The following is a 108,416-nucleotide window of genomic DNA, read 5'->3' as shown; positions in this document are numbered from 1 at the left end:
CTCTCCAGCGTGTCTCCTCTGCTCTCTCCGCCCGCAGCCGGAGAGAGCAGAGGAGACACCGGCACCCGGTCGGTAACGAGAAGACAACGTAAATCTCTGTAGAGCTCCGTCACTTTACAAGACACGGAAAACCTATGTTGGTCTGGAGGAGCTGCAGCAGTTATTTCTGCACAAACGTCCCCTTTGCATTCACTAGATATTCTCAGAGCTAAACTAACTCTTCTGCAGTGTGAAGTGAGCGCGCGTTCACGTCTAGAGGTGGAGCAAGCTGAGCTGTCTGAGTGAAGGCGAGTAGGCAGAGGAGGAGCGTACAGCGGCTACACGCAAACGCGCATATGCGAGCACGCATGTGTGACGACCCGCTACATTTATGCGCGTACAAAGTTACAAATAGTCCCTTTAAGACTTTCTTAAAGGTCCCATATTGTAAAAAGTGAGATTTTCATGTCTTTTATATTATAAAGCAGGTTTAAGTGCTTTATAAATACTGTTAAACTATCAAAACGCTAAATATACGGAGAAATACACACAGCCCGTATTCAGAAATTGTGCATTTGAAACAAGCCGCTAGGATTTCTGTCCATTTGTGATTTCACAAATATACAATATTTAGATCATTACACGGTTTTAAAGGTAAACATTCTAAATGTGTCCCAGTTTCTTTCCTGTTGCAGTGTATGTAAATAACATCAGCTGACAGGAGCTACACATGGACCCAAACTGTTGCCTAGCAACGCAATTCCGTTGCAATTCCAAAATTAAATGCACTAAAACAGAGCGTTTCAGACAGAGGGTAAATACAGGTATATTCAGGTAGACAGTATGAGGAAAATAAAGTGTTTTTTGAACATTACAGCATGTAAACATGTTCTAGTAGAAACACAAAATACAAGTATGAACCTGAAAATGAGTATGATATGGGACCTTTAAGTCTTGCCTTAATTGACTTATATAGTGTTTGATTTTTTTTTTGGAGGAACAGTAACACGCCCTGACTGCAACTGGGTTTCTTAACAGAATGCTTCATACATTTATATAAAGACGGACACCACTAACGTAGGTAATGGGGGAACCCTAGGATTGATAATTGAAGGATCAGATGCTTGAAAAAAGAACTGGGACTGTATGTGATACCCTGAAGTAATCTAATGTGTCTTCTTTAAAGTGAGACAAAATAAATTGTGAGAAATTGTATCTTCAATATTTTGATAAATAATGTGGATATTTTCCTATGCATATTGGACTGAATTTTTGTGCCTATGTAAAGTGAGTTTATATGTAACCTTTGTTTTATTTTGATATGCTTTACTTATATTGGTTGTATTTAGTGTCATTATTTTTCAATTTATTTTTATTTATTTTTATACATACTTTCATGTTGAATTGTTTGGATATATATTGTAAGACCTTATAAATATTGTAACCCCTTGTGAAGGAAACTGTCAACCTACTATAGGTCGAAATACTGTTTGATGTAAAAGGGGATGTGAGGGGGGAAAAAAACAAATAAAGAATAAGTAAAAAAAAAACTAAAAAAAGAATGCTTCATAAATTTCCCCTGCAGGAAAATTAGATAATAAGCCATTATAATTATAATTATAATAATAATAATAATAATAATAATAATAATAATAACAATAACAATAATAATAATAATAATAATAATAATAATAATAATAATAATAATAATAATAATAATAATAATGTATTATTATCATTATTATCATTATTATTATTATTATTATTATTTTGTTGTTTATGCCAAATTTTTAAAAAAAATCTTTGGAAAGCTGGTTTCCCTGAAGAGTGATGAGATGGTTCCTGTGTCACTTGTGTCATCTTCCCATCCACTTCTCACTCAACAGCAATATCAGAAAGTGACTGAAAGTACAACTACTCTGTCACTCTACCTCTCATAAGGTTTCTTATGCACACCATTAAAACTGCCCAGACACCACTGAGTCAGGTAGACTTAGATATCAAACATCGGTCGGAGAAGGAAGACAGTGGCTTTGTTATGGTATTGTTATCAGACCTCCTAAGAGTCACAATGCTAAAAAAGATCCACAGTGCTGTGTTCAGTGACCTATGTAAGTATTTTGTGAAAGTGCTGCAGGCCACAGCATCCCAAATTGGCTGTTGACAACATTGTTGTCAAGGCCTTTAAAACTCAACTGCAGAGAGCCGCATCTTCTAGAGTAAATTCCTATGAAACTAAAGCTGAATCACTTTTCTGAGAAATGCTGCAGCTCAAAGAAGACCAAAAAAAGCAGAGGTGATGCTTCGACCTCTGGCCATGAGAAATTACTCTCTGACAATTAAGTAGTCAGCACAGTGATTGTCTCCTGTTCTCCAACTTTAGAGATGGATCAAGAGATTTCAGGAGGTTCTTCTCATTTGTGGCCAGAGCTTTCATCAAGCCCTTTACTGTCTGTATCCCAGGTACATAAATCCAATATGGTCTAATATCTTATGACCACTATTCATTGTCTTCACCTTCTTTTAACACAGACTATTGATTTCACCTTAAAGGTAATCAATTCACTATGGTTTTCTCCAGATTACGCGTTTATTTCCCCTTATCAACATCTTTTTTTAATCAATAGGCCTAACAAGATCTATTCTCATTGTTACTCATCTAACCTACAACTGCTCCAAGTAGGTCAGCCATTGAAATCAAATCTCACTTGCTAACAGCCCTTCAGCAATTTGGCCTAAAACTGTAATAAACATCACACAAAGAAACTCTCTAATCTCTACATATAACAGTTTATATCCTTTCATTTAACTGCCAGATACAACACATTGTAAATAAAGGAGAAACATAGTTGCAATCTAAACTGTAACTTGAGTACAGTACAATTTTTAGGTACTTTTTGAGTATTTTTTTGAGTATTTCCGTTCTCTGCTCTATACATCTACTCTGCTCCTACTCAGAGGGAAATATTGTACTCTTTACTACATTTATTTGATACCTTAAGTTACTATTTACTTTGCATATTCATAATAATAAAAACATAATATATCATTATATATTATTACAATATAATTTCAACAAATACATTATTATGTATTATTATGGATAAAGATAAGGCTGTATTGATCCTGTGGTGAAATACTCAAGCTACCTGGCAGTATAAATAATAATAATAATTAAAAAAAAGCTCCACCTTTACCAGCTGCAACATTGAAATAATGTACATACTAATGCATCAATAATTCCAATTCAATCATATCATATATTATTCTGAAATGCGCCATTCTACATAAGGAGTACTTTTACTTTTTATATATTTATATTTTGATGCTAATATCTTTTGTAATTTTCTTCAGTAAAAATTTGAATGTGTTTTATTCGAAACAGAGTATTTCTACACTGTGGTATTTACTTCAGTAAAATATTTAAGTACTTCTTCCATCACTGCAGAAAACATCAAGTAAAACTCAGATTCAGCCACTAGGTGGCAACAATTAGCCATCACTGTTTCTGCCAATTGACTAATAATAATGATAATAATATTCTTTGTATTTAAACTTAGAGGTGAAATATAATTGACTGAAGGCTTTTAAGCTCAAAATTGTGTGTTTGAATGCATACATTAATATATCTGTATTTACTTGTATTAAAATCCCCAAAGTAATATACACTGATAGAAAAGGTTTTAAATTAAATCATCTGTATCGGCACATAGGAGAAATGAATAAATGATTTAAGGAGTTAATGATGTGTATTATTTTTTATGGGTTTAATAATTGGAGAGTGATAAAAGACAGAAATATCAACACATTATCCAACAAGCTCTGGTTTCATTTAATTTGCTTTAGGTAGTTAAATAGTTTCCTTTATCTTTTCATGACAATTCATATCAACTATACTTAATTTTTAAATTGATTTTACTGTATGAAATTATTCTTTCATGAAATTCTCATGAACTTTATCTTAATGAAATCCACTATACACTTTACAGCAGCCAAACCCCTGCAGAACTTCATCAGTACAGTATCAGGTCAGTGATGAGTGAGCTCTTTTCATAGGTTATTAATCACTTTCCGTTCACACTGGACTGAGATTGTCCTTCAGTCACAATAACTGCTGATTTTTTTTTTTTAAAGCAAACACTCTTCACAGTTAACTTTCAAATCATGAACCGTGATCTAGGAGGAAATGTGGGGATACATCTGCACTATATGGCTTTAAGACAAACTCAGGCCTTATAGGATCTTTAATGTGTCTGAATAATTTGAGGGAAACACAGTGACTTATTGCATATTCTTTACACTGAAAGAATTATTCTATTTAGAGATGGTAAATAACGTTTTCACTGTTTTTTTAGCTGTTATTGTCGTCTATTCTATACTGCCACAGCAACATGCTTATGAATAAATTAAACGACTATATTCATGCCTCATGTTAAATCAAGGAACAAATTGTTAACAGGTATATTGTTCACACTTTCAAACTTACTAATTTTGAACTGGCCAAATAAATACTGTGACTTAAGTCAGATTCAAAGATTTGTTTTCGATGTGGTAAAGTTTATGTTTTTGGACAGATAATTGTTTTAACTGTATTGTCAAAACCACAATGTCTCCCTAAACGAAAAAAGTAAAAGGCTTTTGAAATAAAAAGCTCCCCTGGACTCCTCCTTCTTGTTGAGTAAAACTGTTGTTTTTTTACCATGCTAAGTGGTCAGAAATGGCTTCGCTCCTTTCCACAATCATTTATATATGTTGAAACACAAATAATCTTGAAGGAAAATATAAGCTATAGGACAGAATGTGTATTTTTATATAAAGGTTTTCAGGTAAAAACTCTTTTGGGATCAAAAAGGGCAACATGTATGTACTCCAATGTGAGCAGTTAATGGTCATTACTGTAGAACATTATTTGATGATCAGAGCAAACAAAGTCCTAAACACTGCAACGTGTGCAACAACTAAAAGTTACCTCACTGGCACGGTATATATGGTTAGTAAAGTTAGGACAGAGCCTTTTTAGCAAGTTAGAAAGCACCTCTGCCATTCACTATACTCATACTCATCCACACCCTCTTCACTTTCAACCCTAAAATGGAGACTTTCTGACTATTCAGAAATAGTGCGTTTGAAACAAGCCGTTAGGATTTCTGTCCATTTGTGATGTCACAAATATACAATATATAGACCATTACACAGTTTTAAACGTGAACATTCTAAACGTGTCCTATGTTGATTTCCCGTTGCAGTGTATGTAAATAACATCAGCTGACAGGACGTAAACATGGACCCAAACTGTTGCCTAGCACCGCAATTCCGTTGAAATGCACTAAAACGGAGCGTTTCAGACAGAGGGTAAATACAGGTGTATTCAGGCTGACAGTATAAGGAAAATAAAGTTTTTTTTAACATTGCAGCGTGTAAACATGTTCTAGTAGAAACACAAAATACAAGTGTGAACCTGAAAATGAGCACGATATGGGACCTTTAAGAACTTTAAACATGCACTATCTGGCACCATCTTGGACTCTAACCACTGGCACACTTTACACTTACTTTACACTATACATCCTGTAAACACTTACTTTACACTATATATCCTATATACTACTTACTTTACACTATACATCCTATATACAACTTTATAGACTGCACATATACACATTACATTTATTTATTGTACATACTACATTTATTTATTGCACATACTATTTATTGACGGACTGCACACACTATGTTCACCCATTCACTCTGTATCTTTTATATCTCTATTTATTGTTTTTATCATTTTTGTATACCTTTACCTCTCCTGTGTTTCACTCTGTTTGCTGATGTTGCTGCTTTCACATCTGAATTTCCCTCCGGGGATTAATAAAGGTTCATCTTATCTTATCTTATCTTAGAGACCGTCCAGCTATATTCCATGCAGTCCCCTATTATAGTGTCTTTTACGCGCATGTGGTGCAAAAGGCTGCACGCTGGGAGTTGGTCCCTTATTTCCAGAGCCGTGTAGCCTGGTAGTGACAACTGCAGATTCCCCAGTGTGTGTGAGGGTGTGTGCGTGTGTGTGTGTGTGGCTGAGGGACTGTGTGTGTGTGTGGGAGGAGGAGGAGGAGGAGGAGTGAGCGTCGGTGGCGGTGTGTGTGGAGAGATGGAAGCAGAGAAGGCGGATGCAGATAAGACTCGCTCTCACTGTCCCCAAGACTAAAAAAGGACGCAGATTAAAACGTTTCCATCTCGGAATATCTTCTTTTTTATATATAATTGTCCTGCCTAATGTGCTGTGCTCTCCGTCGTGCTCGCGGGCGGGCACCACCCCTCCATCTCCATCCGTCGTACCCGTCTATCTGCGAGCTGTCAATCACATCACACCGGGATTTGGTCTACTACATGTGAGGTGCATGGCGCGCCGGGCAGCAGGGCGGAGGATCATCTGCTCACCGGGTGAAAAGGAAAAGACGCCGGTTAATATGGATGAAAGGTCAACAACAACCATCTTCTCATCGTTTCAATCACTCTGATTAGGTAAGGTAAAGCTTTAAAGGATGCACTGAGAGAGATGTAATGCAATGGGAGTAAAAAGACGCGCGTTGCTACGGGGATCGTTGCTACGGGGCGTTAATAGGCCCCGTAGCAACGCTATCAGTTAGTGTGCTATCAGTTAGTGTAAATCTGTTTATCAACCGCATATTCTTCTTAATAATTCCGACAGCGACACACTGTCCTATAGCGCTGCCGACACCACAGAGCCGGGAAGATGATGTGCGAGGTGATGCCGACCATCAACGAGGGAGACTCGGCCGGTCCTCCCAGAGGCACCGGTGGTGTTGGAGGAGGTGGTGGTGGTGGAGGAGGAGGAGGAGGAGGTGGAGGAGGCGTCCAGAACGGCTCGGACCAGGAGGCCAACTTCGAGCAGCTGATGGTCAACATGCTGGACGAGAGGGACAAGCTGCTGGAGTCCCTCAGGGAGACTCAGGAGACACTCATTCAGTCTCAGACCAAGCTGCAGGGGGCGCTGCACGAGAGGGACGTGCTCCAGAGGCAGATCAACGCGGCGCTGCCTCAGGTGAGTGAGGAGGAGGAGTCGGCCTCTGGAGGGAGGAGGGAGGGAGGGAGGGTCGGGGTGAGACGGTTCACATTTTTTGTCCAAGGGAAGCAGCAACCGTGAGATATGGTGTTGAACAAGACAACTGTCTACAGTGTAGTGCTTATGTGAGGAGATAATAGGTCAGTGGTGATGTTGGAACCTTTGGTAGTGAAGCTGGATACCAACCAGACAGAGATGAGCCACTTCTGGACCCCAGAACTCCACTGGTTTGTGCTAATGTAATGGAAAATTTGATTGCACCAAATGGCTTTCAAGGGACTGTTTGTAACTTTCAGAAATGCTTGTTAAGAACGACACCTGTGGCCGTTAAGTTAACGAAAAGTCAGCGTCAGGCTGGCGCTTGCTCGCTCTAAATAGACATGAACGAGCATCGCTCAAAACAGTGAGGCGACACACGTCAGCTAAAACCACAATATCACTCTATATTTCAGCTGCTTGGCAGTAATGTTAGCTGACCAGACGAAGGTCTCTCCATGAATCACTGCTGATCCTAGTGTTGGCTTTTCCTGCTTCAGCCTCCGGGGAGGCTACTCTTTGGAGAGGACCCGCTCCCTATGTAGACATGAAGGGCTCATTCTAAGCTAACGAAAACACAACAATTCTTATTTTGAGGTGATTATACACTAAAGAAAACATACTTATTAATATTATATTCCACTTCTGCTAATAGATCCCAATAGAATGTTACACACTGGTCCTTTAAGACCTTCATTATTTCAGTCTTGTGCTTATATGATGCATATAACGTTTACTGGTAGTCAGTTTTCTACGCAAATCTGCAGGGCTGAACACCTGGTTCTGCTTCAGGGCTAACTAGCAGGCTAATACAGCCATGGTGGTACTGATGCTGATTTGGAGCAAATTAAATAACACTATTCCTTGATAATGGTGCCAGGGGGTTGAAACCAAGCCCCGAGGAGGAGCGCCGGGCTGTGAAGCAAACTACAACTTCCGTGTCCGTCACATGATGCCATTGGGCCGAAAAATACTTTTTCCCATAGACTTACATTGGGAAACAGATGTCTGTAAATTAGCGGATAATTTTTTTTTAGGTAAATCAACTTTCCAGTACGAACACTTGAATAGCCCTTATTTAAATCATTAGGTTCTAAAAGTTGTAAAATGCACTAATAGCTGAATCCAGAGTTATTTCTCTTCCTCCGTTCATGGGAATGAGACCCAGACCGAGGCTGGAACGAGAACTAGGAGGCGGGGTTAAAGGAAAAGCTACTGTGCCTGCTCTATGGGCCCAATGGATGTGGAAGATCGCCGGATGATCCGGGTACTTTATCACTTTGCAGTCCAGCCATTTTGGCCTGATGCGCCACTGAGCAACTCTCATAGGAATGAACGCCTCCAACGCTGTATCCTGCTCTCTTTATACATCCGTAGTTGAAACATGGCAACAAATCTCAAGTCCCACCGCTAGAGCTAGATCTGAAAAAGTTGAATATGCAGCAATTTCTTTAGAAAGCTTAGATTTCTCTAGGTATAGGGAACCCCTCTAACACTCTTTCATGTCTCCGGATATCACCATGAGAATACCTGTGAAGATGATGGGGATATACAGGTACTTCAAAAGCTCAATAGTGGCAGTGTGCCAGAAAGGAGGATCTAAATGTCTAGTAGTAGGTAGAAAGGTAGAAAGGTAACGTAGTAGGTTGAAAGGTGGATTGGAGGTGGATGAATGGAGGAGGTTTTACTCACTAGAAGACTGACTGTGGAGGTGTGGGCCAGTTGTTGAGAGCCCTGCTGGTCAGAGAGAAGGGCAGGGCCCACCTATCATTATCTGGATTGAAACAGCCTCACCTCTTGTATGCTGTGACCTGCCTGTCGGCGGTAATGTGAGTGAAAGGAGCCGATGGTAAACTGGGATATCTTTGACGTTTGTAGAGAAAGAGAGCTGAATAAGTGCTGCTGCAGTCACCGAGCATGACGACAATGAAGCCTCAGCACATAAAGCTGCGTTACCCTCTGACCCGCTGGTCTAAATGCGTGGCATGATGTCACAGTACGGTGTGTGTGCGTGAGCGAGGAAGAGAACCATGCTGACGATGACAGCCTCGCTGCAGCCTCTTGTGAAAGAAACATGGCCGCTTGCTAGTGTACATGGCCCTGGGCTGCTTGCTTCCACACATGCATACATGTTTATGTGTGTGTGTGTGTGTGTGTGTGTGTGTGTGTGTGTGTGTGTGTGTGTGTGTGTGTGTGTGAGAGAGAGAGAGTGGGAAGAGGCTGTCATGCTTGTTTTCTAATCCTGCTTGGTTCAGCGTAATGTTTTATTCTAGCAATAATACAAGTATTAGTTATACAGTCAGAGACCTCAGGGACATTATGCAGACATTATGACTGGCGCGCACATGCATAAGCTGTCTCCTGCTCTCTCTCTCTCTCTCTGGAAACACTACACACACTAAAACACAGCAGTGGTCATTTCCACACCAGCCACACAGCGGAGAGATGATGCAACGGACAGTGGGTGAAGCAATCCCGAGAAATGAGAAAATCTCAGTCGCGATTGATTTCTACTCTCGTTTTTTTGTCTGCTCAACTGAAGAGGAATGTCTGGCCCCGATGCATCATTGGAAATTATTGCAGCGTGCATCTTCGTCATGATGAGGGGGAAGTGTTGAAAAAAAATAACATACTGTTTCTGATATCTCAAGTTTGGGTGTGATGAATACATTAGAGCAACGTTTTTAGCAGTTGGCGATGCCGCTGACCCCGCCATCCTATACGTGTCAGAGGTAATTAGGCTGATTCGAGCCATAGTTGGTGTGTTTATGCCCTCAACTACAATACAATATCACAGCTTTCTGTTTGCTCTTGTGCAGCCCTCCAGTCAGCAGTGTCTACCATGTGTGTTGCTGGCTATGTGAGATGTATTTTTCCTCCCTGTGTGTGTTCAGTTCTCTCTGCTCCCAAGGTGTAGACTGATGTATGAGTGTTGGCACGGCAAGGCAGCCTTTTTCGCCCAAATCCAACCACTCTTCTCTTTCCGTTTGCCTAACAAACATTTGTCATCTTCACCTACAAGGTGTGTATATGTGTGTGTGTTTTGTTTTGCTATGTCTTCTGTAGGATCCCTGACTCCATGGGACTGGTCTGACCCAGAACTGTCAGATCTATGTCTCTCCTCCACATGTACAAACTCAAATACACACACACACATACAAAAACGTACAAACAAACTGTGTGAGCGATTCAAAAATTCAACGCTCTTCAATGTCGTCATTGTTAAAAATACATAAACCCACATCACCTTGGCATCAGCGCTCAAATTTATGTTTGCCTCAGCAGCGTCGTAAAAATGGGACAACGCTTCCATTTCACCACACATACACACACACACACACACACACACACACACACACACATACACACACAGAGACTAGGATGGATATGTTCATTAGCTACAGAGAATAGAGTTTCAGATTAACATGTCAGCCCATTACAGTGCAAAATGCTTCTAATACAGCCCTCAGAGATGGGTTTGCCCGTAGACAAATTAGGTTTTAAACAGACACACAGAGGCTCACGCACGCATGCTTGCACGCACACCCATGCTTATACAGTATACGAACACACACACACACACATAGTGCCTGTTCCTCTTCTGTGTGAGAAAAACTGTTCCGACACTGTCAAGAAGGATGTGTTGTAAGGCGAGCGCGTGCACGTGTGTGTGTGTACTTGTGAGTGTGTGTCACGCAGAGAGAGAGCAGACAGTGGGTGAACACTGTGTGTCAGACAAAGCAGGTCACTGTTCTTCTTCAATCACTTTATTTATGCGTAATATACAGTATATTCTATATTATCACCATATTCTATTATTAAGTGTCTATTATTATGACTCGGAAAGGTACCATTGTTAAAGGGTCACTCCAGTGATGTAGTATTATATATTTTGGGGACACAGATTTAAAAAAAAAAAAAAAAAAAAAAAAAAATGAAGCTATTGATTATTATCTTATTACAAACTATTTTTGATGAACAACAACTTAGTCTCCGCTGGTTGCTTAGAGCACAGAACTTCCCTTAAAGGAGCAGTGTGTTGGATTTTGGGGGATCAATTGGCAGAAATGGAATATAATATTCATAACTATGTTTTCATTAGTGTACAATCACTTGAATCTAAGAATCGTGGTGTTTTCGTTAGCTTAAAATGAGCCCTTCATAATTACATAGGGGGTGGGTCCTCTTCACGGAGTCCGCCATGTTGCTCCGCCACTTTTTACAGTAGCCCAGAATGGACAAACCAAACACTGGCTCTAGAGAGAGCCTTTCATGTTTTTACGGTACCTGAAGGCCACCGTAGTTCTCCGACACGCTTGGAAAGGGAGGAGTGAGCGGAGGGGTACTCAGCTGGTGGCATTCTGCAACCTCACCTACACACAAACCACAAATTCTCTTTTTCACCTGTCTGTTGAGGTACAGATTTAACAAACGAGATACAATGTGTTCATTACTGAGATTAAGAGGCGCTGGTAGGTCTATTTTTTGTAACTGTGGCCAGAGCCATGGTAGCTGTTTCCCCCTTCTTCCAATCGTTGAGGTTGCAGATTGCAACCAACTGAAGCTTCTCCCGTGTGCCAAGCATGAAGGAGAGCTACAATGGCCGACGCAAAAACGCAAATAGCCCTCTCTAGAGCCATTTGTTGTAAGAGTAGCATGGAGAATTGCAAAGCCAGTGGGTAGAGTGTGTGTGCATGTGGAAAGTGAGTGGTGAAGCAAGAGAGAGAGAGAGAGAGCGGCGACAAATGTTTGTGAGTGAACACGTGAGCTAGTGGAGCAGAAGACAGAGTTAGTTTAGCTTTAAAAATATCAAGTGAATGTACAGTGGAAGATGTGAAGAAATAAATGCTGCAGCTCGACTCCGGCCCAAGCAGTAAAAGTTAACTCAGTGTTTGGTTTGTCCGTTCTGGGCTACTGTAGGAAAATGGCGGACTCCGCGAAGAGGACCCTCTCCGTATGTAGATAAGAAGGGCTCATTCTAAGGTAACAAAAACACAACGACTCTTATTTTCAAGTGATTATACACTAATGAAAACATACTTACTAATATTATATTCCATTTCTGCCAATAGATCTTCTGAAATGCTGCACACTGGTCCTTCAACACACAAGACCGAGTTCAATCTTCTTATCCAACTCTTTGCAAAAAAAAGTGAATAACGGATGAACTATTCCTTTAAAGGAACCCCACCAGTTTCATTGTATAATAAGTTGTGCTGCTCTAAATTGAGCTTTCCAAACTCGGAGAGAATTTTTCTCTGTGAGATAACACCACAGCCTCTAATCCTCCATGATTCAAAGCGGTGCGTGCCTTCATGCCGGGATGTGAGTTTCATGTTGTGTTTGATGGGTGTGTGTTGTGATGTTTGGACACCTGTTCCAGTCAGAGACAACACTGGCTATTTTTGCCAGCATACAAATACACAGAGAGAAAGACACACACACACACACACACACACACACACACACACACACACACACACACACACACACACACACACTACACACACCTCACTGCCCTTCCAAAACAACAACTGCCTCTTGTTCTGAATGCTAACCCCTCCGCCCACACTGAAACACATCTAAACACACACACACATACAACCTTTTGTATGTTGTGTTGTTTACTTGACCTCACACACCACTGACCTGTCCTTTGACTTCTCCTAGCAGTGATTATTGCTTTCTCTTGTCCAAACACATAAATCACACACACACACACACATAGATTGTGCACATACAGGTATCAGTGTTTCCATGTTCTTCTCCAAAATCTGGATGTGACACTGGTTTGTTTCCTTTGCGTCGTTCCTGTTTGTTGGTCTTTTTTCTTCATTCCTCCTTTCTTATTTCTGACCTCTCTCTCTTTCTTTCACACTCTCTCTGTTTATCTAACTCATCAATAACCCAGTAGTCCATTATCTGGTCCCTCAGACAGTTCTCGTCCCCTCCTACTCCTGCAGCTGACCTTAGCCCACAGCACAACGCAGTCTAGTGTGGGAGGGAAGGTTACACACATTGCTCGCTGTTTTAAGCTTTTCAAAACACCCTGTCACCGGTTATCTCGTCATTTGGTCTAAATGGAGATTTGGTTGAGTTTGACATATATCAAGATATAGTGTGATATATTGAGAGGATCTGATGTAATTCTGTAGAAGAAGAAACTGTAATGTGGTGAGGTAATGATGTTTACAAAAGTCAATTACATTTTCAGAATATCAGGGACTTGTGCTAATTTTCCCTAATTCTCTTAAGTGTATCCCGGGTTACAGGCAGAAGGTGATTTGTAAATCGAAGGGCAGGACTCAGAGAAAAAGTCGCTAATTCAGGAGCATGGACAGTGACACGGATTTATCAATATACAGCAGAGAGAGAGACATTTCTAAAATGTGCTATGTCACGTCTGTTGGAATCACAAGCCTTGTCTAGAGTGGCTGCTATCAGCTCAGGCCGCCGCGCCATCGGAACGATGGAGGCTACTAACTTGCGCAAACCTCAGTCAGATAAGCGTTGTTTCGACCACAGGAACTTTCCCCCTCAACTATAGGAACCTTTTGAGGAACTCATTGCGATTCGACCGCAGGGACCAGGGTCCAAATAAAGTTCATGGGACATTTTACCCCCCAAAAAAGACCCTGGTCGGGGGGGTAGTACTTTCTGAAAGTACGGGAACTTTCAGGGTGGAGTTTGCAGGGATGACCGCTGCTGATTGGTCAAACACATACACAGTGCTGCTGCTTCAACAGCTTCAGCTTGTGTACCGCTTCATTCATAAAACAAGGAAATACTCACAGTACTGTGAATGAAAGAGAAAAAAGTTATTTTCTGATTGTTTCATGGTGGTTACGTTCTAAAGCACAGATTAATAACTATCAAACACTCAACAGATGATTTACTGTTGAGACAGACGCTCAAAAACATAAAAAAATGTCCAACGCATTTTTCAGATGAAACAGCTGGAAACGGCTTCTGTGCTCTACTGTATTCTGTCGGTACAACTGTATTTTTATTAAAAAAAATAAATCTTATCTATAGGCTACATTATCTACAGATTATCAGACTATAGGCACGCAAAGTGCAGCATTATCATACTGTCGGAGATGTATCGGTGTTCCGCTGCTTAACACGGAGCTAACACCTGCCTGCCCGCTCTCATCCCCAGCTCTGAAGCTCTGTACCCCACTGTTGCCTGGCAAAACCAGCGGTGCCGGCGGCGCGGAGGTCCCCGGGTACCACCAGCACAATCACCTTTTATTTTGATTTTTAAAAAAATTAATATAATATTACATCACAACATCTGCTGTAATAGCCATGTGTTTACTACGTGTTTATTTGCATATAGAGCGGGGAAGCGAGATCGGATCACAAGTGGTCACTCAAGACGCATATGGAGACGCATTCTAATGCCAGGTGTGAACAGACGTACTTAAAGCTGTCCACTTGTGATCCGATCACTGAGGACGTATGTTAATGCCAGGTCTGAATAGGGCCTGAGTTATTTTGCTAACAAGGGGGATGGCATCCCCCCTCCAATCACATAGTGGTTACCGGTGGAACAGGGCACACTTGGTGGGGTGTGGTCAGAGGTCGGTGCAGTGATACACTGCCTTTCATCCGGTCTAACATTTGAGAACTATGAGGAATACAGTTTATTTACTTCATGTAGATATAGGCCTAAGACGATGTGTACCCTGGGTTTAATTGTATCAGTGTAGACTTAATAAAGGACAAAGAAACTAATCATAGACCTTAATGAACCAATGAATAAATATGTGGGCGTAATACCCCCATTCCCAGTATATATTATAATATTTAGCTCGGCCAAGAGGGAGCAGGGTATCTCACACTACTTGAACCAGGGCCAGCAGAAGAGAGCCTTGCAGGCTTGGTACTCAGCCATCATAGTTACTGTACCAGAGGTGTGTTTTGCTTACAGGTACAGTGTTAGAGGGAATGCATGTCAAAGCTAATATACCACACTGCTGCAGAGGAAGGAGCAAGAGCTCCAAGGTCCCTCTGCACTGTGTTTGGAGGTGGCCCGAGCTTATCATGACACACACACACACACAATCAGCACAACCTCACATCTGCACCCATCCACAAACAAACACACACACACACACACACACTGCCTGTGTTTTCTTAAATGTCAGCATGCTGCGTCTACATGCCATCTTATGTGTGTGTGTGTGTGTGTATGTGAGTGAGCGAGCGAGCATGCCCACAGCTTGTGCTGCTTCTGCATGGATGGCTGAAGCAGCTTTGTGCACCATGATAGGAGAAAAATTGAGGAGGGTGGGCAAAGTCAGTTGAGAAATTACCACATTTCATTGGTCTGCTGCTGAGGTCCAAATCTTGTGCTGCTACGTGTTATGTAAGCACCAAATACTGGAATTTGGGTTGATGTGGAGGAAAGTGGAGCATGAAGTGAGCAGCTGAATGTCACCAAGAAACCCTGTAAGAGAAGAGAGGGAAACAGTGAGAGAGAGAGTGACAGAAAGAAAGAGAGAGGGCAGCGTTCTTACAGACTCAACCGAGAAGGATGTCCACGTTCTTACCCCTAACTGCACTATTGCTTATCCCCAAACATCTCCATTCTTTCATTTTAAGGATGTTTTGAGGCAAGGGGAGAGAAAACTAGGGGGAGAGAGATGCAACAAAGGTCCCCGGCCGGATATTCTAGTTCATGGTTTGCGTCTTAACCACTAGGCTGAGGGGGGCCCGACCATCTACAGTCTTAACTTAAACAAAGCAATCGTCCACTAAATCGATCTCAAGATTTATACCTAAACAGGACAATCCCAGTGTTTCACTATTTGGGTCTTATTTCATAGCTCTGGCCATCATTTCTTTGGGTAATGACAGTGGTTCCCTACCTACCCTACCCCTTTTCTATCACTGAGTAAACTGACAATCCCTGACTAAGTGATTTTATGGATATTTCATATTATATCCAATGTATATTTGCAATGACAGTACAGAGCAACTGATGAACTGTACAATTAACCGAAATTAGGGATGCTAATTTTTTATTTTTTTTTTCTAACCGATAACCGACCCTTGTTAACCGATTATTAACCGTTAACTGACAAGATTAGTGCGTTGCATGCAGCTGTGCTATTTTTAGTGCCAAACAAGCCGCCCAGCTGCTATGAAAAGCCGATGCACAAACAGGTGTCCAGCAGACCGTGTGTGTGGCGGCGGTGAGTGTGGGGTTGTCAGTGGCGTTGTAGTTGTGAACGTAGCAGTGCAGTGTGTGTGTACAGTTTATTTGCCAAGCCAAGCTCCCGGCTGTTAATCAGTTAAAATTCTTAATGTTGGTTAACGGTTAAACGCTTAATTAATAAAATCCCTAACCCAAATAGCGAACGCAATAACTGCAGGAAGTTTGTTTGAAACGAACGATTTGGATGAATTTTGAGCAGATTGTTTCCTGTGAATATTTGATCAGAGATGAGTTTTCCTGTTATTTTATGGACTTTTAATACATTCTCTGTCTGTATTATGTATTTTTTTTTACAATCATACATACTTAAGGCTTCTTTTCTGACAAACTCAGTGTTTTCTTCTCCCTGATGCTTGGCACTTGTTCTTTTAGCTCTTTGGTTGTTTTAACTGCGTACTTTTCTAATGTAGGACGAGGCTGTTTAGCAGAGAGGGAAGGCTCTGTGAATATAGCTAGTGTTCAGGTCTTCACCGTGCCATTATCCTGTTTATATCTTAAATAATAATCTAAACTTTAAAAATAACAATTTCATTTAGTTTTCTTCACAGAAATGAATGAAATGCTGAGATAAAGGCCAACTGTATACAGTATGTATGTTTAAAAGATAACCTAACTTAACCCTTACCCTAACCCCTTAGAATCAAGAAGGCCTAACAACCCCCCAGTGAAGCTTCAGTGAACCCTAGTGTGGGTCGGGACCCCCAGGTTGGGAACCAGTGGGTTATGATTGTACTCACCAAGTTAATTGCTAAGAAGAAGTCAAACGGGGAAAGAAACGCGAGTAGTACAGGATGTAAACAAGCCAAAAGTTTCATCAAATCACTACATTTGTAGGTAAAACTGTAGCACATCTGAAATGTTGGTAATCATCCCACAAGTATACGGTAGGTCAAAGTTGAACCATGACGTCGGTATGTAAGCTGTGATGGATGTTTACAACGGGCAGCTTGGGTTTTCACCCTTTGCCTTTGTTTTCTCTCTCTGTCTAGTGGTTTGTTTAAAACCTGTATGATCGTCCGACAGCGTGTGCCTTTGCATAACCTTCTGTTTTGATGGACCAGTCAGAGAGCTTCTGCCCATAACTTTGGGCAGAGCCATCATTTTGCAAGAGAGGAAGAAGTGAGAAGTGAATCTAATTAACAAGGTATCTACTACCTCCCAGCAGCTGACTGACATCACACCTCTCCGTCTCTGTCTGAGCCTCTTTCTTATCCTCTCTTCCCCTCCTGCTGCATCACGACAGCTTTACATCATCTGTCAGTCTCTTTTCCTCTTTCCACTCTTCAGCACTTCACTCCTCTTCTTCCTGAGTGTGTTGTCCAGTCTTGATCATGGCCAGTCCGGCTCCTGGCAAGGGCTTATGCACAGCTTTTCGGGCCCCTGAGCACTAATAGATTATTAGTGTGCAAAGCTAGCTCCCCCACGCTGCCCTGCCACACCACGGCTTCTGCGCTCCATCTCTCAGTGGCATCCATCCTTCGCTCCCTCCATCCCTCTGCCAGTACCATCTGGCTCCCAGCACCAGGCACATTTAGCTCAGCCGGGCGCCAATTTGTCCCCCTGGCTGCCTGGGAGAGAGGAGGAGAGCGAGGGACGGAAGAGTGCGAAAGGAGAGATGGATGTAGAGAGTAAGATTTAGCAAAGAGAAACAGAAAGAGAGTAAGTCAGCTGACGGTCCCCAGCAGTGAGGGACATGCTCAGGTAATGGGGAGAATGAACAGTCACTGTGTGTGTGTGTGTGTGTGTGTGTGTGTGTGTGTGTGTGACTTCCCTCTCCCTGGTAATAAGAGCAGAGTGATTGGAGTTGCAGGACCACCAGAGGGGATGGCGAGAGTAATGAAGGAGGGAGGCAGGAAAGGACAGAATGAGAAAGAGGAGGAGGAGGAGGAGGAGTAGGAGGAGTAAGGGGATGTGAGATGAAGTTTTCCAGCCAGCAGTTAAGCCCACAGCGGCCCTGCCATGTCTAACAACTGCACTATTGGAACTCTGTCAGTTCGCTTTCCCTCCTGCAACAACTGGGGTTTGGGTGTGGAGGCGGGGGAGGCAGAGTGTTTCAGAAAAGTATGGCAGGGTCTCACTGCCCAAGGTTAAAAGGGCATACGCTCTGAAATTGTAAAGCAAAGACACACAGTAGTGTGTGTAGGGGGGAGGGGGGGCATCATCTTCTAGACCCCATTTTTTTCCCAGCAACAGACTTAAGCAGCAGCAGCACAGGCGGCGGCATCAGAAGCTAAGTCCCCGGCTGGACCCTTAAAGGGATTTAAAGAACTTCAAAATGCTTCATCTGCTCCATGAAATACAGCTTGTCAGTGTCTCACAACATAGCACATACCCCCCGCTGCCGACTGTCAATAACACCCGCACTCACGCACTCACACACTCACACACTCACACACACACACACACACACACACACACACACACACACACACACACACACACACACACACACACTCACACTCGCACAGAGCTTTGAGAGAGCGTGGCGGTGCAAGTGAAATGCAGGATTTGGGAGAAGGACACAGTGCTAGTAGGACAAATATTGCTGTATATAGCTATAATGGCTCCCGTGAAGCATATATTTCTCTATGTGCATTTATGTGAATAGGCTACGGAACACATCTTGCTTTTATGTGTTTATCTTTATTCGTTTTTAATTCGTTTTGTTAATTTGTTTCAGAATATGGATCATAAATATGCATCTGTGATTGACATTTACCCATAATAGAAACATGATAATATTATTGATATTTTTCTACATTAGCGGCAAACATGTGGATGATATGAAAACAGTTTTTCAGGAGTAGTGTGGTCAACAATATGTTTTTAATTCAAATGATTCTCAGACGACTACCAAATATAATGAAACTAGAATTACCGCCTCGCGGTTATATGCCTCCCCCAACCAGAAGTTCACATCCATGTCTTTCCAAAATGTCAACACTTCATTATTTTATCCTGTTATGTTATCCATAATTAGCATATGTATTCTTGAGCTATGGCAAAAAATGTGTTTTGAGGTCACAGTGACCTTTGACAACCAAAAACGAATCGGGTGATCCTTGAATCCAAGTGAACGTTTGTGCCAAATTCTAAGTAATCCCCCAGGCGTTCCTGAGATATCGCGTTCACAAGAATGGGACGGACGCACGTACGTACGTACGTACAGACGCACAACCCCAAAACATAATCATAAATATAATATAATAAAACATAAACATCCAGGCACCGCTGTCGCCGACGCGGAGGCATAACGAAAATAAAGCCTGAGTTAGAATTGATTCGTAAAGACGAAAATAGTTTTCTTCATAAATTGGCTAATTCTTTCATTTCCATTTGTTATAAATAATTTTACTCACCAGCTAAGTCGCAGGGACCGGTGAAACCATGTGACTCAGCTTTATAACTCAGCTCATGGGGCATAGCAACGTGAGAAGATTAGTTTCACCAAATAACCTGCATTAGCTGATTTTTTTGGTCAATTGTAAACACAACATTAAGAAGTACCCCAAGTGAAGGAGTTTAAGTATCTCGGGGTCTTGTTCGCGAGTGAGGGGACGATGGAACGTGAGATTGGTCGGAGAATTGGAGCAGCAGGGGCGGTATTGCATTCGCTTTACCGCACCGTTGTGACGAAAAGAGAGCTGAGCCGGAAGGCAAAGCTCTCGATCTACCGTTCAATCTTCGTTCCTACTCTCACCTATGGTCATGAGGGTTGGGTCATGACCGAAAGAACGAGGTCGCGGGTGCAAGCAGCCGAAATGGGTTTCCTCAGGAGGGTGGCTGGCGTCTCCCTTAGAGATAGGGTAAGAAGCTCAGTCATCCGTGAGGGACTCGGAGTAGAGTCCTTGCTCCTTTGCGTCGAAAGGAGCCAGTTGAGGTGGTTCGGGCATCTAGCACGGATGCCTCCTGGGCGCCTCCCTTGGGAGGTGTTCCAGGCACGACCAGCTGGGAGGAGACCACGGGGAAGACCCAGGACTAGATGGAGAGATTATATCTCTACTCTGGCCTGGGAACGCCTCGGGATCCCCCAGTCAGAGCTGGTTAATGTGGCCCGGGAAAGGGAAGTTTGGGGTCCCCTGCTGGAGCTGTTGCCCCCGCGACCCGATCCCGGATAAGCGGTTGAAGATGGATGGATGGACATTAAGAAGTAATCACAGTTGATGCGTCTGATGTGTTTAGCAGACAGTTGCTTATTTACAAACCTAGCAGATTCAGCACATAATAAATTTGTAGCTAGTTGTTTTGTCATTACAGCCCACAACTTACTTTCCCCCCTCTCTTCGAAATCTTGTTTTCAGGCTGACTGGCTGTTTTGCTCAATAAAAAGCTCCTGATAAAGCTACCTGCTCAGGTCAGCACCAAACAGGCAGACAAAGTCTGCTGTTTGGTGCTGACTGAGCAGGTAGTTTATCAGAGCTTTTTATTGAAAAACAGCAGTCAGCTGAAAACAAGATTGAAGAGAGGGGGGAAAGTAAAGTTGTGGGCTGTAAAACCAAAACAACTAGCTACAAAATGCTAAAATGCTCTGTAGAGCTGATGGGAACTGCTCATGATAATTATCTGTGGATCTGTCACAATGCGACAGCCTTTATTTTACACATAGCCATTTGATCCGCTGTTAATATGAAAAACAGGAGTCAACATACACAAATTGCTGGGGACCACTACTTATCCATAGTCAGTGTATTACCTGCAAGAGATGATGGTCGGCGCGCCCCCAGTTTGGAGAAACAGACATGAGTTTCCGCACGGAAGCAAAGCAATGTACTGCCGTGGACGGGTCGGCAGCAAAACATATTTTAGCCACCTAAAAGAAAGGCTCAACTAAAAAAATGTATATCAGTTTAAGTGTACGTTATATTTACAATATTTTCCGACGGGGAACTGAACTGAAAGTGAAACTTGTCTATACTGTTTTTGTCAACGGAATCTGGCTGCTTTGAGGAGAGCATAGATAAAGCCACGTTTCCACCAAGCAGTCCAGCTCAGTTCGTTCATGCATAACTTGGTTATTTTCATGTTTCCATTGGCAAAAATTGTGAATGGTACCAATAGAACCACTCCACTCTTGGTACCACCTCATACTAGAAGGTGGAGTTAAAACACTGCAGATCACTGATTGGTCAGAGAGAATCATCACTAGCATTACTAGACACTGGACATCCTGCACGAACCCTCCGTTGTTAAATAGCCAAGCTGCCATCAACATTGACCACAGTTTTTAATACACTCACTCGACACCGATTTAAAAAAAATGGCAAAACTACGACGTACAATTGGCGAAGTGAAGACGGCAGTTTCACATGCCATGGCTACGGCGATCAGCTGAGAATCCCGCCTACACTGAGGGGGTACTTTCTGCAGTGGAAACACGGCTTAAGTTTCACTTTCAGTTCAGTTCCCCTTCAGAAAGGGCTGTCTGATGGCAAGATAAACCAGTAAATATATTCTAAATATAACGTGCACTTCAACTGATATTGATTTTTTTTTTTAGGTGAGCCTCTGTTTTAGGTGGCTAAAATCCGTTTTGCTGCTGCCCCCGTCCGCAGAAGTACATTGCATTGCTTCTGTGTGGTAACTCCTGTCTGCTTCTCCAAACTGAGGCAGTGCCGACCATCATCTACTGTAGGAAATACACTGACTATGGATAAGTACCTCATACAACCCCACTTCAAAACACCCAAACTATCTCTTTAAATGCAGGGATACGGAGTGCACATTTGTGTAAAACGTTCATGTAATTGATAAATAACATAACAGGCACTTTAAAAAAGGGACCCGAGCTGCGAAACAGAGAATATGATCATTGCCTCATATAGTTCTCAATTAGTTACTCCCGGTAAACAGACGCTAGATGTATTGATTTCTTGCATAAGAAAATGCTTCAAGTGATGAATTGCCCACGCCGAGTCAGCACTTCCCGCTTTCATTTCACACACGTACAGCCACACATGCACGTGTGCACAAACACACTCAGACTTGGATGCGTCTCGCAGTGAAAGATGTATGTGCTGATGTGATTGAGATGCCAGCCAGCTCAGAGCGCTATCATGGCTGGCCAGACACCAAAACACGGCGTGTTCTGAGGATAGGCTTTGATAAATACATGATGACATACACCAACTTTACACTACTGAATAATAGACCCTATCTGAGGCAGACTACACTAAGTACACACTGGAGGAACTAATGAGATATTTTTGGATGCGCGTACGTCCACAGAAAGCTCTCAGATCGTCCTGTCTCTGTATTAAATCACGACCCGTTTACTCAGCACCACCTACAACAGTTCTCAGCTGCAGTCTGTTATTCATTTACTTCCAGCTCCATTCACAGACGTGTGGGTTGGTGCAGACACTCAAATGGTTTTATACACACACACACACACACACACACACACACACACACATACATACAAGCTCTATCCCGGTGTCTTTGTGGTGAAGTTGTTGCTGCGTTTCTTTTTTATTATCTTTGGATTAATTAGTTTTTGTGTCTCCTTGTTTTGCTGTTGTTTAAAATCACTTTATGAATACTCTTGAGTTGACTCAGTGGAGATCCAATATCCATATTAAGCTCACCGACGCACTGATCTGCTCCCTCGCTTCAAAGTCTCGCCCACCCTCCCTTTGCTTCTCCTCCTCAGTCTCACTGACTCTCTATCTCCTGCGCTCCCTCGCTCTCCGTCTTATCAGCGCTGATGGCTTTAAGCGCGTGTGCTGAGAGGTCTATTAGTTAGCTATCGTTCTGTCAGATAATGCTTCATATCTCTCAGCTAGTTCACTGTACAGCTTTGCTCTGACTGCAGGAGGTGGGAGCACCGCCGCCGGGATATGAGACCGGGGCACAAACCTCTGCATAAAAAATATTATATATTGGATGCAGCTTGTGATTGATTTCAGTCTCTAGTTGCTAGCGTGATGAATAAAAGCTGGATGAATCTCAAAATGTTTTAGGTTCATTAACATCAAGTGGAAGTGTGTGTACGTCCTGTAGCAACTGCGTGCATTGAATTAATCTAAATCAGCTCATTAAACCAGGAGGTCTCCATAGTAGCCTGAGAGCATTTCATTTTATGCTTATATGTGCATGTATGTATGTGTGTGTGTGTATGTGTTTCAATGGTACCAAGGAAACATTTGTTTTGTGATTGCATTGTAAAGTCCATGTAGTGCATCTAATTACAACGCTAATAGCCCGGACGGCTACCACATATTGTAATTGTATGAATAACTGATACGCACAGACGCTGTCTGTCGATGATGAAGGTCAGTAAGCATTGTGGAGCCCCATTAGAATAATGGGGGCTGTGACGTGGCCTGCCCCAGCGCAAGAAGAACATCATTCACACTTAGCTGCTTTCGTCTCTCTCTCTCTCTCTCTGATGCCGTATGCCCCGTACCGTCTCTTCTTGCCCTCAATTCCACACTCCAATAGCCCTTTCATTTACTCATGCTAACTCACACACACTCGCACACACACACATACACACAATTAGACTTTAAACACACAAACAGGCTCTGTGTCAGTGACATCAGATGCCTCTTGGATGTTTTTGAACCCCTCGAATTTGGTTTAAACCTCAAGCAGTGCGCTCGTTGTCGATACCGTAGCAGTTGCAGGATAAAAGCAAAGAATATAAGTGCACCGAGAAATGCTTGTAATTGGAAATGGCCTGCGGTATATATGATTGGAAATGGCCTAGATCTGGATAATTGAACACCTGTAGTCAACAGCATTCTGTTTGACTTGGTAGCTGTGTCTGTTTGCTATTAACATACAGCACATTGGGTCAGCCAGGACTTTTTTTTAAATAGGAGTTCTTTTAATTTTCTAGATAATTTTAATGTTGTAGTGTACGCCACAGTGCTTGTTTGGCAGTATATTTAAGACAAATAGTGCCAAGAAACATGGCCACCCTTACATGTAGAGAACATTTTAATCCGCTCACAAATAAGCTTCATAAGTTCAGTCCAGTTTGTTGTAGTGGTATATTTAGTGTTGTACTACTACAGGAAAATGTGTTCAATAAGGAAATATAGTTAGTTCATGGATATTTAGTGTAGTGCAATTAATCTAATTTCAATCACAATTACAATTTTGGCTTCCAACGATTATGAAAAACATAAAACTAGTATTGTGCTGGATTCCGTTTCGCAGTGACGCTCTCGTTTTTTTTTCGAGTTATAAATCCAGCGCACCCCCTTTCCTTTACAGCGATGTGCTTTCGCTTTTTCGCCATGTCCTCACCATCCATATCTATAAAACCAATGTATTTATGATTAAATTGTTTACAAGAGCACAAAGTTCTTCTCAGCTCTAGCCTCCCTTTTTTGCTCTCAATGTGCACCAGATTGATGCATTTAACTTTAAAATGTAGGCTACACAATTTTCTTTCTAAATGCATGATGTTTCCAAAGTCAACGTATAATCGAGTTAAATAATGGTGATCTCGATATTGACCAAAATAATCGTGATTATGATTTTTGCCATAATCGAGCAGCCCTCGTATATATATATATATATATATATATATATATATATTTTTGCCTTTATTTATTCAGGGGGAGGTTCACTGAGAGCAATGCTCTCTTTTTCAGGAACGCCCTGATCACAGTCACACATTCACACATTCACACCTGGAAGCTGCCCAGTACAACCACAGTCTGATCTGCTGACCACTGAGCAGCTCTACTGCTCCATATTATTATGCAAACTTGCAAATAATGGGACAGTTTCTTTATTCACACTTCCTGTTAGATAGAATATGTAGAATGATTTGTCCATTGCATATATTTTATATATTTTATTTTTATCTGTGTGGTGGATTTTTCATTTGCTTTCAAAATGTGTTACTCTGTTAGAAAGCTCTGAACATGAATGTGTGGTGTCATTTTCTTGCATGTAAAAACGGGTCTGAGCTTTTTAGAAAGCTCTCAGATTCTAATGGGGCTCTTAGTTAGTGCTTTATTAAATGCAGGTGCACAGGAATGGGCACTTAAGCGTATGCATGTAAAAGACTGTGCTAGTAACCTTTTATAAGACAAATATTCACGGTGTGGAGTCTGATAATAGTGATCCAGACCATTTTCAACAGAGTTGGGAGGTGGGAGGAATTAATCATTTTCTTTTAATAATATGCTGAATCAGTTTGGTATAGTCGGATGGCTCTAAATACTATGATACCCATGAGCCTCAGCTATCATTGCTATAGAGATGTAGCCAACAAGGGTTGTTTCTAAAAAGTAACCCCCAAGGTGTGAAAACATGCGAAAACTCTTGCAAGACTCGCTGCCCGACAACCTATCCTAACCTCAACCATCTCATGAGGGTTTCCCAACTTGGGGGCTACCTTCTAAACATGACATCACGATTAAATATTTTAATCGATTGAGAGCCCTTTTAAATACTGTATAGATCGTTTATGTAGGTCCAGTTCATTTATACCTTTTCCTTTCTTTATTTTACTAATTTTAACAAGTTACAATGAGTTCTCTTTCACATTTGACTAGCATTGTATGCAACAGGGAAGATTGTGGTTGTTGATGAAACTTGTGCTATCTATTTTCAACAATGTAAATCAGTGGATCTTGGTTTGATGCTCTTTAGGCCAACTCCTCAGAGTGTTGCAGAGATAAATTCTACCAGTCTCACAACGCCAAACAGCCCTGCATGCATAACCTTAACAAAACAATGAAACACTTGCAATTCACTCCTGCTTTCCAGATGTGAGCCAATAACACCTTTTAAAATTTCATAGGTGAAGTATAAGAATTAAATTTAAAAGGTGCTAAATGCCTCCGCACTTATCTCAACATGGCGACGGCTGAGCCGTAAGACTAGCAGCTAACGGTGCTAACAGTGAAAACAACTGCAACAAACAGTGCTGACAGAGATAACAGTGCTTACCCGGGGGGGAACCGTAGGTTGGGTGCTACGCTTATGCAATGACGCCGTTGGTCACGCTCACATGCTCTAACATGCACTGAAAGTATGCCGGCCCGGCTATGTCAACAAAGCACAGAGAATCTCTGATTACAACACACACAGAGGGAGAGTGACTTCATTCTCTGCTCAGGTAGACATTCCTCCTCTATATCTTTACATGGCAAATAGTTGTTTGATGCTATATTAATACTCTGGATATCATAAAGAGCATCTTTCACTTTGTATGCAACCACTGTGTACATAGTGTTTTAACGAGAGGAGGAGTGGGCGTGCACTCGTCCCCTCTGCTCAAGTTTAGTGAAGGCTGCTAAAAGCCCCTGTGGAAAGCCGTTTTAATTTTGACACCATTAATCGAGTGTCCTCTTGCAAATGAGAGAGGGAATGAGGCAAGACAGTTGTGAATGAGAGACGGACTGGGACGGAGAGGAAGTGCCTGTAGTTGAGTTACATAAAGGTCATATGAAGCTCCGCAGCTTGCATCAGACAGTGCCATCTCTCCTACCTTCCCATCCCCCCCTCTCTTCACTTCCGCTGCCATCCTCCGATATTCCTCTCCATCCTATGCCTCTCCAGTTTCAGTCACATCCTTTTGTCATTGCGATCTGTTAATTTTTTTGCCTCCTCCTATCTGATCCTCAGTTTCCTCTCTCCACGTCTTGTTCTCCCAGACAGTGCTGGCATGTCAGCATCTTGTGTCAGCAACATCTTCTCATCTTTTCTCTTTTCTTCTTTTCTCTTTTCTTTTCTTCTTCTTCTTTTCTCTTCTCTCTGCCATCTTGCGTGAGCCGAGTAATGGGGGTGGGGGGGCACCCTGGAGGGAGCGTACACTCAAACACACACACACACACACACACTCAGGCACCCACAGATCTGTGCTTTAATTGGTCCAGATTGGCTGTGGACTTTCTGCCAGGGCGGTGGGTGCATTGTGCCACACATAACACACACACACACAACTCTTTTTACACTTAAAGTCTTATATTTTATATTTTTCTTCCCTGTTCTCTCTCTTATAAAAACATATCGTCGTTTGTGGTCTGTTATTGCTCTGCAACTCTCTATACTGTTTCCATGGTTGCCATATTACAGTAATAGACCTCCCTGCTCATAAACAACTCAACATATTGAAGAGCGAGGGTAAGTGACTACGTTTACATGCACAAAATATTCCGGTTTTGTCCTTATTCTAAAAAAGCAAGAAAAATATTCCTACTAAGCTGTTTACATGGCTAATGAAAATTAATATTCAACTAATATTCCCGTTTGCATGCAGCCGTGCATACTCCGATTAACGGAACTGGTGGCGGACAGCCTCCCTCTTTCATTCCTTCAACTAATATAATAATTAATATAAAAACCTGTTGATATCCAAGTGTTCATAATGTTTAAAAGTAGGTGTGTTTCTCCTTCCGACCAAAAATGTGGGCTTTTCTTTTGGTTATTACATCTCTGCAAACTGTTTGGTTCGTGTACAACGCACAGAGCTGGCCGCAAATGGGCAAGATTATTGACAAAAGTTATCTGGTTCCTGCTTCTTGAATATTTATTGGTTTTCTTAGTTTTCTATGATACTGAACTGAATATCTTTCGGTTTTAGACCATTGTTTGAACAAACAAACAATGAGGCCACGTGTCGCAAACTTCCGTAAAAAGCCCAAATGAGACGGCAGAGACGCATATTCCAAATGTGCTGTATACTTGTCCAAAGAATGCTCGTAAAACCTGAATAATATCAACATATCCCACATGTCTTAATCAGAAAATGCCTAATTCAGAATATCCAAACGGAAAATGCTGTTTACATGACCCGTATCAAATTCGGATTATTTTCATATTCGGAATAATAGTGGAATATTAGTGTGCATGTAAATGTAGTCATTGATAATAAGAGAATGCAGGAAGCAGGATATACAGTAACAGTGATACAACATTTAATGGGGCCCTTGATGATGTTACAATATGGATATCATCATGTGATCAAGCATATATTTAATGGAGGCCCTGCACTGTTTTGATCCATCAGTTAGGTTTAATACTCCTGCTGCTTTAACAAGCCATCCGTCTTTACAGCCAGTTACAGATTAACAGTTAATGCAGCACAAGTCTTGACTGGCAAACCTCCATAAACAGCTGCTTAAATCCTTCCAATCCGGCTGATTTAGAGCATTTGAACTGACACACCCTGAGGAATGCCTCCGCAGCTCCGCAAGAGAGATTATATTCTTCAATTTCATTCATGAAAATAAGCTATTAATTAAAAAAAAAAAAAGCATACTATTTTTATCCAGAATTTTTGAGAATTATAAAAGCTGATGTCATTGCTTCCAATGTCAAATAATGGGCGTTTACTATTAATGCATCTAAAATCGGCGTTAGGTTGTTTTTTTTCCTGTCATTTGCAGAATCACTTCTCCTTCCCCTCCCCGTTACAAATGACGTTTCATAGCTGCGGTGCATCATCATCATCACACACACATGATCACACTTACACACAACAGCCCGGTGGGAATACACCACAGATCCAGTTGGCGCATGTTTAATGCTGACCCAACGGAATATACGTCCGTCCCTCCAGTGTTCCCCCTCGCCCTGAGGGCACGCCGCCAACGAGTCACCCACATACATCTACACACAACGTATATTCATCGATATCCTGCCGTCCTTCCGTCTGTCCGTTTACCTACTCAACATCTCTTCTCGTCCGTCTGTCAGACTCCACATACAGTAAGCTGTGTGTGTGTGTTGTTCACGTGCAGACTCAGGGTTTTCTCTCTCCTCCTCACCTCTCAGAGCCCTGCACATTTAGTCTCCATGGAAACGAGGGGGGAGGGAGAGGGAGGGGATGATGTTGACTTCCTGACACCTTCTGTCCTGTGGGACACCAACTGTCAGCAACTCCATATGTGTGCGTGTGTATACGCATATTTTCTCACATGTGATGAATATGTTGTATAAACTTAACCTGCCCAGCATGAGCCTTGAAATCTTAATACCAGGTGCAGGTAGCAGTTTGACAGTTAAAAGCCGTTTCTTTCTGTGTGTGTCTGTGTGTGTGTGTTCGTTTGGCTGTGAAGCTCCAACCTTGATGGCTGCTTCTGATCGGCTGCCAAAGCCGAGTGGCTCAGTGTGTTAGTGGGTCTGGCTGAGGGACTTTGTGGAGGAATCCCCTGTTCACTGGGACGGGATGATGAAAGCAGTGATGGACCAGTAGGGAACAAACAGGAAGTAGTAGTAGGGATGTGACGGTGAGGAAATTTTCCTGCTTGTTAATAAACTTGTGACAACACCGGTGTTACCGATTACACCAGACATTTTACATTTTTCAATATGTATAGCGCGCTTACTTTGATCTTTACCGTCAGGTGGCGGTGTGTCTGGCCTCTTCGCTTCAGCTTTTGCTGCGGGGCCGCAGGTTTCTACCTGGCGCCACTGCGCCATGCACACCGGCTGTGACCGCTCCGTCCTCCTCGCGGCGATTGCCTCATAAACGTTGGGTTTGAATCTGAAATATTAAGTGTGTTTGCTTATCGCTTCGACACCAAATCCTCTGTCATCTCTCGATCTGTCAACTCTTTCACGTCCCATGTGTGAAATATGACACCTGCTACTCTGAGCTGAGACTCCGTATGGAGCAGACACTTTCACTTTCAGTTTGTAGTGTCCGTCGTCCGACTATCTATTGATAACATGCCACTGATACGCCAAAATGAACTAAATGGGTTTTATTTCTGTAAAAAAGGAAAACGACGGTGGGTATACGTAATGTCATCGGTGTGTGCCAGACCACCGTGTAACACCAATAACACAGACTACCGCGACAAGCCTAAGTAGTAGGCTAGCTATACTGTACTGGATGTACTGCATGCTTCATCCTCTGTTTACTTTGTCCCATCACCTAGGAATGGGCAACTAAATAATTCAATATGTAGAGCAATCCTGCAATTCACACAACGGTACATCAACAAATCATAACCAACCTTAAGTACAGACACACCGTCACTGTCAGACAGCACGTTCTTGTCTTTTAAGTCATTTTTTCTGTACTTGTCATTCAAAAAGGGAAACCGGAAGACCAAGGACAGCGGATATAAAAGCCGTTGTTATGATACGTACATGAAATAAAACAGCGTTTGCCGACCATTTTCACACCACTCTCACTCACCACTTAGCTTCATTTCAGATGTTTCATAAGCTTCGAGAATTTTATAGACTAAACTATTAATTGAGAAAATAATAGACAAATTAATTGATGATAAATAATTGTGTACCTCTGTAATAATATTATTTATTTTTAAATACACAGTCCTCAGTGCACCTCTACTGTAAATGTGCATATTCAGTAGCTGAGAAAACTTTTAGGCAGTGTTTGCTAAAATAGAGAATCACAGAACAAATCCTGCAGGCTCTTTTTATGGGCATTCTGGTTACATGTAAGATGCTTGTCATGCGATCGCAACATCCCAGACCTTTGGTGCCCCCACTCTCTCTCCTTATTTCCTGTCAATCTACACTATCTACTATAAATAAATAATAAATAAAAAATAAATATATGCTCTGTTTCAAATGCTTTATTTTCTTGGCAATGCACTCATCATATTACATGACATGATTGTGTTTCAGGTACAAGATCAAATTGCTCTTGCTTCCTCTTGAGGCCGCAACTATTAATAACAGTATTTTCTTTTAGCTTCATTAAGTTTTCTATCAACTTTACTGAAGCCAAAGTGTCCCCACACCTACTCTGACATGGTATCTTTTTTTTGCCAACAACATGGCACAATTATCAAAATAGATGTAATTTCGCTTATACTAACAAGTTATAATTTACCGCCAGCAAAATACCGCCACTAAAAATGACTTAATTATCGAATAGATTATAGATTAGATCTTGTGTAGTTGTATTTTCTCATATTTCTGTTGTCCTTAATGACCTTCAGGGGAAATAAGACGGGGTCATAGTTCACAAAGCAAACAGAAAGCCAACACAGGGAAGAAATATGATGAAGGAAGGAGTGACAGGAAGAATGGGAAAGAAAAACGTAGGAATATAGGATAAAAAGGAATTGAACGCCGTTGGGGAAAGAAAAGGAAATATAGAAGTTTGAAGATGTTAGTGTTTGAGCTGCTGGATTCATTAAACAGCCGTGGGCTCTGCATCCCTACCTACCACACCCCAGCGTTGCCATGGATATTAGGCCTTGGCAGCACAGCTGTGTGTGTGTGTGTGTCTGTGTGTGTGTTGGTTAGAGGTGTGCCAGGATGACATCATACAGTAGCTTGCTGAGAAGGTCTACTGCAGGCACATGGCATCTACAATATTTATAGAGCCCCAGAACAGATGAGCTCACTCAGTCACTCTGTGTGACTAGCTTCACTTCACACACACATGCACGCGCACACACACACAACACACACAAAGAGCAAAGAAGTGGCAGAGAAGTTACTCACGCAATCCGTGCCACACCCGCTCACATAAATATTTCCTCTGCTCTCCACCATTTTTTTCACCCACTGGCCTTGAGGAGTGCATACTGCACACAAGGTGACCATCACAATACATGCAGCAATTACTGAACTACATTCAGAACGACCCTGATGCAGTTCAGGATTATTGTTAGTATGAGAAAACACACACATACACACACACACACACACACACACACACACACACACAGTGGCATAAAAAGTCTCTGTATTCTCAGTGAAAATGAGCTGCCACTGTATGAGTCATAAGGAGAGGGAATGGTACGTTGTGAGGGATTAGACCGGTGGAAAAATAAGGGACTGCTACAGTAACCGCACACACACACTCACACTCACATAAACACAATATAGGCACAAACACTCACACACACTAAGTGACCACCCCTCCCCAACATGTGCATATTACACACACACAGGATTTAAATCCTCATATCCCAAAATAAACAAAATAATTTCTTGGTAGAGCAAATACTGTACATCAGTGTAACAGCAAAGTATGATTGAGAGTGACCAGTGTGTATGTATGTGTGTGTGTGTGTGAGTGTGTGTGTGCGAGCGTGTGAGCTTGAGTTACAAGGCAGGAGAGCTCCAGAAAGAAAAATCACATTTCATAAATAAATCATCCAGGGCCTTGCGATGGATGTGCACGCGCACACACGCGCGCGCACACACACACACACACACACACACATACACACACACACACACACACACGCAAAGCTGCAATGCTTCATTCCATGGCCATCATAGTACGGACCAGATTAGAGGCAAATCATTTTTAAAGAGCTGTGTGCTGCTGTGTGTGTGAGTGTGTGTTCATGCTCCTAAGCTGGTGGCAGAGCCTTATGTGTCCTGTTGTCCAGAGCTCCATAGATCTATAGCTTGTATATAAAGATGGACGACATGACAGCTCCCCAAAGTGAAGCCAAAAGATCTGGATCGCCCCCTGGTGGCTGGCTGCAGTATAGGTCATAAATCCCGCCCCCTCCATGATAGCCGATGGGACATGGGCCTAAACTAAAAAGTTAAAGTAAAAGTAAAAATATTTTTTTCCCAAAGTTGGTTTCTGTCATTTTAGGTAGTTCTTATCACGCTGATGTATGTTCAAGTGCTTTTTTCTTGATATTTCTGATTATGTTGGTCATGCTCGGCTTGTGATTGGCTCGGGCACTGCTGCCATTTTAGACTGAAAACGCTTATTATATTTATAATATTTTATTGTTCAACACAGGCCATTTTGGTAGAATATGACGATGTTGTTTTACTTTTGTACGGCTCTTTTTAGGCGGACGTTTTATTGGCGTCCGGTAGTCGCTTTCAGTCCAAAATGGCGGAAGCATAGCTTTGCTGCTGGGCGCTGATGGTGTAGTGGAATGAACAATTAACTTTCACTTCTTGGCAATATACGTTCTTTGTCACTACTGCGCAGACTCTGGCTCCAAATGACGTCAAACTCTCAAGATTGCAGCTCCCGTATCCGGGATATTGTGGCTTCACTTTTGTACAGTGGGAGGAAGTGGAGACGCATTGTCCATCTATATGGAGGGGTGCAAGGATGACATATTTCTGTAGACCATCCTGGAAGTTAGCATAACATTAGTTCCCTCGATAAAAAGCCAATGGGATTTTCCGCCTTTACAGCCTCATTGTGTATACTCACACTCATACGACGTTGGTGTAGTTCGTTTATAGGAACTACCCCATAGTCGTATGAGTGTGAGTATACACAATGAGGCTGTAAAGGCGGACGAGAAGGCTCGATGCCGTTTTGTAGTCTCATTTAGCCACTTGTTAGCAACCACCTTTTTTGAGACACGTAAAAGTTTCAAAATTCTCGAGTGATGTATTTTATATTGTAGAACAAAATGTTAAAATCTCTTCAGCTTGCTTTAACCACAAACCTTATTTCAGGCACCTAACTAAGAACCCATTCAAAAAAACCCATTGACTTCCAGACGAGGGAACCGGAAGTGCTAAAATGCTAACTAATTTCTGCGTTTTAGGACTCATTCCTGCACCACTATACAGTCTATGTATAGAACCAACATCCACCGAGGAATTTACCCTCTAACGCACAATCAATCATCATTATATTCTATGTCAAAAGATGTTATGATTGTAGAAACATGAATGTGTTTGTGTTTCTACTTACTGAACATAGCTCAGATTTCAATTTTAACACCTGCTTTATTGTTTATTAAAATATGTGCATCTGAATAAACATCAGACCCTGCAGAAAGTGACTGTTGTACTCTACGTGGGGCCAGACCATTATATCTGTGTGTGTGTGTGTGTGTGTGTGTGTGTGTGTGTGTGTGTGTGTGTGTGTGTGTGTGTGTGTGAGCTATGAAAAGAGTATTTTAGGAACCTGCGTGAGAGAAAGTCTTTCGTGCTACATTCACCATGCTCCTCTCTCTCCGTCTCCTCTCCCTCTCTCACCATCACACACTGACACTCCCAGAGGCTACGATGTTGAACGAGCAGTTTTATAAGTTTCCCTGGCTGGAGGGGGATTTGAGACGAGGAGGAACCCACGGTAGAATCCATGAGTGATGAAATGTAGCAGGCAGATAGAGGGACGTATCATTAAACAGTAAAATCAATTGGATTTCAAAACCAAAGCGAAAATTTGAGTTTCAGAAACGTTTTTTTCCTGCATTCTGGTGACTTTAAAAGAGTGAAAATAACAAAATAATAAGTACACTGCAACAGCATTTTTATGTTAAACTTTAGATTTTCCTTTTAACTCCCAGGAAAGAAGAATGAATAATTCGCCCCTCTGGTGTGAACTTGGCGTGTGAATCTCTGGCATATACTAGTATTCATCTGTTTTTATTTATTTTTGCTCTAATTTGAATATTTCTTTCTCTTATTACTCTTCATTTCTCTCTCCTTCTCTCACTCACTGAAGGTCCTTTCAGACACAACACGACAACGACACCACTGTACTCTGAAACCTATTATTTCCAGTGATTTGCGCCGCGCCATGACGGCTTTTCACTGCATCGAGCAAAGCTCAACTTCGGGCGCTGCTCGCTGTGGCAAGCGCATCTTAAACATGAGCTCAAACTGCGCTGTGTCGCAAGCATAGACTGCTCTCTTCCGCTGGGAAACGACATTTGGTGTAGCTCTATTGTCGTGTGTATAGAAACAGTAGGGATTATAAATGCTGTTTAGTTCCAGAAACAGGCTAAGATAACGAAAAGGGGGGAAAAATTGTCATGAATCTGGAGAAATTGTGAGAATTGTGTCCCCGGAAGGAAACTAGGAGAGGGCAATGAAAAACGGGAGTCTCCCGGGAAAATCGGGAGGGTTGGCAAGTATATTTGTACGTCATGTAGTCTGTACTGACTGCAATGTAAACGCATCTGCGTAAATATGCTACGCTCGGAGCTTCAGTAGAGACGTAGAATAAAACGTGAGAAAGACTTATGGCGGGCGGGAGGGGAGTTGGCTGGGTCCAACAAACACAGGACTTTCAAATAGGTTGAAAGTTAATGTTTTTTAGTGACGTTAATGACGCATTTTCTGTACTTATGCTCCATCGTTTTCGTGGGTATTGTACTTAGTTTTTATGTACTTATTTTAAACCCAACCATGACGAGTGGTTCTGTTGCCCTCTGTTGGTACTGCACCTTCATATACGCGTGTAATATTCACGCCTAAGCAAGGCAAAACATGACACTGACACGCTATCCTCTGGTGGACAGGCGGGTATATTACACGCTTTGGTGTGATACCGGGTTGCACCCAGATGAGCAGGTGTAGAGTGAGGAAATAAGTTTTAATATGAAATAGCAACAAATTTCAGAAATGAGAAAAGTGTGTCGTCTGATGATATTATCTGTGGACTGCTGCTTTATTTTTATTTATTTACTTCCCTTTCCCTTGCAGTGTAGATGCAGTTTTAAAGAAATTGTATGTGCACATTGGTCTTTTCAGTGTCAATCAAATCTATTTGTCCTCTTATTCTTTGTTCTAACCATTTTATTGCTAAACAGAATGATCGTTATCTTGTATAGTGCACTTAAAATGTCAACAGAACAAACTGATAAAGAATGAAATGGACAGATTTACACAGTGCTCAGTTTGAACCCAGGTTAATGTCACCCATATAGATATAGCTATAGCTGCAGTTTAAACAATGGCACACTAGCAATAAGTGTGCAGGAGAATTTTTCGGAAATGTTGAAGTGCCTTCTCATCCGCATGGCAAATTACCTCTTTCACAGCCACTGACAGTTTCGCGGCCTGTACATTTACAGTGTTTCCCCACCAGCATACTGCGAAGACCCGCCCTACTCTGCCTCTGATTGGCTGGTACTCGTTGCCTTCTTCGCAGAATTTGTTAAGTTAATTGCTGATGAAATTGGTGGAGGGATGGTAGAGTTAATGATTTCAACTTAGATGTGGATGTTTTTTATAAGGATGGCAGCCTTCTTAAACAGTGCTCTCATATAGAATTACAATGTCCTGATTAATGGGTTATGTTTTTGTTTTTTTAAATGTTGCTATATGGAATAAAATTAAAGATCCATTGTAGATTTAAATGTTGATGTGAAGTCAAATTAAACAACAACCTTAATGCTGATATGGCACACAAGAAAAATTAGAAATGGCACTTCAGTTCTGAGAATCTCAAGGTATATTTCTATGTAGATATTAGTGTTTGAAATGCCATTATCCCATCATTATGCCTGATTACCCTTGTTATGTGTATATATATATATGTATATATATATATATATATATATATAGTGTGTGTGTGTGTGTGTGTGTGTGTGTGTGTGTGTGTGTGTGTGTGTGTGTGTATGTGCATATGTATATTTTATATGTTTTTATTTGATTTATTACTGTTTATTTCTATATTTTTATTGTTTATTTTTATTGTTTATTTATTTCGTTTTTGGCTTTCATGTGTGGAGAATGTGTTCTGTGTGGAGGGTGATTTGGAAAAGAGGGTACATATTTGTATTAAGCTCCTTAATCCTTGATTGCTCGACCCTTTGGAAACCAATAAATATACTCTTAAAAAAAAAAGAAATGGCACTTCATACCAAAAAGGTTGCTGACCCCGGATATAGGCTATATGAAATGACCTATATCGGGATAGAATATTTTTGGTCCTATATCACTATGGTGTTCAGCCCCAGTGCAAAACATCTGTGTATCCCTGACACAAGATCAAACTCAAGGGCATTGCAGTCCCGTGGGATGTGTGGACCACAAAGATGGAGGACAATGTTTTCTGACAACATACTGACATACTCAATAAATAATGATTCAATGAAACACTTATTTTTGTACCACCTGGCAAAGCTTTTATCCCAGGTGAGCTTTCGACACTTTATTTAGCATTAGAAAACTATATTCTTATAATTAGACTCAGTAGAATATTAATAGTGGTTTTGTATTCAGCCCCACGCTTCATGTTACTATGCATGTGTGTCTAAAAAGAACAGAGGGTGTGGGAGAAGGACAGCACAGCAGTGTGACGCCTCACTTCCAGGCACCATGAGAGGTGCTTGTCATGCCTCTGTCATTACAGTTACAGTTATTGTAGACTTACTGTAGACACACACACACACACACACACACTCTCTCTGTCTGTGGTGTAGAGTTACATCCTGCCACTGCAGTTTGCACTCTGTGAAGGGCAAGAGCAGCGTTCCTGACCTCCACAAACACACACACAAACACCTAGGCGACTTCATCACTCACAGCCATTTTTAGCTACATGAAGGATTGGGAAGAGAAGAGATTATTGAAAATTATGCCGGAGGTACCCTTGGAGCAGTTTATTTACTCCGAATATGAAGATTAATATTAATACAGCTTTGGTGCATCTCCTGCTTTCATCTACAAAACAGAGCAGCTGGGACGGACTGAGTGTGTGTGTGTTGTGTGTGTGGTCTCTGGAGTATATGTGTGTTAGCTTGTGTATTTTTCAGTGAATGAGGCAGTGTGTGTGTATGTATTAATGTAATCAGCCAGACTTGAAACTGTGTACGTGTGTATCATAAATGGGTTAAGCATTGTTTTTACTTGATCTTGAATAAGCAGATTAATATACGAAAATGTGAGAATAAAATGTCTTTTACATGATAGAGAGCCGACAAGTAGGGAATGCATGTAGAGTTCAGATGTGAACGTGGATACAAACAGTGTCTGTTGTTTGGAGTGATTGTGTGCACTGTGGTAGTAATAGGCCTCCCTCTGGGCCGACTGGGAGCTGGAGGAGGACACGGTGAAGGAGAGATGGAGGGAGGTAAGCCGTGCGCTCCGACTGAGTGATGAGGACAGCGGGAGAGAGAGACAGAGCTGACACAGGTGCTTTAGACAGGGACCGAAGGGAGGAGGTGACCGAGGAGGAGACTGGAAAAAAAAATGAGAGCAGGAGGAGCAAGAGAATGAGGTGATGAGGAAGGTGGTGATGGATGAATCTTCCCAGAGTGATGACTGTGTCTGATATCTGGGAAACAGCAATGTGTTTGTATATACAAAGGCGTAACTTCCCAGTTTTGTCCCCGTCAGTTTTACAGTTAAAATCTGTGTTGCTCGGTTCATCCCTCATAATCGAGATGAGCTCTGAGTTGATAGAAATGCAGATATCTTCATCTAGGTCGCTTCAATTTTAATAGTGCGCTCACAGCTTTGTGAGCAGCAGCAACAAACTTCTGGACTTTTTTTTTGGCCTCTCAGCTTCCCCATCTTATTGGTGGAGCTTATTGGGAACACACTGTGCATTCCAATACAGAATACTACTATTTAGCATGCCAGAAAAAGATTTAGTATGTTCCAATACGTCAAATGCAGTATGCCAAAAATACCAGGATGGTCTACTACACCCATTCGCATTTTGCAGTATGCAAGCCAGCATGCTTTTCTGGCTATTCTGACCCACAATCCTCTGCACAGCAGATGTATCGGTGCCTTCAAATGGGGTCGTGTTTACCGTGTTCATGAGAAGAGTCCATGTGAACGCCCCCCTCTTGTGGTATTCACAACCTCATAAGTGGAAAGCTCCGAGTTCATGAGGTGTGACGTGTTTGTAGACAGAAATAGCGGAGGACATGTAAGTTTATTTTTCGGTGCATAATAAATTAATATATTGTAATTTTAGTCGTATATAGTTTTTTTCATAATTTTATAATATGTCTGAGGAAAATGTTGATATTCCCAACGACTCATTATACCTTTGCATTTACTGCATTATGTTACCTACTTGCTAGCTTGCTAAATTGTTAGCCTCTGTGGCTTCTAGATGCCGACAGTAACGGTATTATTGTTGCTTAGCAGCAGTGTTCTTCACGACTTAACCACTTGAACGCCAAACATATCGTGTACACGACTTCCCATGTTGTAAACACAAGCTCACGAGTTTTATTTGAAGGCACCATATGAGCAAGAGGGTCAAAGTTCAAGGTGCAATGTTATGACGAAGTAGTATATCCCAATTGTGTGCATACTGCATGCAACAGTACATACTTTGTAAGGGCAGCTGCAGTATGTACTAAAAGTAAAAAGAAAAAGCTGTAATAGGTGCAATCACTCTAGGAGAGACGAAACAAGCAAACTGAAGGGGTTACCTTGGTTTTTTGCCAACTATGATGGACATATTTCTGACTGGAATTACATTTTCATATTAAATATTTGCATGTGGTTTTATTTCATTTTATGTGATTTGTGGTTAAAGATGCAAAACAGCCTAATCTCAGTCACAGTTCTCTATCACTGGCACTAAATGCAGTTTTCAGTACAGTACGTGTATTAAATAAATAAAACAAAAAATAATTCAGCATTTCCAATTCTTTTCTAGACTTGTGGAAGAAACAATTACATTTTCATTATAATATTGTTTTTTTTTGTGGTTTGGATTTATTGTGCGGGCGTTGCTCTCTTCTAAAAACCAAACCTACGCCCCTTCGTATTTATGTTTGCATTTGTGAATCTATTTGTGGTTGTGTGTTGTATGTGATAGTGGAGGTGGTGGGATGGGGGGGTTGCCCTCTGCTCCATGTTATGTTATAATGTAAAATGGCTGCTCTCCGTCGAGGGAAGGAAGGTTCAGCTGAGATTAGCAACGCTTGAGAAAAATAGGAGAGAGAAGAAGAGCATAGGAGGAAAAAAAAGGATGAGAGAGAGCAAGCATGGAGGAGCTGGAGTGGATAGAGTGTGAAAGAAGTAATCAAGTGTAGTTAGGCGGCAGCAGGAGGAGAGAGACCGAGGTATAGCAAGAAAGAGAGAAACTCTGAGAGGCTGTCAGATAAAAAATAGTCAGAGGTCTCCCACTTCTGTGAATTCTGCTACAGAAAATGCTGTTTCAAATGTGTCAAATTTTGAGAGTTTTTGTTGGTGCTGCTGATGTGCATGTGTGCTTTGTGGTGTGTTTTTGTGTTTGTGTCTCAGTCTAGCTCCCACTGAAGTCAAGGATGAGAAGTTATCATTATGAGTTTTGAATTCATACCAACTTCCCTTGTCACTCTTGTTTCCCCGCTACCTAAAAGTCTGCATGTACAATCAGTCAAACTCATTTCTCTTTGGACACCACTATCTTCTCTAAATCTAGTGAACTGGCCTCCTCACGTGCCTGTTTCTGTGTGAAAATGTAGACTTGATGACTTGGTTTGCTGCTACTTTGTGTGAGCACCGTGTGCCACCAGTAGGGGTCTCTGTCTCACCACTAAACCAGATGGCAGCGGTGACCGGTGTGTTTGGCGACTCACTGGATGTAACACTGAGGTTGGAGCCTGCAGTGAGCTGCTGTCAGTTGATGTCACCACCATCACTAAAAGATGTTTTGATGTGTAGGGACTTGTCTGTCTCACTGATTCATCTTCTGCTCTCTCACTCCTGTGAGCCCTGTTTCCTTGACAACCACGTGCAAGCCAAGTAACCTGTGCCTTTTTTTTACATTTATGCTCTGCCACTCCCAATGGGTACCATGCTAAATGAGCAACCTGTTGTAATTACTTTGGAATTACTGCCAAATTACCCCAATATTTACCTCAAAATTGATCAAAACATACTTTTTTATAAACATTATTTAAATAAGTATATGCTAAAATAGCATATAATGGTTAAAATAGGGCCCTTAGGCTTGAGAAGCGGCTGTGCGCTGCTCTTCATCGGAGGTGGAAAACAAAAACTAATAGAAGACACTTCTGATCAGGCACAAATCTCACCATTGTGTGACTTATTGTCTACACAAATGTAACCTGGTAGCTAATGTAATGATTCAGGGAGTTTTTTAAGAAATTTTAAATAAATAATTTGCTAATTATTATCTATTTATCAGCAGACAAGGAAATAAAGCATATCAATTAACAGTATTCTTTTCCTGGAAATGTATTAAATAAATTACCAGCTATTGGGAAATAGCGGAATATAATTATTAAATAAAGTTTATAATAAAGTCATTTTCGAAACATTTTGAGGTAAACATTGGGGTAATTTGGCAGTAACTCCAAAGAAATTTCAAATAGGTTACTTGCTAATTATCACCTAATTACCATGAAATTTGCAGACCTGTAAGATGATGTGTTAATGAGCGTTTGCATATGTTTTTAAGATGGAGCATAGAATCGGTGCGCCCAGTGAGAGATGAAGCACAAGACAAAAGAGGGATGAGAATTAATGAATGAAAGTGGGGAGAAAATGCAGAATGAAATTAATGAACAGTCAAATCAGTTGTAACTAATTAGACGCTAGCTCACAACTTAATCATAAAGACACTCTACTGTAACACACTCTTTGAACCCCATGCTAAACCACTTTAGTTGTTTGAGGTGTGTGTTTGCAGAATTGGAATCAACGTTATTGGCCAAGTCTGTTGATCAGGTACTGTAGGAATAATAAGTGAATCCACTTAGAGGACAATGTGCCTATACTGATAGTATTGATAGTATGTGTGCAATATATGTGCAATGTACAGCACAAACTGTTAAGTGTGCTCCAAAGCTCCAGGGATTTGTTGAAAATGTAACAAAAATCAATATCAAGCTTGCAAGTTGCACTTTTTTGATACAAAATAAAAACATTTGAACAGATGAAAAAATAGAATGTGGGTTATAAAATATAATTTACACCTGATGAAGGGCTTCAAATTTCTCCACATTTCATTTTGTTAGTTGCACATCATGAAGCACAGTAATAACAGTGCGTGGTGCTGGTGTAGAAGCAGTAAAATTACAGAAAAAAAATCCACTAATGATACTGAAATCAGTATTAAAGGGCACCCTAGTAAGTATTCTTAAAGTTTGGGGACTTGCAAGAAACACACTGAATGTTCAAAATCAAAGCAACGGGTTGAGATATCCTGACTTTTAAGCTGCGTTTGCACTGCGGTGTACGGCCCTGCTCGACTCACTTTTGGTACCAGCTCTTTTTCTTGAGGTGTGTTTCCACTGTGGATAGTACTCCCTCAGTGTAGGCGGGATTCTCAGCTGATCGCCGTAGCAGCGGCACATGAAACTGCCATGACATCATCTTCAACGCTGAATCCTTTGCAACCAAACAGAGAAACGTCTGCACTCGGTCTATTGTACGACATAGTGTACAGTGTAGTTTTGCAAGCTGACATTTTTTTAAATCTGGGTCGAGTGAATTTAAAATTGTGGTCGCTATTGATGGCAACTTGGCTATTTAAAAATCGCGGGGTTTGTGCAGGATGTCCGGTGTCGAGCTAGTGGCGATTCTCTCTGACCAATCAGTGGTCTGCAGTGTTTTAACTCCAATTTCCAGTATCGGCTCACATCGCTTAGAACCTCGACCAAGGTGTTACCAAGAATGGAGTCGGCCTATTGGTACCATCTACAACTTTTGCTAATGGAAACACAAAATTAATCTAATGTGCAAACCGAACTGAACGGGACTGCTTGATGGAAATGTGCCAGTAGTCCCTAATATGCGGCATCGCCCTGAAGGGGTTTCTTTCACAACAATGATCCCTAGCTGTACATTATCCCGCTTATTACACAGATACTTACTTAAGAAATCAATAATTTGACACAAAAACGGTCCTCCAGAGTCCGACATCAGAACTGTGCCCATAGCAACAGTCTGTTATACATAGCAACGGTCTGCTATAAAGAAATAACAGACCGCAAAACGCCGTGATTGACCAATCAGAATCGAGTATTCAACAAAGCCGTGTAATAAAATATTTTGATCATGAAAACATGACCCATTCATATAGAATCAATTAATGTAGAAAACGAATAAGACTTTGTGGCACATTTTCTATATTTCAATAATTAGGTGGGCCTTGGTGCGTCATCATAGCACCGAAAAAGAGGTTAAGAATCACAAGTCGAATGACATCCATTGCACTGCAGACAACACTAACGATAGGATGATAAAATATACTTGATATATTCTTCACTGTGTAAAAGCACCGGAAGGTGTTTCAGACTCCAGTTAAGTGCATGCACTGTGAAATCCTACCGAGAGAGGAGGGACGACACAGGCTGCCATTTATAAATAGAAAGAATCAGCGTGCACAATGTCACGCTGGAGGAAAAATGGGTCTCTTGAATTTGTGTCGACTAAGCACGGACTGGAGTTTTTATTAGGAGGAAATAGAGCGTTTAATTTCATGCTAATTCTTGGCATTAGTTCCAAATGTGACTTAAAAACTCTCTGAGTGGCTGAACTTTCATGTGCATGTGTGTGTGTGTGTGTGTGTGTGTGAACGATAGAGAACAGGTGGCCTGAGTCGCCAGCAGTCTAAACCCTGCCTCTTCCTTCCTCCATCAGCTGATCACAATACGAGCCGCTCCTCCTCCTCCTCCTCCTTCTCGCTGCGTCCTCATCATTTCTGTCTCATTCTGTCTTTCTCTCTGATCAAAATCACCCATGTTTACGTCAACCCCTTCTCTCTCTCTCTTTCCCTGTTTATCCATCCATCCCTACCCTCTCTTTTCTCTCTCTCTCTTTCTCCTCACCCCTTCGTCCCCGCTGTCTCTCGTCCCGGCTGCAGTTAGAGCAGGCTGACTAGCGGAGTGCTGTTGTCCCGAGCGGAGGGCAGAGGAAGCAGCACAGGAATCTCATCTAGACACTCAGTGGCGACCCGGACTCTCTTTTTTCCACCTCCATCACCCTCTCTTCCCTTCACTCCTCTACCTGTCTCTTTCTCTCTTTTTATGGGGGGTCTGATTGAGGGATCTGATATGTTTAACCTTCACCATGAACCCAACAGTGAAGATCCACCTTCAGAATGGGACCCACTTTAACACCTACATGTACCAGGTAGGGACTCGTGCAGTTTGCGGATGTTGCCGGTGAAGGATTGTCTCCAGATCAAATAGCTCTCTCTCTGTGGTCTCCACGTGTCCTTACCCGAGTATCGATTTCAGTGCTGACGACTCTTTTCTAGGACTGAGATATGGCCTCCTCTCCACCTCTTCCTCCTCCTTTTCCCCACCATCACGCTGCGAACTATGATTAATGCATATCGGTTTAGAAATGCGGGCCCTCCACTAAGGCTTTTCACTGGTTAATGTGGCTAGTTGCATGTTTTCAGAAAATAAAAGAGATGAATATCTGTCATGCACTGATGGGGAATTCTCTCTTTTTCTGTGACTGCTGTGCATGATCGGTATGTTTATTGCAGCATGCATACAAGAGACAGACTCTGCTGCTGATGCACAACAAAAACCTCTTTGTGCATCTCCTTTCATCCGAGCAGAGGAAGTATTCCCCTCTCTTCCTTCCTCTCTTTCTTTGTCCCTTTTTCTGGTTCAGGTTTTGTTTTTCTTTAAATGAAGAAACCCAGGATACATGAATGGATGCTATTCTGGGCTCGGGCCTTCAATGGGCACAGAGGAGGAGGAGGAGGAGGAGGAGGAGAGAAAGTTGGGAAACTTGCAAGGATTTGACACCTTTGTTTGCTGAAGCATAAGAAAGTGATATTTTCAAAAACACAGAGAGAGAGAGATGATTTGTCAGCTATGCAGTAAAAATGCTTTTGCTGCGTCAATCAACTTTATGGCCAATAGTCAGGGTATTAAATGACTTTTGATATGCATGTTTTTACAGTGGTGGGTTATTGGGTTTTTTGCCAGGTGTCATTTAAATCCCTTCAAAACTCTTCTAGATTCACTTATGCTCGGGATTTCACCTAGAAATCCCCCTTTTCCAAGGTGTTCAGAGCGGGATTTACCGAGTTGTATTATCAGCTGCTTCAGAAGTGAGTCCAGAGCTGGCGCGGCTTCAGTCAGTCTTGGCATTATCCCTAATGTGCTTCACTTAGGCTGATTTGCTCATGACTCACAATGATTATGCAGAAGCCTAATTTGTACTACATCTGTCTCTCAGCCGTGAAGGAAAAGTGTTTTTGTTGACTTTCCATGTTGTGCATTCTGAAGTGAGAAGCTTTCAGAAAAAGTTTTCAGCGAGCGCTGTTCCTCCAGAGCAGCAGTCAGGGTGGAGATCTGTCAAGTGCTGCAGTCAGCTGCTTCGCTCCGCGGTCTCCAGAGCTGTCACGCCGTCACACAGAAGAACATCTCTCAGCGGCTTTGTGCGTGTCTGCGTTTTAGCGACGTGTGCGCGCCCGCAAGGGCTGCGTTCGCCTGATGAGACGTTCATGCGAAGTTCGCATGCTGCTCAAAACACTTCCCTTTCCTAATGAGCCGTTGCCATGGCCACGGCCGCAGTGTGCGAGGTGGCGTCATGGCAACAGATTACTCACTGCCTACTTAGGGCCAACACCCAGGAAAGGTGTTGTGGTGGTGTGTGTGAGATTTGTCAGAGGAAGGTCGAGTCCACCTCTCTGCTGTTTGCCGCCTCGCTCTCTCTGCAGTGGTGAAGAGTTACAGAGCTGTGATATCCGAGTCTCCCCGGGGACTCACTCATCCTCCAGTCCCCGGTCCTGCGTTCATCTTCAGCGTGGCACTCCTCAGTGAATTACCGAGATTCACATCAGAGTTAATTTAGTGTCTTTTGGTGCGCGCAAATGAGAGGAGCTCAGTTAGTGTATACCATCTCTGATGAGGTATCTCCTTCTTCTCTGCTTCTCCACAGCAAATGATAATTTCTGTGGGTTAATCAGTGAAGCTCAATCTTTTCAGTTTCCGCTCTTGCATTTGCATTGTAGAACTTGTACCACATTCCTGCAGAATTGCTCAAATAAACACCTTGGGTCACAATCAGTGGGCAACTCCGGGGTCTGAAATGTGGAGCCAATGAGGAAGTGCCTCAAACTTGTATTCTTTTTAATAGCCAGCAGGGGGCGACTCCTCTAGTTTCAAAAATAAGTCTGATTGTATATAAGTCTATGAGAAAATGAGCATACTTCTCACTTGATTTATTACCTCAGTAAACATTGTAAACATGAGTTTATGGTCTCAATCGCTAGTTTCAAGTCTTCTTCAATACAGCATGATGTTCATTTAGTAAAGTATGGTCCCGTTTAGAGTCAAATAGACCATAAAGCAGGGGATGCTTTAGGGCGTGGCTAGCATATGATTGACAGGTCGCTGCCATGGCGTTGTCCGGTCTGGGAGTTGTGCATGAATATAACTCACCTGTTAAAATTATATTAAGGCTTAAAGTTCAGCATAATTGAGGGCGTGGCCGCTTTGGGTGACAGGTGGGTGACGTACCGGGTCGCTAGCTGCTAGCTGTCTGCTCTGCTGCGTCACCCGGCCTGCCTCAGCTCCAGCGACGATCCACCTCTTTGCCCATTTTTGGATTAGTCTGGAGTTAAGGCCTTTTGCACACCAAGTCCATATTTTTCTTCCAAAGTTGTTGCACATTTAAAAATAAATACAACCTCACGTTCTTTCAATCACGTTTACACACCAGCTCTGAAACTTTCGTCCATCATTTAAGTTATTGGAACAGGTTCGATTTTCTGCGTTTTTTCACATCCGTCAAAAGGCAAAAGAGGGTTGTTTGACCACTCAGAGCCACCGTCCGTGAAACCTCATCATCCTAAATGGCATGGTAAACATTCACTTCGTCTCCCAGCACAAAGCACTTCACTATAAAGAACTAAAAGAATACAGAGATGCAGAATTTAACAACAGATTGTGGCAGGTGATTGCAGAACAGCTTGGAATCAGGATGGTTGCAAAACAAAGGATATACCAAACATTAGACAATAGTGATTGTGCTCTGGGCAGCTAGACGATAGCTTCTTGCTAATGTCATTCATTCATTAGCCCCGTTTGGGACTAGTATCCATTGCACCCACGTAATTAATTCAGTTTTGTCTTGTATTGCAAATTTTCGCATGAATAGAATAAGAAATGCATTGGACTCAATGTGCAAGGTTTCTGTGCATAACATTTATTATCAGATGATGGGTTAAAAAAAAACACAAACGAAAAATATATACTTGGTGTGCAAAGACCTTCAGGCTTTGTCATCACTGCCATGATGGCGACGGCCAGAGCCACCCACGTTAACTTTCACAACAGCTCTTCAGGAAACCTGTGGGTGACGTCAGAGAGACTACGTCCATATTTTATACAATCTATGGGCACAATATAATGACGAAGTTCATCCTGTCAGACTTTGTTGAGACACCTGAGTGAAAATCTAAACTCAGTATTTTGTAGAACTTTTTCTGTCATTATTTAATGAAGGAAAAACAGGAAGAGCAAAACTGATGAAGTGATTCTAGTGACTTCACTGAGGCAGCACTAACTAATTAACTAACGCCCACTGCTGTGCTCAAGAAACATGCTGAACTCATCTACTCAAGTTTTGCTGGTCTTTCCAAGATGCAAAACTCAATCTGATTGCGGGTGATGTGCACTTGGACTGTGAGCATCCTCAGATTATCATAAATGATATCAAGTACCACAACACTACCCTGTGAATCATACAATGTGTGAATGAGCTGATAGCCATGTTTACAGTTTCCATCTCTTTCCTTCCTTGCTTAGTCACACAATTTCCTCTTTTCCTCTCCTCCCACCAACTGACGCTCACAGAGACGATGTCACCGCTCTCGGGCTTTAGCCGACATCGATTTATATTTGTTTTGGCTTCAGTCTTGTTAATCTACCCACACATAGATGAAGTTGCCGTGAAGTTAGAGGCGGCTGTTGCTCAGTGCATTCATTCTTTTAAAAGGTATTATCTGCTGTATCTCTAATCTTCAATACATCCCTGGAGTTGTTTGTCAATGGAGTGCAGTTCTGTAACCCCCCTTTCCCTAACCTCGCCTTGTCTAAATCTACTTTTGTTAGTGCTCTCCTATTTTCACCCAAATGACCTTCAGCAAGCTGCAGAGAACAAATGTGAACTTGTTCCATTCGGCTGAGAGTTATACAGTTTGTGAAGGTGATGAGAGCAGGGAGAGACTTTTCTAAATGAAAAAAGTAAATATCGTATTCAAAGCACAACAGATTGTCTGGTTGCAGCGCAGTAAAGTTAGCAACTGGTAAACAACAGTAACTCAGTTTACAGATAAACACTGAAAAATATGTTGCAAAACAAAAAAACTGAGCACAGAAATACAAGAAGGTGCATGACTTTAAAAACAGATCACAGCTCACAGCTGGCTGTACCGTGAGGTGGTCGGCTTATTATTAACATGGTGTGCTTCTCTCATTCAGCAGCCCTGTTATGTCTGTATAACGTTACACTACGTTATCTCTCAGCGTCCCGTCATCTACCGCTTTTGTCTTTCTCACTGTGGACGGCCAGCAACTCCCGCCACACGTCGGAGTCTCGCCACTCGCCAATCTCTCTGCTCTCAGAAGGAGGCGGGGTCACGCGCCATCAATGCGTCATCAGTTACACTGCGCAAGTGTTATACCCTGTGGTCTTAATGCACAGGCTGATCGGAATCCTTAAAAAAATCCTGAATCTGGATCGCCACCAAAATGTAATTGATTGTTCATTGTGCCACACCCCACCCTTCCAAAAATTTCATTCAAATCCATCATAAACATAACCTCCTTCCTAGGCCTTTGGCCTTGGCGGAGGTAATAAAATCAACAGGAATTTGGACAATTATTATAATGTATTAATGTACAAAACATACAATTAATATGCTCTCATCAAAGCTACCAGACTCCAGTCAGACAATAATCATTTAACCTCGCTGATCGTCGTAAAACGCACACACAGTCAGTCTACTCAATCACAGTTTTACTGCTGAATGACAAACAGGAAACACCAAGCCAACCAAAGAATGACCACGTCATTTGTGATGACTGCTAAAGCACCTGCCTCCCAGGAGACCGGCGTTCGCGTCCCGTGTGAAACCAGAAGTCAACGTGGATTTATTTGTCACATAACTTCCGTACAAGTTACAGCACTTCCGGTGTTATTTAAACCCAAACCACAATCCTTTCCTAAATCTAAATAAGTAGTTTGTTGACTAAACCTAACCATGTCGAACTAAGTAGTTATATTTTGAAAAGACTGGAACGGAAATTGACACATGTCACGTGTTGCTGGAAATTCGTAGGAAAACACACAAACCAGACTTTGTTGAAAGTCGTGCTGAGCGTCACAAGAAAAAAAAGGATATTTTTGTCTATTTACACAAATCAAATAGATTAAATTATTTCATGAACTGCTGTGAGACTGCTGCACATTCACACCTACTGTATATTTGCACAAACACTGCAGAAATATTGTTGAAATAAAATGTGGGGGTTATGCTGAACATAGTAACAGTTCATTCATATTTTCCCTTTCAGAAATAGTTCAGGTGTGGGCATATAGGTTAACTCTCCACAGTGCTGAACTCTTAGTGCATTACAAACACACACATACACACACACACAAGTACAGAAGGATAAGCACACTCCCAATAAACCATATATTTTTGGGGATTGAATGTGTGTGTGACTTTTTTTTTTATCCGACTGCACTCCAATCTCTCCCTCTCTCTCTCTGCACACACACACACACACACACACACAGCATTTTTTTCATCCTTTAATCCCAAACTGCTTAAGGAAGCGAAGGGGAGAAATCCCTTCACAATGTCTGGGCTCAGCAGTGTTTGGTAACCACTCGCTATCTCACATTGTGGTTGGAGGCAGAGGAGCCCAGAACCTTCTCTCTGCTCCGTACCATATACTCGCTGACAGATGTCGAGGTTGTGTTGTCAAAGAGCCGCTCTCTGTATCTGACTGTGTTGTATGAAGCTGAATAAACATCCCAGGATTCATAGCTCATACAGTTTTGGGGGGGGGTTAGTATTGCACGGTGCACACAGTGATAGCGTGTATGTGTGTTAAAGAGAATAAAAATCAAAAGCAGGTAGAAGCTGCCAGTTGGAAGGTGTTAGACAGACCGCCATGAGAAATTACAGAGAGAAGTTATTTAGTCTAGACAGTGATGTGTTATACTATATATATATATATAACACATCGTCTGTCCTGTTATATAATGCCCCTAACACAGGTTATGTATTCATACCATTATCTATTCTTAGTCATATTTATCAGTGCATGTTTCTCACATTTGTTTTTTGAGATGCAGCGAGCTCCTGAAAGGCAGAAGGATGAAGGGATGAACTAGAGAGCGCGAGAGGTGGCCTGTTGAGCCTTTTTGCCATGATTGAAAGAGACAGTGAGCTCTAACATCTGTTGGTGGATTTGGGCTGAGCTCCTGTGTTGGTGCGCCCCTGTGGAATAAGGGAAAGTAAAGTGAACAAGCTGACCCATTTTCCCCCTTTTTCCTCCCGATGCTCCTTCGCTCTCTCTTCCCGCTTCCACTGACTTGTTGTTTTGCTTGCAGCGTGATGGGCAGGGTCAACAGAGATCTACATCAGTTTGTGTGTTTAACAGTGTGTGTGTTTGTCTCAGATCTGAATTCTGTGATTTTGATTCTTATTAATCAGCTCAGTTCAGCTAGTGAACTGCATTTGTGTTTTGCCTGTCCCACTTGATGTAATGTTGTTTTTATATCTATCTTCAACACGGACTCATGGGAAGGCGTATAAATACCACAACATTACACGGATATTCTTTTTCGGTTGTCATTTTTACGCCACACAAACGTCCGCAGTTAGGTTTAGGCAACTAAAGGTAGGTTAAGGAAAAATATCATGGTTGGGTTTAAAATAAGTATGTAAACTAAGTAAAATACATACATAAACAACATAACATAAGTACTTAAAACGCGTCAGAAACACGAGACAAAAAACACGTCACTAACAAAAACAAAACAACAGTCTCGAACACCGGTCTCCTGGTTATTGGTGCCTTTAAATGAAACTCGTGAGCTCGTGTTTACAACATGGGAAGTCGTGTAGACATATGCTTGACGTTCAAGTGGTTAAGTCGTGAGAACACCGCTGCTAAGCAACGGCAATATTAACGTTACTGTCGGCATCTAGAAGCCACAAAGGCTAACAATTTCGCAATGTACAGCGTCATTCTGACTATTTAAAATTTAATTTTAGATATTTAAAAAGGACAATGTAGATGTCTTCAATTGAGGGGAATTAAAAATATCTTGAACTGTAATTCTGACTAGTCAGAATTAAATTGTAGATATCTGAAACTGGAATTAGTCATAATTCAGTTGCAGATAACCGCAATTTGAATTACGGATATCCGCAACTGAATTATGGACATCCCTAATGACAAACCCCATACACATGAATGGCAAAAGTAGTTTGAATCGTACCAGTCAAAATAGAATTAGGTATATGTTGAATTAGAATTATGACTGCAAAATGACATTGCAGATATCTCTAATGAATATCCTGTGTAGCTATTAAATGTTAGAACAGCTTGCCATACGCCTCTGTTCCTCAATATAGTGGAAGAGTAACTTTAAATTTATGTGTAAATATGTAAAAAGTCCTGTTAGCAGGTTATTTGGCCACATCCGCCGTTCATGGATGCATTCATACCACTATTGCATGACATGTCGCCTCATTAGTGACGCCTCACAAAGGAGATAATGCGCACACTCTGACGTTACAAGCCAAAAACTCTGTTTTCCCTGTCTACACGTCAACGCTGAAAACCTTCACCTTTGCAAAAGCTCCGTTTTCAGGGATCTAAAATGCTGTTTGGGTGTGGACGAAAGGATAAAACACATAGCTACGTTTACAAAAATACCCGTGTACGTGTGGACAAGGCCTTAAAAGAAGAATTTCTTTGTCATGCTCAATGTTTGGGTCATCAGTGAGAAACATGAGAACAAGAATGCAGCGTCATGGCTGCAGGGAGCACCGGGACTGTAAAAACTGTGTGTGTGTGTGTGTGTGTGTGTGTGTGTGTGTGTGTGTGTGTGTGTGTGTGTGTGTGTGTGTGTGTGTGTGTGTGTGTGTTTGAGACAAGCAGAGAGAGCATAAGCCTCTGGGTATTGGTTTGGACTAAAGCCAAGCTTACAAGAAATGCCAACAAAGCACCAAGAGATGTTCAAACAACATGCACACACACACACACACGTACACTCACGCTCACACTCACACTCACACTCACACTCACACAGACTCACACACACAGATTGTACACACTTTAGTAAACAAACAGCCACCCAATCTCTGCTCCAGTGTGATTAAACCACAGAAAATATTAAAAATCAGCTTCTAGCAGAGGCTGTGTGAGTCAGCGGCTCTTTCTGGTCGTACACTGTAACAGCAGCACTGCTGGCCTCTCACCTCGTGTAAATCTAATCAATGGCAGATAGAATAACAGAAAATCATACGGCCAAGTGGATTAAGTATGGGGCTCAGAGACCAGGAAACATCCTCCGACAGAAGAATTGACTGCTCAGACAGCAGCAAGAACCAGACCTTGAAACATTAGTTGTACAAGAAGGACAAAAAAGCGAGGAGTGACGTTTCACCCTTTTCTTCCACTGATCTGAGGAAGACTTGTGTGAGGATCAGTTTACGCTGCTGTGATTTATCTGAGCGGGACAGAATGTTGAGACATTATAATCCCAGACCAGAGCAGGTGAAGCTTATCATTTTCAGCAAAAGACATCTGACATTGTCTGAAAACTCTTTACAAATGCATTAAATGCATGCAGTGCTTGAAATGGGCCGGCATTCACCAGTACTGAGTACCGGCACTTCTGATTTTTGTCCACATTAGTACCCATACTTCTTATTGTGTACCACCACCTCCTGGTGAGTCGTGGTCTAGATGCGAAACCCTAATCACCTTGCTAGAAATGGAGCAAATATGAAAAAAAAAAAAAAGTTATTTTTATAAAACGGTCACTATATCCTGACAGTAGTGCATGAGACAGGTAATCTGAAAAAAATCGGATCCAAATTTCACCAAACAACCAATCAGAGGCGAGCTGGAGCCTGCCATTCCTGAGCAGCTGTCAATCACTCATAAACTCCGATCAAACGGTCAAACTAGGCAGCGCTGATCAAATATGAATAAATATTCTGTTACTGTAATGCCTATTTCTCACCTCAAATGTTTCCAGAAACATCTTTTAGTGTACTGTTTAGCTGTAAAATGAGAAAGTTTGTGACCTGGCAGCCATGTGGAGATCAGTTGAGGAAATACCAAGCACCGCCCACCAGCCGTAGCACAGCCAATAGCAACGCTCTCTCTGAAAGTACCTGTGATTGGCCAAAGTCTCCCGTCAAGGGCTAGATATTTAAAAACCTGAAAACAGAGCCATAAGGAGGTGCAGAAGTCTAGTTATTTCTCAGTACATTTGTTATTACAATATGCTGAAAGGTTATTGTGGAATTTTTGCCCAATGCTGCCAAAAACATTTGTCATTGTTTTGTGTTGTTAATTGATTTCCAATTATAAATATATACATACATTTGCATAAAGCAAGCATATTTGCCCACTCCCAAGTTGATAAGAGTATGAAATACTTGACAAATCTAAATCTAGATACAAAAATGTGTGATTAATTTGCGATTAATCTCGATTAACTATTTTAATTGACTGACAGCCTTAAAATATACATTTATGTACAAACTGTGGAAATTTACCTACTGAACGTGCCACACGTTTTACCAGTTTACATGTTACTACCAGGCGGCACCTGCGACGGTGAAAACAAAAGAAAATATATTTTTTCAGACGATGATAGATGATAGTTGCATAAACTACTTGATTTTTTTTTCATAATTGAATGACAAAAAATCTAAAATCATGACCCAATCCAAGTATATAATTAACTGCATACAAAAAAATACATTTCAAATGGGATATATTATCAAGATATAAATATAAATATACCCAAGACAGATGTGACGATCATGTCATGCAACTGCTGAATTCGGGTATTGGCACCTTTTTGGTCCAATACAGTCATTAATTAAATGTTGTCTTGTAGTAATGGATGGGTGTGTTGCATCAGATATTCAGTAAGGTACAGTACAGTACGTTGTCAGTCACAAAAAATCCTACTACAAACATTTTTAAATACTCTATTATTGGTTTGTAGCCAACCATTTTAAGGTCACTTGTTTTTTTGCAAGAACGATGCTCCTTAAAGGACTAGTTCACCCCAAAATGAAAAACTGCCAGGTGAAAAGCTATTAAGGTTTATATACTGTAAAAACCAAACACACAGCAGGTTAGTGCTGCAGCTCCATCACCGCCGTCTCCCAACGTATTAAAGTTAATGGAGCCGTCTCTTTACAGCTCCAAAAGAGCATAAAAAATGTCCATCAAATTTGCAATATGTGGTTGTTTGTGGAGCCGCTATCTTGAACAGCGTGGGAGACGGCTGTGATGATGAAGTAACGCGCTACAGACTCTGGGATGTATAGATAATGACGTGTAATGTTGTGGTGAACTAAACCTTTAACTGTTACTTTGCTCCATAAGGCCTCAAAGCCTATTTTATGAATTCATCAGTACAACTTGATGTTACCTTGTTACATCGTCAAAATGACACTGATATTAACAAAGAAGTCAACAGTGTCTCAGAGCTGCGTCTGCACTCTATGCCGTGCCACCCGCTTGTACAAAATGACTGAAAATTGCTTCCAACATGCCATCTCTGACAGACTGAGTGGATCCCGACCAACCAGAAACCATTGTGGTCCAAATTCATCGGTCGAGTTTTTCAAATGTGGCTATAAAGGACGTGTGGAGTGCTTAAAAGCTTCAGTGAAGTGCACAGCCATCTGTCAAAATTGAGGAGCGTGAAGAATGAACATCAATAAATCAAACGGCTCTCAAGTGAAATACAGTTTTCTCACACAGCTAAGAATTCACTTTGAATAATCTATTCTCAGTTTAATAATGAAAAGGCCCTCGATCATCACTGGGGTTTTATGAATGTGTTTGATTAGAGAGAGTAAGATGACACTGTTTTTCATGCCATTGTATTTGCCTTTTTGGAAAATATAATGAAATTTGTCACAACATTGTGATCAGAGCAGTTCAGTGTTTTCTGTTACCATTGAAAAATAAGTTTAGACATTCCAGCCGCGGTCTGACAGTTGATGTTTCTTCTACAAGTACATCAGTCTAATGGATAATTAATATTCTTATTCGTCATTTAATTACAGTTAATACATCGTGGATGTGTCTCAGTACCAGTTAAAGTCAAAAGTTTTGTCAGAGATGGAAAGAGTAGCCTACTAGAATACTGTACTAAAGTAAAAGTACTGTTACTTTAAAGAAATTTTACTCAAGTAAAAGTATTATAAGCTAGTTGTGTAAAAATTAACTTAAGTAGGCCGAAAAGTAAAAAAGTAGGAGTTAAAATGTACTCTGAGTAAATGTTACTGCGTTACATTTTTTAAAAAGGGGATGGGGGGGGAGTATGATGAAATATGGACACTTGAACTACAATATGCTGAAAGGTTATTATGGAAATTTTGTCCAATGATGCCAAAAACATTCTGCCTACTCCAGCTTTAATATCAGCTTTAGACTGGGAAGTTTAAATGTTTGGATTTATTAGGGCTATGCAAGTCTTGCTACTGTTTATATTCTGAAAGCTTTTACTTGATATGTAGGCTATAAATGCTGTCAAATTGAGTCCAAATGCACATTAAATAACATTACAGTTTTTGAAATAAATATAAGTGGTATGAACATGATTCAAATTGAAATTCAAATTGTATCACTATGAAACAGGTCTGAAGTATTTAGAATACAAATAGATCCAATGGCATCTAAGAGTATAGACCTATAAATGGTAGTGAGCATATACTTAATCTGTGTTTTTAGATTAATAGGGGTCCTTGGAAAATATTCTCCCCTGTAAAGTGTCCCACCCTGGCCCCAAAGAGTTTGAGAACCAATGATGTAAACAATATGATCTCCAGCAGCTGCAGCCACAAACACACACACACACATTACAGCAGAGGAGGGACTGCAGTTTTTACACACTATGTTGCTAGGCAACGAAGTTCTCATCTGGAGAGCTCATCAGTGTGTTGTTGTCATGGATATAATGGTTGTTGTTGTACTCACCTGTCTGGACGGCACTGTGAAGTCCTACACAATCTGCTGGCTGCTCTTTCAACTTCTCTACTCAAAGCAGAATATATCACCAGTCCACTTGACCTCTCTGTCCCAGTATAACCAGTCCACTTGGTCCCACTGTCCCAGTATAAGTCAAATGTCATGGTCATAAGACGATAATTAGCAAGTAACCTATTTGGATTTTCTTTCAAATTACTGCCAAATTACACCAATATTTACCTCAAAATTTATAAGAAATTACTTTATTATAAACATTATTTAATAATTATATGCTAAAATAGCATATAATCATTCAAATAGGGCTTGAGAAGCGTCTGTGCGCTGCTCTTCATCGGAGCTGGAAAACCAAAACTAATAGAAGACACTTCTGATCAGGCACAAATCTCACCATTGTGTGACTTATTATCTACACAAATGTAACCTGGTAGCTAATGTAATGATTCAGGGAGTTTTTTTAAGAAATTTCAAATTAATTATTTGCTAATTATTATCTATTTATCAGCAGACAGGGAAATAAAGCATATCAATTAACTTTGTATTCTTTTCCTGGAAATGTATTAAATAAATTACCAGCTGTGGGGATAGCATAATTATTAAATGATGTTTATAATAAAGTAATTTTCAATACATTTTGAGGTAAATATTGGGGTAAGTTGGCAGTAAATCCAAAGAAATTTTAAAATAGGTTACTTGCTAATTATCACCTAATTACCATGAAATTTGCAGTCCTGTAAAATGAAGTGTTACCAAACACATTATTGCCGAAGCACACCGTACAAGGTCACAACAGTTTCCAAGATTCAAACAACAAAACACCATGTCAACATCACAGTGCAATACAAACAGCAAGTACAGGAAACTGAACAAAACTGCAACAACATCATAATAATACAGTATTAGTAATAATAAATAGCATGTGTGTGTGTGTGTAAGACATACTCTGCTGCTGGACTGCAGCTCTCTATGTGCTCTCAGAACAGGACTGGGATTATGTATATGTTGGTGATGTGGTCAAATTCAGACTGTTTGTTTTTGGATTTGGTGAAAGTCTATGGCTCAGACCCAAGTATCTAGATCTTCTCCAGATATGTCCACAAATTTATATCCATGGCAATAAATGCCAAATTAATTTCTTGTTCATAGAGATAATCTGATCAACTCCGTTTCTTTTCTGCTCCGGTTCCTCTTGTACTGCCACCATTTCTCATTCTATTAGCATCTTCAGCATATGACAATCCCTGTCCGGCTCTGATCCTATTCACTTTCAGTTCCTTCATCCTCCGAGGACACTGTGCTGACCCAGCATGGTGATTTTTGCTTCTTCTTTGCTGTAGCTGCTGATTCATCTCCTTTCTTCTGTTCCACTCGTACACAGTTTATCAGTACGGTGTGTTTTTTGTTTTTACTCTGTAATGGATGTGACTTGAAATATAGCAAAGTAATATACTTGTTAATGTGATACATAGAAAAGTAAAAGTACAGATTTTAAAAAATACAAGTATACACACACCAACAAAACAATTTTGTTATAGTAACAAGAATAAATGTAATTTGTTTTGTGAATTCAAGATTAAAAACACTTTATTGTCTATCACATAGAGTGCACAGTCACATTGAGATTAAAATATCTTTTACATGTGAGACCTAGCCAAGACAGGGTCAAATAGCAGCATCCAACACATACAAGACAACATTGAATCATAGCAGCAACAATAGGTAAGACAAAATACATTACATTATACAGTGCATTAACAGGGCAGCATGTTGGTCATGTGTTTGCTATTTAATTGAAGCAACTGCAGCTAGCAGTGATCACTTCCTTTATTCTATGTTTAAAATAATTTAAAGAGATAAGGGTCTCAAGTTTAAGCTTGGCCTGCAGATCGTTCCAAGACCAGGACCGTAGTGGATCAGGCTTTGCCAGCTTCTGTACTGATAGAAGGCGCCTTAAACTGAAGCCATTTATGTGACCTACGATCATAGCTGTTTTGGAGAAATACAAACTTCCGGCTTAAGTAAGTAGGAAATATGCCAGAGATGATTAAAAAGTTGTGACAGTCTATTTGGCCTCGTTTAAAATAGATAGTGATGAAGTTTCTCTTTACTGCATGACTGTAAAGGTCTTGAGAGTTGTGTTTGAGGGGTGCTGGTGATTTTGGCTGCATGCTTGATGATTCTTGGGGAGTTTATTTCTCTGTGAGAAAGTTATACCAGGATGTTGAATGTGAGGACTGATTCGGTGAGTCCAATTAGACACACTGGCATTAATTTAAGCCACTTCTTGCTCTTGCAGTAATATTATTGCTTACAAAAACCCAGAGGCGAGCGCTGAGGTGGGCAGAGCGGCACAGCTGAGGTTGTGTTTATGCAGATCAGATAGCACGGTGCCATTTCTGCCTCCTCAGACCACCTCTTATCGCAGGTGCACAGAAGGCTTCTCCCAGACGGCGTCCCACGGACAACACGTTTTCTTTTAGGAGAAGCCAGCCTGAACTGCCCGTTATCTAAGCCTCACCTGCTGATAAAGTAATTCCTCCTACAGCTACTAGCAATGTGCTCACCCTGTGCTTGTGCCACCAAAAACCTGTCAGCCACGCCCACATGTGTTTGCACCCCTGAGATTACAGCTGCATACTGTATGTGCTCAACCCATTATGTTGATCACTGATACAGTATTAACCTCTGTATGTATGTATGTGTGTGTGTGTCTTGTGCAGGAGTTTGCCACCCTGACGAAGGAGCTGAACATATGCCGGGAGCAGCTGCTGGAGAAAGAGGAGGAAATATCTGAGCTGAAAGCTGAAAGGAACAACACCAGGGTATGTGTGTGTGTGTGTGTGTGTTTGAGTGTGTGGTGATGCTGATGAAAACAAACAATGTTTCTCAGCTTGAAATTAGTATTCTCTTTGGTCACGCATGCGTTCATGTGTGTGTGTGTGTGTACTGTAGCTGCTGTTGGAGCACCTGGAGTGTTTGGTGTCTCGTCACGAACGCAGTCTGAGGATGACAGTGGTGAAGAGACAGGCACCCCCACCATCTGGAGTCTCCAGCGAGGTGGAGGTCCTCAAAGCCCTCAAGTCGCTGTTTGAACACCACAAGGCTCTGGATGAAAAGGTGGACACACACATATATAAATAAGGGCAGCAGTCTGTTCTAATACATAAATAAATGCGAGGGAAACAATTGGCATCATTTTTCAGGACATCGTATTTCCATCACTTTGCTGCTCCTAGTTTGTCTTTTCAACAGAACTGCTGTCCTCCCTCACTAATTAATCCCAATTATTGCCATTTGTTTTCTCATTAATCTGTTAATGAACCGCAGCACTTCCTGTGTTTCAGAGTAAAAGTTCTCCATTGAAGGGAAGAGATTGTTGCTGAAAGGCCTTTAATGTGAAACAGATGGAGGCAGTCTTGAGACAACAAACAGCAAACTGTATATGACAAGCCGTTTTAACATTTAATCAAATCACACTCCTATCACTCTTATATCCATAATAAGATTTCTCCTGGTCTAAACTGTATTCTCACTCGTCAGAATGGCAATTTAAGATATCCACAATACCATTCTTACTAGTAGAAATTATATTTTAAGATATCTAAAACTTTATTTCTCCTACTCAAAATTAAGATATCTTTAAATCCTTAAAAAGTATAAGTGGCCGTTTTAATATTTAATAGCTAAACTGGATATATATCACAGATATCTGTAATTCCATCCTTCCTAGACAAAATACTCAAGCCTAAGGGCCCTATTTTAACGAGTATATATATAATATAAATGATATATACATATAAATTATATATATAATTATTAAATCGTGTTTATGATAAAGTATTTTTGATCATTTTAAGGTAAATATTGGGGTAATTTGGCAGTAATTCCAAAGAAATTTCAAAAGGTTACTTGCTATTTATCACCTAGTTACTGTGAAATTTGCAGACCTGTAAAATGAAGTGTTACAAAATCCTCTGTTTCTAAATCATATCCAGGATTGTGCTTCTCTACAGACACGTGGCCTCTTTGTGTTTCTGGACTTCATGTGTGTGTGTTCTCGGTGTGTTTGTCAGGTACGTGAGAGGCTTCGGGTGGCTCTGGAGAGGGTGTCCAGCCTGGAGGGACAGCTAGCAACTAACACACAAGAGGTGAGGTGTGTGAATGTGACTGTGACTGTGTGTGTGTGTGTGTGTGTGTGTGTGTGTGTGTATGTGTGTTCCTATGTGTGGTTATTGGTTAGTGAAACATCTGTTCAGTCCCTTGCAGACATCTGTTGAAGCCTCCAGTCTGATCTGATATATGCTTCAAGTGTAACGTTGGGTGAGAGGCTCTGTCTTCTCAGCCCTCTCTTCATACAAACACACACTCAGATACAAACTTCTGTACTCTTCTCTTTAAAAATGTCATTAAAGAAATCGTTCTAAAGATCTAAAAAGTTCTAAAAAATGACGCTAAATATTCACAGCAGGTTCAGTTAATGCAGAATCCCAGTGGGTTATGTAAGATTTAAAGTCAAAGCTTGTTAAGTTGCACTGATCACACAGCCTTTATAAGAGGAGCAGACCCTCACTGAAGCTCCCTCCTCTATCCAGAGTATAATTCATATTTGTAGTCATGTAAAATATGGTGGGGCATGTTGTCTGAAGCACGCTGGCAGCCTGAGAGCCAGACTTCCCTTTGGGAGCCTAAGTTTTGTTCTTGGATTCACTGAGGGAAAAGAAAAGACAGTAAATATGTGAGTTTGTTCATTGTTCTTTTTTTTCTTTCTTTCTTTTTTAATCTACATTTCAGTTGAGCATGGTGCGACAAAGGAAGGATGGTGACTCACTGGAGCGAACAGATGGATCCAAACCTACATGGAAGGTCTTCCTGGCTGTGTGATTGTTTTTCTGCTCTGTGCTTTATCATGTCTGTCTATAGTAGGCTATGAGTCCGTCGCTGTCTTGGCATCTTTTTCTCGCACATTAACACATCTACTCACACACACACACACAGGATAGGTTATTGGGGCTAAATGTAGCACGAATCCTCCTTTACCTTTCTGATACCATCTTGCTCTTCATTCGAGCCCTGTCCTCCAGGCCAGCCCTGAAACGAGCACACATTATGTAACTGTGTCTGGATCCGTCCACACACAGGGAGTAACAAACCTCCCTTAACAGCAGAGCCTCTTTGCATCTGGATGAGATCAGCCTCCTCTCTGTGCGGGGCTATAGGCAGCCGAGGAGTAGCAGCACAAGATCCACTGACTTTGGCTAAAGGATAAAGAAAGTGTCAATATGCAGTAGTTTGATTAAAGGAATAATCAAACTTGAAAAATCAATAAGTTACCATTAAGAAGCGATGAGAGCAAGGAGAATACGAGTGAGGGAGAAATGATGAAGAGAAAATTGGCTGAGAGAGTGTGAGCATTAGGAGGAAGAGTGTAGTTTCAGCCTGTTCTTATTCCCAGGGCGTCAAATACCGAGGCTTTGTCACGGCCGTCGGCGTTCGACACTGTCGCACAAAGCACCCTTTAGCGCCGGTATGAAACGCACCGGGTGTTCCATTAACTACAGTGTTAACCCATCCACAGCAACAATAAACGCTCCGAGAAAGTGCAGCAGGAGTGTGGTGACATAGTTTAAAAGCCCTGACACATCAAGCTGACAGTTTGGGGCCGCCGGTGAGCGTCTGTCGAACTAGTTTTTGCGTGTGTCCCGCACCGTCGGCTCTAGTCTGCCCGTGTCTGAGGTTTTTTGGTCGATTCAGCATGAATCGGCGGCGGAGCTCGTCGGTGAGAGAAATCACTCTGATTGGCTGTTCAGCTTAAACGAATCAGTGCACAAGAAGAGAAACGGAAGTGAGGAAAGCAAGCCAACGAGTAAAGTCAATAGGAAAAAAACAGAAGGCTCTTTTCATTTTTCATCTTCATCTTCCAATATATTTTCACGACTACATGGTCATCTGGACTGAAGCTAAGTGGTGAGTGAGAGTGGTGTGAAAATGGTCGGCAAACGCCGCTTTATTTCATGTACGTATCATAACAACGGCTTGCATATCCGCCGTCCTCCGTCTTCCGGTTTCCCTTTTTGAACGACGAATGAAGACTACCGATACCTGCTGGTAGGGAGAGTTATTTCCTCTCACGCAGGCGCAGAACGTACGTGCTAACTGGCCGTCGGCTTTAATTTTTTGCGGTGTGTTAAAGTACAACTTGTCGGCCAAGACAAAGGCAACGTGAGGCGACGCAACAGTTGGCCTTCATCACCTCTAGTACTTTGATGTCGGCTTGGTGTGTGTGGGCCTTAAAGAGCGAAAAGACACACACCGGGCGGGTAGGAGGATGGGTCCAACAAACAAGCTTTCATACAGGAGCCAGATGTTCGTGTCCCACGTTCACAACGTTCAGTGTCATTTTCACTGTGCATACGTTGCAGTTTTAAGCCCAACCATGTATTTCTTTCCTCAACCTAACCATAGTGGTTTTGATGCCGAAAATAAAGTGACGCCAAGGGGCATAACAGAGCGGCGGTATGTGACGAGTTGGGATAAGAAGGTTTTGGTAGTTTAGATGTCTCATAGTGTGAACTCTGACAGTCACTGCCCCCGGATATTGCAATTAGAGGATATTTTTAATTCAAAACGCCATAAAATGATCATGACCACATGGACTTTTTCAGCAGGAACCCTAACCAAGGCAGTCTTAGGGCCATGTCGTACCTGATGTTTGCTACACATTGTCAGTCATATGGGGCTGTACGGTGCTATTTCCAAAGTCCCTGGGTGTAAATATAATGGCTAAACTGGAATTATGCACAATTGCACAAACACCAGGTGTGTTTTATGACACAGCCTCAGACCATTTAGCTCTGTTCCCCCCCACTGTTTCTGTGTATGTTCATGTTTCTGTAATGTATTCATGAGCAGGCAAAATTGGAACATGAGGGAGTGGAGGGGGTCCTACTAACTTTTGCTGCCCACTGTGTTGCCTGTCTGAATATGCGTCCCAGAAGGTTTGTTTAATTAAAGCCCTAAAAATTAACTGCACTTTGAGCTGCGAAGAGAAGAGAAACAACATCAAAACAACAACATGGCAGCCTCGTATGCATAACATTCAACACTTTTATATCTAGGTCATCCAACTTTATCAGTTCTACAACAACACCCTCCGCCCATAGTGTGCACATTTGAATGTGTGTCTCAGTCCTGAAATACCTTTTATGTGAGAATAATGTGCATATATTGCCATTAATGTTGTGTGTCCACCTTACAGAGACTGCCAAACGGCTCCATAGACGCCCACGATGACGGCAGCCGGGTGTCCGAGCTTCAGGAGTTGCTGGATCGGACCAATAAGGAGCTGGCCCAGAGCCGCGATCACTCTGCCACTCTCAGCGGCCGCATGGCCGACCTCGAGGCAGAGCTTGCGAATGCACGCCGAGAACTGAGCCGCAGCGAGGAACTGTCAATCAAACAACATAGGGAACAGAGAGAGGTGAGAGCAAAGGAAATGTGCTTTGTTCAGGGAGCGAGCACCGAGAGCAGCGGGTTACAAAAACCTGGAGCGAAGAATTTAACATTCTGCTGTTTTGTGTGAAAGAAGATGGTTCTATATTAATGCATTACTATATCATTATTAAAAAAAAATAGACCTTTGTTTCTCAAGCTATTGAGATTTCTCACTCCTACAGAGGAAGTGTACATGATAGCAGATGGCAAAGACTGGCTGAACTAACATGCATTATATTGTGTTGTGTTATTGCATTTTACACACCAACTATTGCAACTACCATACAATATACTGCATTATTTATAAAGCTGTTTATTGTAACTGGAGTTTATTGCTTGATGCTAAAGCTAAAACAACAATTTAACTACTTGCCAGTATTATCAGTTAGTACAGGTGCATTACTGGCTATAATACAGATGTGAAGTGATGACAACGCAGATGTGTAAGCAGTAACCACATAGTCCTCTAACAAAGCTCTTAGTATGGATGCACCGATACCGGATCAGATATCGGCTGGACATTATAGTCGCAAAATACAAAAATGGAAATGAAGAAACTACTTAAAGCTAGAAGTAAATCTTTGTTGCCTCCTATAACTTTGACTGACATTTGTGTCATTTCTTGTCATTAGAAAATGGTTAAGACCATGCATGTTGTTGAATGTTAATACTTTGAAGGTTTAGATGATATTCAATTTGGCCATATATGTAGAGATGAAGCACACTGGTTATGGCTTTTGGCCTCACTATGCACATTGTTATAGGCTTGTCTTTCATGATTTTCCTGTTGTTGTAGTTGTTGTTATTGTTGTTGTGTGTGTGCACCCACAGAGAGAGGATATGGAGGAAAGGATAACAACGTTAGAGAAACGCTACCTGGCCGCTCAGCGGGAGACCACACACATCCACGACCTCAACGACAAACTGGAGAATGAATTGGCCACCAAGGACTCGCTGCACCGACAGGTAACACTAGAAGCCATACGGGGTACCTGACTGGGATTCAAGCAGTGTCTGAAAAAAACAACAACACAGTGAGCTGCTCCGTTACAAATCAGTTAATGAAGCCTGACATAACGACTAAATCAATATTTATAAATGTGCCGTGTCATTAGTCTGCTATGCTCAGGCTTCCTTGGATGCGTTACACTCCTAATGTGTTGTTAAGTGACACCCAAAAATGGCACATTTGTCTTGATGCAAGGTGACATGTGAGTTATGGATTCAGGCTAATGTGCTTTCTCTCCTGCAACATTTAAATATTTCATGCCTTAACAATATCATCTACAATAAAGCTGAGGCAAAATCAGAAAATCAATAGAGATTTTCGAAAAGTGTGGCAATGTATGTAAGGCACTGAAGAATATTATAGTCCGTTTGTGAGCGTGCGAAAGAACCATGCTGTGCAAAGGTTCATGTTTAGTTCAGGGTCACTCTGAGTTCCACATGGGGAATACCAGAAACATCCTCCATTTGTGCCCGTGTGTCGTGCCCTTGCTGCTCGCTGGCTGGCTGCACAGTACACTGATTCCACCTCTCTTGTGACGCACTAATGTCTTTCTTTGCACTTGTGTGTGTGTTTGTGTGTGTCGTCAGAGCGAGGAGAAGGTGCGCCAGCTGCAGGAGATGCTGGAGATGGCAGAACAGAGGCTGGCTCAGACCATGAGGAAGGCCGAGACACTGCCGGAGGTGGAGGCTGAACTGGCGCAGAGAGTGGCGGCACTTTCTAAGGTAACACACACACACACACACACACAGACACATCTGTAGCAAAGGAGGCTGATGCAATAAAACGAGTATCAGTTATATACAGACACATGGATAGACATTGAACACAGTTGCAGTTTTACTTACATGTAAGTGTCTCCCCCTGCAGGCTGAGGAGCGCCATGGCAACGTGGAGGAGCGGCTCAGACAGCTGGAGTCACAACTGGAGGAGAAGAACCAAGAGCTAGGAAGGGTGTGTGAGCATATGTGTGTGTGCACCAGCCCTGCAGGGTTTCTCTGACCTCTCACTTTGTGTGTGTGTGTGTGTGTGTGGGCTGATGGTTCACATTAGCCGAACGCCTTGACTCATGGCTCTCTGCTCCCTCATGCATACAATGCACATACACAAACACACAGGACGGCCGCACATAGGAAGAGCTCTCCATTTTCCCGGTGCATCGTTGCATGAATCTGAACCAAATCCACATATCCCGCTGCAACACAACCCTGATTGGCTGCTATCTTTAGACTCTGAATAATTCACGCAAGGCTAATTTCTCTCTCTCTGTGTGCGATCTCATGACTATATTTAGTTAAAGGAGCTCTCGGAGGATGCAGATTTGTGTTTGTGTGTGTTAATTTACTTTAATGGAATTACCGTATACCGAATACATATTTAAGCACAGCGCTTCCCATTGAAGAGAAGGCGTTTAACCCTTTTTCATCGCCACGTAAATGACTGTAATTAAATCACCCTGGCTGTGAGATCCATTGTTGGCCAAGAGGACCTATATCTGGCAGCTGGTGATCTTGGGCTAAATACACACTTCATCCTTTAATCCATGCAGAGATGCTTGATTAGCTGCATAAATACACTCAAATGGAGTCTGTGTCAAAAGAGAAAATTTGATGAAGTCATTCCCCCCCTCCTCCGTCTGGTTCTCTCTCCGCTCACTAGGCTCGTCAGAGAGAGAAAATGAATGAGGAGCACAACAAGCGTTTGTCTGACACCGTGGATCGTCTGCTCACCGAGTCCAATGAAAGACTGCAGCTTCATTTGAAGGAACGCATGGCTGCCCTGGAGGACAAGGCAAGGCCTGTGCACATGCATTCATCTGAGCAGCAGCTCATACTGCGGTTGTTATTGCCTCACAGAACAAATGAATATACAGTAGAGCACATGCTCTACTTGGACACACAGATTTGTTTTGACACGGTGTCATGGTTTCTTTTGTCTAGAACTCCCTCATTCAGGACCTCGAGAACTGCCAGAAACAGCTTGAAGAATTCCACCACACCAGGGTCAGTAAGACTCAAATCAATCACCTCAACACACCAAAACTACAACGTCTCCTCACTTCCAATGCATATGCCCCATATCAGCAGCATATTTACTCAAATACTGAACATGAATACAGTTTTGTGCTACTTTATACTTTTACTCCACTACATTTCATTTGTATTTTTTACTCCATTTGATTTATGTGACAGCTGTAGTTAGTCGATAATTTGCAGATTAAGATGCATAAAAAAAAGATGAATTTATAAAATATAAGGTATGATTAAATTAGTTTAACCTAAGTTTTACCTGCTATAACATTAAAGGGACAGTGTGTAGGATTTAGTGGCAGGTGTGGTTGCAGATTGCAACCAACTGAGTACCCCTCCGCTCACTCCTCCTTTTCCAAGACTGAGCGTAACGTGAGCCGCCGAGTGCAAAACCGTGGCTCTAAAGCTCAACTAAATATTATATTATATCTTGTTTATCTTTAGAAAAGGGCAATGATACGCTTTCTGGGGCGTTATGTGTCAGACTATGTCTTGGTATGGCGCAGTGATAGACACATTTTGTTACCTCTGGACACAGAGCTACTTTTACTCTTTACTTTTACTTTGTAATGGAGTAGTCTTAAGGGTTTAGGTATTGCTACTTTAACTTAAACACTTTGCACATGGGAGAGGCTTCAGTTGGTTGCAATCTGCAACCTCACTGCTAGATACCACCAGATCCTACACACTGCTCCTTTAAGTAAGCAATCTGAATATGTTGCCCATAATAACTCCATCTCTCCCTTAGGAACGGCTGATCGGAGAGATTGAGAAGTTGAGAAATGAGATCGACCACTTGAAACGCCGCAGTGGGGCGTTTGGAGATGGAACTCACCCTCGGTACACACGGACATACTGCACACCTCTTCCACACATGCTCTCACACATCATACACACCTTCTAACATGTGGCTACGTACATTATATGATGGAAAGCTGTTATGTGTATATCTAAGGTCTCACCTGGGTAGCGCCAGCGACCTTCGCTTCTCTGTGGTGGAGGGCCAGGACGGCCACTACAGCACAACTGTGATCAGACGGGCGCAGAAGGGCAGAATGTCGCTACGGGACGACCCAAACAAGGTGTTAATGATGTTTATATCAGGCCAAAACACCCCTCATATACACTATACACACACTGAGCAGGATGGCCAACTTACAGGTCACAAGATCATGTGTCAACTATTCTTCTAACAACATACCTTACCTTACCTTACCTTACCAGTGCTTTAAGTTCACGTCTGCTTTGCTAATAAGTGTCAGTGCTTGGCTGCCATTCTCTACTAACCTCTCTGTCTCTCTGTCTCTCGTTCACCTGCTGCCATGGACATGCTGTCTGATGTAAGTTCCCTGTTCATCCATTTCTTCTCATAACTGGCCACACACACTTCCACAAGTGTCATATACTGTATATTTTTATGTGTATGTGTTTAATCAGAATTAAAGGGGACATATCATTAAAAACTAATTTTTCAGTGCTTATGTACATACATTTGGGTATCTGGAGTGCCTACCAACCAACAAACTGTGAAATAAGACAACACAGTTTTTTGTGGGTTGCCTAGATCAGAAAACATGCAATTCAACAAGCTCTTCAGGTTGGGCTCCCCTTCCTATGTCATATGTTCATTAGAATACAATTTGGCCCCACAGGTTAAGTCAGAAGTCACGAGCCTGGGCATCATCCTTGACTCAGACTTAAATTATAAATATTGCAAAAGTACGGCCGTTCCTATCCCATCAAGATGCCGTGACATGAAAACTTATTCATGCCTTTATCTCAAGCAGATTAGATTACAGTAATGTCCTCTTCGACCGGTCTTCCAAAACAATCCATTGACAAATTACAATTCATTTTAACTCGAACAAGAAAGAGAGAGCATATCACTTTTAAAGTTATTTTACTTGATTACAAGGCTCTTAATAGTTTGGGACTGGCCTATATTACTAACTCTCTGTCATTTTACAATCCTTCACGGCCTCTTAGATCCTCTGTTGCCGTTTTTTTTAAACACAAACTATCACACAAATAAGAAAATCGGCAGCTCAGCCTTTTTTAACTATGCAACAAAACTGTGGAATTCCCTACCCAAGGCTTTAAGAGATGTAAGCTCTGTGAACATTTGTAAACAATAATTGAAATCTTATTTATTCGGCTTTAAAGTAACTGTCGCTCTTCCTTTGTTTTATACTTATCTTTTACATGTTTCCTTGTTCTTATGCCTTCCTTTGTTTTATTGCTTGGTTTTGTAGTGCAGTATTTGCATGTTTTAATCTGTCTGTTCTCCGATTACACCGGACATTTTACAAGAAAAGACGGCACTGAATATATGTAGCGCGCTTACTTTGATCTTTACCGTCGGACGGCTGTGTGTCTGGCCTCTCCGGTCCAGCTTTCGTTGCGGAGCTGCAGGTTTCCACCTGGAGCCGCTGTGCCGTGCACACCGACTGTGACCGCTCCGTCCTCCGCACAGCGATTGCCTCAATAACGTAATGATTATAGCATTGGGTTTAAAATATTGCCAAATAGGCACTTTTTGACACCAAACCTCCGCCATCGTCTTGTCTGTCAACTCTCTTTCATCCCCCGTGGGAAATCTGAGTCCTGTGCTGAGACTCTGTACGGAGCAGACACTTTCACTTTCAGATTGTAGCATCCGTCGTCCCGACTATGTATTGATAACACAGCGCTGATATTCCTTTTTCGGGAGGGGGTTTTAAAGAGACAGGCGCTAAAACGGAGCATTTCAGACAGAGGGTGAATACAGGTATATTCAGACAGACAGTATGAGAAAAATAATGTTTTTTGAACATTAAAGCATGTAAACATGTTATAATAGAAACCTAAAATACAAGTATGAACCTGAAAATGAGCATGATATGTCCCCTTTAATGCATAAAGCACATCATTCAGGTACATTGATTCATGATCAATGTATGTTGTATTTTACTGCGTCTACATATGTTAAAGCTCACGTGTGTTTGTTGTGTCCAGGTGTGTGCTATGTTTGAACAGGACTACCCGTCTCTGCGCGGGAGCGTCAGCCACCTCCTCGGCAGCGACATCGAGGCAGAGTCAGACCTGGATGATGACGTTAGCTCGACCCTGCTTTCCCCCAGCGGCCAATCTGACGCTCAGACTCTCGCTCTCATGCTGCAGGAGCAGCTCGACGCTATCAACGAAGAGATAAGGTGACAAAGCACAGGCACATTAGATTACAGCACATGACAGTTTCATGATCCCCCGTGGGGGAAACTGGGTCAGCGCAGCAGCGAGAAAACAGGATGCAGATAAAAGAAGAACAAAGTATTCGAGATAATATGCAATAATTACAAGGAAAGGGACATTTTGAAGACACTACAGCAAAATAAAGGTGCTGCTGCTTCGTCTTGTTAATGCAATGCGTGAAGGCCTGTGGCCAGACAAGATGCACCACATCTGATAGTGGCGTTAGATAGAAGGATGATAACATGACGATAAGACTCTTCAGTTCTGTTTCCTGCTGGAAGAGGACGCTGTTTACAGTAAACAAGGTCCTCTTGTGACACCTCAGAATATGCTTCTGGGGAGGAGATGCAAAATAGATGCAGATTATGCTGCAGAGGAGCCAGACTCCCTCGAAGGAATAATACAAAAAATGTCTGGCCAGGATCTTTGCATTATTACAATTTGTCATACAATTGTAAATGATAAATAAATTAATATTATTTCCCAGATTCATTGAGTAAATAAGAAATAAAACTACAAGTCTGACTTGTAGAGCAAATGAGAAATACAAACTAAATGATTTTATTTTTAGCTTTGTAACTCCAAATAAGAGTTTCATTCATTATCACCAAAATAAAAGGTGTGTGTTGTTAATTAATTGATTCATCTGTGTTCAAAAATAACTATGTGTGTGTGTGCAGGATGATCCAGGTGGAGAGAGAGTCAGCAGACCTACGCTCTGACGAGATCGAGTCTCGCGTCAACAGTGGCAGCATGGACGGACTCAATGTGACCCTTCGACCCCGGGCGCTGCCCACCTCCGCCACCGCCCAGTCCCTGGCATCGTCCTCCTCCCCGCCCAACAGCGGCCACTCCACACCTAAACACCACTCACGCAACGCCAGCCACCATCTAGGCATCATGACTCTGGTCAGAGAGCATGCACGCTCTATGTGTCATATTATAGCAGAGTGTTCACTGTAAAAAGTCTTATCTGTAACTGTATTGTTGTTTTGTTTGATAGCCAAGCGACTTGAGGAAACACCGCAGGAAAGTAGCGGTAAGTTCGCAACTAACACGACAAAAATTGGACTGTTTTTTTTGTCCAACTGTGGCTTTCGTGAGTGAGCTGAGTTGCTTTTGTGGCTCTTCTAGTCTCCGGTGGAAGTGGACAAAGCTACAATCAAGTGTGAGACGTCGCCACCCTCGTCCCCACGCAGTTTACGGCTGGAAACCAATTTCGCTCAGTTTACAGGCAGTCTAGAGGACGGCCGAGGGTAAACACACACACACGCTCTCTCACACAGGCAGCACAGTATGACAACACAGCATCAGTACACACTTGCTGTCGGATTGTCTTACTTCAACTTTCCACTAACAAGTTTTGAAGATTACAGTGGCTGGAATCGGATCTGAATCTCTTCGTTTCACACACACAAAAACAATTGTTTACCTTGCTTATTCAAAGTTGACAATAATAAAGATTTTAGCGTAACACCGTTTCCTCTGTTTTAACTGTTTGCAGCAAGCAGAAAAAAGGCATCAAGTCATCGATTGGCAGATTGTTTGGAAAGAAGGAGAAGGGGGGTCGAATGGAGCAGACTCTAGGCCGGGAAGGACAGACTATACCGGCCTTAACAGGTACACTGCAAACTACATACTGCATCCCACACTCATGCAGACAGTGTGACAGTGTGTGTGTGATTTACAGAGATAGAAATTAACACTGTTTTACTGTGTAGCGGACTTTGACATGGGCATTGGGGACACTATGACTCTGGGAAAACTGGGCACACAGGCTGAGAGGGACCGCAGGATGAAGAAAAAGTAAAAGCATCCTTTCTTTCTCTGAATTTGTGTTTTTTTTCTCTCATTCTCGTTATTTTAATATGTTCGATAAGACTTTTCTTTGTAATCGTCACTTCCTTCTGTCTTTCTTTGTCCATTTTTAATTCCCTTGTTAGACACGAGCTTCTGGAAGACGCCAGGAAAAGAGGCCTGCCATTTGCCCATTGGGACGGCCCTACTGTCGTCTCCTGGCTAGAGGTACTCCCCTAATCTACTTTTATATCTACCAACCGTACATTATCACAAAACCTCCCTCTATCTTGCTGTTTTTATGTCAGGCTGCTACTACATTTAATACAGTGATAAATGCAGTGATATCAAATGCTAGACAGACCATTACAGGGAGGGATCTGCAGTCCCTTACCCTTCTGTCTGACCTTTCATGGGGACAATGGTGGTGACGTTGAATATCTTGACGATTCTCACCAGCTGTGGGTGGGTATGCCAGCGTGGTATGTGGCGGCCTGCCGTGCCAACGTGAAGAGCGGAGCCATCATGTCAGCTCTGTCCGACACAGAGATTCAGAGGGAGATTGGCATCAGCAACCCTCTGCACCGACTCAAACTCCGACTGGCCATCCAGGAGATGGTGTCCCTCACCAGCCCGTCTGCACCGCTCACCTCCAGAACGGTAAAATTAAGAATACAACAAATACACCTCCATGATCGCACATGTGCATACACCAACAGCAAATAAATAAATGAACATTAACAAAAATTTAATCCAGGATTGTGAATATGAACCCACACTACCCTACACCAATCACTCAAAGCCTCCTCCACTGTCTTAAAGCTGCAGTAGGTAACTTTGAGCAAATATGATAAAAGATTATTTTAATAAAACTGTCACTATATCCTGACAGTAGTGCATGAGACAGATAATCTGTTAAAAAAAAGTAATGTTCCTCTGTGTCCTCCTAGTGCTCCTAATGGTATTTGCAAGTTTCTACCGCACCCGAATCTTAACAACCAATCACAGCCGAGCTGGAGGCTGGCGGTCTCTGGGCAGCTGGCGAACTCCGATCAAATGGTCAAACTAGGCAGCGCTGATCAAATATGAATCAATATTCTGTTACTAATGTGTTACTAATGTTACTAACTGTAATTTCTCTCCTCAAATGTTTTCAGAAACATCTTGTAGTGTACTGTGACCCGGTCGCCATGTTGAGGAAATACCAAGCACTGCCCACCAGCTGGAGTAAACTTTCTCATTTTACAGCTAAACAGTACACTACAAGATGGTTCGGAAAACATTTTATGTGAGAAATAGGCATTACAGTAACAGAATATTGATTCATATTTCAGCACTGCTTAGTTTGACCGTTTCATCGGGAGCAGTGATTGACAGTTGCTGTAGAGACTGCTCGGCTCTGATTGGTTGTTTAGATTCCGATGCGGTAGAAACTTGTAAATGCCAATAGGAGCACTAGGAGGAGGCAGAGGAACATGATTTTTGGCTGGACCGCAGAGGGCCTGCCCTACAAACGCAAAATACTGAGTGAGTGAGTGAGTGAGTGAGTGAGTGAGTGAGTGAGTGAGTGAGTGAGTGACTGAGTGAGTGAGTGACTGAGTGAGTGAGTGAGTGAGTGAGAGTGATTACACGATTGGACGGCCGAGTGTTGGAGTTTCTTTATTGGCCGTTCCTCTTTCAAAATGAAAAGGCGGGAACTGTCTTTTAAGCAAATTAGCCCGTCCAGCGTAACACGTCTGGCTCACGAAACTTGGACCAAGTTGCCAAACTAGGCGATCTAGATCTAAAATGAAACAAGATTCAGCAGTGGCATAGCCAATTTTACTTTAAATGTTTTCAGAAGTAGATTTTGGTGGATCGTTTAGACGGAATAACAAAAAGTTTATGAGCAGGCCGCCATGTTGTTTCCTGTTTGAAAAGGCAAGCAGAAAACCAGGGACCAATCACATGCATTCAACGATAGGGTACGTCAAAGCTTAAATGGCAAGTTGAGTGGAGCAGCACGTCCCCTAGTGTCCTCGCTGGACCTGGTGGACATGTACCGCTGGATTTAACATTATAGACATGACCACTGACTATTTGTAAAACAATTTAGCCACAGACTGACCGTAGACGGTCCAGCCATATACTCGGTTTTGATCGATTCTTGTTCTCAGATTACCTGTCTCATGCACTACTGTCAGGATATTGTGACCGTTTTATAAAAATAACTTTTTTATCATATCTGCTAAAAGTTACCAGCTTTAGCTCTAACCTAAGCCTCTAGCTTTATCACTCTGCACCCTAAGGTGATGACTCCTCACTCTTTTTTTTTTGTTCTTCTGTTCAGACCACAGTGCTGGGTTGACTTGTCCTTCTCCGCTGCTATAAATTGCATGGGGTTCTGTGGGAAAACGACACACGAATAATGCCACATATAGCTACAAGCTACCTGCCTGAAATACACTCCCTCCCTTGGCATCACTCAACACGATGTTTGTCTGTGTCTCTGTGTGGGTGTGTGTGCGTGTGTGCGTGCATGGGGGGTCGGTATGTGTGAAAACATACACATTCTTGGGTGTGTTTTTGTGCGTGTATGTGTGCATGTGCGTGTGTGTTCGGGTGTGTTTTCGTCCTCTGCGCAGTCCTCCGGAAATGTGTGGGTGACTCATGAAGAGATGGAGAACCTGGCTTCCTCCACTAAAGCGGTCAGTACCATCTGGGTGCTCCCATCCCCTCTCCGCCCCCCCCACCCAACACTCTCTCACACTCACACTGTCCCCACCGTGACACACATATGTCATCATCTCCCGGAAGACCCCTTTAAATACACACTACATCACACACTAATGCATTTCTGTGCTCGTGCTGGTATTTGTATATGGGTGTTTGATTGAACTGCTCTAACCTGTGGTCTCCATGAAAAGTTTGATTAATGATATGTGTATTTATATGAGTGTTGGAGATGTGTAATGAAGGTTAACTGCAACTCTTTGAGCTTTGTGTGTGTGTGTGTGTTTGTGTTTTTCTGAATGTGCAATATGTGTGTCTTCAGTTATCCCCTGTCTCTCTGACCTTGTGTATTGTCTCTGCCATGCTGCCACTCAGGAGAATGAGGAGGGCAGCTGGGCACAGGTGAGGTCGCTGATCTGCTAACATCTGTCTGCACACACTCTGAAAATGCACCCACGCTCTTAACTAACGCATATATAGAATAAGAGAGGGCAGCCAGTTCACCATCGATATTATGCTCTGTACACAGTAGGTGGACACAGAGGCAGTAGAGAGGAGAGGAGACACAGAATATCTGGCAGGAACCAAAAAATTTTCAATAATGAAATTAGAATAGTTTGACTTTATCAAGTGTTATTTTTTAATGCTTTGAGCACCAAAAACTAAATTATGTTTGCCTCAGTTCAGGCTGTTCTCATACACCCTTCGTAGCTATACCTATGAAAAGTATTGCACTGTAATTTGTATACATCACACAAAATCAATTCGTATGTAATCCACGCATTTGTGAACCAGGAAGTATAGAGAGCGACAAACGCTGTGTAGGGAGGAGGTCGGGGTGGATGGCTCGGTCATAAATCACCAGACTTTCACCCAGGACGCCGGTGTTTATACCCCGTGTGAAAAACCAGCAGTCAACATTGATTTATTTGTCACGTATTTTTCGTACTAAGTTACGCAACTTTCGTATTTAATTTAACACAAACCACGATCTTTTCCTAAACCTAACTAAGTAGTTTTGTTGCTAAACCCTAACCTAGTTGTTTCCTGTGAAGACGGAAGTTTATTTTGAAAAGGAGCAGAAATTGTCACGTGCATCACATGTCGCTAGACATTCGTAGGAAAACAACCAAAAAAAGGAGGAACAACATTCAGATATAAGAACCTCAGTTATATGTCTTTTTGTAATTTGGGTAAACTGACCATTCAATCAAGTTAAACGATGATTATTTTGTTTGCATTTGCCAGCAACATATTCCATCTTCTGATGTTCTAGCAATTTGCACATTTTATCTGTGTTAAATAAGCTTCATAGTCACAGTCCACCCACACTGGTGTTTTCACATAGTCCATCTGATTAGAGCTCTTTTCAGGAGTGTGTACCGACTGTGCTCAATTGGCATTTAATAAATGCCCTTGTCACTTTAATAGACCGTTTTAATGGAAATTAATTGCTAGACAACAGCTTGGGTCCATGTTTACTTCCTGTCAGTTTATGTCATTCACATAGGCTATGTCCGAAACCGCATACTATGCACTACATACCCAATGAGTGTAGGGCTGCACAATCAATTGAATATTAATTGTGATCACAATTTTGGCTTACCACAATTAAATGAACATGATCACCTGCGATATTGATGTTTAAAATGCGTGTACTGCTCATAGAAAACACTGTATGTATCTTTTCTAATTTAAAAATACAGTATATTACGCCTGTAACAAAGTGCAATCGGATCCAAACACTTATGTTACTCAATGTAAGAAATTTGAGGATAATTTTCTTAATTTAGTTGGATGAAAATGGATTTTATTAGCTTTACCACTTTCATAGCTTTTGGCGCGACATGTACAGTATATAATCCTGAAACAGAGAGCAGTCTGTCTCTTTTTCTGTTGCACACATTAGTAGCATTATGTACTCTTCTCCTCTGTAGACTCTGGCGTACGGCGACATGAATCATGAGTGGATAGGGAACGAATGGCTGCCCAGCCTCGGCCTGCCTCAGTACCGCTCCTACTTCATGGAGTGTCTGGTGGACGCGCGCATGCTGGACCACCTGACCAAGAAGGACCTGAGGAGCCACCTCAAGATGGTGGACAGCTTCCATAGGTCTGTAACTAAAGCTGCCTCCTTTTTCATCTGCTAACTGGACACACAGCAGCTATGGATAAAGGCTAATGAATGATGCATGTGTGCTTTTCTATGTTTGTGTGTGAGCTTGTTTGTTCCATCATGTTTGTGAGTGTGTATATTTCTGTGTGTGTGTATTTCTATATGTGTGTGTTTGTGTGTGTGTGTGTGTGTGTGTGTGTGTGTGTGTGTGTGTGTGTGTATATATACCAGGGCCAGTCTGCAGTACGGGATTATGTGCTTGAAGAGACTCAATTATGACAGGAAAGACCTGGAGCGCCGGAGAGAGGACAGCCAACACGACATGAAAGGTACACTTTACACACACCCCGATACACAAACAGTGACAAAAAAGGAACCACACACACATACACACGTTCAAACACTAGTACACAAGAATGCACGCATCCACTGTGTCATCAGGCCACCTAGTGGTTTTGCCTGATATTGTCAGTTGGCCTGAGCATTGAAACAGCTGCACCTTTAGACTGTCAAAACGCCAGCTGAAGCAGCCCTACAATCTTATGATCCAAGGCTCCACATACCAAGAGTACTCCACACACACATACACACTTAGATCTATCCAGCCCTCTCGCCCTTTTGACCTTGAGTTCTGCACATGAACTTGACTCAGCTGTCATGTCAAATCAGAGTCCTGCCCTGTTTACGCACACACGCACACACACCGCCTGTTCCAACTTGGAAAGCTGGCCGACAGCTGTGCTTTAAATGAACAAAGGGAGTGTGCCAGTGAGTTGACACTATGTGGACATGCACATTATCTCTTTATCTCTCTCTCTCTCTCTTTCTAGCTCTCTTACTCTAAATCAAGTTGCTCTTATTTGCTGGTAATGCTGTGGGCTGACACTCTACTGTATATATATATATATATATAACATGATGCTACAGTACCTTGAGTCTGAGCCGCTATCTTTTACTTCAGATGTGTTGGTGTGGACCAATGAGCAGGTGATCCACTGGGTTCTGTCCATTGGTTTGAGGGAGTACAGCGGCAACCTGTTGGAGAGCGGCGTCCACGGATCGCTCATCTCTCTGGATGAGACCTTCGACTACAGCAGCCTCGCGCTCATCCTGCAGATCCCTATGCAGAACACACAGGTGGTTATAGAGGGGAACACAGCTGGTAACACTCAGCATGCAATGATTGAACTGACCTGAATGGGAGAAAGATATCAAGCGTTCTATGATTAGATTTTTTTATGGGCAGTTTGGTCCATTTTATGGGCAGCCTTGAAGGTACAGTGTGTGAGAATTGGCGGCATCTAATGGTGTGGTTGCAAATAGCAACTACCTGAGTACCTCTCCGCTCACTCCTCCCTTTCCAAGACTGCGGTAACGTGAGCCACCGAGTGCAAAACCGTGGTAACGCCGTTCGCCTCACTCAGAGGCCATCCTTACCAAAATAACTACTTTAAGAGCAACAGGAGTCAGGAGGTGGCCGGCGGTACAACGGTTCTGCAATCTGCGGCTCACGTTACCGCAGTTTCACAAGCGTGTCGGAGAACTACGGTGACATTCAGGTAACGTAAAAACTTGAAAGGCTCTCTCTAGAGCTAGTGTTTGGTTTGTCTGTTCTGTGCTACTGTAGAAGCTAGGGGCGTGAATCACAAGTTTCATCACAATACAATATTATATTGATTCTTTGGACAACGATACCATATTATATGTATCGTATTACGATATACGATACTTATAATAATGTTTATGAGCAACACATGACAGGCTGGGGAGTCCCGCATACGAGGCGGTGCACCGCGACCGGCTCTAGGTCGGCTTGCAAAGGCTTGGGCGAAGGTGGCTCGTGGCCGCAGCTTTACAGCGCTCCCCGCCCGGACCTCGCTGCACCAGGGGCTCCTTGCTCCTGGTGTGACTGTCGACTGGGGCGGACTGTCCTCAGCGCGCCCCGACTGCGTCGTGCCGCAGCCCAAGTAAAAGGCGCCAGAGGTCTGTGGCGATGTCGACAACCCAACCGACCCGTCTTGAAACACGGACCAAGGAGTCTAAAGCACGCAGGAGTCAGAGGGTGCAAGCAAAACCAAAAAAGTGAGGGCTGGCGTGTGCTGGCTGAGGTGGGATCCCGGACCAGCGGGGTCGGGCGCACCACCGGCCCATCTCGCCCGCACCCTCAGGGAGGTGGAGCGTGAGGACCCGAAAGATGGTGACAAGAGGTTAATGTCACGCTGCTGTAAAGTGGTATCGTGCCGTTGTATCGGAGCCGTTTTTTGAGTACGAGTACGAGTACATGAGCATAGTATCGGACCCGATACCCAAGACTGGTATCGGTATCGGTACATCCCTACCTAATTACCATGAAATTTGCAGACCTGTAAAGTTACCTAATATATAAACCTGAGATTTGTACTAGTAAGATTTATTATAATTTGTATGACAAATATCCTACACATTCAACACGTTTGTTCCCAGCACTGTACGCCCTTTAGGCCTTTCTGCAACCAGTCCATCTTCCAACAGTCACAGTTGTTGAGGTTTTTATGAGATTGGTTGATTTACTTTTTGGTAAGGCTGCAGTTTGTGTGCAGTCAGCGTTTCCATCTCTACTGCCACAAGCTGCCAACATTTACTTCTGCCTCAGATTCTGGATCAGTGGCTCTCTGATCAAATAAAAAGGCCTCACTCACAATTCACTTGAAAGAGTCACAGATTACTTGCCCACAGTTTCATATTCACAGGTGAACAAAAAGAACATAAAGGTTACTCCTGTTTATCAGAGGTATTTCAAGAGCTTTCATTGACATTTTGCCATCAGCTCTTGCTCATTTCTAACCCAGGATTGTGTGCTGTTTGTTTTCCAGGCCCGGCAGGTTCTGGAGAGAGAGTTCAACAACGTGTTAGCCCTGGGGACCGACCGTCGGCTAGAGGAGGTGACCTCTCGAGCTGCTGCTTTGATTAATGAATGAATGAATGAATGACTTTATTTCAAACATAAAAATAAATAAAAACAGATACAAAATAATAACAAACAAAACAAGAGTCATAGTGTCCAAAAAGGAGTAGGTAGAAGTAAAACTTATATTTTCCTACCCCTTTCTCACTTCTCCTTTATTAACTCATATATCATAGAAAGATAATATAATATAATATAATACATAAACTATCCCAGATTTATTTAGATCCCAAATTAAACAAAACTTTTCTTATTTCTGTTGTGGCCACCTCCAAAAGCTGCTGCAGATTTTCCCCAGAACAAAAAATATTGGTGTCATCCGCAAATAAAACAAAATTCAGTGTCCTGATCAGATAAGAGATAAGATAAGATAAGATATTCTTTTAATAGTCCCGCAGTTGGGAAATTTGCAGTGTACAGCAGCAAAGGGGATAGTGCAAAAAACAAGATGCATCAGCTAACACAGTAAAAAAAAACAGCTAAACAAAGTGTAACAAAATATGAACCATTTAAATAGAAGGAAGTATAAAAATAGGAGCAGTATATACAGTATTGACAATAAACAGACTATTTACAAAATTGCACAAGAGGAAAATTATATTGCACAATGAGAATGAATGAAATTCCAGATACAAGTCTATTTTATAAAAATAGGAGCAGTGTATGGGACGATACACCTATCTATCTCCCGATTCCATACTGTCACGATACTTGGGTGTCGATTCGATATGTATTGCGTTTTCTTAAGTATTGCCATTCTACTTCTTTTTTTTTATACTTTATTTTTTCCCTTTTTTCGAGGTTGTTTTCATATATGCAATTTACAGTTCGTAATTACAATAGTTTATAAACCAGTTAAGTAGTTGAGCTTTTAGACAAACTCATAAAGTACACTTGAGAAAACAACTTCAACATTGCCATTCTACTTCTAAGTATTAAGATTCGATATTACGATTTATTGCGATTTTTGTTAACTTTTTTAACACTAGACCATGGGGAAAAAGTTGAATCATACACTCCTAAGATAAGATAAGATAAGATATTCCTTTAATAGTCCCGCAGTGGGGAAATGTGCAGTGTACAGCAGCAAAGGGGATAGTGCAAAAAACAAGATGCATCAGCTAACACAGTAACAAAAACAAAAAGCTAAACAAAGTGTAACAAAATATGAACCATTTAAATAGAAGAAAGTATAAAAATAGGAGCAGTATATACAGTATTGACAATAAACAGACTATTAACAAAATTGCACAAGTGGAAAATGATATCGCACAGTGAGAATGAATGAATGAAATACAGATACATGTGTGTGTGGATGGAAAAAGAGCCTATTGACTGACTGACTGACCTCTCTTGTCCTCCTTATCACCTGCAGAGTGGAGATGACAAGTCTTTTCGTCGCTCTCCATCGTGGCGTAAGAGGTTTCGTGCCCGTGAAGGAGGCGTGGGTCTGGGCATGATGGCGGGCTCCATGGAGACGCTGCCTGCCGGCTTCCGGATGCCCTCCATGTCGATGCCGCCCTCGGTCAATCTGATGCCAAGGAAACAGCTCCAGCCTGAAGGTGTGGGTTACTAAATACTAACCAAACTCCTCTATATATATATATATATGTTACCTGTGTGTTATATTTATGTGCTTCTTCTTTCTGCTTGTCCTGACTGACTAACTGCCCGCTGTGTGCTCTCTCTTGTCCCGCTGTGAAAGCTGCTCCTCCGGCCAGTCCGAGACTCGACCCCTCGGCCGTTCGGACCTACTCATGCTAACTCCTCTCTGCTTACTAACAGCAGCGCTAATGCTAACAGGTAGGCTAACAACCGTTACGGCTTCTAACGGTCGTGTCTAGAACTAGAAGGTGTTCCACAATTTGGGGAAACTCTCGCGAGAGTTTGTACGTTTTTGCTAATTCCAGCAATTTACCTTCTAGACACGACCGCTTTTAACAAGCATTGCTGAGCCCAGTGGCATGATGAGGCAGGAATGTAGCACTAACTTCACAGTTTCGGACTAATGTAAATGAACTGATGTGTGTATGTGGTTGATTTGAGTTTGTAAATAATGCGAGAATCATTAATTTACACAACAACATTGATAATGATATGATTAAAGGGACTGTTTGTAACTTCTTACACATATAAATCAATCCGGGTCGGTGTCCCATGCGCGCCCGCGTGTAGCTACGCTGTTCAGACTCCAACACAAACTACACGGAAGCACCAAAACCGCAAGGCTATATCTAGTGAAGCCCGTCTTGCAAAACAGTGTTGCCACGGTCGGAGGACACGGGGGAGACCGTAGCTTTGGTCTCCAGGGCCGGAGTCTCTGCTGTACTCTGCTCCTCTGCTCCTCTGCCTGCTTGCCTTCATTCCCACATCGCGCTCATTACTCGCTCAGCTCGCCCCACCTCTACACGTGCATGCGATCACACTACACACTGCAGAAGAGTTAGTTTAGCTCTGAGAATATCTAGTGAATGTACAGTGGACGTTTGTGCAGAAATAAATGCTGCAGCTCCTCCAGACCAACAGAGGTTTCCCGTGTCTTGTGAAGTGACGGGGCTCCGCAGCAAGTTACGTTATCATCTCCGGTGTCTCCCCTGTTCCGTCTGGCCGCGGTCGGGAGGCTGAGGCAGGAGAAGCCAACACTAGGATCACTAGGATGGTTTTAGCAGATGTGTGTCGCCTCACTGTTTTGACGGATGCACGCTCACATTCAGGTAGCGCGTGCACACAGGCAGACGCGAGCAACAGGACACTGACTTTCGTTGACTTAACGGCCACAGGTGTCGCTGTTACAACCAATTTCTGATTCTTACAAACAGTCCCTTTAACAGGTGCAGTGTTTTTAATGTTATAATGTTTATAATTAGGGCTGTGTATTGGCAAGAATCTGGTGATATGATACGTATCATGATACAGGCTACGATTCAATATATTGTGATACTGTAAGCAAAGCGATATATTGTATGATTTTTTTCCTAATCTAATTTTTGGAAAACTGGCATAATATAAAGAACACACTACCATAAGCATAAAATCTGAGTTAAAAAAAAAACATAAGTGTGCGTCTAATTTCTCTCTCTCTCTTCCAGTGCATTCTCATTACCTATACGGACACATGCTTGCGGCCTTTTGAGAGTGATATGCCAAATCTGGAGAGGGAGTCCTGGGTGCCACTGGGGAGGGGTCTTCGCCCCTTCCGTCGCCCGGCCTCACCTCCCATCTTTCACCTCTCGACCTCTCCTTCGGACACGTGCAATACAGAGGCCAACTCTGACCTTTGAACTCTTTGAGAGTTCTCATTGGCTGCGCTCGCTGCTGTAAAGGAGACTACATCCCTGTCTCTCCCAGTTTACCCCAGTGCTCCCAGTAGCCTTGTTGTTGTGGTGTTGTGCTCCTGCTCCCCCCTGGTCTCAGCTGTGGGTTCTTGTCCTGGTTCTAATCTCTCAACATGGCCAAGTCCAAACCAATCTTCCAGTGTCATCACGTCCTATGGGCAACACACGTGTAAAAAAAAGATTTAACGGGATGGTGACATGACGTTGATTTGGACTTGGGAATGATGAATACTTGTATAAATGGCAGATCCCACTGCACATTGCCCCTCTACCGGTTATGCAAGGTATTACTCATTTATCGTCTCTGTACATAAAATGGATGACTTATGTTTTTTATAGAAATATTATATATATATATATATATATATTGGAAATATATATGGAAAATAATATAATATCATTGCTGTATGAAACCCAATGCCCTGTATTCGATAGTGACTGTTCTCTCTCTCTTTCTCTTTCTTTCTCTTTCTCTCTGTGTCGGACCTTTGTGTGTCTTTTGCTGTATGCTGTAAGTGTGTGAATCGTTAGTGGGAGGGTCTCACTAAGGTCGGGGTGTGTTTCTACAAAGGACTCTTCACAGGTTCATGGGTCCAATTTCAGACTTCTCTCTCTTCCCTCTTCTCCTGTTCTTTCCTTTTCCCATCCTCCTCCTCCTCCTCCTCTTTTGACACTATGTAGCTGTTACCTCTCCTCTTTTCGCCTCTCTCGCCTTCAGTATGACACTATGTAGCCTAGAATAGAGAGAATCCTTTAATATGAAGAGTACGTGTGTGTGTGAGTGAGCAAATGAGTCTCTCTGCTCGAGACTTGTAGAGAAATTGTGCGTGAAAGGCCGACCCCAGCCGTGTGACTTTTCTCTGTGGATGGGTAGTGTGAACACTGTAGCTCCTCTCTGTTGATTCCTTACTTTCTCTCAAATCAAACTGTAAACTGCTGCTCAACATCAGCCAATGATATACACGTAAAACTGCTCAATGTGACGGACTCTTCTAATCCCGTCCCGTCACCTCCCGTTCAGTTGCCATGGAGACGTGCCAGTGAGCAGTCAGTACTCTTGGCTGACCAACTCCTCATCCAATGAGAACACATCATATGAACCAGTGAAGTGCTGGATGGGTGTACAATCTTTTATTTTATTTTTTTATTTTAGAGTTTTTTCAAGGTGTCTAAAAGGTGTAATGTGCTATGTGGCAGCTATGAGTACTGTGTCTTTATTCCAGGTGTGAAACAATGCTGACAAATCAAGATTTTATTATTTGGCTATTTAAAATAAGTGAACTGTATTTATGACACTATATAGACATAAGTAAAGCTGTTTTTTAAAGATTTTGGATGTTGTGTTCCTTTTTCCATTAAGGACAATGACGAACAGTGTATTGAAAATGGTCTTTATTGGAAGAATTGGACAGAAAATATCCCTTTTCGGAACATCTACAAATACACAACAATCTTAGTTATAAAAGTCAAAAATAAGTTAGCAAAAAATTAAAAAATAAAATGGCAAAACCACTCTGTAGAAAAAGGGAACGTATTTACATCACTAGCATTCATAACCAGTTTAAATTAAGCAGATCTTCTTGGTCAACACTGCCATGGTACATATTGGCCCCACAAATAAACACACACAAAAAGAATGAAAGATCAGGGAAAGGTTTCGAAAAGAGGAAAAACTTAAATTAAGTAAGGAGAAAACCAGGCTTTATCATTCCTCTGTGGCTCTATTAGGATGACGGCAAGCCTGACAGAGATCCACTCTAGTAACTAGGTGTTGGGTTCATGCAGTAAAGTCCTTGTATCTCTAGTTAGACTAAGCTCCTGTGGCTCTGACAGACAGGATAAGGCAGGGAATAAAGGGAATAAGGCCTCATTGTGAACAGGAGGAATCCAGTTTGTCTAGCAGACCCATTGATCAGGAGAGTGACAATTCAAATAAATCACTATTTAAACTTTTTTTGCATAAGACACTCAGATCAGTAGTGCTGAAAAATAAATTAAATTGGACCGGTTATCAGCCTGCTTTGCCAATTTTCCTTTGTGTCTGTGGCTCTCTGTGCACCTATGGGTCCGCCATGTGAAGGGTCTATTTGGAAATGTCCACAGGAAAGGCCACGGCTCCGCCTGCTGCTGCAGTGATGCCTTCCACGATGGAGGTCAGGGCTCGCATGTTCCCCTGCTCCGGAGAGTCGGAAGCGCTCAGGAGATCTGCGAAGAGACCCAGTCACACGTTGAGTATCTGAGCAAGGCGGCACGGATCTGTTTGTGCTGTCTAATGAGACCGTGTGTGTGAACTGTACTCACCCTCGCTGCTGTAGCTCTGCGTGCATTGCTCCGGGGTGCTGCTCCACTCCGGGCTACTGCAGCAGGTGCTGCCTGAACTGGGCTCACTTGACGACACCTGTTACCATAGAGATAAACACACAGAAGTTGCTGTCAGTCACTGTGTGTTATGACACGGCACACCCAGTCCCACACAGAAACACAGAATACAGTGCAGTATAATACCACACACACCACCACCACCACCACCTGCGACCCGTCAGAGGCCAATGTACATGATGAAGAGTATCTCAACAAAAGAAGCCAGACTTTTCCATCAGAAAATACAGTTGAATGTAAAATATATCCAAACATTTGGCACCTGTCTGATCAGTTTGTTCTCATTGTCTCTTTGAACTTGTCTCTTTGAACCGTCTGACACATTACAACTGAAAACTGGATGATAATCTTAAAAAACTCTTTAAATAAGTGCAAGAAAATGACAGGAAGTGCCTCTGGTCATTCTATGCCTGAATACAAAGACGGATACACCAGCTTTTACCCCCAAACCTAAAAACTTGTGATCAATTCTGAAGCAGGCTTTAAGGTGTTTCAGTTCGTCAAAGTATTCAAGAACATTTTTACATTTTTACCATTTTCCCAGTTTTTGCCTATGTCGTTTATCTTTTCCTCTACTTCACATTTCATCTTTGACTTTACATCTTCTGCCTCTTAATGTATTGAGCTGCTTCTGCTCATCCCTCCTCTGTTCTACTCACTCTGGGCTGGGCGGTGCTGGGTCGGTAGTGCAGTCCCTGCTGTCCCGTCTCCGTGTCCTGCTGGTTGAGGGAAGACACAAGGGCCTGCAGCCTTTCGATATACTGAATGGCACTCCGCAAGATCTCCACCTTGGGCAGCCGCTGGTTCGGGTTCATCAGGGTGCTCCTCTTCAGAGCGTCAAAGGCCTCGTTCACCTTCTTCAGACGCCTCTTCTCCCTCATTGTGGCCGCCCTTCGACGGTCCATGGTAACCGTCTTCCTTTTGCACAGCTTGCAGGCCCAAGGCAGGCACTGACCCGGGCAGTGGGGCTCGGAGTGAGGTGACATGCTGGATGGAGAGGCTTTGTCCTCTGTTCCCGTCACCCCGACTCCAACACCCCCGGACAGGCTCCCACACAACCCCATCATGGAGTTCCTATCCTGGTAGGAGGATTGGTCGTACCCCCCAGGCAGGCGAGAGGGGAAGTAGTTGTCCCCTCCCTCGTAGAAGCGCTGGTCGGGGAAGAAGTAAGGGTTGGTCTCAAAAAGCTCCATGCTGGATGAAGACGCTGTGGTCTGAAAAAGGGACAACGTTTCCTGCTTCCCCTGGAACTGCTCTACTGTATGTGGTGTTCGGTCCTGCGCCCGGAGCGTGTGTGTGTCGGAGTGTACGTGTGCGTGCCTGTCTTCGTCGACGGCCTGAGTTTGTGATGAGTGGAAGACGTGTGGAGAACAACTGGTGTGGAGCAACTGTAGGCTGGCATTTAAACCCCTCTGCCTGCTGCAGGATCACAGGGTTAAATTTAGCACGAGCCCCCAGAAACCTGACACGACGTTTAGCTGTTGCTGCACATCTACACTTCACATCTCTGTTGGGCCCTGCTCTCTAGGGCTTTATGGCCCGTTTGTGCGTGGGTATGTGTGTGTGTGTGTACATGCACCCTTGTGTGGGTTTGTGTCCCCCGTGTGTGTCTTAAGAGGCCAGGATATGATCAAGTTGCTGTGGAAATGGAAGAGATAACCTGGGATCAAAGATGTCCGTCTTAATGAGCTAATCCCAGACTCGCGCCTCCCTCTGTGACACCACACATAAAGTCCCCTGCCATGGGGGTGGAGGAGGGGGCAGTACAGTCTGGAGACAGCTGTCACTTCTACTAGGAGCCAATGATACACAATGACAAGAAGTTGTTTGACTCCTAGTTAGATGGGAAGGAAATGAGGCCAGAGATTGTTGTTTACTCAAAACTAGGTCACAGATAAACATTTGTACTTTGTTGTGACTGAAGGTTCGGAGCGATCAACTAGGTCCATACTAAATATGTCAAAGCTCAGAAGCTCATGCCAATGTTGGGGTGTTGGTTTTATGTATCCACATTCATATCTACTGACTTTCCTTCTGAGATGATTGCACAGGGTGACGCAAGTGACCTTCTGAGCTATACTGGACTTCCGAGTCAGACAAGCCTGAGCAGGACCGGACAGAGTACAGTACGGTAAGTCGAGAACCAAGTTGACACTGGCTTCCGTTACTCTCAGAAACCGAGGGACAATAATCAGACGACCACGCAGAGGTATGGCCTTCTTCGTTCGTCCTGACCTCACAGTGTTAGCCTAGCCACCGGGCGTTAATCCGTCCAGGACATGTCTCACATAGTAGCTCACCAGCTAATACCGACTGGCTTCCGCTAACATGGACAAACAGCCAAAACACACACTTCTGTCAGCAGAGAAGTGGCCTGGAATGACTGGCATAGTGTGAGATGTGTTACATATCCGATCCTGTATCACTCACTGCCATAGGTTTATCACAGTATAACACACACATACCTGACAGGACATGTTTGCTGCCAGAGACAGGTAATTCTGTTTACGAATAAAAACAATATACGACTAAAATTACTATATATTAACTTATTTTGTGTATTGCAGAAACTTTCTACTTACGAGGTTGTGAATACCAAAAGAGGGGGGCGTTCATATGGACTCTTCTCGTGAACCCAATAAACACGACCCAATTTGAAGGCACCAAATGACAGAATGTATGACTATTTTGGTCATGGGTTTCATACGCTTCAGTGCAATTCCACTTTTGGGGGGAAAAAAACAAAGTTTCTAAATGTTTGGTTTAAAGCGCATTCCAGGTGTTTGGCTGCTTTATTTTTGTTGTGTGTCAAAGTGCACTCATTTCCAGGACTTTTGCATCTCCAAAAAATTTAAAAAAATAAAACTTTTTATGCTCTGAATTCAACACACTGGGCTGTCATCACTACAGCCAAATAGGAAGAAGCTCTTTGATTTGAGCAGACCTAAAACTGAAGCTTTTTTCTCTAACTTTGTTAATTTTTTGTTCCTTCATGTTGTGCGATTATTTCAGTGGTTGCCTCTTTTGGAAGAATGATTTGTTGTTTTTTCGTAACCTCTCGTCGGGTGTTAAGTCTCCTCGTTGGAGAGAAGCTATGTGTGGTATCCTTTGTAGCAGCCTTTTAATAAGAAGGGTTAAAAACTAAAAGCCCCTTATCTACAGGGGTGTGTTCCTTTATTTGTTTGAAAGGAACATTTACAAGAAGTAGTTTCATATTTTTGAGACATCTCAGTAAGAAAGGTTGGTGGCATTAGACACAGACTGACATACAGTATTATTCCTCACTATTATTCCAAACTTGAAAACATCAAAAATCGTATCAGATGCGGCACCCTGTGAGAAAATCTTATCAAATGGGGGTCTGTGGTCTAATTTGTGTCAATTTAAGGGTCCTTGATGTGAAGAAGTTTTGGAACCACTGTGACAGGCTATACAGCACAGTGCTCAGTTTTTTTCAGTTCTCTCTTCAGTTCTTTGTAAGACAGGTAATGTCCTAGTAGGCTATGGACTGTTTTATCTAAACACTCACAGCAGCACATCGCTTTAAAGAGCATATATATTGCATTATCTGCATCATGGCAGACATTTTGACATTTAGAAAGAGCACAGGCGTAATTAATAACATTAATTATGGGTGCATTTTATTTAGTTCCAGGGTCATGGTACGGCTCATGCTGGCTCAACGGGGGATAGTTTACTAGCACACCTACATGGAGCACAGCTGTAATCACTGTAATTAATTACACCTGTGCTTTTCCTGCTATTAGCCTACCACTTTAAATACTGTGTTTTAGAGAGCCCTCACATCTTTATGGGACTCAAAGCAGGTGCACAGGAGGCCTAAATATATGTAAAAAAAAAACTCACACTAACAAGCAAGATAAATATAGACCTTTTCAAACTCGACAACATAAACACATTAAATGGCCCCCTTTCTATTTCCTGTTGCAATGTTTGTTAATGCAGTAGGTGACAGGAAGTAAACTTGGACCAAACTGTTGCCACAGCAACACAATGTCAATGAAAAGGTCTATTGGTGCCTTCAAATGAAACTCGTGAGCTCGTATTTACAACATTGGAAGTCGTGTACACGATATGCCTGGCGTTTGAATGGTTAAGTCGTGAGAACATTGCTGCTAAGCAATGGCAATATTAACGTTACTGTCGCTGTCTAGAAGCCACACAGGCTGACAATTTAGCAAGCTAGCAAGTGGGTAACATAATGCAGGAAATGCAAAGGTTAAATGACAGAGGGAAAGGATTAGGTAGTCGGGAATATCAACATTTTCTTCAGACATATTATAAAATTACGAAGTAGGACTTATTATGTACCGAAAAATGTACTTCCATGAACTCTGCCATTTCTGACAACGTCAACAAACACGTCACAACTCGTGAACGCGGAGCTTTCCACTTACAAGGTTGTGAATATCACAAGAGGGGGGTGTTCATATGGACTCATCTTGTAAACACGGTAAACACGACCCCATTTGAAGGTACCATATACAGCATGTTGTCTGCTAGGGGCCTGGTTTGAGGGATCAAGCTGTAGGCCATTTCTCAATTCACTATTCTATACTTATATTGTAACTTTTGTTATCCATTTATGTATTTATGTATAGGCCCAACTATTCCAGTACTTGTTCTTTATTTATATTTCCTAATTTTAGAGCAATGAAGTTACATTTACAAAACAAAGAAAACTGATGTGTTGTTTAAAATCTGTTGCGTGAGTGAAAGTATCCCAGTCAGTGTAAGATGTCTTGATCGAGACAGAGGAACCCCTATGGGACTACTGGATGCCAGGCAGCAGTCTGGCAGGACCGGCTTGGTGGCTCGTGGTCTAGTCCTGGTCTGGGGTTGAGGCAGAGTGCAGAGTGGAGGCTTGGCGCAGGGCTGCGGTGGGCTGTCAGGTTAGTCTGTGATGGATAGTCACTGATGGTGGAGCGAGTACAAAGACGCCTGTGTTGCTCTCGGGGGTACAGCAGGGAGGGGGTGCGCAGTGTGTCAGAGTCACTCATAACCCTCTGTCATCGTAACCCATTGTCAGCAGAACTAGAGAACTCGCGCATGTTTTGTAGTCGTTTCAGGGACACACTTGTGTCTCGTTTGAGGAACAAGTCCCCTCTCAGCATTTTGAAGTGAACACTTGAGATGCAGTAAACCAGAGGTCGGGTGTTTGTTTACTGTTTGCAGATACTGAAGTTGTGTATATCTTCCCTCCTAAAGTCAGTGAAGAAACCAAACTAGACTAACAAAATACAGATAAATTCAAATATTCTCTCAAGTGATAAATAGGATTTAGGGATATCACGATATCAGATTTTCGTTACACAATTATCGTGACCAAAAGAATTCATGCGATATCTACAGAAAATAATGCTATCAGTCAAATTCCTCCTTAACTTTTATTGTGTGTTTTGTCCCTTTTTTGGAACTCAAAATACAGGTCTAAGGAGAGTCTGTAACCATAACTACATATGTGAAAGTATTTAAGAGGCACTGGATTATTTACACAATATTATCATATCTGTATTATTAACATATCGACATTTAATTTTTTTTTTAAATATCACGATTATATCATCATATCATATACACGAGTATATCGCGACACCCCCGTTCGGATTATAACTACATTTGATCTATCTTTATCTTTTTGAGACAGGTACTTTATATTTTAGCTGTTTATAACTGATCACACACATGCAAGAGATAACACAAAATTAAATATATTTGAATGTTTATAATCCCATTTGATTTTATTCTAAAGAGTAAATCTACTGATGGAACAAGTAAAGATCTCAGAGAAACCAAATAAACAGCTATAAACCTTTAATTGATGTACTATGTATCTGTACATAACATTGATACATTTCTTTTCTCTTATTTGCATATCTTGACATTTTTTATAATTTTTAAAATACATTTTTACACACCCAAACGAGGATAAAATAGATACAAATTTAAAATTACGGGCATTTTTAAGTCAATAAAATTTGGAATTTATATTAAAATGTATCTATTTATTATTAATTTATTAGACATTAGAATTGCAATATCTGTCATAAAAAGCAACATATTTTATATATTTGTTTTGTATATGAAGACTGACATCTATGGTTACTGTCTAAATGTTTCAGGGTGAAGAGAAAATCATGAAATCCCCTATTTTTAAAAACTTTATGGAAATGAATCTAAATGTCTTAAAAATATTATATAAATTAGAAGTTAAAAAGGGAAAAAGTTAAATTTGATGTTTCAGTTGATAACTCTACTGCTACTATGGCTTTCTATTAAAGTTTTATGTTAATATTTAAAACATCTTCACAAAATATGATCCTGATAACTGAAATAACTAACGCAGTAGAAGCCAAATTATTTACACTCAAAATAAGATTTATACTCAAAATCCCCTTTGTATGTGTGCATAAGTGTGTATGGGTCCCCGTGTGTGTGTGTCTGTGTTTATGTGTGTGCAGGGATTGCCCTGTCACTGGCAACACTGCTCCACTTCTCCTCAGTGACAAGCAGCAGCACATTGTGGGACAGCTGAGCGGGGGGGAGGAAGGGGGAGGATCAGTCCTCCTCACCCCAGGTTAGCCTCAAGATCATCACTGACCAGGAGAACTGTCATCTGAGCACAGTCGGGAAATCTCAGATATGTAAGAGGAGAATAACATAATAACGGTGAAGGAGTGTTGATTAAAGGGGGATAAACAAGGATGTTCCATCCACTCAGATACAACATGACACACTACAAACTGCATTCAATGGAATATGTGTGTTTGGTGACGCTTTTTACATTTTCTTAATAGTAACCTAAGAAGTTTCCATGCAATAACTATATCATGTGGTACACTTTATAGGGGGAAAAGTTTGTTATTTGAGTTTGAGTTTATAAGCAAGAGAAATGTCCTAAACTAAATGCTGACAGAGATTTATTTAAACCCAAGTAATACTAATTTATCATCTAAAACCTTATTGATTATATGTGTTAGGATTGTATGCTTGCCTATATACAAAATTTTAGATTTTTCTCTGTTCAGCAGCGTTTCTCCTACTGTGCACTAAAAAAAGGACTTTCTTAAGTTAGCTAGCAATTATTTTTAATTAATTAATTAAGTGTATCAATTGAACACTGTTTCGATTTTCCCTAAAATTAGAAGCAAAATACAGAGTCATTCCCAGGCTCCTTTACAATTCATTGTAATAAATTAAAGTTCCTTCCCAGCAAACTTGGAAACTACTGGGCAACTTTTTGTTTTATTACTTTTCCTTAAAGACACATTTTTTTTGTAGAAATTTAATTTGTTCCTTAATACGTAATGTAATTAAATTGCATCATTAAAGGAGCTAGATGCGAGATTGGGAGTATTTCTATTGCCTCTGCATGGCTCTCAACATGGCGATGGCTGAGCCGGCGGCTCATAGCTAACGGTGCTAACGGCGCTAACAGTGAAAACAACAACAAACAGTGCTGACAGATAGAACAGTGTTTCCCTGAGGGGGAACCGGAGGGGGTGGGTGCTACGCTTCTGCAACGGCGCCGGCGTTATCAGTTGTAACTGCCGTATTACAGCAGTGAAGAGCGGCGGCCGTGAGCTAGCCAGTGGGGCACGCTCACATGCACTAAAAGCACGTGCGGCCAGCCCGGTTATGTCAACAAAGCATGGAGAAGCTTGGATTACAACACACACAGACGATGGAGAGCAACTTCATTCTCTGCTCAGGTAGACATACTTCTCTATATCTTTACAAGGCAAGTAGTTGTTGGATGCTTTATTAATGCTCCGGATATCATATAGAGAACCTTCAACGTTTCTGTCAACATATAAACCTGCTCAACCTCTACTCCATGACTAAAACAGTGTACATTTAAGTATATGGTGAACATGTGTGTGGTAGGAGCACCATGAACACGGGATACAGATTTTAATGTACAGTTAAGGAAAAAGGAAGGTTATTTCTGTATTTAAACTGGAGTGTTTACTGTACTGTATTACTCCTGTTTGGAGTCTGGACTCACGCAACAATCTTCTGGACTGGTTAAGTGCCTTTCAGCAGGGACATGTTCACCATAGTGACAGCAACAGATGCCCGACTGTGTCGCCTCGGAGACTGTTTCTGTACTGTCGCCATGATAATTGCACGTTCATTGCTGAACGCTCTGATAACAGTTTTTCACACGGCACAATGCAGAACTCAAGATTATGGTGATATTTACACAACATTAATGCTGAAAGATGACAAAGCAGTGTACTCCTCTCAGATGAGCATCAGTACAACACAGTGAAAGCAAATCAATCACCTAACTAATGAATGGGAGCTGATTACTACTCTACTATGCCCAGCTAATTCTGTTGAGTAATGAACCTTACATAAGCTATCTGATGCCTGAAGGTGATGTGACACTACTACGACCCGGCTAATCATCAGGGAGAATACTCCCATTCATTGCAGTTCAGAATGAAGTGCCCACACCTGTGTTTTCACAGGGCTCTGGAGGCCTGGAGAAAGCTTTCTAAGTCAGGGGGGAAACAGTAGTTCTGTAGCCCAGCCACGCTGCTGCTCACTGGGGCTTTTATCGCAGGGTAATCCCCTACAACAAACAGAATGGCCGGCATGTGCATACGCAGCTGTTGCCAGTCTTAGTGCAAGTGGTGTCATGTTAAATCACAGGAATGGACTGAGCCCCTGAGCCATCCGCTGCCCTTCCCTTCACTGGCATCCCCGCTCACTGCCAGGCTCCAGCCAGCACACATGGACAAACACATATACACATACTCATACCTACGTACATAACCCACTTCCCACTAACATACTTTGCAGCACATGGGAGCCTTAAAGTTATTCACTGTGCTCCACCGATACAAACAACCAGATTATTTACATGACATATATTCCACTAGAGTGATGCAGGAATGAATCCTAAAACCTGGAAATGAGTTAGCATTTTAGCTCTCACGGTTCCCTCGTCTGGAAGTCAACAGGGTTTTTTTTAACAGGTTTTTAGTTAGATGCCTGAAATAAGCTCTGAGGTTTGTAAAAATCAGAAATGCTTGTTAACAGCGACACCTGTGGCCGTTAAGTCAACGAAAGTCAGCGTCGGGCTCGCGCTTGTGCTCGCTCTAAATAGACATGAACGAGCATTGATCAAAACAGTGAGGCGACACACGTCAGCTAAAACCACAATATAACTCTGTATTTCACCTGCTTGGAAGTAATGTTAGCTGACCAGACGGAGGTCTCTCCATGAACCACTGCTGATCCTAGTGTTGGCTTTTCCTGCTTCAGCCTCCCGACCGCGGCCGGAGGGAACAGGGGCGACACCGGAGTTTTGGTCAGAGACGTTAACATTTCTCGCTGCGGAGCCCCATCACTTCACAAGACACGGAAAACTTCTGTTGGTCTGGAAGAGCTGCAGCATTTATTTCTGCACAAACCTCCATCGTACACTTACTAGATATTCTCAGAGCTACTAACTCTTCTGCAGTGTGTAGTGTGCGCGCATGCAATTGAGGTGGAGCGAGCTGTGAGTGAGGGCAAGCAGGCAGGCAGAGGAGCAGAGGAGACCAAAGCTACGGTCTCCCCCGCGTCCTCCGACTGCGGCCAACACTGTTTTGCAAGACGGGCTTCACTAGATATAACTTTGGTGCTTCCGTGTAGTTTGTGTTGGAGTCTTGTCTGAACAGCGTAGCCACACGCGAGTGCGCATGGGACACCGATTTATACGTGTAAGAAGTTACTAACAGTCCCTTTAACACAAGCTGAAGAGATTTTGAAGTTTTTTTCTACGACATAAAATACATCAATAAATACCCCACTTGGGAATTTTGAAGCCTTTATGTGTCGGTTGCTGTTGTTAACAAGTGGCTAAATGAGACTACTATCACGCCGACTCGTCCGCCTTTACAGCCTTGTTATGTATACTCACGCTCATTCGACCCTGGTGTAGTTCATTTATAGCCTAATATTAGCTTTTTACTTCTGGCGATTGCATTCACACTTCAAAAATCATATAAAGTGGTGTTCATTTGTGGAGATTATCTTGCTGAACAAAACGTGAAAGTATCATAAACGTGTGTTTGCCACAGAGTTTATTTTCTGCAATACCCCAAAACCCACTGGAAAAATCCCATTGGCTGTTTGTCGAGGGAACCAGGGCGATGCTAACTTCCTGGTTGGCCTACAAAAATACGTCATCCCCGCACCACTCTATACTGCCACAAGTTGTGTGATAACTCACAGTAGGCCTGCCAGTTTCACTTAAGTTAATCAGAAAGCTATCTGACAGGGTAAAGCCAGGCCCTCATAAAACCTATCCAGTTTAATTTGAAGGCAATTTACACCTTGACGTCGCCCAAGTGTAAACCACAATCTGCATAGCTCCTCTAGGAGACACGGCTCAATCCTGTCTGAGGCCACTGGTGTGTATACGACTGTGCTGTTGTGAGATGTGAGTGGATAGCTATGCGGAAACTATGCCCTGAACCCAGTCAGCCCGGCTTCCATATATCATCTTCCATATCAGACCTCCTGCTGTGGGTACAAGGAAAGCTCTACTATGTTCCTCTAATCTCATTTTAATGTGTCACATCTCTATTTTCCCCCTACTCTTATTTTGAAAATCTCTCTTGTCTTTATGCCTTTTTCTGTATCTCTGGCTCCACTGACCTTCTCCCATGTCAGCACTGGGACAAATTTAGCGTCCTGGTTTCTGGAGCGACCAAATAGTTGGACACAACAGAGGGGAAAATGTGTGTGTGTGTGTGTGTGTGTGTGTGTGTGTGTGTGTGTGTGTGTGTGTGTGTGTGTGTGTGTGTGGAGGTGAGACAGAAAGGTCCTGTACACACAGATACAGTTACAGATATCCAGACACACAACCAGAAGAAAGCAAAGGAGGGTAAACAGGCTGGAGGTATGCAGACGAAGGACACGGGAAGAGAGTGACGCAGATATACTATGTATAGACTATTTATGAAGGTGCATCAAAGTACAAGAAAGCCAGTAACGGCAATAAAATGATAAAAATGGAAAAAGTATGGGAGCAATTGCATCCTAACTATTTTCCCTCTAGGAAGTATTGCGTACGGTACGCCATGGGGATAAAGGGAGAATGTGTTGTGTTATTCTGGGATGTTGGGAAGGAGGTACTGTCGCCATGGAAACATGCAGATCCCCTACCATTCCCTGGGCCGTGCCATTCTGGAGCTGCCAAGCTTCGGGTGCCATGTCACCAGGGGTGTTATGCCATTCTTCGTGTCTACGCGCTGTGACGCACCAGACACCGCGGACAAAGCAGTATGCCATTCTTGAATTAGATGCAGAGAGAGGGAAAAGCATTTTAGTATGGCTGTCAGGAGCAATTAATACTGTCGGGCGAACCTCAGGGAGGACAACAACTCCTCCCTACTACATGATGTTTGTGGTGGGATGCAAGGTATTTTTCAGAATCAGAAATTGGGGCTTTACAGTTGCTCTTATATAAACATAAAGAAATGTAAGAAAATGTAAATAAAGAAGTAAATAACGTGTAAATTATGTACATAATGCTACAATATTGTACACAATGCTACTGTATAGACACAATATATGTAAAGAAATATAAGTTAGTAATATAATTAAAATAAGAATATAAGAAATATGTTCAAATATTTGCATTAAGACGTGCAAATGAGTAAATACAATACACAATGCTTATAAGTAAATACAAAATGCTGAGAGGTGGGTTCTATTAAGTGTATTAAATATAAAATATATACCAACGACTTTAACTACTTAATTAATTTACTGTAATAGTATTGGAGCCACAATAGATCTTTTTGTTATTGTGGTTAAATAAATGTTATTTATGGTGTTGTTAGGTTGCTGATAGACCGCCCCTTTAATATAGGTGCGTGCCCCCCTTTGTGTGCGTCAAGCGGGGGAGCAGTTTGACCACCGTGAAAATGTTGTTTTTGAAAGGCTAAACGCCAACAAATATGGATCGAAGCAGAAGATTTCACAAGATTTTGCTAATAAGTAACAAAAAAATGTCTTTTTATATAGTTTTATATACAGATTTTTGTATAAATTATCCAGTAAGTGTGTTATTATGACTTTAGTTATACATGAGCAAATCTAATTTTGACAACCTCAGAGCAGACAAATCCTGGCGCACCCCCTGTGATCTTTGGCGCCCCCATAAGGGGGGCAAAGACCAACCACAGCTCATCTACAGTTTTGTCAACATAAAGTGATGACGTCTTGACGGATTCACCAAGCGCCTGCAGATACATAATCTTTTTTTATTTTACGATTTAACTAATTTACTGTAATAGAATTAGAGCCACAATAGATTTTTTGTTATTGTGGTTAAATAAATGTTATTTTTGTTAGATTGTGCTAGACCGCCCCGTTAATACAGGTGCGTGTCTCCCTTTGTGTGCGTCAAGCGGGGGAGCAGTTTGACCGCAGTGAAAATGTTTTTGAAAGGCTAAACGCCAACAAATATGGATTGAAGCAGAAGATTTCATTCGATTTTGCTACTAAGTAACACAATTTTTTTTTTTTATACAGATTTTTGTATAAATTATCCAGTAAGTTTGTTATTATGATTTTAGTTATACATGAGCAAATCAAATTTTGACAACCTCAGAGCAGACAAATCCTGGCGCAACCCCTGTGATCTATGACGCAGGGGCCCGGACCCCAGGTTGGGAACACTGCTCTAGTTTACAGTATACTGTATGTTGTTGTATACAGTATACTCCAGTCTACAGCAGCATACAGTATACTGTAGACACCCTATCCTCTAGTCTACAGTATACCGTATGTTGCTGTAGACCCCAGACTACAGCAACATACAGTAAACTGTTGACTAGTTGATAGTGTGTCTGTCCCAAAAATAAGGCAGACACAAGGAAGCAGGACAGTGAGTAAGCAGAGGAGAGTTGCAGGTGCTGCAGCCCAGTCAAGAAGGAGAGGACACATGACAGCTGGCCTGTCATACAATGACTTATTCTTCAGCCAAAACACACACACACACACACACACACACACACACCCTCTGGTCAGCAAGTATACTAAATGAACCAATCAAATCTATATCGCTTTACAAAACATCTTTTATTCCATGACAGGTAGAAAAACAACTATATGAGCTGAACCATGTTTGAGCACATTCTGGTCTTAATTGCAACGATCATTCATTCTGAACCAGTATAGGCTATCAATGGTATAATTTGTACTAAGCAATTTTTAATGAGGTCTGTATAGTAACTTTCTTTTGATGCACAATTACGGAGATAAATACAGGCTACATTAATATTTTATAGCGTTTATATAGCTCTCACAGCAGCTGAGTGCTGGCTCTATTCACAACAGGAGGCATGCTCTATATATGCTTTACATGTTATCACTGGTACTGTACAGCTTCTGTGAGCACCAGACACAATATTGAGATTTCTCCCCATCTGCTGGCAGAAAGATTAAGCGCAAGTTAAGAGCAGATCAAAGAGCTATGATACTCCCTCTACACTAAGCAGAGCCAAGAGTTTAATGCTTAATGTCACTGGACATCTCACGTCGATAATGTATTTGGAGACAGCTCACACACTTACTGAAGTCGTATCTATATGGTCCAGCGATACAATCAAATAATGCAGAGCCATCAAAATAAAATCATATCAATAATAATACACAAATTAAAGTCATTACATGGCAGTGTAACGCTGAAATCAAACCTCCAAACTCCCACTAAGTACTCCGCAGTCATTCTCACAGAGGGTACACATTTAATCCTGTTTCCTTAAAGTCTTTCTGTATATATCTTTCAGAAAATAATTTTGCTGTAAAATTACATATTAGAGCTCTGTAACAAGTGCTGCCTTTTTTTCTGCTTCATTAGAGGTGGTCATCTAAACAATTAAAACTGAATCATAAATAAATTAAATACAAAATATACAGAAAATGTTCATTGATCATGCGTTCAGGGAGAGATGTTGCGTACCCTTTCTGAATGATAACATTTCAACATTAACCAACAATTACGACTTACTGCAGGCATCCGTGGCTTGGCAATTGTAAATACGGGATTGATTACATATTAACATCAAATTGCTACCCCAAGAGGATATTACAGTAAATACTTCAGCTGTGCATTCTCAAGCCGGTTAGATTCAACTCTACATTTTAAAATACTATGTTTAGAGAAACAGGACTTAAGCCACCACATTTGTATTTTACAGTACATTCAATTATGCAAATAATTATTTATTTTTTTTAAGGAAAAGGAGGATACTTGAATGGAGCTGCAACTGTTGACAATAAAGTCATGGTTTTAAGACTTTCTTTCCTATTTGTCCTTCAATCTTGTCTTTATAACTCAAATCTCTGAGCCACAATACCAAAGAGGGTATAAAACGGTTAAAAAACAAAAACAAAATGGCCCAGAAGATGCTTTATTCTTGTAGTTAAATACCTGCACTCATCTTTCCTTTTCTGTCCAGATGATGACTGAAGTGAAACTAAGGGGAATCGAACAAACAGAACTAAGGTGAGCAATACTAGTTTTAAATGGCACCATTCAATGCAAAAAAAACAATGAGAAAATTCACATAGGCTGAAAAAAACAAGCTTTCATGAAACCAAATAATAGCTCACAAAAAGCTGTGGTGGATCTTCTCATAAATAAATAAATACTTCTGCCTTTGTATGTCCCTTATTTAAATGTAGCACCAAAACAAACATTCGGTATGACGAACTCTCGTGTCCAAGGTTTCATCTAACAATACTTCGGAGGCAGTGTGATGCAGAATAAACCATGCAACCAAGAGCAAGCTTCATCAAGTGCTACACTTTGCGTGAATCAATATAGGTTTTACGGGTAAGGTGCATGTTTTTGTGTGTGTGTCTACGAGCAGAGAGTGTGCATGCATCTGTATGGTTGAATGTGTTTGATGTTTGATGTATGTTTTGTTGTTGAGGTCCCTAGAGCCTGACTGATGAGTGCTTTTTAGAGGATGAATATCTTAATAACTTTTTGAATGATCTTCCCACATCCTGGACAAGGAGCCTGGAACTTGTGTAGCCTCCTTGCACACGGGAAACAGGTTAACAGGTGAGCCGTACGTCCGTGTATTATATTTCCGTTGCGCGGTCGCACTCGACACAGCTTGCAAGGCTCCAACAGTGCCTCAGGCCTAGCTTCTTCAATCTCCATACCCAGATTCTCCTGACTCTCCCCCCCTGAGAGCTGCTCATCCTTGTTGAAGCTGGAGGGCCAAGGCCCCTTGCCTTTCCCTGTAATCGTAGTGGGCAGCGGGCGGTCAGCCGTGGAGTGGGAGGGCAGGATGACCGGGTCAGAGACTGTCCTGCTGCAGTCTGGGACGTCAATGCCGGTGTCGCTGTCATCTTCCTCGTCATGGGTGGTGAGAGAGCTGCATGCTGGGATGTCAGGAACAGAAAGGGAATGGGCGAGTCGGGGGACGTCTTTGTACCAGTTCTTACGTAGAGCCCAGCAGCGAACACAGTACCTCTGGAGAGGTGTGTTATACTTCCTGCACTCTGTGCACTGCCAAGCATCCTGAGGGATAAGGTACATACAAAGTCACACATCTGCATCAATCTACAGATAATCAAATTCTATAACTAACAAAAAAAAACAAAACAAGACACACACCTGTGTGGAGATCTCTGTATCAGTGTCATCGCTCAGACACTGCGAGTCTTCATCTGGCTCCTCATGCATCTGGATAAATATACAAGACATTTGAACATCTCAAATAACATTATCCTCACTCTCGACAGTAAATACATTTATTTCTCACACCAAAAAGAATTATATGTGGTATGAGCCTGACCAATAAAGACAAAGTACTTGACAAACTCCTACCTCTCGATCTGCTTTCTCCTCCTTCCCTCCTCCGTCATCATCGTCAGGTAGAGCCTCTCCTTCTCCTGCGCTCCCTTCCTCCAGTGCAGCCTCTTTCATCTCCACGCTCACCTGTTCACTCCCGCCCTCGGTCAGGAACCAGAGGTCGTCGGTGGTGTCCGACACGATGGCCGTGTCCTCCTCCTGTGCAGGAGACAACTGACACATCAGTCAGACCACCACTGTTAGACTCCAATTTATGCCATTTGCTATCAAGTAATTATGTCAGGTGTTTTTAAGCTTGAAATCTCTCAACTTGCAAAAACAACATCAGGGAAGTGGTGGCAGATGTTGGGAACTGTAGGTGTTTTTGAACCGGAGGAACTTTTTCATAGTTCTAAGAATTACTTTTTTTTAGCTCCTATTTCAGAGTAGGTACTTTTCCAACACAAAAAAACAGGCAACAGCTCGTCACAAAATAAATGGAAGAAAAGAGACGAATGGAACTGACATAGAAGTCTCAAAATTAACTTGTTCACAAGCACACACCCACTGAGCCAAAGTGAGAAGGAGAGCCGCTGCTCAGTGAGCTAACGCAGTAGCAAATGGCTAACACAGTAGCACGACCCACTAAGCCAAAGAACGATAGCCAATTCAAACTGAAATCTCAAAAGGTACTTTCGTGACAGCTATTTTGCTTGAGTTTATATGATTGTGGCATGTAACAATTGTTTATTTATACTTATATTACTGATAAAGCTAAGAGAGCTTGTGAAACATAGCAAACTAGCCGCTCGCCAATCTCCCAGCTGGAGATGTGTGCGTGTGGCGCCGGGCAGCTTACGTCACTTCAGCGTTCCTATTGGCGGTGCGAATGCAAACAGAAAAGAAGCCCTTGAAGGTATGTCGTTCTCGGGGGAAGCTCAGGAAGTCCCTAGAACTGTTAAAACTGGGATAAACGACGCCAATCACTTCCATATTTTCTGGAATAGCCAGGTTATTGTGCCTTATTGGCTGGAAATTCATAAACATTAAAAATCTGGAATTGACATTCCTTTTAGATGTGATACTGTATAGATGAGTGACATCTCATTTGAAGGGTGGAATATTAATGATAAGAAACTGGTACAAATACTTCAGACATCAAGCAAAAAGGCTGTCACAAGAAAGTGGCTCAAATCTGAGCCGTCCACCATCGATGGATAGAAATACTATATGAATATATTTTATATATTATGGAAAGGTTGTCATTTTTTTCCCTGGATTTGGACCAAGTGGACGGAGTACATTAAAGCTATAAGATCAGACTTTAGCCGACTTGTGAATGAGTGAGAATATATTGTAACTTATTTATTATTTTATCACATCTAACAGCTCGCTCTTTATTAATTTTTTCTTTTTGGTAATATCTATGGTGAAAGCTTCCCATGTTCAATTGTAAACAATTAAAGCTAATGTTATAAAAGAAAAGCTCTGGGAGTTTTAAGTGTGCACAATGCTGAATGATGAAAGTAAAACGAATGCTTTTCCAAAATAAAAAATAAAGTAAATCTCCAAACTTAACCCTGAAGCAGCTGTTACTAATGTTATTAGATGAACTTTCTAACAACACATGAGGTTTCTTACTTGGTTTGTGTGGATGTCAGTGGAGCCATTGCTCCTAGGGCTGTAGTTACTGCGGAGATTACCCAGAAACCACCAGGGCAGGCCAGAGAGGTCCCACTCGTCCAAAGTAACATCCAGTTTGGGCCGTTTGCAGGCTGACCGTGGCAGGCCTTCAAGGGAGTCTGAAGAGGTTTTGAACCGTTAAATGAGCAGGTCTTGTCCTGGCCATGTTGCTGAGTATATAACAGAATGTTTGCTCACCATCGTCTGGCTCCCGGGGTCGTCGCTGGGAGGGGGTCGGCAGGAGAGGCACGTCGGTGCAAGCCTCCAGCCCTGCTTTGACCACACCTCCACATATCTAGGAAGGAAATGTGAAGGACAAAAATTAGAAGACAGAGCCATAACTGGGTACTTGGAGGACTCGCAGCTCCTTTTCAAGATGGCCTGTGTGTGGGGTAGTGGTACAGGGAACAAGGGGCTGGGCAATTAGGGTAAGGATCAGTGGGGAGGGAGGTCAAAACTAATTTAATAATTAGGGCACCAAAACCGTGTAGAGGGTAAAAACAAAGACAGATAGAGAAAGGCGAGGAAGGAAAGCAAGCGTACTAATTAACACAGTGATGAAACTAGTGAGTTAAAGTTTTAAAAAATCCAGTCCGGTAAAAACAGTTTTAATATCTAGTATACAAATTAAATAATAGGGTTTAAGTAATGTTTTATTCCAAGATATGATCTATAGATATATACTCTCTACAAGATCTTCTTGTAGAGAGTATATATCTAAGAATTCATAATCAGAAAATACATTTTTTTCCAAGAGAAAGGAAACAAAATCATCAAGAGTGAATCCCATGTCTTCTATGATTATTTTTAATCACAGCTGATAAAGGAAATATGGACTTTTGAAAAACATATTGCAAGTACGATCAGATCTTAAATTTGATAACGATCTTGAAGTGGATTTAACACGTGCAGTAACGCAATTGATTTGTAAGGCCAGTGAGGACAGACCAGAATCTGACTGGAGCTCAACAAGGATTAGACAAAGTCTTACACATAATTAAGTACTTCAAGGTGGATTTTGGAGGGAGTCGGAAAGAAAGGTGTAGGAACACGGGGGTGGGTTATTGTTAGGCCTGTGGCTGGATCAGGAACTGCGATCCTCCAGTTTCGGAGCAGAGAAGAGAACTCTGAGACTGACAGAGAGGGTGACTCTGCCCCCCATCCACTGGGTGGTGCTGGTGGACCACAAAAGAGTCCTGGAAACACCACCAGTACAAACCAAGGATGGGGTTGTACAGAGACGGTGCCACTCTGTACAAAATGCACACCAACGAAAAGACAGCAGCCCTTACCTCCCCTCCTCATTACACACACGCAGACAGCAGCTCATTTTATAGTTTTGTGTACTTGGTGCTACACCAAGGCCTACCGGTCTCAATCCAATCATTATTAGCAGCTCAGCCTGTCAGCCCTGTCCCTTCAAGTGTTGTGTGTAGTGAGGTGAGAAGGGCTGGGGATTTCTGTTTCTCCTCAGCACCATGCTTCGGTTTTACCTGACCACGATCCTCCACTCCGCCCTCTACACATTCACGGCCCACAGAAAGATTCTCTGCAGCGTCTGCATTTCAGATGAGACACAGTAACAGAAAAAGGACATCCCCACCCTTTAATAATAGCAAAACACACTCTCTCACTAAGGCCTTCTTCTGCAACTTCGTAGGACAAGCTGGAAAATGGTGTTTTTCTGGCCCCCGCATCCCCAAGAAATGCACAAACTATCACAAGCACTCACAATGTATGCAAAAAGAAAGCTGAATTTAGGATGTATGTATAGATAATCACCAAGGATCTTCACTTCAAAACACATCATGTTAAAGATGCAAATGAATTAATTAATTCATCAAACACAAAGGGAAGAGGAAAAAGACAAAATTGAATTTCAAGTCATCATAAATGTACTAACAGCAGTAAACAAATACATTCATACATTGCTTGTTCTTTGACGATGCCCCCTGACAGAAATATTATGTCACATTCACATAACAAATGTATAAGCATAAAATGAATGAATCACTTACCAGAACAACCAAGAACAACTAAGTATTTCTTGAGCATTTCATACACCGGGCTGTAAAATGAGAATATGAGAGTTTAGAATGGACCTCCTTAGTTTACATGTATAATCGAGTGTTGACCAGAAGCTCCATTTGTGGTGCAGGTGAATACCTTGGGTTTTTGACGGAGAAGCTCTCCACCTCCAACAGCTCTCCCAAAGGGTCATCCTGGCAGTGGACTATGTGCTGCCTCTGTTTGTCATACAGTTGCTTCCCCATGATGTACTGACCCAAGTAGTGCATCACCTACACAAAATAGTGAGCACATTTTACCTACTACTGAACCCTGGAATAACCACTTATCAGATAACACTTTGTTATGAGTAGGGCTGTCCCGAATACCATTTTCTGGACTTCGAAGATAAATATTCAAAGGTATTCAAAGTAGGGATGTGACGGTGAGAAAATTTCCCCACCGGTTAATAAACTCGTGACAAAAATGGTGTTACCGATTACACCGGATATTTTACAAGAAAAGACGACGGTCAATATATGTAGCACGCTTACTTTGATCATTAACGTCGGGTGGCTGTGTGTCTGACCTCTCCAGTCCAGCTTTTGCTGCGGGGCCGCAGGTTTCCACCCTGTACTGCTCTGCAGCGCACACCGGCTGTGACAGCTCTGTCCTCCGCACAGTGATGGCCTCATTAACCTTATGGTTCCCTTATAGCTTTGGGATTAAATCTGAAATATTGCCAAATAGGTGCTTTTGCTTTTCGCTTCGCATCGTCTTGTCTGTCAACTCTCTCTCGTCCCGTGTGTGAGTGAAATATGACACCTGCTACTCTGAGCTGAGACTCCGTACGGAGCAGACACATTCAATGTCAGTTTTTAGTGTCCGTCGTCCGACTTTGTATTGATAACATGCCGCTGATACGCCAAAATGAACTAAATGGGTTTTATTTCTGTAAAAAAAGCAAAACGATGGTGGGGACCTAATGTAATCGGTGTGTCCAATCACCTTATATATATATAAGGATGTACCAATGGGAGAAGCTTCAAAGCATTCGGGTCAGCCCTAGTTATGAGCTAGTAAAACAGGCTGCATACTAACAAACATACGTGGCATTTCACCTGACAGCTCACCTCTTTGAGTGTGAAGACTTCTTCCTGGGCTCCGGCAACACGCAGAATCTGCAGGAGAGGGGGTTTTGGTTGAACCTGTGGAGGGGGAACAGTACCATCACTTAGCTTTAAATGTGAACTACATTTGTAATGTTGGATAATTGTACAGGCAAAAGCAGCTGTCAAAGTTTGCATACCTGATTCCCCTCTCCAGGTAGTGTAGTCCTGCATGATGAGCTTGATGCAGGAGGCTCGGCTAATAGGGAGCTCATAGTAAACGGACGAAGTCTGAAATACACAATTATAACATGTAAGATAAACCAGTCTTTAAATTACCCATCATCATCTAATTCATCATCATCATCACCACATAACGCCTCGACGTAACACGTAATACCAACGCCCACGAGGTCACATTGACTTGTCAAATTATTGTAAGCTTGAATGTTAAGTAACGATACATTTAATAGCAACAAAAAAGCAATTTAGCAACGTCAAATATCGTTGGTCTAATTTATATATGAAGCTAAACAGACTGCAGCAGCTAACGTTAGCTCACCAGATGGATGGATTCGTTACACCATCTCCACCATTACTTTCTCCTTTTGCGACAGTTAATGTTGGTTTACGACAGTTGACGTTGGTTAGCGACAGTTAACTGTCTTCAAACTAGTGATGGGAATTCCGGCTCTTTTTAGTGAGCCTGTTCATTTGGCTCAGTTCAACCAAGAAGAGCCGGCTCTTTCGGCTCCTCATTTTACCACTTCTGCCTTTTATAATTCAGCCAAATTTAGCGCTGTTTTTGACCTATGATTAGTATGTGTGCACATATATCACTTAAATTATTCAATATAATTATACTAAACCTTATAATTTCCAGAATATCGTAATTTTACATGCTGCTTCGTTTCCGACTGTCACTCATCTTGTCTGCTATTCGCACATCACACTCCTCTCTTTCTCTCCTCCTCTTCCTCCTCCTCTGTACCTGTAGACCGTCAGCGCACCGCGCACCCACGCCCCTCCCTGCTTGATGGTCTGTCATCACCTAACGTCATTAACACAACATTCAGTCATGGTACGTGTCCACAGGGGCGTTTTTGATCGCGATGCGACGCTTCCCAACATTGGACGCTTGGTGGGCTGTCCCTAGAAACAAGGCACTCGGCTCCTGATTGGACGAACGCTTTCCTGCTGTTGGCTGCTGCTTCAAACCGGAACCAGTATGGAGGCTCGTTTGGAAACTTTCTTCTCTTATTTCACGAAAATAGTTCACCGAAATGTGTTTCTGAAAATATTTGAGGCAAGAAATAAGCCATGCAGTTGCTGAATATGTCTTTAATTTGGATCGACAACGTTTATTTTAAAAGATCTTTGGGAGTTTCGAGAGGCGGCGAGTCGCGTCGGACGCCCGTGATTTGCATAAAGTAGCCAGGACTTCAACTTTATGCAAATGAGGAGCGGGCTTCCTGCACGCCTAGTCTCTCGAATCGCGACGCCACGCTACCGGAATGCATTGCGCGGCTGCTTGCATAGACAATGAATGGGGAGCGTGGAAAGCACGGAGCCTGTGGACACGTACCATCAGTGCATGGAGTGCACGTGGCGCGGAGAAGATCGTCTAATTAATATATAAAATAAATTAAAAAACGGCTCTCGGACGGGAGCCAGCTCTTATCGTTCACTTAAAAGAGTAGGTTCAAAGAGTCGGCTCTTTGAACCGGCTCGTTCGCGACGACACATCAATACTTCAAACAACAAGGCCAAAACAAACCGTCAAGCCGAGCTGACGTAACGGTGGATAAAAGGATGATATTGCATGTTAGCAAAAAAACAACACAATTACTAGATACTTGTATGTGAACTGGAACATCTGGGTAACTTCGGGCAGGTGACAAAACCTGCTATCGTTACTAGCTAACGTGTTAGCAAAACGTGCTAGCTACCGTTAGCATGCTAGCTACTTCCTGAACAACCCGACCGTTGATGTGATAAATGATCGATGAGTTGACTTTACCTCTCAGCTACATTGTTCCTCACGCACTGTGGCCTCAACAACTACCCGACATCTTGTAAATATACTAATAGATGATGAATACTGGGTTGTTTTGTAACTCTAGCTCTCTCTGACTAACAGATAGTTAGCATCGCTGAGCTAGATTCAAACGGTTGAATAATGTCTACTTCCGGTCAAACAGCTACGTAGTGAAGAGCGTTGTGCCTCCTGCTGGTTGAATGACGTCATGGCCTCCAGTGAGACAATGCTGTCTGTCCATACTGAGAGCATTAAGACTGCTTTATTAAATCAGCCAAAGCGACTGAGAACAACTGTAATAGTTCCTTTAGTGCATTAACAGAGGTGGGAAGTACCCGGGTACAGTTTTAAGTAACTATAGCGTTGTAGTTCTAGTTGTTATATTTCCACATTTAGGAAATTTAGTAGCTTAGCGTCCAATGGAGATATTTTGGGCTACTTGTTTAACTCACATTTAAAGATCCCATAATATGTTCATTTTCAGGTTCATACTTGTATTTTGTGTTTCTACTAGAACATGTTTACATGCTTTAATGTTAAAAAAAACACTTTATTTTCCTCATACTGTCTGCCTGAATATGCCT

General features: G+C 42.0%; 3 protein-coding genes across 13 annotated transcripts; 1 reads left to right on the top strand and 2 right to left on the bottom strand.

Annotated features, from left to right (window-relative positions):
• Nucleotides 1-6,346: 6,346 nt before the first annotated feature.
• On the top strand, nt 6,347-84,105 carry ppfia4 (PTPRF interacting protein alpha 4). 8 transcript variants are annotated; one of them, XM_074630751.1, is made up of 31 exons: nt 6,347-6,501; nt 6,689-7,042; nt 58,837-58,938; nt 59,069-59,233; nt 60,190-60,264; nt 60,908-60,979; nt 63,372-63,593; nt 64,439-64,573; nt 65,204-65,338; nt 65,484-65,567; nt 66,273-66,404; nt 66,554-66,616; nt 67,392-67,483; nt 67,599-67,725; nt 69,659-69,834; nt 70,552-70,780; nt 70,875-70,910; nt 71,006-71,127; nt 71,376-71,491; nt 71,593-71,677; nt 71,815-71,896; nt 72,128-72,328; nt 74,293-74,355; nt 74,756-74,782; nt 76,318-76,493; nt 76,728-76,825; nt 77,458-77,633; nt 79,349-79,417; nt 80,816-81,002; nt 81,146-81,243; nt 82,530-84,105. In XM_074630751.1, the coding sequence occupies exons 2-30, from the start codon at nt 6,734-6,736 to the stop codon at nt 81,202-81,204; spliced, it is 3,615 nt and encodes a 1,204-aa protein (XP_074486852.1). In that variant the 5' UTR covers nt 6,347-6,501; nt 6,689-6,733; the 3' UTR covers nt 81,205-81,243; nt 82,530-84,105. The 8 variants fall into 8 exon arrangements, with proteins under 8 accessions (XP_074486852.1, XP_074486833.1, XP_074486903.1 ...); XM_074630732.1 differs by having other exon boundaries at nt 69,638-69,834; XM_074630802.1 differs by lacking the exon at nt 81,146-81,243.
• A 47-nt stretch (nt 84,106-84,152) lies between these two features.
• myog (myogenin) lies at nt 84,153-86,546 on the bottom strand. Its single transcript, XM_074630808.1, has 3 exons — nt 85,814-86,546; nt 85,077-85,173; nt 84,153-84,980 (listed from the first exon to the last, which is right to left on the bottom strand). Exons 1-3 carry the CDS (start codon nt 86,345-86,347, stop codon nt 84,859-84,861), a joined length of 753 nt encoding a protein of 250 aa, XP_074486909.1. The 5' UTR covers nt 86,348-86,546; the 3' UTR covers nt 84,153-84,858.
• Nucleotides 86,547-98,245: 11,699 nt separating this feature from the next.
• Nucleotides 98,246-107,979, bottom strand: mdm4 (MDM4 regulator of p53). Of its 4 annotated transcripts, none has more exons than XM_074630716.1 (12): nt 107,815-107,979; nt 105,995-106,085; nt 105,819-105,893; nt 104,845-104,978; nt 104,697-104,746; nt 104,172-104,236; nt 102,877-102,973; nt 102,637-102,797; nt 101,032-101,214; nt 100,819-100,887; nt 99,666-100,722; nt 98,246-99,596 (listed from the first exon to the last, which is right to left on the bottom strand). In XM_074630716.1, the coding sequence occupies exons 2-11, from the start codon at nt 106,067-106,069 to the stop codon at nt 100,153-100,155; spliced, it is 1,479 nt and encodes a 492-aa protein (XP_074486817.1). In that variant the 5' UTR covers nt 106,070-106,085; nt 107,815-107,979; the 3' UTR covers nt 98,246-99,596; nt 99,666-100,152. The 4 variants fall into 4 exon arrangements, with proteins under 4 accessions (XP_074486817.1, XP_074486798.1, XP_074486807.1 ...); XM_074630697.1 differs by having other exon boundaries at nt 101,032-101,229; nt 107,815-107,978; XM_074630706.1 differs by lacking the exon at nt 107,815-107,979 and adding an exon at nt 106,357-106,418 and having other exon boundaries at nt 101,032-101,229.
• Between the last annotated feature and the right edge of the window lie 437 nt (nt 107,980-108,416).

The sequence above is a fragment of the Sebastes fasciatus genome, chromosome 1 (genome assembly GCF_043250625.1).
Source record: "Sebastes fasciatus isolate fSebFas1 chromosome 1, fSebFas1.pri, whole genome shotgun sequence".
Taxonomy (NCBI): domain Eukaryota; kingdom Metazoa; phylum Chordata; class Actinopteri; order Perciformes; family Sebastidae; genus Sebastes; species Sebastes fasciatus.
This window is presented reverse-complemented; position numbering and strand designations above follow the sequence as displayed.

Coding starts and splice junctions, on each gene's coding strand:
- mdm4 (XM_074630697.1), bottom strand. CDS start 106,069: ATGAGCTCCCTATTAGCCGAGCCTCCTGCATCAAGCTCATCATGCAGG. Junction 104,747..104,844: donor TTCTCCGTCAAAAACCCAAG/GTATTCACCTGC, acceptor CTCATTTTACAG/CCCGGTGTATGAAATGCTCA. Junction 100,723..100,818: donor ATACAGAGATCTCCACACAG/GTGTGTGTCTTG, acceptor CTTATCCCTCAG/GATGCTTGGCAGTGCACAGA.
- myog (XM_074630808.1), bottom strand. CDS start 86,347: ATGGAGCTTTTTGAGACCAACCCTTACTTCTTCCCCGACCAGCGCTTC. Junction 85,174..85,813: donor CCAGCACCGCCCAGCCCAGA/GTGAGTAGAACA, acceptor CTATGGTAACAG/GTGTCGTCAAGTGAGCCCAG. Junction 84,981..85,076: donor GCAGAGCTACAGCAGCGAGG/GTGAGTACAGTT, acceptor GTCTCTTCGCAG/ATCTCCTGAGCGCTTCCGAC.
- ppfia4 (XM_074630732.1), top strand. CDS start 6,734: ATGATGTGCGAGGTGATGCCGACCATCAACGAGGGAGACTCGGCCGGT. Junction 66,617..67,391: donor AAGAATTCCACCACACCAGG/GTCAGTAAGACT, acceptor TCTCTCCCTTAG/GAACGGCTGATCGGAGAGAT. Junction 71,492..71,592: donor GACTATACCGGCCTTAACAG/GTACACTGCAAA, acceptor TTTACTGTGTAG/CGGACTTTGACATGGGCATT.